Below are 144,179 nucleotides of genomic sequence, written 5' to 3'. Positions count from 1 at the left end.
AAGGTTTTTCTTTTTGTAAAAAGTTGGCTGTTTGTACTATTAACAGCTGGATCGTATAAGCATCTTCTTTTAGATTATATAAGAGTTTATAGAAGTAGCAGAAGATGTCCGCTATTAGATTCGGGTGTGACAATTTAGCATCTTTCTCCTTTGGAGACCATACATATGGGACCCCAAGTTAGGTAACTTTTTTCTTAACTAGATTGGCTATCCACCAAGAAGGCTTGTGTAGAGAGGAATATTGTGATGCACGTTGTGTCCTAACTGCTATATCAAAGTCTCCTATTGTGATCTCACGTAATTTGTTTCTCAGTTTGAAGATAGTGTTATGAGCTTTCTCAGAGGGGGAACTTTGTAATTCCCTTTCTATGGATTGGATATGAGATAGTAGAGTATCTACCTTAGCGGATTCCTCTTTTTTGTATATGGTGCCTAGTTTTATGAAGATAACTTGCACGAATGCTTTGTATGCTCTCCAAGATATTAATGGGTCAATTTCTGGGGTGTTGTTTAGTTTAAAATATTTGTTTAGTGGTGAATTTAACTCATTTTTAAAATTTAGGTATGCTCATCAAATATGTGTTATTTCTCCATTGTCTATGCGGCTTTAGAGTATTCCCCAAGGACATTAATTACAGAGGCAAAAATCTATTCAAGTAGTAAGGCCCTTCACAGTATAGATTAAATAATTAAAACTACATTTTATTGTAATTCATTAAAATACAACCCATAGGGCAAACAAAACAAAAATTCCCCAAGGACAGAACTATCTTCAGCGGAGCATAATCCGACCATGTCGCAGTGCCAACTGATGACTCCGACACATACGGCAGTGTCTCCCTATCAATTAGACAAAGGTCTATTCAGGAAAATGTCCTGTGCCTCGGAGAGTAGAAAGAGAAGTGCCTCGCTGATGCATTAAGACACCAAAATGTGTCATACAACCCTTCCCCTTGTAACCAAGTTCCCAATGTAGCACCACCCCTCACTCTTGCTCCTGAGGTATCTAAAGACCTGTTAGGGACTACATTGAAGTCACCGCAGATAACCACCACTGCGTCTTACTTTGGGGCATAAATGTTAACTAGTGTCATTTTTGTGTTCTTAAGGGAACCTATCAAGGTTATGAATCTCCCCTTAGGGTCCAAAATTTGGGAATCTATAACAAATGCAGCGTTTCTTTAAAGGCAATCATCACCCCTGCTTGTTTTTTTGGTGCGCAGGCACAGGCTATCTGTGGGAATTTTTAATGTGACATTCCGTTGTGGTCTGACTCAATTAAATATGTCCCCTGCATACATACAATGTCGACGTTATCAGTGTTAGCGCAATTTTCGCTATTCGATATACTGTGGGTGCCATATTAGATAGAAATAATGTACAGGCCTGGAGAGCCTTTCAAAGACTACACGTCTACATCATTTGTCCCAAAAGAGTCCGTCTTTATTTAGACAGGTAAAAGTTTAAATAAAGTTTCAACACAGGAAGTTAGGTAATTTAGGATACAGTTACATTATTTCGTGCGCTGATAGGTCATTCTCAGAGGGAGGTATTTGTGAGGTAGCTGTGAGATCATTCACCAGGGAGGAGCTGTCCTTGAGCATGCTCTATTCATTCTTGAAGCGTTGTCCGAAGGGAATACTTCCTGTGTTTCTCTCCAGCCATTTCCTGTCCCTTTACACAAAGACATTCCTGGATAAGTTCTCTACTGGTTATAATCAGTTTTACCAGTTTATGGACACAAAGCACTGCTCCTTCAATTCTTGTGGAGGTGGGGGGGCAATGTTCCCTTCCCCCAGATGATTAGATTAGAGACACAATATAGCATCTTCACAGTTGATAAAAATACAGAAAATACAGACAAAATGGCGAACCTCTCAGCCATCTCCCACATCAGCAAAGGTGTCCCTCCAGACCGCATTCCTTTTGTATGGGGAATTCAGAATGTTGACATTCAGTGACATAATTTTCAGAGCCATGGCTTCATTAGTCAGATATCACTCGGACGGTGGATGTGGTAAAGATCCTCGGGGATGCCTTAAAAAACACAATAACCAAACCAAACGCAACAATCGCCTGAAGGCGTACAGTAAAGGTCTAGGATTTTTCTAGATGAATTAGAGAAAATAGAAAAATAAGATCCAGTATGTTTAGTACCAACATTGAAATACTGAGTAAAGGATCCATGTAGAAAAAAAGTTGAAATTAAAAAGAACACAAAGAGATGCAAAACAGTTTACATGACGGTGTAAGCAAGCACTTTTCGTTTGCAAAATTCCTGGGGGGAGGGGGGCAAAGTTCGGCTGGTCAGGCAGTCACTCCTAATGTGAAGCTATAGGGTTCCACTGACGGTGAATTGTAGGTTAATGTACTATGTTTCTATTTTAGCCTGGAGACTTGGAGTTGTGGGATCTGGAAGGCCCAGGGCGCTTTGGGCTTCTGTCTGTAGGTGTTTGTCTCGGGGCCAGGGCAGGGACAGAGATGCCCCAAGTTTTCATCATCTCCTCTGCTTTGTGTGGTTCATAAAAGATATGGGTTGTATTGTTGTTCGTTGCAATTACTTTTGTTGGAAAACTGCACTTTCCTGGCTTTCTCATAGCAGCTGTAATATTGGCAAAACTCCTTCTTGCTTCTAAGGTGGCTTGGGACAAATCAATATAGAGATGCACATCAGAGTAGGGTCCAGGGAGCGCTTGAAGCTTCTTTGCAGCATACATTTAGCCTTCCTTTGTCTGCTAATAATGTATTCATGCTATAATGTCTCTTGGACTTGTTTCTTGTAAGAATTTGGGCCTAGGTAATCTGTGGGCCCTGTCTATTTTCAGATCACGGTCAGGTATTTCTGGTAGCATGCGTTATATATGCTGAGATGTCTGATGATGAGACTTTTCTGGCACTCCACGGAACTTGACGTTATTTCATCTGTTTCTGTCCTCTAAGTCAGTGAGTTTGTTTTTTAGCTTGTCAACAGTTTCCTCTAGCTCATAATGAGCATCTATCAGATCATTATGGGATTTAACAATTTCCTCCATCTTGCTTTCTGCATGTTCGTTTCTATTATTATTTATTTCAAATGTTTTTTTATTGGTTTAAGGCCTCGGTAACACAGGCATTTTTTGCCGCGATTTGCGGATCGCATGACGGATGTGCATCCACAAATCGCGTGACCGGGGCCGAAAAATCGCCCGAAAAATCTGCTCCTAGTCGCGTTTCATTAGAAACGGGCAGGAGCAGTACAGCGCTGTCCAGCACATTGAATTCAATGGAGCCAGCAATACAGCCAGCTCCATTGAAAGTAATGGGCTGCGGGTGATCTCAGGATGAATTTTCGGGCAGGGCTGAAAAATATAAGCCCTTCCCTGAAAATCATCCAAAACTGTGTAAAAAGTAAAAAAATATATATACTCACCTTGTCCCGGCAGACGGAGTTCTCCTGAACTGCTGTGAGTAGTATTCAGCAGCCGGGGATTTAAAATCCCCGCCTGCTGAATGAGCTGCCTCTGATTGGTCACAGCCCTCACCAATCGAGGCAGCTCTCACTCACCCATTCATGAATTCATGAATGGGTGAGTGCTGCCTCTGATTGGCTCAGCGCAAGGACCAATCAGGGGCAGCTCTCAGCTATTGAGGTCTATAGGATTTTTGGCAATATCAGCATTTTATACCAGACTATTCTTCCAAACCATGATGGCTCCTGCTTTTCAAGGCAATTTAAATCTAATTGTAGCGAATGACGTAAAAGATTGAAATTTATGGGAATGATATCATTTAGTGCATGACATAATTTAATACCTAAGAAGGGAATTGTAGAGGACCATTGTAATGCCAATTCTTTCTGTATGGCTGTTTGTAAGGATGTATTAATATTTATGCCTAGGATTTGGGATTTGCTTATGTTTAAGTTGTAGTAGGAGGCTATTCCAAATGATCTCACAATATTTTCCACTGCTCTCAAGGAGCTCAGGGGACTCGTCTGGGTCAGAAGCACATCATCAGCAAATAATCCAATTTTGTCTTGTCTGTTTCCCATTGAGTAGCCCTGAATTTCTGGGGAGGTTCTTATCAATTCCGCCAGGGGTTCCATGATTATTATGAATATTAATGTAGAAAGAGGGCAACCTTGGCGGGTTCCATTGGTTATTTGGAATGGTGATGACAGAGCTCCATCGATCAAAACTCTAGCAGGTGGATTTGTGTAGAGAGACTGGATTACTTTAAAGAAGTTCTCCCTTATACCAAACTTCTGGAGAGTGGCGAAGGCAAACTCCCAATGGAGTCTATCAAACGCCTTCTCTGCATCCAGGGCAAGGAGGAGAGAATGTGCACGACTCGTCCCCATCTTTGCAATCAAATTTAGTGCTCTTCTGGTGCCGTCTGCAGCCTGTCTACCTTTGACAAATCCCACCTGGTCACTGAGTATGATATTAGGTAATATCTCTAAGAGCCTTGTGGCTAAAATTTTTGAATACATTTTTGTGTCGTATTTAGTAGTGAGATTGGCCTGAAGTTAGCTGGGGAATCTGTTGTTTTACCTGGTTTGGGAATGGCTACTATAATAGCTTGTAGCATTTCTTGTGGTAAGTTGCCCGTGGACATAGCTTCATTGAATGTTTTAGTAAGGTGTGGAGACAATATCTTTGTGAAAGTTTTATAATATTCATTTGAAAAAACGTCTGGTCCCGGTGATTTAAAATTTTTCAGGTTTTTGATAGTGTGGGTCACTTCGATCTCAGAGATAGGTTTATTTAGTTCTTGTGTCTTGTCTGAGATTGTGGGAAAGTTCATTTTTTGTAGGAATTTACTATTTATAGTCGAGTTTGGTTGGGTCGTCAAAGGGTCATTTTTTAGATTTTATAGTTTAGCGTAAAATCTGTCAAATTCCTCTGCTATGTCTTGTGGGTGAGATAGTTTTATCTTATGATTGTCTGACGTTAAGATGTGCGGAATTTTGGTTTGGTTTTGTCTTTTCCTTGCAATATTTGCCATCAGTTTTGAAGGTTTGTCATAGGAAGAATAGTAGTTTGCTCGCATACATTTTGTGTTTTTATTGTATTCTTCTAATAAAATTGATTTTAGCTCCCTTCTCAAAGACATTAATGTTGCTTGGTCTTTTTCTGTAGGGTGGTTCTGAAAGATTATTTCTTGAGATTTTATTTGGGTTAGAATATTGTTTATTTGGGTATTTTTTGTTTTCTTGTGTTGGGCACTGATTTTGAGCAGGACTCCTCTGATATACGCTTTGTGGGCGTTCCAGACTGAAACAATATTAGTTTCTGGAATTAAATTTATTTCAAAGTATTCTGTCAAAGATTTATTAATTAAGGAGTTGTACACTGGGGACTTAAGTAAATTTGCATTATTACGCCATAATCGTGTGCTACCACGTCTCTCCCCCAAGTCCAACTTCAGGCATATCAGAGAATGATCTGACCAGGTAGTTGGACCTATGTTTAAAATAATAACTTTGGGAAGTGTCCGTCTGTCCACCAAAAACATATCTATACGTGAAAAGGAATTGTGATAGGGAGAGTAAAACGTAAACTCCCTGGAAGATGAGTTTAGGCATCTGAAGGAGTCAAAAACAGATTCCTTGTGGAGCCATGGAAGAAGGATAGGGGAAGTTCTGTGTTTTGTTTTGGAATCGATGGCACCGTCTGATATTACATTAACGTCTCCACAAATGGCAAGGCTGCCTATTTGTTTATTTTTTATTTTCTTTATGATTTTGTTTAGAAATGAGATCTGTCCTTTGTTACGGGCATAGATATTTGCTATGGTGATTGGGTTGCCATCTAGGTTGCCTACCAACACCAAATACCTGCCTTTAGTATCTATAATTTGCTCAGTCAATGTGAAGTTGATGGATGCTCTAAATGCTATGCAAACTCCAGCATGTTTTTTCTTTTGGGCGTTTGCCATATACATCTGGGAATATTGTTTGTTGGAAAATTTAGGACATGCATTGTGGAGGAAATGCGTTTCTTGAATGCATAAGATATCTGCTTTGTATTGGTTAGCATCTCTCCATATCTGCAACCTCTTAAAAGGAGAGTTCAGACCTCTAGCATTTTGTGATAAAATATTAAGCAACATCGCACCTGAAAGTGTAATGCATTAGTGTGGATACCCTATATCTTGCTGCAATTGTAGACAATTAACTTTATAACAGAAACATCGATAAGAACATGAGGGTAATCGCATCTCAGGGCTAAATATTGGCTCTTTTGGCTAGCTATAGCGAAATCCTGAAGAACACAACAAATATACACAACAGAAGTTAGAGCAGGAATTGTTGCCTGCATATCTTGGGGACAGCAATAATAGTTCACCTGACAGTGTCAGCCTTCCTCATAGTGAGCTATTTACCAGATCCAGCGGTACATGCTATACCGTGATAAAGAACATAATGGGGCAGGTTAGTGTATTCTTCTATGTAGAAGGAACTAGAGTCCATTCGCTTGGAATCTTTTCAGATCTCGTCTGGCGAGTGGGCTGCTTGGTATTATCGATTAGGATTTCCCATGAAGACATCAATTTAGCTCCGTCTTCAGGGGACATTATTACATGCGTTGTCCGGTCACGGTGAATGAGCAGCTTTGTGGGGAATCCCCATTTATAGGGCATTTTAGCGGCTCTTAATGCTGCAGTGATTGGTGAAAAGGCCCTTCTGGATTGCATTGTAGCTGGAGTTAGATCCACGTAAACGTGGATTAAAGAATAAGGGTCAGGGAGGGACTCTATTTTGCTGGAGGCATGCACCAGTGCTTCCTTTATGTGGAAAAAATGGATTCTTGCACTAACGTCCCGTGGGGTCTTTTCTGGAAGAAAGCTGGGCTTAGGTAATCTGTGTATTCTGTGTATCACCAGCTCTTGTTGTAGGGGCATTTGGAAGAAGTATAGACATAAATTTTATTAAAAATTCCTTTAGGTCAGCTTGGTTTACACTTTCTGGGACTCCTATCAACTTTATGTTATTATGCCTGCTTCTATCTTCTAAGTCCGTCATTTTGCGTTTGATAGCCATTACTTCTTCTTCTTCTAAAGCGTAATGTACATCAATTACACTATCGTGAGAGGTGGTCAGCTCCTCCCTTTTGTTTTCGATGTGGTCAGTACGTTCGCATAGCTCTTGTAAGGAGAAATGGAATGTGGAGGACATGTTGTTGATATCAGATTGTAGTGATCACCTTAATGCTAGGATCATATTTTTTATGAACTCTTCTGAAGCTGGTTGATCTGATGTTGGGACGTTTAATATTAGGTCTTCTTCTGAATCAGGGCTATTATTTGAAGAGTGAGAGCAATTCTGCAATACAAACTGGGGAGATAGCCTGTGTCTCTGTTTTTCCAGACTTGCAGAGGGAGAGGTGGAGGGGAATGCAGGGAGCTGTGTGGCAGCACCATATTACTAGATGTGGAAGAGATGTGCTGCGGTGTAACAGTGGGAGAGCTCACCCTTTTCTGCAGAGGTTCTTTTGAGCGGTGTTCCTGCGATGATTCTCCACTCGCACCTGGCTTTTCTCTTCTATGCGCTGGCTCAATGATGGAGATCGTTGTTGTCCCGCTTGCCTCTGCTGCTGTGGAAGACGGGAGCTTGCGGCTCCTTACAACATGGCCGCGGCCGGGTCCCCAGGCTGTGAAAAAGTCCTCTACACGCTGTGGTTGAGGCTTAGAAGGTCTCCTTTTAGACATCCTTCTCCTCTTGAGGTTTTCCGCTGGGTAGATCTCCTTGTTTTAGCCGCTGATTCGTTTAGATTAGTCGTTGTAAGGCTGATACTGAGTGGAGTTCAGAAGGAAGCCTCCGTCCCGGACTGCAGTCAGGCCACGACCCTCTCAATTCTATTATTAAACTCTTGAATAGATGTGTTAACATTGCAAGATAGCCTTTTAAAGTCTGCTTGTATTGATTCCCTGAAAGCAATAATGGCCTCTTTTAGCAGGTCTGTCAGAGGATGCAAGGTTTGTAATGCCATCTGCCACACTTTTGTCCAGATTTGCAGGTTTGTGTGGTATTTCACTGATTTCGATATGCGGCTGCTGTTTTTCTGGGCTCACAGAAGGGGAATCAGTGACACGTCCCCTGATGTCCCCTCTGTGTGTTGCTGGCTAGGGCTCCCACTCCCCTATCTGAGCTGCTCACCTCTGCTGTAGTCCGGTCTGGGAGCAGTCTCTATATCCAGCACGAGCTCCTCAGTAGACGGAAGAGAGGGACCCCTGTGCAGTCATGGCCAGCGGGGATTCCCACGCTATGAAAAATTCCTCCAGCCGCCGGGGAGCTGAACGGCTCATCCTCCTCCTTGTCGTCTCTGCACTCCCAGGCAGTTGTAGTGAGTGTTGAGAAGATTTCCCCCGTGGGAGATGTGGAATGTTGCTGTAAGTGACGGTGCCCAGCGGAGCTTAAGCTAGAGCTGCCATCTTGGATATCCTGCAAGCCATGCCCCCAGGTCAAGACCTATCTTTTAATGCAGCAAAAAAAAATTGACGACCATAAGCGGTCGTCGATTTGACGATTCTGTGGCGCGATATTTTTCACGTGCTTATAATTTACCCATGTGAATGAATGCATTGGAATCCAATGATCCACACGGTAGAGATTTTTGGCTGACGTTTTATCGTGGCTAAATAGTGTGAAAGTAGACTCTGAATATCAATGTTTTCATTTACTTACAGCAAGCAGAGCTCTTGAAAGCAAGGAGGAAACACAAAACGTATTAGAAAGTTGTACAAACTTTATTTCCGTGAGGGCTTATTCACATGAGTGTATATCGGCTGCCATTTTCACAGCCGGCTGATACACGCTTCCATCTGATGCACAGGCTCAGTGTATATGCTCTGCTAAGCTGTCGCCACCTTCCCTCCCCTTTGCCGACTCACCTCCTCTCTCCTCCACTCCGGCTGTTTGCAATGGGGGGTGGCCGGGATGGGCGGAGCTAAGCTGACCCGCCCTTTCTCCGCAGCCAGCAATGGGAGGGAGCGGATCTCAGCTTTACCCCAGCCCCACTCCCTCCCATTGCAAACAGTGACAAGGGGCAGAGAGGAGAAGGGGGAGGGAGTTTAGCAGTCAAGCTGCTAAACTCCCTCCCACCGCCCTTCTCCTACCGCTGTCATTGGTACCCATAGGAGTTAATGGCAGCGGGCGTTGTCTGACCAGGAAGATATTTTTTAAACCGCGGGAATACGTCTGTGTGATCTGATGCATTGGAACACAATGCATCAGATGGTAACATATATCTCTTGGCCGTGATAACGCTGGCTGATATACACTCGTGTGAATAAGCCCTAAGACTGACAACCTCTTGTAGATCCGTGTAGATACTGGCAGATACTTTCTCAGCTCTTAGATTCAATTATTTGCTGTGTTTGGCTTCTTACAGATTCTTCTGTTTGGGTCATTTAAGAGCAATTTGATCATGCCTTGGACAACATTTTTCTTTGTTCCTTGAGGAGCATTTTGATTTTGTAGGTCTCGTTTCTAGATGTATCCTTTTCACATACAAGTCCACTCTCACACGGGCAGTAATTATAGAGCCCACCAACAGGCTAAAAGGAGAGATGATAGGGTTAAAGACACTCACGACTCCTAGCCATCTGTCACTAACATGTAAGATCAGCAGTGGGAGACGCAGCCCGGGGTCGCATTACTGAGAACCTCATGTCTAGAGATGAGCGAACGTACTTGTCCGAGCATGATGCTCGCTCGAGTATTAGGGTGCCCGAGATGCTCGTTACTCGAGACGAGCACCACGCGTTACTTGAGTCCATTCCATTTCCTTCCCTGCATGTTTAGTGCCATTTTCTGGCCAATAGATATGCAGGGAAGGCATTACAACTAAAGTTCAAGCAATATCTGTATAATCTTGCAAAGTAAGTTACAATACAAATTTATTGAAAGAAAAAAAAAATTATATTGTGCCATGATCCTAATTCAATTTGCCATGTAATTGAATAAAGAAAGGGCATGTTTGAAATGATGAGTCTTTTTAAAAAGTGTGTTTTAACACATTGCTACTAGAGATGAGCGAGCATACTTGTCCGAGCTTGAAGCTCGTTCGAGTATTAGGGTACTTGAGATGCTCGTTACTCGAGACGAGCACCACACGGTACTTGAGTCAATTCCATTTCCTTCCCTGCATGTTTAGCGCCATTTTCTGGCCAATAGAAATGCAGGAAAGGCATTACAACTTCCTCCTGTCACGTTCCAGCCCTATCTCACCTCCCTGCAGTGAGTGGCTGGTGAGATCAAGTGACCGCCAAGTACTTAAAGCGGTCCCGCCCGCGGCTCGCCTAAGGCAAACGCTGGCAGAGATTAGGGAAGGTGCTGTTGCTCATTCAGGCATAGTGTTAGCATCTTCAAGAACCCCAACGGTCCTTCTTAGGGCCGCATCTGACCGTGTGCATTACTGTTGTGGCTGCTGGGAGCAGTTTTGCACAATTATTTTTTTCATCTCGGGCTGTGCAGGCTATAGCGTTCTCAGTCTGCAGTCAATTATACAGAGTATAGGGGCAGTAATGGTGAGGCAGGGACAGTGACAGTGTAGAATCCTGTCTACAAGAACCCCAACGGTCCTTCTTAGGGCTACCTGTGACCGTGTGCATTTTACTGCCTGGTTGCTGGGAGTTGTAGTGCCTCACTATTACCCAGCTGGGCCTTTCTGCAGCCTTGCGTATAATTTTTTTCTGACTGCAGTTTGTGTTACATAACCGCTGTCAGCCTCCAACAGGACGCCAATAATTCCATAATTACACCGCTCTGTGTCTGCCGTCAACTTCAAGCACAGCGTACGGCCGCAGCCCCTGATAGAGGGAAAGTCATATACACGCTATATAGGCTGTATTGTTTTTCAAAAAAAATTAAATAAAAGCTCCTATGTTGGGCTACCTGTGACTATGTACATTTTACTGCCTGGCTGCTGGGAGTTGTAGTGAATCACTATTGCACGGCTAGGCCTGTTTGCAGCCTTCCTTATTCTTTTCTCTGTTAGCGTTACATAACCGCTGTCAGCGTGAAAGTGTACGCCAATACTTCCAGAATTATTCACACCGCTCTGTGTCTGCTCTATTCATAATACACAATGCTGAGGGGTAGGGGTAGGGGTAGGGCTAGAGGACGTGGACGCGGGCGAGGACACGGAGGTCCAAGTGAGGGTGTGAGCACAGGCCGAGTTCCTGGTCCAGGTGAATCGCAGCCGACTGCTGCGGGATTAGGAAAGAGGCAATTTTTTTGGGGTCCCCAGCTTCATTTCACAATTTTTGGTGGTAGACCTTTATTAAAAAATGAGAAGTGTGAGCAGGTCCTGTCGTAGATTGGCAGAAAATGCATCCAGCAACGCATCGACCACCCAGTCTTCTACGCCGTCCACTGCTGCAACTCTGAAACCTCTCGCTGCTGCTCCTCCTTCCTCCCAGCCTCCTCACTCCATGAAAATGACGCATTCTGATGAGCAGACAGACTCCCAGGAACTGTTTTCGGGTCCCTGCCTTGGTTGGGAAAAAATGGTTCCTCTCTCACCTGAGGAGTTTGTCGTGACCGATGCCCAACCTTTTGAAAGTTCCCGGGGTCTGGGTGATGAGGCTGGGGACTTCCGGCAACTGTCTCAAGAGCTTTCAGTGGGTGAGGAGGTCGATGATGATGAGACACAGTTGTCTATCAGTGAGGTAGTAGTAAGGGCAGTCAGTCCGAAGGAGGAGCGCACAGAAGATTCGGAGGAAGAGCCGCTGGACGATGAGGTGACTGACCCCACCTGGTTCGCTAAGCCAACTGAAGAGAGGCCTTCAGAGGGGGAGGCAAGTGCAGCAGCAGGACAAGTCGGAAGAGGCAGTGGGGTGGCCAGGGGTAGAGGCAGGGCCAGAGCGAAGAATGCCCCAACTGTTTCCCAAAGCACCTCCTCGCGCCAAGCCACCCTGCAGAGGCCTAGGTCTTCAAAGGCGTGGATGTTTTTCAGTGACAGCGCGGACGACCGACGAACAGTGGTGTGCAACCTGTATCGCGCCAAGATCAGCTGGGGAGCCACCACCACCAGCATGCGAAGGCATATGATGGCCAAGCACCCCACAAGGTGAGACGAAGGCCGTTCACCGCCTCCGGGTTGCAATACTGCCTCTCCCCTGTGCCCCAACCTGCCACTCAGATCCAACCCCCCTCTTAGGACACAGGCACGAGCGCTTCCTGGCCTGCACCCACACCCTCACCTCCGTTGTCCTCAGCCCCATCCAGCAATGTCTCACAGTGCAGCTTCCAGCTGTCGCTAGCGCAAGCGTTGGAGCGCAAGCGCAAATATGCCGCCACGCACCCGCATGCTCAAGCTTTAAACGTGCACATTGCCAAATTGATCAGCCTGGAGATACTGCCGTACAGGCTTGTGGAAACTGAGGCTTTCAAAAACATGATGGCGGCGGTCCCACGCTATTCGGTCCCCAGTCGCCACTATTTTCCGGGTGTGCCGTCCCAGCCCTACATCATCACGTCTCCTGCAACATCAATCGTGCCCTCACCAACGCGGTTACAGGGAAGGTCCACTTAACCACAGACACGTGGAGAAGTTCTGGCGGGCAGGGCCACTATATCTCCCTGACAGCACATTGGGTGAATTTCGTGGAGGCTGGGACCAAGTCAGAGCCTGGAACCGAACATGTCCTACCCACACCCTGAATTGTGGGTCCTTCCTCGGTTCTGGTATCTGCGGCGGTCTATGCCACCTCCTCTAAACCCTCTCCCTTCTCCTCCTCCTACGCAACCTCTACCTCTCAATTAAGAAATTTGAGCAACACGACGCCAGCAGTCGGTGTGGTGCGGCAGCACAGCGGTGGGCAAGTGTCAGCAGGCTGTGCTGAAACTACTCAGCCTAGGTGACAAGAGGCACATGGCCCCCGAGCAGTTGCAGGGTCTGACTTAGCAGACCGACCTCTGGCTTTCGCCGCTGTGCCTCCAACTGGGCATGGTCGTGTGTGACAACGGCCGTAACCTGGTGACGGCTCTGCAGCTCAGCAGCCTCACACACGTGCCATGCCTGGCCCACATCTTCAATCTTGTGGTTCAGCGGTTTCTGAAAAACTACCCCTACTTGTCAGACCTGCTCGGCAAGGTGCGCCACATCTGCGCACATTTCCGCAAGTCCACCACGGATGCTGCCACCCTGAGGAGCCTGCAACATCGGTTTAATCTGCTAGAGCACCATCTGCTGTGCGACGTTCCCACACGGTGGAATTCTACGCTACACATGTTGGCCAGGCTCTATGAGCAGCATAGAGCAATAGTGGAATACCAACTCCAACATGGGCGGCGTAGTGGTAGTCTGCCTCCCCAATTCTTTACCGAGGAGTGGGCCTGGATGGCAGACATCTGCCAGGTCCTCGGAAACTTTGAGGAGTCTACGAGATGGTGAGCGGCGATGCTGCAATCATTAGCGTCACCATTCCTCTACTATGCCTGCTGAGAAGTTCGCTGCAAAGCATAAAGGTTGACGCTTTGCGGTCGGAACAGGAGACGGGGAAGACAGTATGTCGCTTAATAGTCAGAGCACCCTCATGTCCATATCTCAACGTGTTTCTGCTACAGAATTGTTACAGGGGTCTGCCTATACTGCTGCTACAAAAATGTTAAAGCGGTCTGCCTATACTTCTGCTACAGAAATGTTACAGGGATCTGCCTATACTGCTGCTACAGAAATGTTAATGGGGTCTGCCTACACTGTTCCTACAGAAATGTTACAGGGATCTGCCTATACTGTTGCTACAGAAATGTTACAGGAGTCTGCCTATACCTTTTGCTACAGAAATGTTACAGGGGTCTGTCTATACTTCTGCTACAGAAATGGTACTGGGCTCTGCCTATACTGTTGCTACAGAAATGTTACTGGGGTCTGCCTATACTTCTACTACAAAAATGGTACTGGGGTCTGCCTATACTGCTGCTACAGAAATGTTACAGGGATCTGCCTATACTGCTGCTACAGAAATTTTACAGGGGTCTGCCTATACTTCTGTTACAGAAATGTTACAGGTGTCTGCCTTTACTTCTACTACAGAAATGGTACTCGGGTCTGCCTATACTGCTGCTACAGAAATGTTACAGGTGTCTGCTTATACATTTGCTACTGGAATGTTACTATAAGTGCACACAGACTTCTCATCATGGTGTTTTACCTATCTGGCCCAAAAACACTGACTGACTAGGGCATGAATTGTGGACCGAGGCCAATATGTATTTTCTCTTGTGTTACCACAGTAATCCGGGGCACTGCTTTGGGCCAAAAAAGAGAAGCGATACTGCAGAAATGAGCTGTTCACTGCTGCACTAGCATCGGAGTCCACTCTATGCTCGCGACTGCTGAGGCTTTGTGCAGAGGCCTATATCCTCGGCACAGTGAAAGTCTGCAATGTTTGGGCACTGTGATTTTTTTCATATTTAATACTGTCTTTGGGTTCCTTGGACTCACCTATGCTGTGGGTGCACACAGACTTCCCATCGCGGTGTTTTAGCTGTCTGGCACAAAGTCAATGACTGGCTTTGGTAGGGTGCAGAGTGCAGATGGCTTTCCCCTTGCGTAGTCGATGAGGTATCCGGCACCCAAACAGAATGAGTAGTGTGTGGATACATGGATTCCCCATTGCTATGTCACTCGCGGCACCTTGGGCAACACAAGGTGTTTGCTGGGACCGAGCGTGACCCAGGGCCCACTCACATACTTCCCACACATCCCACACAAACTATAGTGGCATTGTGGAGATGTGTAGAAGTGCTGGGCTGGCACCTGAGTCCCCTTTATGCCCATGTTTGCCGCTCGTGACAATTTTGTGAGTGAGGTGGCACGGGATTGGAATGATGATCATACGTCAATTTATCATCGATTCTCAACAGCATTGTGGGCTATCCCCCCCCCTCCCCCTTTCAAAGAGGGTTGCTGCCTGGCCCTGCCAACCCTCTGCAGTGTGTGCCTCCGGTTCTTCCTAATCGCAGACGGACTTAGAAATAGACATGAGGGTGGTGTAGCTATGAAGCAAGCGTGTGGCATGAGCGCAGCTGAAGCCTGCGCAGGGAAACTTTTGTGTGCGCTGTGGAAGCAGGGTCGTGTGGGGGACGCGCCAGTGGTCTTCTGTGCATGCGCGCCAGACGATGACGTCACGCGCATGCACAGAAGCCCGGGATAGCGGCGATCGCGAAAAAGGAAAAAAAAGTTTTTAAAAAGTGTCAGTTTCACCTCCCCTCATGGATCGGATCCATGAGGGGAGGTGAAAATACTCACCTCGGTCCTCCCCGAGGTCCCCGTCTGCACATGCGCGCCCGATGATTGACACAGAGGGGCTTGACCCCGGGAAATTTAGAATCCCTCTGCTCCTGGCTGCCATGTGTATCCAGGAGCAGAGGGATGTCTCTGGGGACATGATCACTGTCATCCAATCCAAGTAAAAAAAAAGTGTAAAAAAGTTTTTAAAAAAAGTTAAAAAATCTTACGTCTCATCACCCCCCCACGGTTCATATCCATGAGGGAGGATGAAATTACGTACCTAAGGCCCGTGGATTTATCCGCGGACCTTACCCCAGCTTCTGCACACACGCCCGTCTCCAAAGTGGCGGACGCATGTGCAAAAGCTGTGGATTGCCAGCGTAATTTAAAATCTCCCTGCTCCTGGCTACATAACTTAGCCGAGAGCCTGGAGATTTCACGGAGATCCGCCATGATCGGTTCCTGGTCACGTGTTCGCGATCACGTAAAAGTAAAAAAAAGGTGGAGGTTCATCTCCCCTCACCGATGCGATCGGTGAGAGGAGATGAAACCTTTTAACGGAGGCCTCCGTATTTGCACCCCGACGCGATCTTCTTCCGCGAACTTTCCCGGATTCTGCGCATGCGACCGCCGGCAAAACACCGGACACATGCGCAGGAGTCGGGGAGCACAGGAAATGTAAAATCTCCTTGCTCCCAGCGATCAACGGTCGCCGAGAGCCTGGAGCAGTGACGGGTGGCCTCGTTGAGCGGTCCGCAGTCACGTAATAAAAAGGTAGCGATCTACCTTTGGCCGGTCTCACATGACCGGATAGGAATTACGGATTCCGCATTCGTCTGATCCGCGGTATTACGCAGATCAATCGCATTGGATTACACAATTCCGCTCACATTAGTGGGTCGGAATTTCGTAATCCCCTTGCAGAAAAGAGAACGCAACAGGTTCTATTTTTCCACAGATATCCGCAACATAGAGCCCACGTGGTTGCGGATATACCCGCAGCCCATATGCAACTACATTGCATACGGGCTGTGGGTACCCGCGTCATCGCTAAGCGACGGTGCGGGAAATGCAAGCAAAAAAAAAAAGTACTGCGAATGACCGCCTGTGTGAGTAGGCAGTTATGCGCAGTACATTACGCGGCCGTACACAGGGTCACAGCCGAGCTTACAGCTGGGATCCACTGCAGGCCTCCGCAAGCAGATTCCACCTATGGCTGCGTGAGCCCGGCGTTATTCAGACCGCTACCTGTAATACGCAATTTACAAGAAGCCCCGGGAACGCTCGCATTTCTGCAGTTCCAGGAGCAGCTTGTTGAGCGTCTTCTGTGCGAGACCGCTGAACCTCCGCAAGCTTACGGAGACTCACAGAGCGCCACTTTTTACACTCCATCCCTGCCGCTGAGGTCAAGAAATGACCCCTAAAAAGCATGAGATGGGGGAGATACATGGTTTTATTGCCCCATGTGCCCATCCCAACCAGCCTCCGTAATTACCCCTGTCTTCGGAAATACTGCACAGTTCACATCATTACTTTTATCTAAGATTTGGGGAACGCCGAAAAGGGCGCAGAGTGGGTGTGTGGGAAGGGGGGGGGGGGGGGGGGGAGGATTTTTTTAAGGCGTCAATTTTTATTCCGTACAAGTGGGCAATGGGTCCTGGAATTTATTCAGTTGTGCCCAGAAATCCAACGGGTGTTCCCTCCATTATAGGCGTAACCATGTGTCCTATAAGTAGATTAGGGCCACAATGGGTATGTTTTTGAACACGGGACAAACAGGGGTATCCATTTTGGGGTGAAAGTCTTCATTCCTATGTACACTGTACAAATAAACCAGTTTTTAAATTGAAAAAATTGCCAAAAAAATGAAAATTGTAATTTTTTCTGTCTGCTTTGCTTAGATTCATTCAAATACCGTGGAGTCAAAATACACAGTAAACCCCTAGATGAATTCGTTAAGGGGTCTAGTTTTTAAAATGGGGTCATTTGAGGGGGTTCTTAATCGTTTTAGATGCTCAATGGCTCTATTAGTGGGCAATGGGGCCTGGAATTTATTCTGTTGTACCCTGAAATCCAACGGGTGCTCCTTCCATTATAGGCCTAGCTATGTGTCCTTTAAGTAGATTAGGGCCACAAGGGGTGTGGTTTTGAACACGGGAAAAACAGGGGTATCCATTTTGGGGTGAAGTCTTCATTCCTATGTGTGCTGTACAAAAAAACAGTTTTTAAATTGATACAACTACCAAAAAAATGAAAATTGTAATTTTTTCCTACTGCTTTGCTTAGATTTATTCAAAAATTGTAGGGTAAAAATACACAGTACACCTCTAGATAAATTCGTTAAGGGGTCTAGTTTTTAAAATGGGGTCATTTGTGGGGGTTCTCTGTCGTTTTGGCCGCTCAAGGGCTCTACAAGTGGGCAATGGGGCCTAAATCACCTTCATGCTAAATTTCAGTTCTGAAAGCCACCGACTACTCCTTACATTTTGGGCTCCGTTGTGCATCCAGACAAAAGATTAGGGCCACAATGGGTATGTCTCTGAACACGGGAGATACAGAGGTATCCATTTTGGGGTGCAAGTCTTCATTCATGTGTGTGCTGTACAAAAAAGCAGTTTTTAAAATGATTGAATTGCCAAAAAAAACGAAAATCACATTTTTTTCCCTTTGCTTTGCTTGAATTCATTCAAAAACTGTGGGGTCAAAATGGTCAGTACACCCCTAGATAAATTTGTTAAGGGGTCTAGTTTTCAAAATGGGGTCACTTGTGGGGTTTCTCTTTGGGTTTTGCCGCTCAAGAGCTCTACAAAAGTGCTATGGAGCCTAAAACGCCTTCAAGGAAAATGTATGTTCTGAAAACCACCAACTACTCCTTTCATTTTGGGCCCCCTTGTGCATCCAGACATAAGATTAGGGCCACAATGGGTATGTCTCTGAACACGAGAGAAACAGGGGTATCCATTTTGGAGTGCAAGTTCTCATTCATGTGTGTGCTGTACAAAAAAAGCTGTTTTTAAAATGACAGAAGTGACAAAAAAACAAAAATCACAATTTTTTCCTTTTGCTTTGCTAGAATTCATTCAAAAACTGTGGGGTCAAAATATGCATTACACCCCTAGATAAATTCGTTAAGGGGTCTAGTTTTCAAAATGGGGTCATTTGTGGGGGTTCTCTATGGTTTTGGCCACTCAAGAGCTCTACAAAAGTGCTATGGAGCCTAAAACGCCTTCAAGCAAAATTTATGTTCTGAAAGACACCGACTACTCCTTTCATTTTAGGCCCCGTTGTGCATCCAGTCATAAGATTAGGGCCACAATAGGTATGTTTCTAAACATGGGAGAAACGGGGGTATCCATTTTGGGGTGTAAATCCACATTTTCATGGGCACTATAGGAAAAAAATATGTCTTTAAAATGACATATTTGCAAAAATATGAAATTTTATTTTTTCTCCTCTAAATTTAATTAATTCCTGAAAAAAAACGGTGGGGTCAAAATACTCATGACACCCCTCAGTGGATACATTAAGGGGTGTAGTTTTAAAGATGGGGTCATTTGAGGGGCATCTATTATTCTGACACTCATGAGCCTTTGCAAACTTGGCTTGATGCAGGAAAACAAAGTGTTCCTCAAAATGCTGAAAAGTAATGTTAAATTTGTACATCATCTAAATGGTTAAAAAAAAAAAAAAGTTTTTCAAATGTGCATTCAGAATAAAGTAAACAGATGGAAATATATATCTTATCAAAAATTTGTACAGTATGTTTGGACATATTTGAGATATTACAGTTGAAAATGTGAAAAAAATGACAATTTTTTCAAAATGTTCCCAATTTTGGCGCTTTTAATGAATATACATAAATTATATCGGTCTCTTTTTACAACCAAAATGAAGTACAACATGTGGCAAAAAAACAATGTCAGAATCACTTGGATATGTAAAGCCTTTACGGAGTTATGCTATGTTGAACGACGCATGTCAGACTTCCAAAATTTGGCTCCGTCACTAAGGCGCAAACAGGCTTCGTCACTAAGGGGTTAAAAACAATAATCTGGTTAATTATGAAAATATGTGGAATCCTTGGAGCAAAATGTTTCCGTCTTGATGTCTAAAAGTTACGTTTGACAAGTAAGGTTGACCTGTCTGAAATGTGATACTAACCTTATGCCTTGCCTGATTTTAATTTTCTTTCTTCCTCCTCCCCTTTTCTTTTGTATCTCCCTTTTGCTCTCACTGAATTTAACTGTAACTCTTTCTCCTCTTTCTTATTTACAAAATGTATCGTACTGAGAATTGACTATCTACAGAGAACAAGGATGTAACCACCTGCTGAATCTATTTAGCCACTAAAGTTCAAGCAATATCTGTATAATCTTGCAAAGTAAGTTACAATAAAAATTTATTGAAAGAAAAAAAAAAAAAAAATTATATTGTGCCATGATCCTAATTCAATTTGCCATGTAATTGAATAAAGAAAGGGCATGTTTGAAATGATGAGTCTTTTTAAAAAGTGTGTTTTAACACATTGCTACTAGAGATGAGCGAGCATACTTGTCCGAGCTTGAAGCTCGTTCGAGTATTAGGGTACTTGAGATGCTCGTTACTCGAGACGAGCACCACACGGTACTTGAGTCAATTCCATTTCCTTCCCTGCATGTTTAGCACCATTTTCTGGCCAATAGAAATGCAGGGAAGGCATTACAACTTCCTCCTGTCACGTTCCAGCCCTATCTCACCCCCCTGCAGTGAGTGGCTGGTGAGATCAAGTGACCGCTGAGTACTTAAAGTGGTCCCGCCTGTGGCTCTCCTCAGACACACACTGGGGGAGATCAGGGAGAGTGCCTCTGCTGCAATAGGAAAAGTGTTAGTGTAGGTTCCTGTCTTCAAGAACCCCAACGGTCCTTCTTAGGGCCACATCTGACCGTGTGCATTACTTTTGTGGCTGCTGGGAGCAGTTTTGCACCAAATTTTGTTTTTTCATCTCAGGCTGTGCAGGCTATTACAGCTATAGCGTTCTCAGTCTTCAGTCAATTATACAGAGTAAAGGGGCAGTGCTGCTGAGAGAGGGACAGTGGTAGTGTAGAATCCTCTCTACAAGAACCCCAACGGTCCTTCTTAGGGCTACCTCTGACTGTGTACATTTTACAGGTTGTCTGGTGGGAGTTGTAGTGCATCACTATTGCAGAGCCAGACCTTTTTGCAGCCTTCCAAATAATATTCTTTCTGGCTGCAGTTTGCATTACATTACCGCTGTCAGCCTTTTTTACACCGGTCTGAGTCTGCCGTGAACTTCACGCACAGCGTACGGCCACAGCCACTGATAGAGGGAAAGTCATATACACACTATATAGCCTATATTCTTTTTCAAGAAAATAAAATACAAGCTCCTTCTTATGGCTACCTCTGACTGTCTGAAATTTACTGGGTGTCTTGTGAGAGTTGCAGTGCATCAGTATTGCACAGCTAGGCCTGTCTGCAGCCTTCCATATTCTTTGTTTCTGCCTAGAGTTAGCGTTACAATACCGCTGTCAGCCTCCAACTGTATGCCAATAATTCCATAATTTCTTACACCGGTCTGTGTCTGCCGTGAAGTTCACGCACAGCGTACAGCCACAGTCACTGATAGAGGGAAAGTCATATACACGCTATATAGCCTGTATTCTTTTTCCAAAAAATTTAAAACAAAGCTCCTTCTTACAGCTACCTCTGACTGTCTGAAATTTACTGGGTGTCTGGTGGGAGTTGCAGTGCATTAGTATTGCACAGCTAGGCCTCTCTGCAGCCTTCCATATTCTTTGTTTCTGCCTAGAGTTAGTGTTACAATACTGTTGTCAGCCTCCAACTGTATGCCAATAATTCCATAATTTCTTACACCGGTCTATGTCTGCCGTGAAGTTCACGCACAGCGTACGGCCACAGTCACTGATAGAGGGATAGTCATATGCACGCTATATAGCCTGTATTCTTTTTCAAGAAAATTTAAAACAAAGCTCCTTTTTACGGCTACCTCTGACCATGTGAAATTTACTGGGTGTCTGGTGGGAGTTGCAGTGCATCAGTATTGCACAGCTAGGCCTGTTTGCAGCCTTCCGTATTCTTTGTTTCTGCTGGAGTTAGCGTTACAATACCGCTGTCAGCCTCCAACTGTACGGAAATAATTCAATAATTATTCACACCGCTCTGTGTCTGCTCTATTCGTAATCCACCATGCTGAGGGGTAGGGCTAGAGGACGTGGACGTGGACGAGGACGCGGAGGTCCAAGTGAGGGTGTGGGCACAGGCCGAGTTCCTGGTCCAGGGGTATCGCAGCGTGCTTCTGCGGGATTAGGAGAGAGGCAAGTTTCTGGGGTCCCCAGCTTCATATCACAATTTATGGGTCCACGTGGTACACCTTTATTACAAACAGAGCAGTTTGAGCAGGTCCTGTAGTGGATGGCAGAAAATGCGTCCAGCAATGTATCGACCACCCAGTCTTCTATGCCGTCCACTGCTGCAACTCTGAAACCTCTCTCTGCTGCTCCTCCTTCCTCCCAGCCTCCTCACTCCATGAAAATGACACATTATGATGAGCAGGCAGACTCCCAGGAACTGTTCTCGGGTCCTTGCCTTGATTGGGAAAAAATGGTTCCTCTCTCACCTGAGGAGTTTGTCGTGACCGATGGCCAACCTTTGGAAAGTTCCCGGGGTCCGGGGGATGAGGCTGGGGACTTCCGGCAACTGTCTCAAGAGCTTTCAGTGGGTGAGGAGGACGATGATAATGAGACACAGTTGTCTATCAGTGAGGTAGTAGTAAGGGCAGTAAGTCCGAGGGAGGAGGACACAAAGGATTCGGAGGAAGAGCCGCTGGACGATGAGGTGACTGACCCCACCTGGTTCGCTAAGCCAACTGAAGAGAGGTCTTCAGAGGGGGAGGCAAGTGTAGCAGCAGGACAGGTTGGAAGAGGCAGTGGGGTGGCCAGAGGTAGAGGCAGGGCCAGAGAGAAGAATGCCCCAACTTTTTCCGAAAGCACCCCCTCGCGCCAAGCCAACGTGCAGGGGCCTAGGTGTTCAAAGGTGTGAATGTTTTTCAGTGAGAGCGCGGACGCCCAACGAACAGTGGTGTGCAACCTGTGTCGTGCCAAGATCAGCCAGGGAGCCACCACTACCAGCCTCACCACCACCAGCATGTGCAGGCATATGATGGCCAAGCACCCCACAAGGTGGGACGAAGTCTGTTCACCGCCTCTGGGTCGCACCACTGCCTCTCCCCTTGTGCCCCAACCTGCCACCCGGCCTGCACCCACACCCTCACCTCCGCTGTCTTCGACCCCATCCAGCAATGTCTCTCAGCGCAGCGTCCAGCTATCGCAATCATTGCAGCGAAAACGCAAATACGTCGCCACCCACCAGCACACTCAAGCTTTAAACGTGCACATTGCCAAGTTGATCAGCCTGGAGATGCTGCCGTACAGGCTTGTGGAAACGGAGGCTTTCAAAAACATGATGGCGGCGGCAGTCCCACGCTACTCGTTCCCCAGTCGCCACTATTTTTCCCGGTGTGCCGTCCCTGCTCTACACCAGCACATCTCCCGCAACATCAATCGTGCCCTCACCAACGCGGTTACTGGGAAGGTCCACTTAACTACGGACACGTGGACAAGTACTGGCGGGCAGCGCCACTATATCTCCCTGACAGCACATTGGGTGAATTTGGTGGAGGCTGGGACCGAGTCAGAGCCTGGGACCGAACATGTCCTACCCACACCCAGAATTGTGGGTCCTTCCTCAGTTCTGGTATCTGCGGCGGTCTATGCCACCTGCTCTAAACCCTCCCCCTCCTCCTCCTATGCAACCTCTACCTCTCAATTAAGAAATGTGAGCAGCACGTCGCCAGCAGTCGGTGTGGTGCGGCAGCACAGCGGTGGGCAAGTGTCAGCAGGCTGTGCTGAAACTCCTCAGCCTAGGCGACGAGGTACATGGCCCCCGAACTGTTGCAGGGTATGACAGAGCAGACCGACCTCTGGCTTTCACCGCTGAGCCTCCAATCGGGCATGGTTGTGTGTGACAACGGCCGTAACCTGGTGGCGGCTTTGCAGCTTGGCAGCCTCACACACGTGCCATGCCTGGCCCACGTCTTTAATCTGGTGGTTCAGCGGTTTCTCAAAAACTACCCGCACTTATTTGACCTGCTCGGCAAGGTGCGCCGCGCTGCCACCCTGAGGACCCTGCAACATCAGTTTAATCTGCCAGAGCACCGTCTGGTGTGCGGCGTGCCCACACTGTGGAATTCTACGCTCCACATGTTGGCCAGGCTCTATGAGCAGCATAGAGCAATAGTGGAATACCAACTCCAACATGGGCGGCGTAGTGGTAGTCAGCCTCCTCAATTCTTTACCGGGGAGTGGGCCTGGATGGCAGACATCTGCCAGGTCCTTGGAAACTTTGAGGAGTCTACCCAGATGGTGAGCGGCGATGCTGCAATCATTAGCGTCACCATTCCCCTGCTATGCCTGCTGAGAAGTTAGCTGTAAAGCATAAAGGCCGACGCTTTGCGCTTGGAACAGGAGACGGGGAAGAGAGTGTGTCGCTTGATAGTCAGAGCACCCTCATGTCTATATCTCAGAGCATTTTAGAGGAGGAGGAGGGGGAGGAGCAGGAGGAGGAGAGAGAAGAGACAGGTGGGCCCACTGCAGAGGGTACCCATGCTGCTTGCTTCTCATCTGTTCAGCATGTATGGCCTGTGGAGGAAGAGAAGGAGGATCCTGAAAGTGATCTTCCTAGTGAGGACAGCGATGTGTTGCGTACTGTTACCCTGGTACACATGGCTAACTTCATGTTAGGCTGCCTTTCTCGTGACCCTCGCGTTAGACGCATTCTTGCCACTACCGTTTGCTGGGTGTACACCCTTCTCGACCCACGGTATAAGGAGAACCTTTCCACTCTCATTCCCGAACAGGAAAGGGGTTTGAGAGTGATGCAATACCACAGGGCCCTGGTGGACAAACTGATGGTAAACTTCCCATCTGACAGCGCTAGTGGCAGAAGGCACAGTTCCGAAGGCCAAGTAGCAGGGGAGGCGTGGAGATCAGGCAGCATGTCCAGCGCAGGCAGGGGAACACTCTCCAAGGCCTTTGCCAGCGTTATGGCTCCCCAGCAAGACTGCGTCACCACTCCCCAGTCAAGGCTGAGTCGGAGGGAGCACTGTAAAAAGAATGTGATGGAGTACGTAGCCAATCATACCACCGTCCTCCGTGATGCCTCAGCTCCATACAACTATTGGGTGTCAAACCTGGACATGTGGCACGAACTTGCGCTGTATGCCCTGGAAGTGCCCTGGCTTGCCCTGCCGCTAGCGTCTTGTCAGAGAGGGTGTTTAGTGCAGCTGGGGAAATCATCACGGACAAGCGAACCCGCCTGTCAACCGCCAGTGCCGACATGCTTACACTCATAAAGATGAACAAAGCCTGGATTTCCCCAGACTTCTCTTCTCCACTGAAGGAGAGCAGCGGAACCTAAAGATTCTTTTTGCTGCAACCGCAGATAAAAGCACTCTTCTCTATCACCGGAAAAACGGGGCATTTAGCTTTGTCAATCTGTCTCTGACATTAGTCCTCCTCTTGCTACTCCTCCTTCTGAAACAATATGTCATTGCGCTGAACGGACAATTTTTCTGTGGCCCAAAAGGCTCATCTAACAATCTTTTTTTTACAATTTTTCAAAGTTTCAAAAGTATGGATACTTTAACATGAACCAATTTTTTCAATAGGGCTGCCTACAGGCTCAGTTACAAATTAAGCAACAGTGAGCTGTATCTTTAAAAAAATATTTATGGGTTTCACCTGCCCTCTCGGTTGATAAATTTTTCAGAGGTACACTTGTACTCTTGGTACACTTATTTTTGGGGCCCACGCCTACACTCTTATCCAACTAATTTTTTCGGCCTTCGCCTACACTCATGGTACCCCAATGTTTCAGACGTTGGCCTATACTATTACAGCAGAAATTTTACTGGGGTCTGTCTGCCTGTACTTCTGCTACAAGAATGTTACAGGGGTCTGCCTATACTGCTGCAGCTTAAATGTTACAGGGGTCTGCCTTTACTTCTGCCACGTAAATGTTACTGGGGTCTGTCTATACTGCTGCCACAAGGATGTTACTGGGGTCTGCCAATACTGCTGCCACTTAAATGTCACAGGGGTCTGCCTATTCTGCTGCTACAAAAATGTTACAGGGGGCTGCCTATACTTCTGCTACAAGAATGATACAGGGGTCTGCCTATACTGCTGCTACAAGAATGTTACTGGGGTCTGCCTCTACTGCTGCCATGTAAATGTTACAGGGGTCTGTCTATACTTCTGCCACGTAAATGTTACTGGAGTCTGCCTATATTGCTGCCACAAGGATGTTACTGGGGTCTGCCTATACTGCTGCAACGTAAATGTCACTTGGGTCTGTCTATACTGCTGCTACAAAAAGTGTTACTGGGGTCTGCCTATACTGCTGCCACTTAAATGTTACAGGGGTCTGCCTATACTGCTGCTACAAGAATTTTACGGGGGTCTGCCTATACAGTTGCCACGTAAATGTTCCAGGGGTCTGCCTATACTTCTACTAAAGAAATGGTACAGGGGTCTGTTTATACTACTGTAACCAAAATGTTACTGGGGTCTGCTTATACCTATTCTACTGAAAAGTTACAATGGTCTGTTTATATTATGGGTGCACACAGACTTCCCATCACGGTGTTTTACCTATCAGGTCCAAAAACACTCACTGACTAGGGCATGAATTGTGGGCCGAGGCCAATATGTATTTTCTCTCGTGTTACCACAGTTATCTGTGAAACTCGTTTGGGCCACTGAAGAGGAGCATTACTGGCTTAATGAGACGTTCACTGCTGTACTAGCATCGGAGTCCGCTCTATGGTCGCGTTTGCTGAGGGTGTGTGCAGTGGCCTATGTCCTCGGCAGAGCGAAAGTCTGCCATGTTTGCGCACTGTAATTTTTTCATGTTTATTACTTTCTTTTGGTTCCTTCTGCTTGCCTATGCTGTGGGTGCACAAAGATTTCCCATTGTGGAGTTTACCTGTCAGGCACAAAGTCACTGACTGACTTGGGTAGGGTGCAGAGTGCAAATGGTTTTCTCCTTGCGGTGTCGATTGAGCTATCCGACACCAACACCGAATGAATAGTGTGAGGGGACCCGGATTGCCCATTGCTATGTAACTCGCTGCACCTTGGGTCACACAGTGTGTTTGCTGGGACCGAGCCCGACCAAGGGCCCGCTCACATACTTCCCACACAGGCTACAGCGGGTCCTGGTCATGGTTTCTTGGCCTTGTAAGGCCACCTCCTCCTCCTCCTGCTTGGGGTCAGGGGATCAGCACTGGGCATCATGTATTTGCTGTCGTGTTACGACAGTTGTCTAAAAAAACACTGGTTTGGGCAAAAGAAGAGGAGCGTTACTGCAGTAATGAGACTTTTAATGCTGTGCTAGCATCAAAGTCCGCTTTAGGCCTTTGATTGCTGAAGCTGTTGACCGAGGCCTAGGTCCCAGGGGGAACTGCAACTGTGCCAGGTTAGGCCTGTGGAACTTTTTCCTGGCTAATCCAGTCATTGGAGCGGTGAAAGAAAACGTAACTGATTTAATGAGCCCATCGCAGATGAACTAGCATCGAAGTCCGCTTCATGCCTACGATTGCTGAAGCTGTTGGCCGAGGCCTGGGTCCCGGGGGAACTGCAACTGCTCTAGGTTGGGCCTGTGGAACTTTTTCCTGCTAATCCAGTCATTGGAGCGGTGAAAGCAAACGTAACTGATTTAATGAGCCCGTCGCAGATGAACTAGCATTGAAGTCCGCTTCATGCCTACGATTGCTGAAGCTGTTGGCCGAGGTCTAGGTCCCGGGGGAACTGCAACTGCGCCAGGTTGGGCCTGTGGAACTTTTTCCTGCTAATCCAGTCATTGGAGTGGTGAAAGAAAACGTAAGTGATTTACTGAGACCTTCGCAGCTGAACTAGCATTGAAGTCCGCTTCATGCCCTTGATTGCTGAGGGTTTGCTCAGAGGCCTATGTCCTCAGCGCAGTGAAAGTCTGCCATGTTTGGGCACTCTGATTTCTTCATGGTTCATGTCTTGGGTCGCCTAGGACCCACCTATGCTGTGGGTGCACACAGACTTCCCATTGCAGTGATTTACCTGTCTGGCACAAAGACACTGACTGACTTGGGTAGGGGGCAGAGTGCAGATGGCTTTCTCCTTGCAGTGTTGATTGAGCTATCCGCCACCTAGACAGAATGAATACTGTGTGGGCACATGGATTCCCCATAGCTATGTAACTCATGCCCACGTTTGCAGCTCCTGACGGAGATTAGCACTTTGTTGGAATGAAGATCGAACGTCAATTTCTCATTGATTTTCAACTGCATTGTGGGCTGTCGCCCCCCCCCCCCCTCTCCTTTTACAGAAGGTCGCGACCTGGCCCTGCCAACCATCTGCAGTGTATGCCTCCAGTTCCTCCTCATGGCAGACGCACTTGGAAATAGACATGAGGGTGGTGTGGCTATGAAGCAAGCGTGTGTCATGAGGGCAGCTGAAGGCTGCGCAGGGACACTTTTGTGTGCGCTGTGGACGCTGGGTCATGCGGGGGGTTGGGCAGCATGTAACTCAGGAGAAGAGGCAGCAGTGTGACCCCTAGGCAGTGATTGTGCTTGGTTGGAGGTAGTGTGGTGCTTAGCTAAGGTGTGCCTTGCTAATGAGGGTTTGTCCGAAGTAAAAATTGTTGAGAGGGGGGACACTCTTGCCGCTATTGTGGCTTAATAGTGAGACCTGGGAGCCCGAGATGAAGCCCTGCATGCTGCCCCTCCCCTTCCCTATCCGTTTCTGTGGCGTTTCCATCTCTTTCGTAGGTTTTCCAGATTTCCACAAGTGAAAACCTAAGCGGAGCATTGGTCATATACAAAAATGCTCAAGTCGCCCATTGACTTCAATGGGGTTCATTACTCGAAACGAACTCTCGAGTATCACGGAAAGTTCGACTCGAGCAACGAGCACCCGAGCATTTTGGTGCTCGCTCATCTCTAATTGCAACTCAACGTGTTAAAACATGCTTGGACACTCTTGCAAAAATGGGAACAAATAGCTGCTTTGACCTCCCTTGAGCAGCTCGATGGTGCTGGTTGAGTGCTTACACGGCAACTAGAGTAGCCTGTGTTAAGCACCAAGGACAGCACAACACCGCAGAGCTGTCAGGTGAGTGTCTAATGGTTGGCCTTTTAGTTGTGCAAGTGCAGGCTTATCATTTATCAGAAAGATGGCTCTGTGTGCGATTGCCAAGCAAACTGGTGCTCTGCACTGCAAGCAGGTTTAGACACACAGCTGTAGTAGCGATGCAGTAACAACTGGTTGAGGCAAGCCTTTAGTTACACATAAAATTATTGTATAAAGGTACAAATAGAACAGTTGTTGGTCAGAATGTGTTTTGTGTGGTGTTCAATGCAGACAATGAAAGGCCAAAAAATGACATAGTCCCATCCTAATCTGCTTTACACAAGTAGCAGGATGGCCAATGTTGCATTGTGAAGAAATTAAAAAAAAAAAAAAAAAAGCCAAGAATGGCAGAAAATGTGTGGATGGGGATGCATTATTGACTTCAACAAAAGGGGTTAATGCTATAATGGTGCTAAAGACACACATATCTCACAACCGAACACACACTAAATGACACATTGTGTTGGGTTAAAATGTCTCAAAGAGGAAGTCCCGCAGCACTCCAAAGTAAGCCATATCGTGCCGAGGTATTTACTTCATGCCAACTAGTAGGACAATGGTCCTTCCATCATCCTTATACAGGCAAAAAGTACAAAATTTGCAAACTATATACCTGTACCTCTTCGTACATTGTCTACCTGGTAACTACCCCTGTAGGCTAGGTTATGTAGCTAAGACAACACTGGAGGCAAGAACCCCCATGATCAAACACAAGAGCACCATCTGTACTAAGTGTCTTAATCTTCCTATTCCTACACATTTTCATGACATGAAGCGTAGCATCAGCCAATTCAGGTTTAGGATTATAGATCTTCCGCCATTGATACGAGGAGGTGATAGGGAGTCCCTGCTAAAAAAGAAGGACATTTAGTGGATACACACTTTAAATACCATGCATCCGTTTGGTTTAAACATGGATTATAATTTTGCACCTTTTATCTAATATGCTCTCTCTTCATTCTGTTGTAAAGTGATTGCCTTTCCATATTTGGTGACTTGATAGTACTTTTTGATCGATCACCTCTAGAGATGAGCGAGCACCAAAATGCTCGAGTGCTCGTTACTCGAGTCGAACTTTCAGTGATGCTCGAGAGTTCGTTTCGAGTAACGAACCCCATTGAAGTCAATGGGCGACTTGAGCATTTTTGTATATGACTGGTGCTCCGCTAAGGTTTTCATTTGTGAAAATCTTAGCAAATCACCAAAGTCATGTAAAAAACACAGAAATGGATAGGGCAGGCGAGGAGCAACATGCAGGGCTGCATTTCGGGCTCCGAGGTCTCACTATTAAGCCACAATAGTGGCAAGAGTGAGACCCCCCCCCCCCCCCCCCGCACTGTCAGCATAAACATCGTTCTCCTCTGCCACAGCTGTAACAGCTGTGGCAGAGAAGAACGATGTTAGCCCATTGAATTCAATGGAGCCGGCAATACAGCCGGCTCCATTGAAGGCAATGGGCTGCCGGCGAGCGCGGGATGAATTTTCGGGAAGGGCTTAAAAATATAAGCCCTTATCTGAAAATCATCCTAAAATGTGTAAAAATAAAAAAAAATGTATACTCACCTTTCCGCTGCAGCCGGAGTTCAGCAGCGTCTGGCTGGCAGTTCTCCTGAACTGCTTTCTGTAGTATTCAGCCGGTGGGGATTTAAAATCCCCGCCTGCTGAATGAGCTGCCTCTGATTGGTCACAGCCTCACCAATCAGAGGCAGCTCTCACTCACCCATTCATGAATTCATGAATGGGTGAGTGAGTGCTGCCTCTGATTGGCTCAGCGCAGGGACCAATCAGGGGCAGCTCTCAGCTCTTGCCCCCATGGCGGTCACCCCCCTAACAATTTACTTGGGACAGACCCTCATTAGCAAGCACCACACTAGCTGCAACCAAGGACAATCACTGCCTGCGGGTGACACCGCTGCCTCTTCTCCTGGGTTACATGCTGGCATTGCTGTCCCCCCCCCCCCTTCCCTGCCTGCACACGACCCTGCATCAACAGCGCACACAAAATTTTCCCTGCGCAGCTTTCAGCTTGCCTCATGACACACACTCGCTTCATAGCCACACCACCCTCATGTCTATTTATAAGTGCGTACTGGATGAGGAGGGACCGGAGACACACATTGCAGTGGGTTGGCAGGGCCAGGCAGCGACCCTCTTTGAAAATGTGGGAGATAGCCCACGATGCTGTTGAGAATTGATAATAAATTGACATACGATTATCATTCCAATCCCATGCCACCTCCGTCACAAAATTGTCAGGAGCCGCAAATGTGTGCATAAAGGGGACTCAGGTGCCAGCACTTCTACACACCTCCACAATGCAGCAGCACATACTAACACCTAAGATTGGTTTGAAGCAGGAGGTGTCGCAAAAGTAACCACCACAGGTATACAGTGACCCTGTGAAAGTCTCATGAAATCACTAACGCTTCCTGTGAATGCTCCAATCTTGTATCTCGGATAACTGTGGTAATTTTTAGCACAAGAGATAATACATGCCAACTAACGCAGATCCCCAGACCCCAAGCAGGAGGAGGAGGTATCATAATAAGCCCGAGAAACTACGGCCGAGGTAGGACCCGCAATACTCTGAGTGGGAAGCACGTGAGCCTTGGGTCAGGCTCGGTAACAGCCTTCACCCTGTGTGACCCAAGGTGCCGTGAGTTACATAGCAATGGGAAATCCATGTGTCCCCACGCAACTCATTCTGTGTAGGTGTCAGATAGCTGAACACCATGCTAGGAAAGCCGTCTGTGCCCTACCCAAGTCATTCTGTGTATTTGTGCCAGATAGCTAAAACACCGCAATGGGAAACCTTTGTGCACCCACAGCATAGGCGAGCCCATGAAACCCAAGGAAAGTATTAAACATGAAGCAATTACAGTGCCGAAACAGGGCAGACTTTCACTCCACCTAGGACCTCTGCCTCTGTACACACCATCAGCAATCGTTGGCATAAAGCAGACTCAGATGTTAGTACAGCTGTGAACGTCTCATTAAATCAGTTACGGTTGCTTTCATCGCTCCAAAGACTAGATGAACCACAAAGAAGTTTCACAGGCCAAACCTGGCACAATTTCACCCCCCCAGGACTTCGGCCCCTGCCCACACCCTCAGTAATCGTGGGCATAAAGCGGACTCGGATAATACTACAGCTGGTAATGTCTCATTGAATCAGTTACAGTTGCTTTCATCACTCCAAAGACTGGATGAACCACAAAGAGGTTCCACAAGCCAAATCTGGCGCAGTTGCATCCCCCCCGGACTTCAGCCTCTGCCCATACCCTCAGCAATCATGGGCATAAAGCGGACTTGGATGCTAGTACAGCTATGAACATCTCATTAATTCAGTTATGCTTCTTTTGATTGGTCGAATCCAGTGTCTCAGATAACTGTGGTAACACGAGAGCAAATATATGTCGACCAACACTGATCCCCAGACCCTAAGAAGGAGGAGGTGGCATAATAAGCCTCACTGAGGCCCAGAATGGAGGAGGCCAAGAGGTCTAATGGCTGCTTGGGGACTACTACCCTCAGGAGTTTGGAGCCTGGAGACAGAGAGAGAAAGAACTGATAGGAGTTGTCAGCCAACACAAAGTGCAACGCGACTTGTGAGTGTGTAGCGTTAGAGAGCTGAAGAAAAGGAAGAGTGCTGCCAGGACCAGGACCCACAGATTACAGGACTGTGGTTTCTCCTGCCTACCTGTGAATCCTCCCTGTTACACCACATACCAATTTGCTTATTGAATTGTTGCTGGATGTAAAGTGTCTTGGACTGTTTGTTCAGTAAACGAGCGCTCTGTCCGTTCCTGGCTCTGCTTCGTAAAAGTTATCCCTGTGTGTGAACTGTTTTATTTGCAACATTGTCTGTATTCCCTGAAGTGGATGGAATGGTGGCATCACATATGACATTGGACTTGGGGTAAACCTCAGTGGGGGTACCACCCATTCAATAGCCGGCCCTCGGTTCCTTGGTCGGGTTCCCTTGCTACCCTCAGGGTGGGAGATGGTAGAGCCCCGTGACAAGGCCCAAACTCTACTAAGCCGTTTCCTAGGCTGATGGCCTGCTCCTCGGACGCTGCATTTACAATTTTAAAGTATGGGATTGCGTGCTGTCAGTGCAGTCATGCCCCCCTTCCCTTCACTTCGCTGGTGTATTTGTCAAAAAATTAAAACATAAACCAGGGGCCATTATTACTTGGAGAGGGAATCAGGCCAGGGACACTATTGTTAGGGTACATTCACACATATCATGTTTTGATATAGACCTACACCAAAATCGGCATAAAAAAACCTCTGTTTGCCCGTGTGTCTTTACATGGGGAGCAAAATGCTGCTGAATATCTGCAACAAATTCTGCATCCAAAGCAGATTCAAAATCGGGTTCAATGAGGATTTTGACCTAAAATCAGCTGCGCACGTAGCTTTTAATAGAAATACATTTCTGGTATACTGTCATTACATGTGATATGAGTTCAGGTGGTCATGAAGCATCACATATTTCTGTTTTCCCATCATAGAGATAATAAAGTTTAAATATTCTTGGCTAACTGGAAGAGCAGGTTGGATGCAGCGTGGGACAGAAAGCTCCGGGTGGTTTACCTTCTTCCTGATCATAAGACTTTCTGACATGTGGCTGAGGGAAGTATATACCTGCCATCTGCACCCAGCATTCTTCAATCTCCCTGTCTCCACGCAGGCTTGCTGTAAACGTTCTAGTCGCGGGTCATAGCTTTCATCGCCGCAGAAATGGCAAAACATCAGATTATGACCATCCTGCTGTTTGTGTGCCTATCGCTCTGCTTTGAGGTCGCACAGTCTAAATTGAAGGTAAAGTAAATTCTTTATATCAGATTTTGTATTTTACACATTGTATATTTGCAGTTATATAGATAGTTCAGGCTTTTATATTTAGATTCTCTCTGTTTTAACAATAGGGAACATTTATTACAAAAAGCTGAGAAAAAATAATATATATATACCCCGACAGAGGCTGGAGAATGCAAGGCTGTTTCAAATTGGATCTTCTCCAATTGTTCTCACTGGGCCCGGCGGCATAGCATGTTCTGGTACAGACCTACACTAAAATCTGCACTGAAAACCACCATTTGCCCGGGTGTCCTTACATGGGGCGCAAAATGCTGCTGAATATCTGCAACAAATTCTGCATCCAAAGTCAAAATCGGCTTCAATAAGGATTTTGACTTGAAATCAGCTGCACACGTAGCTTTCAATAGAAATACATTTCTGGTATACTGTCATTACATATGATATGAGTTCACGTGGTCATGAAGCATCACATATTTCTGTTTTCCCATCACAGAGATAGCCAAGAATATTTAAACTTTATCAACTGGAAGAGCAGGTTGGATGCAGCGTGTGACAGTAAGCTCCGGCCGGTTTACCTTCTTCCTTGTCTATTACAACACATGCATTCCCTATGCCGGGGCTTAGCTGCATCCTTCCAGCGTTGTCCCTGATGCTGTAATGCAGTTCCTTCAGCAGGCAGAGATTTAAAATCCCCGTCTGCTGAAAGAGCTGCTTGCAAATAGCTGAGGTGCTCAGCCAATCACAGGCAGCTCTCGCCTGTCATTCATTCAGTGAGAGCTGCATGTGATTGGCTGAGGTGCTCAACCACTCAGAAGCAGCTGTCTGTGATTGGCTGAGCACCTCAGCCAATCACAAGCAGCTCTTTCAGCAGGTGAGGATTTTAAATTCCCACCTGCTGAAAGAAATGCATTACAGAGGTGGAGACAGCACTGGAAGGATGCAGCTAAGCCTCGGTAGTTGATGGAAAATGAGTATGTGGTGTTTATTATTTTTTACACCATTTTTCCTTGTTTTTCAGGGAAGGGCTTATACCTAAAGCTCTGCCCTGAAAAACAATTACTGAGTGCCGGCAGCTGGATCCGCTACCGCAGCTGTCAGCTGTGACAGCTGCGGTAGGGAATTCTTCATTCCCCACGGAGATTTAGAATTCTTTTGCTGCATCTGTCACAGCAGGGAATTATTTTTCCTCGCGGGGATGAAGAACACATCTGCCACATGCAGCAGATGTGTTCTTCATCCCCGCGGGTGACACAGCAGCGGCGGACTAGTAAGTATTAAAAAAATTTTTTTTTACACTAAAATGCTTTTTTCTCAGGGAAGGGCTTATATGTAAAGCCCTTATCCAAAAAAAAAAACAATTCAGGGGTGCCTGAAAAACAATTCAGGGGTACCGGAAGACCCTTGCCTTCAATGGATCCGCTGGCAGCAGTTGTGGCTCCCTTGAAGGTAATGCACGGACGTTCAAACATGCTCGTGTGAAGCCAGCCTAAATTGAAGGTAAAGTAAATTCTTTATATCAGATTTTGTATTTTACGCATTGTATATTTGCAATTATATAGATAGTTCAGGCTTTTATATTTAGATTCTCTCTGTGTTAACAATAGGGAACATTTATTACAGAAAGCTGAGAAAAAATATTATATATACACCCCGACAGAGACTGGAGGAGCATTTCTATAGCCTCCTGCACACTGGCGTGAGCAATATCTGGCTGTGATTCACATACCGATATCACTCTCACAAACCTTCCAAAACTCATGGATGAATGGAAACAGCATTGCATCCCTGCGGGGCTGAAGGAATCCCCCAAAGCAAGAATAGAGAGGGAGGCAGACCTGCAGAGGATCTTCTACAGATCTCATATTTGGAGATATAGGGTAGTAGGGCTAGAGGGCTTCCCCGATGGTGGGGATGAGAGGAATCACTATAAAAAACACATCTAGCCCAGCCCTCTCTCAACCCTGCTCTCAGGAATGCCCTGGGGGAGCGGTCTAGCCCCACCCCTGTCTCTCCAAATGTGGGATGATCTCTAGGAAATCCCTTGTAGCTCCACCCCCTCTCTGTTCTCTCTATGGGAAATGTACTTTAAAATGCGCCTCACTAGCAGTTTAAAAATGCTTTTATAGCTAAATGAGAGATGGACTTACCCGGTGCCAGAAGGGTTAATCCGGTGGTAAAGGAATTAACCCCTCTGCACCTGTTGTCCACGTTAGCCTTCAGCAGGTTTCTTGCTTCCCCATGTATCTTTTTGGCGCGGCGTCCAGGGATATCCTTTCACTGTGTTTGTAAGCACGGTCTGGCTGGATAACTGAGTATAAAAGTAAAAAAGTAGTTTTTATTTTTACTTTTATACTCTGTTCTCTCTATGGGGGATTCATTCAGCCCCGCTGGAATACAAGGCTCTTCCACGATCTTCTCCCATTGATTTCAAAGGGGCCGGCGCTACAGCTGCCAGAGCCATTGAAAACAATGGGCAATATCGCTAAGGGAAAGAACATGCTGCGATTTGTTTTCTGCATAGCACCGCAACGCAGGTAAACATTACAGACGTGAATGAACACATTCAAAAGAATGGGTTTTGTATTTGTGCAAGATTTTTATGTCTCACAACGCACAAATCTCGCACGATTTCATCACCAGTGTGAGGCTCCCTAAATGGGGCAGATTCCTATACTTGTAGCTCTGTTGCATTTAATTTACTAATATGGTGCCACTAGGAAACCTGTTTTGATGGATGAGTGGTAGATGGCAGCACAGAGGGCAAATAATGCTCAGTATATTACATTTATATATCTTTGTACAGTCTCTTGGACTCCGTGGCCATGTGGCTAATGATGCTGGTGGTATCCTGTCTAATGAGCTCTTCCCGGACACGCACAGGAAGCAATCACTAATGAAAAAAGATGCACTTGGGTTGATTTGCCACAGATTTGCAATGTAAACGCACCACACAGAAAATAAGCAACATTTACAGAAGCAGCAAAGTATGTGAGATTTTCACAATCTCATCCGCATGCGGTGGAGGGGGGGGGGGGGGGACGACGACAAAAAAAAAAAAACGCACAAAACCCGTGTTGAGATTGTCATGCAGGGCAGAATTTTAAATCCATGGAATGACAATTAAAGCACTGGATACGCTGCGGAATTCACCTCTAATAATCAATTCCACACCAAAATCCACATTCAAATCTGCATCAAATTTCTTACCAAATGGTGCAGTTTTTGGTATGGATTTTCTGCTGTGGAATGTCCGCTGCGGATGTTCCCCAGCAAATCAATCCCATGTGGACATAGCCTTACTGTAGAGGGGAATGGCATATTGAGGGGAGTGTAAACACAGCAGCAGTCCTGAGGAGAGGGAGAAACTATAAGCAAGTCTGCCGGAGCTTCAGAGCTGGGCAGGGCCTCTTGGGTGATCTATTGTTTTGTTTTTGTTTTTTTTTTACTGCAGCTGGGGCTGCTGGCTAGGGAGTGCAGGCACAGAGCCTTCTGAAAAAAGTCATTTGTTGCCTTTAATTATTCACTTATATATGTCCAAGCATGGCATGAAAAAGGCACACTTCTACTGCACCTCTGTGATGAGCACCAGCTACTCCACTGTCGGGCTCTGCCTCACTCATAGTGCTGAACAATGTATTTTTCATTGGGGCCACCTGCAGGGGGCACTGCTGATCTCCTAGGGAGGGCAGGCATGTGGCAACAAGATCAGCAGGAAGTCCAGGGTGCTGCATACATCCAGGGAAATCTTTTATAAAAGCTCCCTTCAAAGAGACTCCAGTGACATGCAGTAGATTCTTCATGGAATCCGGGAGGTCGCTCCTCCTTCTGGGAGTCTTAAGGACATTCCGGGTGACAAGTATGAATCGCCTTTACTTCCTCCTGTGACATAAATGTGAAACCTTATAAGCAAATTCACTAAACATTTATTTCTTGTGTTTTACATCTAGAAGGATGGAGATCCGTGTATATATAGTGATGATTGTGAGAGCCGGTGTTGTCACAGGGATTCCCCTAACGGCTCTGGGAAATGTGTCCTAAAATCATCGCCAGGTGTGAGATGCTACGGCCCGGTGAGTACCTGTAAGCCGCTGTTGTACTGGTTTTTCCCCCATGCACTCAGTAGAAGGGCTCATTTTCACGGACGTATGCATAAAATGTGTGAGCCGGGGTATCGCTGTGTATATGGTATTCATTACGTGCCAGTAAGATAGGGCAGGCCCATCTTTTCCCAAGTACAAACTACAGGCGGGAAAAAGATGTATTGAAAATGAAACCACTGAAATCCCATAGAGATCCGTGGTTTGGTTTTGTCCGATTATATGGCTGTGATTATCATGGCAGTCAAAGGGGACAAAACCGCAATCATCTGAATCCGCCCTAAAATAGATCATGCTTGGTCTTATACACAATGAAAAACACCAGTGTGAGTGGGACATGCGAAAATCAACATATTTGAATTGCTACGATGCACCGTGTATAATGATGCGTAATACGCAATTCCAATACGGCCGTGTGAATGAGCCCTAATTTCTGGTTCAGAGAGGCTTTGAACTGACAGATCCGTGTCATCCTTCCCATGTGAAACTGCATGAGTGAGAATTCCCACTGGATGACCTGCAGCTCTGATTGGCAGAGCATTCAATACAATCCTAAAGTAATGCTGATTTAGCTGCAGATTTGGGTGTGGAATCTGTGCCCAATTGTGCAAGTATATTTTACCATGTGAACGAGGCCGTTTCTTATGCAATGTAAAACCCGGGACATCTTATATGAGAACTATACATGGAGAGGTTGGTATTTTATTCCTCTAAGGGCTCACACCCACTGGCGATCCAACTTTCCAGCGATGCGAGTGTGAGTGAAAACACATAATGAAACCAATGATTTTCAATGGTTTCATTCTCATTAGCGATGTTTTCACACTAGCCTCGCATCACAAAGAAGAATGTGCGATAACGCCCATTGTTTTCAATGGGGCCGGCAGCAGCAGTGCTGGCCCCATTGAAATCAACAGAAGATCACAAAGCTGGCTAGGAATTCCCACCCAGAGAGAGAAGAGAGAGGGGGGGGGGGGTGGAGCTACAGGGGGATCTGTGACATATCTCCCCATAGTTGGAGAGATAGGGTGCGGGGCTAGATGGGATATAGTAATCTCTTGCTATCCAAGTGAGGGGGTGGGGCTAGCAGGTTCCAGAAGGATCCTACAAAAGCGCTATTACTAAATTTTTGTAGATTTCAAATTCACGCAATGCATGCAAGCCTTAAGTACGGGTTAATCTCCCCTGAAACAGAGCTAAATGTTATCTGCCTGGCAAGCAGCTATTTCTCATTGGCTGCTGGCAGTCTGAGCTCTAATTGGCCAGTCTGTCTGGAGAGTTGAACAATTTGATTGCCTATCTGATGGTGGGGTGACAGTTGAGAAGCAGGGCTTGATTGGAAGTAGCACCAGAGCCCGCGCAGGGAGACGTGAAAGGAAGGCCTGATGCCCACGGCTGGGTCAGATTCTGACAGCGAGATTCACTCAGGGGAATGCGAGCCATGCCCCGGCATTGACCTCCCGCTTACCTGTCAGGGTCTTCGCTCCACTCTGTGATGTGCCGGCTAGCACACAGCCACGCTTGCACAGAGCAGAGCTGGCAATTCAGCAGTGACGTTTCTGTGCTTTGAGCCCAGTTATTTAACTCCTTACATCCTCCGATCTACAACAACCATAGTATCTAGGTGATTAGATAGAAAGACAGAAACTTAGGAAAGGCCTGCAAGCAGCCTACCATTGTGTGATTACTAGACTGATCCTTCAGCATTGCCTAATAGATGGCTTTGCAGTTTTAGATGCATGTGGAATAATTATTTGCCGTATTGAACACCAAAGATCACATTGTGTGTCTAAATAAATAACAGATATGAGGGATTAGCTTTTTAGATAGGTAGCAGCGTGGGCATCCGCGGCCAAAGACAGTGACACCGGGCAACAAAGTTCTTTAGTCCAGGCGTGGCCTGGGTTTATTGCAGCATAAAACAAACAAAAGAGGCCTTGACTTCAGGCCAACATAAAGTAAAGCCTGCTCGTCTGAGTACTTACTAGACATGGATCGTCCCTGTCTACACACTTGAAAAAACAAACTGTTCCTGCGCACAGCCAGCCAGGCTCTCAGACCTGCAAAGGTCTCAGCTCACCTCTCCTAGGTGTGGATGAGGTTAGGAGCGTCTCCCTGTAAACCTCGGGCCTCTCAGCCCCACACTGGGCTAGCCGGGCTCCAGGCTCCACTGAGCCCTCTCTCTGGCCCTCAGCCAGACACTTTCTGGCTCTCTCAGCCCATGTGTGTCTCTCAGACCTGCAGGCCCAGGCTTTACAAGGTCTGGTACCAGCCTCACCTGGTACATGGGAGTGGCCATCCCACCCTTCGCTTTGACCACTCCAGGAAAAGACGGCCCGGACTATGTGGCTTGGAGCCACTGCATTACACTACAATGTGTCAGTAACCTAATGTTACTGACACCCAAATGCTGGCTTCCTCCACCGAGCCCAGGCCACTCAGTGGCACGTATCCGCCCAAGCCACTTTGCAGGTCACTGTCTCACATACCCTCCCCCTCTGTTCGAGCCCGTGGGATCGGACACTTAGCTGTCTTGCAATGCGTTCTTGACGAGGCCTGGGTGTTGGGCTTCGGTCCCACGCTCAAAGTCTCTCTGTCTACAGTGGGCTCCACGGTAAACTTTTGCAAAGTCAGAAAGAGGAAGAGCTCCATGCGAGCCAGGCCTTCTCCCATACACACGTTTGCCTTTTCTTCTTGGCCCTCCAGGGTTAAAGCGCCAGGCTCGGGTGTCTCTTTCTAGTTTAGGTACAGTCTTTTTACCATCCTCCTTGGAGCTAAACACAGTCCTCCATTTCAGTGCAGGACAGCTTGGAGACTTTCTAACTGAGCCTCCAATTTGAAGGTCTCTTCTAGTGCAAGAACCTTGTCTCTGTATTCTTCCAGTTCCTCTTGTAGCTCATGCTCCAGCATGGCCTTGCTATGGCTTACAGTCTCTACTTTATTTTTCAGTTTACTCAGGTTTATAATCATCATCTTTTCCTCACTTTGTAACAATTCTGTTTCTTTTCTTAGTACAATGTTATCAATCGGTTTGAACCATTAGCATTCTTCAAAGTTCCTTTACCTCCGACTCTGACTTTTGCTTGGTAGTATTCAGTTCACTGATGAGCTGGTCCTTGGAGCCAGCATCCCTGTGATAGGCTTCTACCACTTGGACAAACTGTTTCTTCACTTTCGGGGTTTGCTTTTTTTCGTCATTCTTTTGCTGCAGTTTTTCCTAGTCTTCTGCGGCCACTTGTGAGACCTTCTGAGCTTCAGGAGTCGCCTTTAGTAAACATAATTTGGCATTCTTTACTACTTGTAACTCTTTCAGATTCTTTAACAAGATCACCTTTTTCCGTTTCTGTCTGAACGGAGTTTTAGACATCTCAGGTCTCAACCCTTCTTTCAGCCGCTTGGCTATCTGATTTACAGCATTTTATCTTCGTGCACAACTTCTCTGAGAACTGCTGAAGCTCTGCTCTGTCTGACACTACTTTCAGGGGGCGCTTCAGTCTTTTTTTTTTTTTTTTTAATATTATCCAGCAGGATCTCCATTTCTGCTACAGGTCGTTGGAACACACCTTTGGGCTTTTCCCGTATCCGGGTTCTCTTCTCAGCATCTGTCTTAGCGCTAATCCAGCCTTGCATTTTAGTGTGCACCCGCTTGTTACGCCTTTCTTTTGCATCTTGAGGGAACCCCAACTTCCCCTCAGTAAGGCACGGTTCACCCATCTGTTGTTTCTTCTCCCAATTGGACGTCATCTGACATTGGTGATCAAGCTCCACACTAATGTCTTCTACTTCCTGCTGAAGACTCACTGTAAACTTCTCAAGTTCATCACAGACATCAGTTTGAAGACAAAACAGCTGATTTAGCGCTTCCACTTCTAGGATTTCACTGTCTTGCTCTTCAACCGTGACCCAGCATGCAGGGTTCTCATACAGTTTCTTTTCCCTCTCTGACATCATTTTCAGGCTGTGTGTTAAAGTTAGAGACCGAAGTGTTTTCATACAGACCCTTTCTTCAGCACGCTCACATTCAGTGACATATCTTGCCGACCTGATTTTCTCCTCTGTAAGCTGTTCACATATTTGCTGCGTCTTTCTTAGCTTGGACACAAGCTCCTTTTGGAGACCAAGCTTCACAGAAGCACCTTCTATCTCTTGCTGAAGATGTACTTTAACCTTCTCAAGGTTATCACAGGCAGTTGTTTTCTCTTCACACTGCTGCCTTGTAGTTTCTAATTCTCCTTGTATTTCTCTTTTCTGCTCTTCCACAGAATCCAAACACAAAACACTCTTCTCCAGTCTATCTTCCAGATCCACTACCTCAGCGTGAAGTGTTGCAATCTGCTCTGATAGGTTTCTCTTAGTTTCTGCATTCTCCTCTTGTTGCAGTAACTTCTGGAATCCTTCACTCTGAGCTTCCAGCTTCTCCTGCAGCCTGCTCACCTGTTCAGACAACGCTGTCTGCACACTGTCGCCTTTATTTGTAGCTCTTGAAGCTGCATCTCTACGGTATTTTTCTTGCATTCAGATGCACACTTGTCTTCCAACAACCCCTTCACCTTTTGGGTCAGCTCAAGACACTCACTTTTCCCTGTTACTTTCACTTTTTCAAGTTGCTTCAAGTGCTTGGACAGTTTCCCCACAACTACAGCATGACTCCGTTCCAGCTCCTGGATTTGGGTTCCATGTACTTCAGCTTCCTCATCCAAGCTCATCTGTAGCTGGGACACCAGTCTCTCAAGCAGCACTTCCTGGTTTTCCTTGTGACCTAGTAAGTCTTTCAAGAACTCTGCTTGCTTTTCTGCCTGACTGCACGCAGCTTTCTGAATTTCCAGCTCTTCCTTGAGATGACTTACTTGGCACTCCAAGTCACCACTTTTCTTTGCTAGCTGCATTTTCAGGTCTGCAACTTGATTCTGCAAACCTGTAGCTTGATTACGTGCATCTGTAGACGCTCTTTCTAACTTGCAACACGTCATCTCCAACTCCTGGGTTTTCATTTGTAGTTTCTTACAGTCCTGTTAATACTGCACAGCTTGTGCCTCCGCCAGGACTTGTTCTTGCAGCTGCTGGTTAACCCGCTGTTGCTCCTGCAAGGTTAACCGATTGGCTTCGGCCAGGAGAGCATTAGTCTCGGCCTGAGCTCTCATGGCCTCCTCATGGACCTTTTGCTGGGTCGCCATCACTTGTTGTTGCTGAGCAGACGCTTGTTGTTGCTGCACGTTCACTTGCACCAGCTGCTTTATCAGTTCTTCCATCTTGGCCGTGTCTGGTTGCTGTGCCGTTGCAGCTTTCACCCAGGACATTGGAGTTACAGCACTCTCCCGTCAATCCCTCTTGGGTGGTTGTTCTCCAGCTGCTGCAGCAAAATGTTCATTAATTTGTGTATGTCTCTTTAAGACCGCTGCCCGCATTCAAACACCATATGTGAGGGATTAGCATTTCGGATAGGTAGCAGCATGGGCACCACGGCCAGAGACAGTGACACTGGGCAACAAAGTTCTTTAGGCCAGGCTTTGCCTGGGTTTATTGCAGCATAAAACAAACAAAATAGGCCTTGACTTTAGGCCAACATAAAATAAATCCTGCTCATCTGAGCACTTACTAGACATGGATCGTCCCTGGCTACACACTTGAAAAACCAAACGGTTCCTGCGCACAGCCAGCCAGGCTCTCTGGCTCTCTCAGACCTGCTGGCCCAGGCTTTATAAGGCCTGGTACCAGCCTCACCTGGTATGTGGGAGTGGCCATCCCACCCTTCGCTTTGACCACTCCAGGGAAAAGCCGGCCCAGACTATGTGGCTTGGAGCCACTGCATTACACTACAATGTGTCAGTAACCTAGTGTTACTGACACCCAAATGCTGGCTTCCTCCACCAAGCCAAGGCCGCTCGGTGCCACGTATCTGCCCAAGCCACTTTGCCAGTCACTGTCTCACACAGAATAAATCTTAAAATATAATAACAGTATTTTAGGATGAAAAATGACATGCGTTCATCCAGTTCAGCCTATTAACTCCCAGTGTTGATCCAGATAAAAGCAAAAAAACTATTTTCTCAATTTTCCCAAACTCCAAGACAGGCAATCAGAACAACTCCCAAATTACCGATCCTTCTGAAGTTATTAGTAATTATATCATGTAATAGTACATCCAAGAAAGATGGCGCGGCGCCTCTTGAACTCTTCTTTTTTCTATCACCATGTCCTCAGGAAGAGCGTTCCATAGTCTCACCGCTCTTACGGTAAAGAACCCCCTTCTATATCTGTGTAGAAACTTCCTTTCCTCTAAGACACAGTGGATGTCCTCTTGTTACAGTCACAGTCCTGGGTGTAAGCGGATGATGGGAGAGATTGCTGCATTGTCCCCTGGTATATTTATACATAGTTATTAGGTTGCCCCTTAGCCGTCTTTTTTTAAACTAAATAACTCCAATTTTGATAACATCTCTGGGTATTGTAGTCCGCCCATTTCATTTATTAAATTCGGCTGCCCACCTCTGAAGCCCTCAAGCTCTGAAATGTCCTTTGATTATCGGTGTCTAGAACTGTACACTATTCCATGTGCGGTCTGACCAATGACCTCTCTGGTGTTAATTACTTTACAGACTTTTGTATCATCTGCGAATTTTAATATTTTACTGTTCATTTTTTCTATCAAGTCATTAATAAATATATTAAAAAGAATGGGACCCAAAACCAACCAATGGGTAACCCACTATTAATGGTGACCCAATCAGAATATGTACCATTTATAATTCCCCTCTGCCTTCTATCACTGAGCCAGTTACTTACCGACTTACTCACATTCTGACCAAAACCAAGCATTCTCATTTTCTATACCAACCTTAGAGTGGCTTCAGAAGAGCGAGTATTTTGTGTGTGCATACGCGCACACAAAAAACACGCGTCTATTCGCTCCAATGCATTCCCTATGGTGTGTGCACTGGTCCATGCTTTACAGGTATGTGCCTGCAAAGATAGGACATGCGTACACCATAGTGCATGTACGCATTGTTTTCAATGGCGTTGCGGCTGCAGCCGTCACCCCTGCACTGTTTTTCAGGGAAGGGCTTTACATATAAGCCCTTCCCTGAAAAAGAAAAATTTTAGTGTAAAAAATAAATAAACATACCTCTTCGCCGCTGACATGTCCCCCGCAGGGATGAAGAATAGAGATGAGCGAGCATACTCGCTAAGGACAATTGCTCGATCGAGCATTGACCTTAGCGAGTATCTCCCCGCTCGGGAAAAAAGGTTCGGCTGCCGGCGCGGGTGACACGTGAGTTGCGGCAGTCAGCAGGGGTGAGCGTGGGGGAGAGAGAGATCTTCCCTCCGTTCCTCCCCACTCTCCCCTGCAGCTCCCCGCCCGCTGTTGGCAGCCGAATCTTTGCTCCCAAGCGGGCAGGTACTCGCTAAGGGCAATTGCTCGATCGAGCATTGCCCTTAGCGAGTATACTCGCTCATCTCTAATGAAGAACTCCTCTGCCGCAAGTGGCAGATGTTTCCTTCATCCCCGCTAGTAAAGAGAATTCCCTACTGCTACATCTGCCACCTCTGTGACAGATACAGCAGAGGAATTCTTCAATCCTCTACCGCATCTCTCACACATGACATCTGCGGTAGAGGATTCTGCTGCTGGCCCCCTGTCAGTTGATTTCAGGTAAGGGCTTTACATATAAGCCCTTCCCTGAAAATTCGGTACAAGTGGTGTAAAATACAAAAAAAAAAATACATACCCACCTCCCTTTAGCTGCCGGGGCTCCTGCTGTCCCCTGCTCTGTAGTGCTGATCTATCAGCATAACGGGGATTTCAAATCCCCGCTTGCTTAAAGAGCTGATTGTGATTGGCTGAGGTGCTCAGTCAATCACAATCAGCTCTTTCAGCAGGCGGGGATTTTAAATACCCTCCTGCTGATAGATGAGCACTTCAGAGCAGGGGACAGCAGGAGAAGACGCGGCTGAGCCCCGGCAGCTGAAGGGAGGTGAGCATGTATTTGTTTTTTTACACCACTTTTACTGGATTTTCAGGGAAGGGCTTACATTTAAAGCCCTTCCCTGAAATCAATTGACAGGGTGCCGGCAGCAGAATCCGCTACCACAGCTATCATGTGTGACAGCTGCGGTAGAGGATTGAAGAATTCCTCTGCTGTATCTGTCACAGATGTGGCAGATGTAGCAGCAGGGAATTCTTTTTACTAGCAGGGATGAAGGAAACATCTGCAGAATGCGGCAGATATGTTCTTCATCCCCGCGGGGGACAGGGCAGGGGTGGAGAGGTAAGTTTATTTATTTATTTTTTTTACACTAAAATTTTTGTTTTTCAGAGAAGTGTTTATATGTAAAGCCATTCCATGAAAAGCAATGCAGGGGTGCTGGCAGATCATTGTTTTCAATGGAGCCACCGGCAGCAGCCGCGGCTCCATTGAAAACAATGCACGGACCTGAATTCCTGTGTTTTTGCACGTACATGGGTGCGCACTTATGTACGCAGAAAAACACGCTCGTGTGAAGCCACCCTTATTGTGGCACAGTATACAAGATCCAATGACTCTCCCTAATCTAATCTAGAACTTACCTCCTCATAGTTTGGTGTGACAGGGATGATCCCTCATAAACCCGTGCTGATATAGAGTTATACAGTAATTTTCCTAGAGGTACTCCAGGATAGCATCTCTTAGAAAACCCTTCAAACATTTTACCCACAATAGAAGTTAGACTTACCAGCCTGTAGTTTCCAAGTTTGCTTTCTGACTTCACTTTAATATTGGTACCACTTTTGCGATGGGCCAATCCAGTGGCACAGACCCTGTCACTATAGAGTCCTTAAATATAACAATGGTTTGTATATCTCACTAATTAATTCCCATAGAACATGGGGGTGTATGCTATTGGGACCTAGCAATTTGTTTATTTTTTTTTAATAATCGTAACTTTGGAGCTGTTAATGGGTTGAGTAATTGTGCTTTGACCTCTTCCGTAAACTCAGGAAGAGTTATTGAATCTGGAAAAGGGATGTTGGCAGATGAGATTGCAGACGAGGAGTTAGGGAGGGAAATATTGGTTAATTATACAAAAAGCTTCAAAGTAAGTTCAGAATTCTTTGGCGATCTCTGTGGTAGCTGTAACTGTATTGCTTGTGGGGGATTGTATTTTGTAGATGATCATGGCTTTAGAGCCTTTGGCTCCATGTGCATATATTTAGAATTTAGAGAGTTGAAATGTTTTAGCTGCTTTAACATTTAGTTAATCTCTTGATTTGTTTGTAAGACTATTAAGGTCAGGTAGCAAATCAGAGTTTATGGACTTTTGTATAGATTTTCTGCCCTAGAAATTTGGGATAGAATGGAGTTAATTTCAAGTTCTCTTTGTTTTTAAATTTTGGATCCCATAGCAATCAACTCGCCTTTTTGCATTTCCCAGACTACTGGAGTGGAGCTTTCCGGCCTGTCATTTAGCTTAAATAACCTCTCCAATTTCTCTGAGAGTAGGCTATTGTGTTTCTCATCTGCAGTGAGTGTAGGATTGAGCTGCCAGGTCTATTCTTTGGCTGGTAGGTCTTGCACTAAAATTTTTAAAGAAATTGGAGCGTGATCTAAAATTCTAATTGATCCCACCTCCAGTCCAGTGATCGTTTGTATAAATGTTTCACAGATGAACAGATAGTCAATAGAGATGAGCGAGCGTACTCGTCCGAGCTTAATGCTTGTTCGAGCAGTAGGGTACTTGAGATGCTCGTTACTCGAGACGAACACCACGCAGTACTCGAGTCAATTGCATTTTGTTTCCCGCATGTTTAGCGCCATTTTCTAGCCAATAGACGTGGGGAAGGCATTACGACTTCCTGCTGTGACGTGGCAGCCCTATCCCACCCCACAGTAGTGAGTGGCTGGCGAGATCAGGTAACCGCCGAGTACTTAAACTGGTCCCGCCCGCGGCTCGCCTCAGACGCATGCTAGCAGAGGTTAGGGAAAGTGCTTCTGATATAGGGAAAGTATTAGAGTAGGATCCTGTCTTCAAGAACCCCAATGGTCCTTCTTAGGCTACTCCTCAGTGTGCATTACTGTTGTGGATGGCTGGGAGCAGTAGTGCACCATTTTCTTTTTTTTAAGCATCTCGGGCTGTGCAGGCCATTTTATCTATAGCGTTCTCAGTCTGCAGTGTATTATGCAGAGTTTAAGGGAAGAGCTGCTTATATAGGGAAAGTGTTAGAGTAGGATCCTGTCTTCAAAAACCCCAACGGTCCTTCTTAGAGCTACATCTGACCGTGTGCATTATAGTTATGGCTGGCTGGGAGTAGTAGTGCATCAATTTTTGTATTACGCATCTAGACCTGTTCCCAGCCTTTCAGTAATTGAGTTCTCAGCCTGCAGTGCTGTACAACCATCTCTTTGTCACCGTGAAATTGCTCTCTAATATTTCCTAGTCTACTGCAAACGACTTCAGTTATACCGTTCTGTGTCTGCAATGCATTAAACAGAGTGTAGTGGCACAGCCACTTCCATAGGGAAAGTTATATACACCATGCTGTCCTGATCCTCCGTGTAAAAACCTTAACGCTCCTCCTTAGGGCTATATCTGACCATGTGCATTATAGTTGTGGCTGGCTGGGAGTAGTAGTGCATCAATTTTTGAATTACACATCTAGGCCTGTTCCCAGCCTTTCAGTAATTGCGTACTCAGCCTGCGTTGCTGAACAAACAGCTCTCACCGTGAAATTGCTCTCTTATATTTCCTAGCCTACTGCAAACGACTTCAGTTATACCTTTCTGTGTCTGCAGTGCATTAGACAGAGGTCTTACCGCTAAACAGTACTGTAATATTTCCTGGGCCACTGCAAAGTGTTTCAGCTCTGCCGCTGTGCAGAGCATCTCAACAATACTCTTTCCTTGGTGGGGTTGAGATAGCCACAGTTACCAGCACTATCCACTGGCTTTAGAGTCTTCTCCCACTCCACACAGCCTCTATTATCTACAAGTCTCTGCAAGCGGTAAATTACCCCTAGATATCAGCGAATTTTTTCAAGACACAGCATAGAGTCTCCGCTATCTACAAGTCTCTGTGTGCGGAGAATTAAGCCACAGTTGTCAGTGCTGTAGAGTGGGGTAATTTGGGCCCTGCTCTATTATTAATCCGCTATGATGTGGAGTAGGGGTAAGGGTCGAGAACGAGGACGTCCAAGTGAAGGTGTGGGCACAGGCCGAGTTCCTGGGCGTGGTGAATCACAGCTGGCCGCTGCAGGATTAGGAGAAAGGCAAGTTTCTGGGCTCCCCAGCTTCATATCACAATTTACGGGTCAACGTGGTAGACCTTTATTACAATCAGAGCAGTGTGAGCAGGTCCTGCTATGGATGGCAGAAAATGCATCCAGCAACGTATCGATCACTCAGTCTTCTACGCAGTCCACTACTCCCCAGACAAATCCTTTGGCTGCTGCTCCTCCTTCCAGCCCCCTTACTCTATGAAAATGACATATTCTGAGCAGGCAGACTCCCAGGAACTGTTCTCGGGTCCCTGCCATGAGTGGGAAAAAATGGTTCCTCTCTCACCTGAGGAGTTTGTCGTGACCGATGCCCAACCTTTGGAAAGTTCCCGGGGTCCGGATGATGAGGCTAGGGACTTCCGGCAACTGTCTCAAGAGCTTCTTGTGGACGAGGAGGACGATGATGATGAGACACAGTTGTCTGTCAGTGAGGTAGTAGTAAGGTCAGTAAGTCCGAGGGACGAGCACACAGAGGATTCGAAGGAAGAGCAGCTGGATGTTAAGGTGACTGACCCCACCTGGTTTGCTAGAGCAAAGAATCCCCGACTGTTCCCCAAAGCACCCCCTCACGGCAAGTCTCTGTGCAGAGGGCTAGGTGTTCAAAGGTGTGAATGTTTTTTAGTGAGAGCGCAGACGACCTACGAACAGTGGTGTGCAACCTGTGTCGCACCAAGATCAGCCGGGGAGCCACCACTACCAGCCTCACCACCACCAGCATGCGCAGGCATATGATGGCCAAGCACCCCACAAGTTGGGACGAAGGACATTCACTGCCTCCCGGTCACACCACTGCCCCTTCCCTTGTGCCCCAGCCTGCAACACAGATCCAATCCCCCTCCCAGGACCCAGGCACGAGCACCTCCCAGCCTGCACTCACACCCTCACCTCCACGGTCCTGCACTCCATCCAGCAATGTCTCTCAGCGCAGCGTTCAGCTGTCGCTAACACAAGAGTCTGAGCAAAAGCGCAAATACGCCGCCACCAACCCCCGCACGCACAAGCTTTAAACGTGCACATTGCCAAATTAATCAGCCTGGAGATGCTGCCGTACAGGCTTGTGGAAACGGAGGCTTTCAAAAGCATGATGGCGGCGCGCTACTCGGTCCCCAGTCGCCACTATTTTTCCCGGCATACCGTCCCAGCCCTACACCAGCACGTCTCCCGCAACATAAATCGTGCCCTCACCAACGTGGTTACTGGGAAGGTCCACTTAACGACGGACACGTGGACAAGTACTTGCAGGCAGGGCCACTATATCTCCGATGGCACATTGGGTGAACTTGGTGGAGGCTGGGACCAAGTCAGAGCCTGGGACCGCTCACGTCCTACCCACACGCAGAATAGCGGGTCCTACCTCGGTGCTGGTATCTGCGGTGTTTTATGCCACCTCCTCCAAACCCTCCCCCTCCTCTGCCACCTATATATCTTAATTAAGAAGTGTGAGCACGTCGCCAGCAGTTGGTAGCACGCGTCGCGGAAGCACAGGAGTGGGCAAGAGTCAGCAAGCCGTGCTGAAACTAATCAGCGTAGGTGACAAGAGGCACACGGCCCCCGAGCTGCTGCAGGGTCTGACAGAGCATACCGACCTCTGGCTTTCGTCGCTGAGTCTCCAACCGGGCATGGTCGTGTGTGACAACGGCCATAACCAGGTGGCGGCTCTGCAGCTTGGCAGCCCCACACACGTGCCATGCCTGGCCCACGTCTTTTCATCTGGTGGTTCAGCGGTTTCTGAAAAACTACCCCCACTTGTCTGACCTGCTCAGCAAGGTGCGCCGTGTCTGCGCACATTTCCGCAAGTCCGCCATGGACGCTGCCACCCTGCTGACCCTGCAAAGTTGGTTTCAGCTGCCAGAGCACCGACTGCTGTGCGACGTGGCCACATGCTGGAATTCTATGCTGCACATGTTGGCCAGGCTGTACGAGCAGCGTAGAGCAATAGCAGAATACCAGCTGCAACATGGGCGGCGGAGTGGTAGTCAGCTTCCATAATTCTTTACTGAGGAGTGAGCATGGATGGCAGATATCTGCCAGGTCCTCGGAAACTTTGAGGAGTCTACCCAGATGTTGAGCGGCGATGCGGCAATCATTAGCGTTACCATCCCGCTGCTTTGCCTGCTGAGAAGTTCACTGCAAAGCATAAAGGCCGACGCTTTGTGGTTGGAATAGGAGATTGGGGATGACAGTATGTCGCTAGATAGCCAGAGGAGGGGGAAGAGACAGCTGGGCACACTGCAGAGGGTACCCACGCTGCTTGCCTCTCATCTGTTCAGCATGTATGGGCTGTAGAGGAGGATCTGGAAAGGCATCTTCCTAGTGAGGACAGCGATGTGTTACGTACTTTGACCCTGGCACACATGGCTGACTTCATGTTAGGCTGCCTTTCCCGTGACCCTCGCGTTAGACGCATTCTAGCCAACACGGATTACTGGGTGTACACCCTTCTTGATCCACGGTAAAAGCAGAACCTTTGCACTCTCATTCATTATACTGCTGCCACGTAAATGTTACAGGGGTCTGCCTATACTTCTGCCACGTAAATGTTACAGAAGTCTGCCTATACTACTGCCACGTAAATGTTACAGGGGTCTGACTGTACTGCTGCTACAAGAATGTTACATGGGTCTGCCTATACTACTGCTACAAGAATGTTAAAGGGGTCCTGCTATACTGCTGCCACATAAATGTTAAAGGGGCTGCCTATACTGCTGCTACAAGAATGTTACTGGGGTCTGCCTATACTGCTCTCACTTAAATGTTACAGGGGTCTGCCTATACTTCTGCCACATAATTGCTACAGGGGTCTACCAATACTGCTGCCACGTAAATGTTACAGGGGTCTGCCTATACTGCTGCCACGTAAATGTTACAGGGGTCTGCCTATACTGCTGCTACAAGAATGTCACTAGGGTCTGCCTATACTTCTGCCATGTAATTGCTACACAAGTCTGCCAATACTGCTGCTACAAGAATGTTACAGGGGTCTGCCTATACTGCTGCTACAAAAACGTTACAGGGGTCTGCCTATACTTCTGCCACGTAATTGCTACACGGGTCTGCCAATACTGCTGCTACAAGAATGTTACAGGGGTCTGCCTATACTGCTGCTACAAGAATGTTACAGGGGTCTGCCTATACTGCTGCTACAAGAATGTTACAGGGGTCTGCCTATACTGCTGCTACAAGAATGTTACAGGGGTCTGCCTATACTGCTGCTACAAGAATGTTACAGGGGTCTGCCTATACTGCTGCTACAAGAATGTTACAGGGGTCTGCCTATACTGCTGCTACAAGAATGTTACAGGGGTCTGCCTATACTGCTGCTACAAGAATGTTACAGGGGTCTGCCTATACTGCTGCTACAAGAATGTTACAGGGGTCTGCCTATACTGCTGCCACAGAAATGTTCCAGGGGTCTGCCTATACTGCTGCTACAAGAATGTTACAGGGGTCTGCCTATACTGCTGCTACAAGAATGTTACAGGGGTCTGCCTATACTGCTGCCACCTAAATGTAACAGGGGTCTGCCTATACTGCTGCTACAAAAATGTTACAGGGGTCTGCCTATACTTCTGCCATGTAATTGCTACTGGGGCCTGCCAATACTGCTGCTACAAGAATGTTACAAGGGTCTGCCTACACTTCTGCCACAGAAATGTTAGAGGGGTCTGCCTCTACTGCTGCTACAAAAATGTTACAGGGGTCTGCCTATACTGCTGCCACCTAAATGTTACAGGGGTCTGCCTATACTGCTGCCACCTAAATGTTACAGGGGTCTGCCTATACTGCTGCCACCTAAATGTTACAGGGGTCTGCCTATACTGCTGCCACCTAAATGTTACAGGGGTCTGCCTATACTGCTGCCACCTAAATGTTACAGGGGTCTGCCTATACTGCTGCCACCTAAATGTTACAGGGGTCTGCCTATACTGCTGCTACAAAAATGTTACTGGGGTCTGCCTATACTTCTGCCACGTAAATGTTACTGGGGTCTGCCTATACTTCTGCCACGTAAATGTTACAGGGGTCTGCCTATACTTCTGCCACGTAAATGTTACAGGGGTCTGCCTATACTTCTACTAAAGAAATGGTACCGGGGTCTGCTTATACTACTGCTACCAAAATGTTACTGGGGTCTACTTATACCTTTTCTACTGGAATGTTACAGGGGTCTGTTTATACTATGGGTGCACACAGACTTCCCATCGCAGTGTTTTACCTATCAGGCCCAAAAACACTCACTGACTAGGGCATGAATTGTGGGGCGAGGTCAATATGTATTTTCTCTCGTGTTACCAGAGTTATCTGTGAAACTCGTTTAAGCCAGTAACGCTCCTCTTCAGTGGCCCAATGAGATATTCACAGCTCTACTAGCATCGGAGTCCGCTCTATGCTCGCGTTTGCTGAGGGTGTGTGCAGTGGCCTATGTCCTCAGTGGAGTGAAAGTCTGCCATGTTTGGGCACTGTAATTTTTTCATGTTTATTACTTTTTTGGGGTTCCTTCTGCTCGCCTATGCTGTGAGTGCACAAAAACTTCCCATTGCACTGTTTTACCTGTCGGGCACAAAGTCACTGACTGACTTGGGTAGGGTGCTGTGTGCAGATGGCTTTCCCCTTGCAGTGTCGATTGAGCTATCCGACACCAACACAGAATGAATAGTGTGAGGGGACCCGGATTGCCCATTGCTATGTAACTCGCGGCACCTTGGGTCACACAGTTTGTTTGCTGGGACCGAGCCTGAGCAAGAGCCCGCTCACATACTTCCCACACAGGCTACAGCAGGTCCTGATCATGGTTTCTTTGCCTTGTAAGGCCACCTCCTCCGCCTGCTTGGGGTCAGGGGATCAGCACTGGGCATCATGTATTTGCTGTCGTGTTACGACAGTTGTCTGATACACTGGTTTGGGCAAAAGAAGAGGAGCGTAAATGCATTAATGAGACATTCAATGCTGTACTAGCATCGAGGTCCGCTTCATGCCTACGATTTCTGAAGCTGTTGGCCGAGGCCTATATCCCAGGGGAATTGCAAGTATGCCAGGTTGGACCTGTGGAACTTTTTCCTGGCTAATCTAGTCATTGGAGTGGTGAAAGCAAACACAACTGATTTAATGAGCCCATCGCAGGTGAACTAGCATCGAAGTCCGCTTCATGCCTAAGATTGCTGAAGCTGTTGGCCAAGGCATAGGTCCCGGGGGAACTGCACGTACGCCAGGTTCGGCCTCTGGAACTTTTTCCTGGCTAATCCAGTCATTGGAGCTGTGAAAGCAAGCATAACTGATTTAATGAGCACGTCGCAGATGAACTAGCAATGAAGTCCGCTTCATGCCTACGATTGCTGAAGCTGTTGGCCGATTCCCAGGTCCCGGGGGAACTGCAACTCCACAAGGTTGGGCCTGTGGAACTTTTTCCTGCTAATCCAGTCATTGGAGCGGTGAAAGAAAACGTAAGTGATTTACGTTCGCAGCTGAACTAGCATCGAAGTCCGCTTCATGCCCTTGATTGCTGAGGCTCTGTGCAGAGGTCTATGTCCTCGGCACAGTGAAAGTCTGCCATGTTTGGGCACTCTGATTTCTTCATGGTTCATGTCTTGGGTCGCCTGGGGCCCACCTATGATGTGGGTGCACACAGACTTCCCATTGCAGTGATTTACCTGTCTGGTACAAAGACACTGACTGACTTGGGTAGGGGGCAGAGTGCAGATGACTTTCCCCTTGTGGTGTTTATTGAGCTATCCGACACCTAGACAGAATGAATACTGTGTGGACACATGGATTCCCCATAGCTTTTTAACTCATGCCCACGTTTGCAGCTCCTGACGGAGGTTGGCACTTTATTGGAATGAAGATCGAACGTCAATTTCTCATTGATTGTCAACAGCATTATGGGCTATCGCCTGCCAACCCTCTGCAGTGTATGTCTCTGGTTCCTCCTCATGGCAGACGCGCTTGGAAATAGACATGAGGGTGGTGTGGCTATGATGCGAGGGTGGTGTGACTATGAAGCAAGCATGTGGCATGAGGGCAACTGAAGGCTGCGCAGGGACACTTTTGTGTGCACTGTGAATGCTGGGTCGTGCGGGGGGGGGGGGGGGGGGCGGGGTTGGGCAGCATGTAACCCAGGAGGAGAGGCAAGGGTGTGTCCTGCAGGTAGTGCTTGTGCTTGGTTGGAGGTAGTGTGGTGCTTAGCTAAGGTGTGCCTTGCTAATGAGGGTTCGTCCGAAGTAAAAATTGTTAGGGAGGAGGGGGGGGGGGGCACACTCTTGCCGCTATTGTGGCTTAATAGGGAGACCTGGGAGCCTGAGATGCAGCCCTGCATGCTGGCCCTCCCCTTCCATATCTGTTTCCATCACTTTCGTAGGTTTTCCAGATTTTCACAAGTGAAAACCCAAGCGGAGCATGGGTCATATACAAAAATGCTCGAGTCACCCATTGACTTCAATGGGGTTCGTTACTCGAAACGAACTCTCGAGCATCGCGGAAAGTTTGACTCGAGCAACGAGCACCCGAGCATTTTGGTGCTCGCTTATCTCTAATTATTATTTTTAAAATTCAGATTGGGAACCCTGAGGAGAGATAAGCAGGAAGTCTGCATGTCCCTGACTGCCTGCCATACATCTGCCGCCAGGGCCATAGGATATTTTTTTCTTGACATCTTTCAAGAGGCTTTGGTGACATATGGCAGATTTGACAACCCTGTCATAAATCTGGCCGTTCTCCCCTTTGTCTGGGACGCTCATGGACATTATGGAAGAGTTGACAAGCATGTAATAATCTTCACTAACTTCTATTTTGTCTGTTTTACATTTAGAACTATGGAGATCCATGTTTTCGCAGTCACCAATGTAACAGCGGGTGTTGCCATCCTGGGAACTCTGTGTACAAAGCATTTTGTGTACCAAAACATGACAAAACTCGGAAATGTCTCGGCCCGGTGAGTACCTGTAACCAGCTGTTGTCCTGGCTTCTCATCCACACACAGTTTAAGGGCTCAGTCACACGGGCATTTGTACGCGCGTCTGTCAGTTGTGTTTGCCGGCTGCATTTAAATAGAGCCAATGCTTTTCAATAGGAGTGTGCACATGTGCGAATTTTACATGTGCATAAATGCACGCGGCAAAAATTAGAGGACACCGGTTCGCAGAATGCATGTAACTGCGGCAAACCAGTGTTCTGTGTAAGTGAAACTCGTGGATGTGAAACACCTTGCGCTTAATGGGGCCGGCGGCAGCAGCACTGACCACCATTGAGAACATATAGTGAAGATCGCGATCCTCTGCCACAGCTGCAGAGGAGAGCAATGTTCTCCCATTAAATTCAATATTGCCAGATCCATTGAATTCAATGCGAGAACATTGCTCTCCTCTGCTAGAGCTATGACAGCTGTGGCAGATTTTTTTATCTCCACGGTGAGTCCCATTTTAACTGGACACTGTGACAATGCTGTCAGTGTCCAGTGACAATGGGACTCCCCGCGGAGATGAAGAAATCCTCTGCCACAGCTGTAGCAGAGGATCGCAATGTTCTCTGTATGTCAATGGGGCTGTCGCAGCTGCCGCCAGCCCCATTGACCACAGGTGAAATGTGGCAGCAGGGGATAGCGGGCAGCGCACTTTTTGAGCTGATAAACGCTGCTAGCAGAATTTTTCCGCCATGTCGCCTGCTTCGGGCATGCAAATTTTTGAACGCATAACTGATGCATTCAAAAATTTGTGCGGCAGAACGCCCGTGTGACTGAGCCCTAAGGTATCGTTTACACGGGTTTCAAACGGACATATCCATGCTAGATTTTTTTTCCATGGGTCTGTCCATTTAATCCATGGTAGAATATTGAAGTTATAGTTTGGAATTCTGCTGTAGCTCTTGTCAATGGGGTAAATACGCATTCGCCCGCCGGATCTGGTTTCCGTGTGATTGTCATGTCAATTCTCATTGCTGTAATGTTCAAAAAACACAACAGTTCAGATAGCGCCAAAGGATTAATGATGGGTTATCCATTTTAGCATTTTCATATCCTTCATAGTCGAGGAGAGCTGCAACGACAGTATGGGGGTTTCTCTCAAGGAGAATGGCCTCCAGAAAAGAAGCAAACAACAAGTTTTAAATAAAAAAGGTTTGCGCTCGTAGAATATGCAAGAAGATAACCCAAATAGGTCTTCAATCCGAGACAAGCAAGAAATAAGAATGGCACTTACTCCGGAGGAGGGGGGGGGGGGGGATGTATAGAACAAGAAGCCCCCTCCTTGAAGTGCTGACTCTTCTAAATCCCTCAGGCCGCAAATATTACTACACGGCAAGCGGGTCAAGTCTTCACTTTATTTCTAGGAGGCATAGCCAACGCGTTTCGGTGTAATAACACCTTTATGAAGCCAATATTATTGCTGTAATGTGGATTTGAAAATCTGCATGTAGAAAAATGTATCCTATATGATCTACTAGCTGATATACCCGGCTTCGCCCGAGTTAATTTGATACTGGTGTTTATCTGGTGTTCACACGGAAAATCTTATGAAGTCGTGGTTACTGCAGAGATACTGGAAAAACATACGTTCACCATTTTGCATAGTTCTCTGCGTTACCCAGGAAACACCATGTGGAGGTAAACATGCGACATTTCCTTTATATAAAATGACATCAGGAAGTGAGAGAATTAGATTACGTACGTAAAATTTGGACGCTAATTCTTTTGCACTTAGAATTGAATAATCGAGTTGGGACCCATTAACTTTTCCTACTTATGACATAATCAATGCTTGTGCCAAATTTCAAGTTTCTATGACATCGGGAAGTGAGAGAATTAGATTTCGTACATAAAATGTGGACGCTAATTCTTTTGCGCTTAGAATTGAACAATCGAGGTGGGACCCATTAACTTTTCCTATTTATGACAATCAATGTCCGTTGCAAATTTCATGTTTCTATGACACCAAGAAGTGAGAGAATTAGATTCCGTACGTAAAATTTGGATGCTAGTTTTTTTGCACTAGAATTAAATAATGGAGTTGGGACCCATTAGCTTTTCCTATTTATGACATATCCAATGCTTATGGCAAATTTCAAGTTTCTATGACTTTGGGAAGTGAGAGATTTAGATTATGTATGTAAAATTTCGACGCTAATTCTTTTGCGCATAGAATTGAATAATCGAGTTGGGACCCATAAGCTTTTCCTGTTTATGACATAATCAATGCTCATGCCAAATTTCACGTTTCTATGACACCGGAAAGTGAGAAAATTACATTCCGTACATAAAATTTGGACGCTAATTCTTTTGCGCATAGAATTGAATAATCGAGTTGGGACCCATTAGCTTTTCCTATTTATGACATAATCAATGCTTATGGCAAATTTCAATTTTTTATGACTTTGGGAAGTGAGAGATTTAGATTATGTACGTAAAATTTCGACGCTACTTCTTTTGCACATAGAATTGAATAATCGAGTTGGGACCCATAAGCTTTTCCTGTTTATGACATAATTAATGCTCGTGCCAAATTTCACGTTTCTATGACACCGGAAAGCCCTTTCACAGTTTAGACAAATTTAAAAGTAATAACTTTTATTAATTATATTTAAAACCTGACAAACACAGGGCACAACACAAGAACCACTGGGTTAGCAGAGGTATAGAAGTCTCTTTGGAGACTTTAACGCCACATACTATGCTACTTCCCTCTTTGTAACGATTATAGCAGAAGGGAACAGCGTATTATAGATAGTTAGCGAATACAGTGGCTTTGATTAACAAAAAATTAAAGAACTCGGACCAGATTCTTTACTAATATCCCTTTCCCGTGCTCTTGGTTCTAGGAAAGAGGTTCACTGTCAAGAAGATGAACAGCTTAGCCTATATCACTGAGTAATCCTAGCAGTGAGACTGGAATTGATGATAAACATAATCCAGTCTTAGGCAGAGGGAGGATAGGTTTCTAGAGGGTTATAATGTAGGGAAAGGTAAATTATGTATATCCTGTGGTGATACAAGTCTTTACATCATTGTCCATGGACATATAGATCCCTCTAGGATCCCTCTATTGTTTAGATTTCTACAAACAGAAAGGGAAAAGGAAAGTTGTGGGTCCAGTATAGATGTCAATGGACACACTTCTCCTTCAAGGGACTGTTTAAACAGTCCTTGAACATTTAATTCATTAAGGTTTTTGATATAGGCACAGTTGCTCTTTTTTATAAATATTGTATAGTCTCTTGTAGTTACTCTCTCAGTACTGTATAATCTCTTGTAATTTTATTCTCAACGCGTTTCTTCGCTAATAGTGGCGGGTCATCAGGAGATTATTGAGTTTAGTACTAAAGAATCAGTTTTGTTTGTTTATTAGTACAAAAGAAGTCAGTGTGCTTGTTTATTGTTTATTTCCGAGTTCACTCAGAACCAGAAAAATACGATAATAGGCCAATCACTCCAGATATTTGTGCTATATCTACTAATTCACAGCGATAGATTGATATGCATAGGATGAGGAGAAGCCGGCCAAATATAGGCGGTATCCTATTCGGTGTCAACTAGAGCATAGTTGATATTGGTATCGGGCATACACTACCATGTAGCGGCAGTGTCCCGTATTCAGATAGAGGACGACTCTCGAAAGTTGTTGCGAGAGTAGCATCAAGTCTGTATATGTTGCGAGAGTAGCATCATGTGTAGACTGTAGATGGGTCTTGATTGACCCTTGTCAGGGAGTACCTACTGGTCAGACCAGGGTTGTTATCCAAGATAATATATGTAACAACCAAGTCTGACTCAGTATCTCAGTGTGCACAGTAGAGACTCCTTACTTAGACTTGATATCGGGCAATATAGGGCACACACTGCGATATAGAGGCAGTTTCTCGTGCTTAAATAGAGAAGGACTCTCTGGAGAATATTGCAGGAGTCAACATCAAGCCCTTTGTGCCGATAATCAATCAGTCAAAGTGACCCCTGTCAAATAGTGCCAAGCCCAGGGTTGCTAGTATAAGCAATGTAAGCAACGCCTGAGTCTGACCCAGTAACTTGATCTACACAGTGGGGTCACTATCACCGAGTCTTCCTGTTTCTAAAGCTGCCTCTATCCGAGGTATAGTGATATCAGATCTGAAGTGAATAGAGCAGCGCCTCTGGCCTTGATGGTAGGTATGGGCTATCTTTATGACACCGGAAAGTGAGAAAATAACATTCCGTACGTAAAATTTGGACGCTAATTTTTTTGCGCATAGAATTGAATAATCGAGTTGGGACCCATTAGCTTTTCCTATTTATGACATAATCAATGTTCGTGCCAAATTTCACGTTTCTATGACACCGGAAAGTGAGAAAATTACATTCCGTACGTAAAATTTGGACGCTAATAATTTTGCGCATAGAATTGAACAATCGAGTTGGGACTAGAGATGAGCGAACGTACTCATCCGAGCTTGATACTCGTTCGAGTATTAGCGTGTTCGAGATGCTCGTTACTCGAGGCGAGCACCACGCGATGTTCGGGTTACTTTCACTTTCATCTCTGAGACGTTAGCGCGCTTTTCTGGCCAATTGAAAGACAGGGAAGGCATTACAACTTCCCTCTGCGACGTATACCACCCCCCTGCAGTGAGTGGCTGGCGAGATCAGGTGTCACCCGAGTATAAAAATCGGCCCCTCCCGCGGCTCGCCACAGATGCGCTCTGACATAGTTCAGGGAAAGTGCTGCTGCTGGTGCTGCTGCTATAGAGAGAGTGTTAGGAGTATTTTAGGCTTCAAGAACCCCAACAGTCCTTCTTAGGGCCACATCTAACCGTGTGCAGTGCTGTGGAGGCTGCTTTGTGCAGTGTTGCACTTTTTTTTTTTTTTGGTATATCGGCCGTGCAGAGCATTGCGCCCTGCAGTAATACTCCAGGGACAGAAGTGCGGAGGAAGGGGCAGAAGACATATTCATTGAATATAGGCAGTGGGCCTTTTCTAAAAAATATTGGGCAAAAAATCTATTTGGCCTGCCTGTCACTGTGCTCAGTGTTCTGGGTCTGTCTGTGCTGGGTGTAGTAGTTCTACAAAATCATACGCAGCCAGCTAAGTGTTACAGCAGGCTTGCGCCAAATTATTTCCTGGCATTCCGTAAGCAAAGTCAGCCTCCAACCACAGGCCAATAAGCGGCACATTTAATTACAGCGTTCTGTTTCTGCATTACTGGTAATACAGCATGCTGAGGGGTAGGGGTAGGCCTAGAGGACGTGGACGCGGCGGCCCAAGTCAGGGTGTGGGCACAGGCCGAGCCAGTGCGGTGGCCAGGGGTAGAGGCAGGGCCAGACCGAATAATCCACCAACTGTTTCCCAAAGCACCCCCTCGCGCCATGCCACCCTGCAGAGGTCAAGGTGCTCTACGGTGTGGCAGTTTTTCACAGAGACGCCTGACGACCGACGAACAGTGGTGTGCAACCTTTGTCGCGCCAAGATGAGCTGGGGAGGCACCACCACCAGCATGCACAGGCATATGATGGCCAAGCACCCCACAAGGTGGGACGAAGGCCGTTGACAGCCTCCGGTTTGCACCACTGCTTCTCCCCCTGTGCCCCAACCTGCCACTCAGAGCCAACCGCCCTCTCAGGGCACAGGCACTACCGTCTCCTGGCCTGCACCCACACCCTCACCTCCGCTGTCCTCGGCCCCATCCAGCAATGTCTCAGCGCAGCGTCCAGACGTCGCTAGCGCCACTGTTTGAGCGCGAGCGCAAGTACGCCGCCACGCACCCGCACACTCAAGCGTTAAACGTGCACATTGACAAATTGATCAGCCTGGAGATGCTGCCTTATAGGCTTGTGGAAATGGAGGCTTTCAAAAGCATGATGGCAGCGGCGGCCCCGCGCTACTCGGTTCCCAGTCGCCACTACTTTTCCCGATGTGCCGTCCCAGGCCTGCACGACCACGTCTCCAGCAACATTGTACGCGCCCTCACCAACGCGGTTACTGCCAAGGTCCACTTAACAACAGACACGTGGACAAGCACAGGCAGGCAGGCCCACTATATCTCCCTGACGGCACATTGGGTGAATTTAGTGGAGGCTGGGACAGAGTCAGAGCGTGGGACCGCTCACGTCCTACCCACCCCCCGAATTGCGTGCCCCAGCTCGGTGGTGGTATCTGCGGCGGTGTATGCTTCCTCCACTAAACCACCCTCCTCCTCCTCCACCTCTGTCTCACAATCAAGATGTGTCAGCAGCAACACGTCGCCAGCAGTCGGTGGCGCGGCATGGCAGCTCAGCGGTGGGCAAGAGTTAGCAGGCCGTGCTAAAGCTACTCAGCTTAGAAGATAAGAGGCACACGAACTGCTGCAGGGTCTGACACAGCAGACCGACCGCTGGCTTGCGCCGCTGAGCCTCCAACCAGCCATGGTCGTGTGTGACAATGGCTGTAACCTGGTGGCGGCTCTGCAGCTCGGCAGCCTCACGCAAGTGCCATGCCTGGCCCATGTGTTTAATTTGGTGGTTCAGCGCTTTCTGAAAATCTACCCACACTTGTCATACCTGCTCGGAAAGGTGCGCCAGCTCTGCGCACATTTCCGCAAGTCCCACACGCACGCTGCCACCCTGCGGACCCTGCAACATCGGTTTAATCTGCCAGTGCACCGACTGCTGTGCGACGTGCCCACACAGTGGAACTCTACGCTCCACATGTTGGCCAGACTTTATGAGCAGCGTAGAGCTATTGCGGAATACCAACTCCAACATGGGCGACGTAGTGGGAGTCAGCCTCTTCAATTATTTACAGAAGAGTGGGCCTGGTTGGCAGCCATCTGCCAGCTCCTTGGAAACTTTGAGGAGTCTACCCAGATGCTGAGCGGGGATGCTGCAATCATTAGCGTCACCATTCCTCTGCTATGCCTCTTGAGAAGTTCCCTGCAAAGCATAAAGGCAGACACTTTGCAATCGGAAACGGAGGCGGGGGAAGACAGTATGTCGCTGGATAGTCAGAGCACCCTCATGTCTATATCTCAGCGCGTTGAGGAGGAGGGGGAGGAGCATGAGGAGAAGGGGGAAGAGACAGCTTGGCCCACTGCTGAGGGGACAGATGCTGCTTGCCTGTCATCCTTTCAGCGTGTATGGCCGGAGGAGGAGGAGGAGGAGGAGGAGGATCCTGAAAGTGATCTTCCAAATGAGGACAGCCATGTGTTGCGTACAGGTACCCTGGCACACATGGCTGACTTCATGTTAGGATGCCTTTCTCGTGACCCTCGCGTTACACGCATTCTGGCTACTACGGATTACTGGGTGTACACACTGCTCGACCCACAGTATAAGGAGAGCCTTTCCAATCTCATTCCCGAAGAGGAAAGGGGTTCGAGAATGATGCTATACCACCGGGCGCTGGTGGACAAACTGATGGTAAACTTCCCATCTGACAGCGCTAGTGGCCGAAGGCGCATTTCCGTGGCCCAGGTAGCAGGGGAGGCGCAGAGATCAGGCAGCATGTACAGCGCAGGCAGCGGAACATTATCCAAGGCCTTTGCCAGCTTTATGGCTCCCCAGCAAGACTGTGTCACCAGTCCCCAGTCAAGGCTGAGTTGGCGGGAGCACTGTAAAAGGATGATGAGGGAGTATGTAGCCGATCGCACGACCGTCCTCCGTGACGCCTCTGCCCCCTACAACTACTGGGTGTCGAAGCTGGACACGTGGCCTGAACTCGCGCTGTATGCCCTGGAGGTGCTGGCTTGTCCTGCGGCTAGCGTCTTGTCAGAGAGTGTGTTTAGTGTGGCTGGGGGAATCATCACTGATAAGCGTACCCACCTGTCAACCGACAGTGCCGACAGGCTTGCACTCATCAAGATGAACAAAGCCTGGATTTCCCCAGACTTATCTTCTCCACCAGCGGACAGCAGCGATACCTAAACAATACGTAGGCTGCACCCGCGGATGGAAGCATCGTTCTCTAGTCCCATCCAAAACGTGGACCTCCTCCTCCTAAAACCTCACGTAATCACGCCGAACGGGCAATTTTTCTTAGGCCCACAAGACTCGGTCATAATTTTTCTAAACAATTTTTAGATGTTTCAATGCTCATTAAAGCATTGAAACTTTCACCTCAACCCATTTTAATTTTTACTGGGCTGCCTCCAGGCCTAGTTACCAATTAAGCCACATTAACCAAAGCGATTAATGGGTTTCAGCTGCCCTCTTGGTTGGGCATGGGCAATTTTTCTCAGGTACATTAGTACTGTTGGTACACCAATTTTTGGGGGCCCTCGCCTACAGTGTAATCCAATTAATTTTTTGCCCACCTGCATTAAAGCTGATGTTACCTCAGCTGTGCTGGGCAATGCTATGGGATATATTTATGTACCGCCGGTGGGTTCCAGGGAGCTACCCATGCTGTGGGTCCACAGGGAGTTGTAACTGCATGTGTCCACTTCTAAAGAACCCCAGTCTGACTGGGGCATGCAGTGTGGGCCGAAGCCCACCTGCATTTAATCTGACGTTAGCTCTGCTGTCCAGGGCACTCCAATGGGATACATTTATCTACAGCCGGTGGGTTCCAGGGAGCCACCCATGCTGTGGGTGCACACGGAATTCCTATTGTGGAGTTGTACCTGCCTGTGACTATTTATAAAAAACGCGGTCTGACTGGGGCATGCAGACACCTTGACAGAATGAATAGTGTGTGGCACATAGGTTCCCCATTGCTATGCCCACGTGTGCAGCTCCTGATGGAGGTGGCACAGGATTGGATTTCTCATTGCTTCTGTACAGCATTGTGGGCTATCGCCCCGCCCCTTTTAAAGAGGGTCGCTGCCTAGCCGTGCCAACCCTCTGCAGTGTGTGCCTGCGGTTCCTCTGGCAGACGCACTTATAAAGAGACATGAGGGTGGCGTGGCATGAGGGCAGCTGAAGGCTGGGCAGTGACAGTTTGGTGTGCGCTGTGGACACTGGGTCGTGTGTGTGTGTGTGTGTGGGGGGGGGGGGTTGGTCAGCATGTTACCCAGGAGAAGTGGCAGCGGAGTGTCATGCAGGCAGTGATTGTGCTTTGTTGGAGGTAGTGTGGTGCTTAGCTAAGGTATCCATTGCTAATGAGGGCTTTTCAGAAGTAAAAGTTGTTGGGAGGGAGAGGGGGGGGCACTCTTGCCGCTATTGTGGCTTAATAGTGGGACCTGGGAACTTGAGATGCAGCCCAACATGTAGCCCCTCGCCTGCCCTATCCGTCGCTGTGTCGTTCCCATCACTTTGTAGAATTGCCCAGATTTTCACAAATGAAAACCTTAGCGAGCATCGGCGATATACAAAAATGCTCGAGTCGCCCATTGACTTCAATGGGGTTCGTTACTCGAAACGAACCCTCGAGCATCGCGAGAAATTCGTCTCGAGTAACGAGCACCCGAGCATTTTGGTGCTCGCTCACCTCTAATTAAAACCCCATGCATTTCATACGGTGTTTCCATATTTTTGTCTACCCCCTGTATGTACTGTATTTGCATCTAGCAAAAAGATCAATATAAATGACATTGAGGAAAAGCTCTGTAATACTTTGGCCAGACACCCTGTCCGTCATACATATAACATAAGAACAAGTGACAAAGCACCAGACTGGAGGAGACAGGAGGAGGATTCATGATACACACACCATCGCATGGCACGCTGTGTGAGAAATGAGCTCGTTAAGGTACAGTCACAGCCGGCAGCACAAATGAGGCACTATCACTGTGTGTGAGGGGGGGGGGGCAAAAAGGGGGCAGTATAATTGTGTGTAGGGGGACTACTAGTGTGTGGGGGGCCCAAAGTGGGCACTATTACCATGTGGAAAACCAGTGAATATATAGCTCCAGCACGTCTCATAAAAAATAAAAAACTTTGTTAGAATATTTTCACAGAAAGAGAAAAACGGCTCACATGTGCGCACTTCAGCAAAAAACTAAGCCTCAGTCACAGCATATAGCCCATACAAGAAGAAAGCAACCTAAACCGCTTTATTCTAATAAAGATCAATTTTTGATAAGTGCTGCAGCTATATAATATACATTGTTTTTTGCACATTGCATTCCTGAGACACCGGGTCGGCGTTGTCCTCCGTGCCCTCCCCTTAGCGGAGGTTGGCTCTTTGGCATAATGCTGTGGATCAAGAGATTTTTGGTGAGCTGTATTTACCCTTTTACTATTTATATTACTATGTGTGGTGACATAGAGAGGGTACTATTACTGTGTGTGGGCACAATGGGGCTCTACTAGTGTGTATGGGGGCACTATTGCTGTATGTGACAGTCCTGACTATAAATCTGTTTACTTCACATATATGTCCATGTTCCCACTGGCAGTAGGGATTGTGAAAGCCTCTAAAAGCCTAAATGAAGCCTAATGAAGACACTTATGACTTCCAACTCCACTTGCCAGTAAAATTCAAAAAATCACGGAAGGCGGCCATATTTACTGATAGAGATACAAGCACAGGAACACCCTAGCTCCCTGCAGCAGGCAGAATGCTATATGGGGGGGGGGGGGCGGGGAAGCGTCGGTGCAGAATACTGATGTAGGACCGCTCTCACACCTACCGTACACTGGTAGGGCTCGGTCAGACGATCGGAGATTCGCGTGCTTTTCTGCACGAAAAAAAACACAATGCCTGTGCAGGAAAAAAATCTGCATGACCACGTCCATTTCCATCCACTGCTCTCTCCTGGTTCTCCACCTATCTCTCTCTGACCGCTCTTTCAGTGTCTCCCTTGCTGGCTCTATCTCCTCTCCACTTCCTCTCACTGTTGGGGTACCCCAGGGCTCAGTCTTTGCTCCCCTTCTCTTCTCTATCTATACTGCCCCAATTGGACAAACCATCCACAAATTCGGCCTCCAATACCATCTCTATGCTGACGACACCCAACTATGCACCTCCTCTTGTGAGATCTCTGAACCATTCCTCCAAAATATCACCGACTGTCTGTCCACTATCTCTAATACTATGTCCTCCTTTTTTCTCAAACTAAACCTCTCTAAAACTGACCTCATTTTTCCACCTTCCAACCGACCTCCCCTCAACATCTCCATTCCAGTGTCTGGCACCATCATAAACCCCAGACAGCATGCCCGCTGCCTAGGGGGTCACGCTGGACTCTGACCTCTCTTTCTCCCCCATATCCAATCTCTGGCCCAAACAGGCCACATGCACCTCAGAAATATTGCTAAAATACGGACGTTCCTCACCACGGACACGCTAAAGACACTCGTGGTCGCCCTCATCCACTCCTGACTCGACTACTGCAGCTTGCTACTCATCGGCCTCCCCTGCACCAGACTCGCTCCACTGCAAATCATACTAAATGCGGCAGCTAGGCTCTTTATTTTATCCAGTCATTACTCAGATGCCTCTGCACTGTACCAGTCGCTGCATTGATTGCCAATCCACTGCAGAACTAAATTTAAACTCCTCAACCTCACCCACAAAGCACTGCATGGCGCTGTACCACCATTCATCGCCTCCCTCCTGTCCGTACACTGCCCAGCAGAGCAGCACCCATCCTCTGGAACGCTCTAGCCCAAGGCATCCGGACAACTGCCGATGCACGAAATTTCAGACGTGCCTTAAAAATGCCCCTCCTCTCTTGCACCTCCTGTGACACCCCCACCCCATTTGCTTCAAACTGAATGTACCTCACATTGTAATTGTTGTATCGTTTTGCATTTATCCCATGCCTGAAAGCGCTGCGGAATAAGTTAACACTATACGAGCCCTTAAAATATACAGGACAGCCCTCTTGATGTAATAGTAGGGGCGTCACTAATTGCTGTAAGCCTGCATGAGGCACTACATGTATCTGTGTGACTGGCACCCTATACAGGCCTCATCCATGTGCAGGTATAATACTAGCAGCCCCCCAATGTATGATTGGCGTGAGAGGGGTCAGACATCAGTATTCTGCACCCGTGCCCCTCCATATAGCAGTGTCTTTCTGCCTGCTGCAGGGAGCTGCTGTGTTTCTGCTCTTGCATCTTTGTATCAGTAGGCTGTTTTGTTTTGTTTTTTAGTCGGATTTGATCATTTTCAGTGAATCGTTTGAAAAATTTAAACTCAGTGTTTGGAAATGCAGCGTGGGGCATCAGCAATTGTATTGTTTTTTCCTGGAATGACAACAGTATTTTATGTCGTCTTTAGCTGCGCGGCTCGTATGGATGAAACGAGGTTTTAATATCTTGTATTTGTAAAACCCATGCATCCAAACACTGCATTGAAAATGTGATATGCAGTAAAAGTGCGCGGCGCACTAATGCTACATGTACAAGCACTCCGAGAGTGGATTCAGCTATACATTTCCAGGAGGGATAAAAGAGGATCAGCTCCATCTAGGGTTAGAAAATAAATTGCTCAGGATTTTTTTTTTATGGGCAATGCAAATAGTTATTTAGACAGACATAGGTCTCTCATGGGGTATTTTGCCTCAGAATTAGATACAGATTCTGCACCCAATTTTGTGCCCAATTCACACTATTTTAGCATTCCATGGATTGGCAGGCAGATCCCGGATAGATAGATATATATATATAGATATATATATATATATATATATATATATATATATATATATGACGAAAGCCCTCACTGACTCGCCAAAAGTTCTCCAACTTCCCGATGTCGTAGAAAGATGAATTTTGGCAGAAGCATAGATTATCTCCAAAATAGGAAAAGTAATTGGGTCCCAACTCGATTATTTAATTCTAGCGCAAAAGAATTAGCGTCAAAATTTAACGTACATAATCTAAATCTCTCACTTGATTATGTCATAAAAAGGAAAAGCTAATGGATCCCAACTTGATTATTCAATTCTATGCGCAAAAGAATTAGTGTCCAAATTATATGTGCGGAATGTATTTCTCTCACTTTCCGGTGTCATAGAAACGTGAAATTTGGCACAAGCATTGATTATGTCATAAATAGGAAAAGCTAATGGGTCCCAACAAGAGATGAGCGAGCACCAAAATGCTCGGGTGCTCGTTACTCAAGACGAACTTTTCACGATGCTCGAGGGTTCGTTTCGAGTAACGAACCCCATTGAAGTCAATGGGCGACGCGAGCATTTTTGTATATCGCCGATGCTCGCTAAGGTTTTCATTTGTGAAAATCTGGGCAATTCAAGAAGCAATGAGAAATCCAACCCTGTGCCACCTCCATCTGGAGCTGCACACGTGGGCATAGCAATGGGGAACCTATGTGTCACACACTATTCATTCTGTCAAGGTGTCTGCACGCCCCAGTCAGACCGCGGTTTTTTTATAAATAGTCACAGGCAGGTACAACTCCACAATGGGAATTCCGTGTGCACCGACAGCATGGGTGGCTCCCTGGAACCCACCGGCGGTACATAAAAATATCACATTGCATTACCCATCACAGCTGAGGTAGTAATGTCATGTTTAATGCAGGTGGGCTTCGGCCCACACTGCATGCCCCAGTCAGACTGGGGTTCTTTACAAGTGGACACAGATGCATTTACAACTCCCTGTGGACCCACAGCATGGGTGGGTGCCAGGAAGCCACCGGCGGTACATAAAAATATCCCATTGCATTGCCCAACACAGCGGATGTAACGTCAGCTGTAATGCAGGTGGGCTAAAAATTCATTTGATTACACTGTAGGCGAGGGCCCACAAAAATTGCTGTATCAACAGTATTAATGTACATCAGAAAAATTGGCTATGGCCAACCAAGAGGGCAGTTGAAACCCATTAATCGCTTTGGTTAATGTGGCTTAATTGGTAGCTAGGCCAGGAGGCAGCCCAGTTAAAATAAAAATTGGTGGAGGTGAAAGTTTCATTGCTTTAATGAGCATTGAAACGTATAAAAATTGTTTAGAAAAATTATATGACAGCCTTGTGGGCCTAAGAAAAATTGCCCGTTCGGCGTGATTATGTGAGGTTTCAGGAGGAGGAGCAGGAGGAGGAGGAGGAATATTATACACAGATTGATGAAGCGAAAAGGTCCCCGTTTTTTATGGTGATAGAGAACGATGCTTCCATCCGCGGGTGCAGCCTATGTATTGCTTAGGTATCGCTGCTGTCCGCTGGTGGAGAAGAGAAGTCTGGCGAAATCCAGGCTTTGTTCATCTTGATGAGTGTTAGCCTGTCGGCACTGTCGGTTGACAGGCGGGTACGCTTATCTGTGATGATTCCCCCAGCCGCACTAAACACCCTCTCTGACAAGACGCTAGCCGCAGGACAAGCAAGCACCTCCAGGGCATACAGCGCGAGTTCAGGCCACGTGTCCAGCTTCGACACCCAGTAGTTGTAGGGGGCAGAGGCGTCAAGGAGGACGGTCGTGCGATCGGCTACATACTCCCTCACCATCCTTTTACAGTGCTCCCGCCGACTCAGCCGTGACTGGGGAGCAGTGACACAGTCTTGCTGGGGAGCCATAAAGCTGTCAAGGGCCTTAAAGAGTGTTGGCCTGCGTGTGCTGTACATCCTGCCTGATCTCCGCGCCTCCCCTGCTACCTGGCCCTCGGAACTGCGCCTTCGGCCACTAGCGCTGTCGTATGGGAATTTTACCATCAGTTTGTCCGCCAGGATCCTGTGGTATAGCAACATTCTCGAACCCCTTTCCTCTTCGGGAATGAGAGTGGAAAGGTTCTCCTTATACCGTGGGTCGAACAGCGTGTACACCCAGTAATCCGTAGTGGCCAGAATGCGTGTAACGCGAGGGTCACGAGAAAGGCATCCTAACATGAAGTCAGCCATGTGTGCCAGGGTACCTGTACGCAACACATGGCTGTCCTCACTAGGAAGATCACTTTCAGGATCCTCCTCCTCCTCCTCAGGCCATACACGCTGAAAGGATGACAGGCCACCAGCATGTCTACCCTCACCAGTGGGCCAAGCTGTCTCTTCCCCCTCCTCCTCATCTTCCTCCTCCTCCTCCCCGCGCTGAGATATAGACAGGAGGGTGCTCTGACTATCCAACGACATACTGTCTTCCCCCGACTCTGTTTCCGAGTGCAAAGCGTCTGCCTTTATGCTTTGCAGGGAACTTCTCAAGAGGCATAGCAGAGGAATGGTGACGCTAATGATTGCAGCATCACCACTCACCACCTGGGTAGACTCCTCAAAGTTTCCAAGGACCTGGCAGATCTGTCTGCCAACCAGGCCCTCTTCTGAAAATAATTGAGGAGGCCGACTCCCACTGCGCCGCCCATGTTGGAGTTGGTATTCCACTATAGCTCTACGCTGCTCATAGAGCCTGGCCAACATGTGAAGCATAGAGTTCCACCGTGTGGGCACGTCGCACAGCAGTCGGTGCACTGGCAGATTAAACCGATGTTGCAGGGTGCGCAGGGTGGCCGCGTCCGTGTGGGACTTGCGGAAATGTGCGCAGAGCCGGCGCACCTTTCCGAGCAGGTCTGACAAGCGTGGGTAGCTTTTCAGAAAGCGCTGAACCACCAAATTAAAGACGTGGGCCAGGCATGGCACGTGCGTGAGGCTGCCGAGCTGCAGAGCCGCCACCAGGTTACGGCCGTTGTCACACACGACCATGCCCGGTTGGAGGCTCAGCGGCGCAAGCCAGCGGTCGGTCTGCTCTGTCAGACCCTGCAGCAGTTCGTGGGCCGTGTGCCTCTTCTCTCCTAAGCTGAGTAGTTTCAGCACGGCCTGCTGACGCTTGCCTACCGCTGTGCTGCCACGCCGCGCGACACCGACTGCTGGCGACGTGCTGCTGACACATCTTGATTGCGAGACAGAGGTTGCGGAGGAGGAGGGTGGTTTAGTGGAGGAAGCATACACCGCCGCAGATACCAGCACCGAGCTGGGGCCCGCAATTCTGGGGGTGGGTAGGACGTGAGCGGTCCCAGGCTCTGACTCGGTCCCAGCCTCCACTAAATTCACCCAATGTGCCATCAGGGAGATATAGTGGCCCTGCCCGCCTGCGCTTGTCCACGTGTCCGTTGTTAAGTGGACCTTGGCAGTAACCGCGTTGGTGAGGGCGCGCACAATGTTGCTGGAGACGTGGTCGTGCAGGGATGGAACGGCACATCGGGAAAAGTAGTGGCGAGTGGGAACTGAGTAGCGCCGGGCCGCCGCCGCCGCCATCATACTTTTGAAGGACTCCGTTTCCACAACCCTATACGGCAGCATCTCCAGGCTGATAAATTTTGCTATGTGCACGTTTAACGCTTGAGCGTGCGGGTGCGTGGCGGCGTACTTGCGCTTGCGCTCAAACACTTGCGCTAGCGACGGCTGGACGGTGCGCTGAGAGACATTGCTGGATGGGGCCGAGGACAGCGGAGGTGAGGGTGTGGGTGCAGGCCGGTAGGCACTCGTGCCTGTGTCCTCAGAGGGGGGTTGGATCTCAGTGGCAGGTTGGGGCACAGGGGGAGAGGCAGCGGTTCAAACCGGAGGCGGTGAACGGCCTTCGTCCCACCTTGTGGGGTGCTTGGCCATCATATGTATGCGCATGCTGGTGGTGGTGAGGCTGGTGGTGGTGGCTCCCCGGCTAATCTTGGCATGACACAGGTTGCACACCACTGTTCGTCGGTCGTCTGCACTCTCAGTGAAAAACTGCCAGACCTTTGAGCACCTCGGCCTCTGCAGGGTGGCATGGCGCGAGGGGGCGCTTTGGGAAACAGTTGGTGGATTATTCGGTCTGGTCCTGCCTCTACCCCTGGCCACCGCACTGCCTCTTGCAACCTGCCCTGCTGCTGCCCTTGTCTCCCCCTCTGAAGACCTGTCCTCAGTAGGCGTAGCAAACCAGGTGGGGGTCAGTCACCTCATTGTCCTGCTGCTCTTCCTCAGAATCCTCGGTGCGCTCCTCCCTCGGACTTAATGCCCTTACTACTACCTCACTGATAGACAACTGTGTCTCATCGTCATCGGCCTCCTCACCCACTGAAAGGTCTTGAGACAGTTGCCGGAAGTCCCCATCCTCATCCCCCGCACCCTGGGAACTTTCCAAAGGTTGGGCATCAGTCACGATAAACTCCTCTGGTGCGAGAGGAACCACTGCTGCCCAATCTGAGCAGGGGCCTGAGAACAGTTCCTGGGAGTCTGCCGGCTCCTCAGAATGTCTCATTTTTATGGAGTGAGGAGGCTGGGAGGATGGAGGAGCAGCAGCCAGAGTATTCTGAGTTGCAGCAGTGGATGGCGCAGAACTCTGGGAGGACGATAGGTTGCTAGAAGCACTTTCTGCCATCCACGACAGGACCTGCTCACACTGCTCATTTTCTAATAAGCGTCTACCGCGTGGACCCATTAAATGTGCTATGAATGTGGGGACGCCAGAAACGTGCCTCTCTCCTAATCCCGCAACAGTCGGCTGCGCTACACCAGGATCAGGAGCTCGGCCTGTCCCCACACCCGGACTAGGGCCTCCGCGTCCTTGGCCGCACCCACGTCCTCTAGGCCTACCCCTACCCCTCAGCATGCTGTATTACCAGGAATGCAGAAACACAACACTGTAATTAAATGTGCCGCTTATTGGCCTGTGGTTTGAGGCTGAGTTTGCTTAGGGAACGGCAGGAAATAATTTTGCGCAAGCCTGCTGTAACACTTAGCTGGCTGCGTATTTATTTGGAGAAATTTTACCCCCAGCACACACGGACCCACAACACTGAGCAGAGTGACAGGCAGGCCAAATAGATTTTTTTCTAATCTTTTTTTGCACAAGGACCACTGCGTTTATTCAATCTATAAGATGTCTTCTGGCCCTGCCTACACAATTCTGTCCCTGTAGTATTACTGCAGGGCGCAATGCTCTGCACGGCCGATATAGCAAAAAAAAAAAGTGCAACACTGCTAAAAGCAGCCTCCACACTACTGCACACTGTTAATACCTATTTTACTGCACCTGGATGCTCCTGCTGCTTTCTTTTGGATATATACTGCACACTGTTAGATGTGGCCCTAAGAAGGACCGTTGGGGTTCTTGAAGCCTACACTAACTCCTAACACTCTCCCTATAGCAGCTCCAACACGATAGCACTGTCCCTCAGCTATCTCACAACGCATCTGAGACGAGCCGCGGGAGGGGCCGATTTTTATACTCGGGTGACACCTAATCTCGCCAGCCACTCACTGCAGGGGGGTGGTATAGGGCTTGAACGACGCAGGGGGAAGTTGTAATGCCTTCCCTGTCTTTCAATTGGCCAGAAAAGCGCGCTAACGTCTCAGAGATGAAACTGAAAGTAGCTTGAACATCGCGTGGTACTCGTTACGAGTAACGAGCATCTCAAACACGCTAATACTCGAACGAGTATCAAGCTCGGACAAGTACGTTCGCTCATCTCTAGTTTTAATTATTTGTACTGAGCTGCTCTTTTGACCCTTGCTTGGCTGAGAGATTCCCCAATAAATTTGTGTTTACTTCAGCTTTCGTTGTGCTCTGAAGGGTTTTGGGAACCAACTGGTAACAGAAGCTGTTTGACTCAAAGGCCTGACTAATGGAACCTTGTTGCTCAGGTAGATGTTCATTTCTGCCCAGCAGCATCTGTGTCATATTATCTCCACTTAAAATTGGTCTTTACATGTCTTATTAAAATATGATTTATAATCCCATGTAATTTATGGAATGCATTTTGTATGGTGCTTCCGTATTTTTGTCCACCCCTATAGTTATGTCACAATATGGCGGTTGCTGACTGGCCTGTGTAGTATGGCGTACAAGGTTCCAGAAGAAGATGCCCATATAACAAGTTATGTAGAAGTAATGTTAAGAAGCCCACCAGTAGTACAGTGAGACTGCTGTATGTACGTCACTATTTATGGCTGAGGCAAAAGCCATATTATAGGACTACTCGGCTGTTTCCGTAACTGCTGACCACACCTGGCCACTACATACAGTCAGACCGGGGCAGTGGGGTCCACAACTAGAGATAGGTGCAGTTCCCAGGGGTCTGCTAATAATGGGCTGATTTGATTGCAGATCTTAATACAGAAATTTAAGGTAGATTTTCAGTATAAATTTTGCATTGTTTATGAAAATGGAGTTATATAAAAAGACAATTTCATATTCCAGACAAAGTGGTCGGGAATTCAATCTGTAATGCTGAAAGGTACCTTTAGGGTGCATTCAGACGAGCGTGTTTATGTGCGTACATATGTGCACACATAACCAGTCGTCTATTAGAATCATTGCTTCTCTATGCCGTGTTCACATGTCCGTGTTTTACAGGCATGAAAACGCGTGTACCTGTAAAAGATAGGACATGCGTGCACCATAGGTCAGTGGTGCGTGTCAATATTCCCCGCGGGGAGTCCCCTCATGACTGAACACTGACAGCACTGTCACAGTGTTCAGTGACAAGGGGACTCCCCACGGGGAGCAAAGAATCCTGTGACAGAGGATAGCAAATCTCTCCGATTGATTTCAATTGACAGCAATAGGATGCCAGCACCCATGCAGTGATTTTCGAGAAAGGGCTTTAACCCTTTGCAATCCAATTTTGGATTCAGGATTTCCTTGGGGGCTCTCTCTTTCTGCCATTATACAATGGTGCCATCTGCTGGCTTGAGCCAGTACTGCGGTATGTGACATGCTGGAGAGGCCTCCAACAACACAGTGGCCAGTAATCAACTGTAAGAATACCCTGCCGGATGTCTTCCGACATCAGAGCTGTACAGCCTTCAATCAAAATGTCTTCAGACATCAGACAGTGGATTGGAAAGGGTTAAATATGAGCCCTTCGCTGAAAATCAATCCTAGTTGTAGTAAAAAAAAAACAAAAAAAAAAAAAAAAAACACAATATATAATCACCTCTCCGCCGCTGCTGGGTCTCAGGCGTGTCTAGTCCCTTGGGTCCCGTCACTGTAATGAACTTCTTTCAGCAGGCAGAGATTTAAAATTCCTGCCTGTTGAAAGGGCTGCGTCTGATTGGCTGAGCGCTTAGCCATTCATTGAATGGCAGCTGGGCGCTGCCTGTGATTGGTCACAGCACTTAGCCAATCACAGGCAGCGCTTAGCTGTCATTCAATCAATGGCTAAGCGCTCAGCCAATCAGACAGAGCCCTTTCAGCAGGCAAGGATTTTAAATCCCCGCCTGCTGGAAGAACTTCAGTACAGTAATGGGACCCAAGTGACTAGTTGCGCCTGAGCCCCTGCCAGCGGCGGAGGGGTGACTGTTTTTTTTTTGTGTTTTGTTTTTACACCAGATAGGAATGATTTTCAGGGAAGGGCTTATATTTAAAGCCCTTCCCTGAAAATCACTGCAGCGGTTGCCGGCAGACCATTGCTTTCAATAGGGCCACCGGCAGCAGCCGTGGCCCCATTGAAAGCAATGCTGCAGGGACATATATTCATGCATGTTTGTGCACGTATGTGGGTGCACCGTTTTTGTGCACACATATGTATGCACACACTCGTGTGAATGCACCCTTGCATGAAGGAACTGTCTGTCAGTCTACAGCTCAGAAAGTGTCACTGAAGTGTACGAGTGGGAGTTATTTGTATTTACGCAGATAACTTATTGTTCAATCGTTCTTTGCTGACTTATCATCATAGGAGACATCCATTTAAATAAATGCACAAACGACTGTTACTTTACACAAGAGGACTTTTGATAAACCAGCGACTATTATTTCAGTGAGCTGCAATGAGTCGACCAGCAAGTAGTGAGCAAATTATCACTCATTGCTCTGTCAGTGGCCATATTGATAATGAACCGTTATCACAGAAATTGCTGCTTCCAGAGATTATTCAGACAATAGCTGTCTTATGTAAAGGTAAGGCCTTATGCACACGGCCGTGACGGGCTCCGCAAGCGGAATTCTGCAGCGGAGTCCATCACCGCGCCCCCCCAGAGACCCCATACTTACCTCCGGATCCGCCACCCGATGTCCTGCATGACGCTCCCGAGTGCATGCGCAGTAGAGAGCATGACGCGTGACAGTGTCATGTGACACGCCAGCCACGTCATGTGACACGCCCATAGCGTCACATGACGCGGCTTGCGGTAGGCAGGGAAGCGTTTTCATGCTATCTTCCACTGTTCTACAGCGAAGATAGCGTGACGGACAGCTTCCATTGACTGCAGTGGAAGCTGTCCGCCCTGCGGCAAAATAGAACATGCCGCGGGTGAGTACGTGTGATTTCACGGTGCGGAATTCCGCACCGTGAGCATTGCAGTATTAGCTTCAATGGAACCTAATAGCTGCGAGGCTACGCGGCGGAAATCCGCCCGAGGGAATTAGCCCTAACTTAACACGGGGCTGAATTTGCCACACGGACTCATGTTCTATCTAAAGCTCTTTACCATGGGACGATGATCAGCAGCACAAGGGTTAATATGAATGCTCGTTGCTGATTGTTCTCTTATGAAATTTTGCCCGCAATCAGTTGACAGACAAGCAAACGCTCCCTTGTCAGCAGACCTGATTTACTATGTGGACATAAAGATCCTTGTTTGCCGGCATCACATTGTCTTGTGTAAACTGGGGAGATGCTTACAAAAACCATGAAAACAACAGATGTACAAGCAAACTGTACCGTCTATAGTGTACTGTAAATCCCCAGACCCCTGTATATAACCAGCCATAATGTACTGTAAATCCCCAGACCCCTGTATATAACCAGCCATAGTGTACTGTAAATCCCCAGACCCCTGTGTATAACCAGCCATAGTGCACTGTAAATCCCCAGACCCCTGTATATAACCAGCCATAGTGTACTGTAAATCCCCAGACCCCTGTATATAGGCAGCCATAGTGTTCTGTAAATCCCCAGACCCCTGTATATAGGCAGCCATAGTGTTCTGTAAATCCCCAGACCCCTGTATATAGGCAGCCATAGTGTTCTGTAAATCCCCAGACCCCTGTATATAACCAGCCATAGTGTTCTGTAAATCCCCAGACCCCTGTATATAACCAGCCATAGTGTACTGTAAATCCCCAGACCCCTGTATATAACCAGCCATAGTGCACTGTAAATCCCCAGACCCCTGTATATAGGCAGCCATAGTGTTCTGTAAATCCCCAGACCCCTGTATATAGGCAGCCATAGTGTTCTGTAAATCCCCAGACCCCTGTATATAGGCAGCCATAGTGTTCTGTAAATCCCCAGACCCCTGTATATAGGCAGCCATAGTGTTCTGTAAATCCCCAGACCCCTGTATATAGGCAGCCATAGTGTTCTGTAAATCCCCAGACCCCTGTATATAGGCAGCCATAGTGTTCTGTAAATCCCCAGACCCCTGTATATAGGCAGCCATAGTGTTCTGTAAATCCAAAGACCCCTGTATATAGGCAGCCATAGTGTACTGTAAATCCCCAGACCACGGTATATAGGCAGCCATAGTGTTCTGTAAATCCCCAGACCCCTGTATATAACCAGCCATAGTGCACTGTAAATCCCCAGACCCCTGTATATAGGCAGCCATAGTGTTCTGTAAATCCCCAGACCCCTGTATATAGGCAGCCATAGTGTTCTGTAAATCCCCAGACCCATGTATATAGGCAGCCATAGTGTTCTGTAAATCCCCAGACCCCTGTATATAGCCAGCCATAGTGTACTGTAAATCCCCAGACCACGGTATATAGCCAGCCATAGTGTACTGTAAATCCCCAGACCCCTGTATATAGCCAGCCATAGTGTACTGTAAATCCCCAGACCTCTGTATATAACCAGCCATAGTGTACTGTAAATCCTCAGACCACGGTATATAGCCAGCCATAGTGTACTGTAAATCCCCAGACCCCTGTATATAACCAGTCATAGTGTACTGTAAATCCCCAGACCTCTGTATATAACCAGCCATAGTGTACTGTAAATCCCCAGACCCCTGTATATAACCAGCCATAGTGTACTGTAAATCCCCAGACCCCTGTATATAACCAGCCATAGTGTACTGTAAATCCCCAGACCCCTGTATATAGCCAGCCATAGTGTACTGTAAATCCCCAGACCTCTGTATATAACCAGCCATAGTGTACTGTAAATCCTCAGACCCCGGTATATAGCCAGCCATAGTGTACTGTAAATCCCCAGACCCCTGTATATAACCAGTCATAGTGTACTGTAAATCCCCAGACCTCTGTATATAACCAGCCATAGTGTACTGTAAATCCCCAGACCCCTGTATATAACCAGCCATAGTGTACTGTAAATCCCCAGACCCCTGTATATAACCAGCCATAGTGTACTGTAAATCCCCAGACCCCTGTATATAGCCAGCCATAGTGTACTGTAAATCCCCAGACCCCTGTATATAGCCAGCCATAGTGTACTGTAAATCCCCAGACCCCTGTATATAGCCAGCCATAGTGTACTGTAAATCCCCAGACCCCTGTATATAACCAGCCATAGTGTACTGTAAATCCCCAGACCCCTGTATATAGCCAGCCATGGTTTACTGTAAATCCCCAGACCCCTGTATATAACCAACCATAGTGTACTGTAAATCCAGACCCCTGTATATAACCAGCCATAGTGTACTGTAAATCCCCAGACCCCTGTATATAACCAGCCGTAGTGTACTATAAATCCCCAGACCCCTGTAAATCCCCAGCCATAGTGTACTGTAAATCCCCAGACCCCTGTATATAGCCAGCCATAGTGTACTGTAAATCCCCAGACCCCTGTATATAACCAGCCATAGTGTACTGTAAATCCCCAGACCCCTGTATATAGCCAGCCATGGTTTACTGTAAATCCCCAGACCCCTGTATATAACCAACCATAGTGTACTGTAAATCCAGACCCCTGTATATAACCAGCCATAGTGTACTATAAATCCCCAGACCCCTGTATATAACCAACCATAGTGTACTGTAAATCCCCAGACCCCTGTATATAACCAGCCATAGTGTACTGTAAATCCCCAGACCCCTGTATATAACCAGCCATAGTATACTGTAAATCCCCAGACCCCTGTATATAACCAGCCGTAGTGTACTATAAATCCCCAGACCCCTGTATATAACCAGCCATAATGTACTGTAAATCCAGCCCCTGTATATAACCAGCCATAGTGTACTGTAAATCCTCAGTCCCCTGTATATAACCAGCCATAGTGTACTGTAAATCCAGACCCTTGTATATAACCAGCCATAGTGTAGGACTTACAGATGAAGTTACAGGAGGCAGAACAGGACAGGACAGCTCCGTGTGGGCGATGCAGCGCCCGCAGGACAGCCGGAACTGGCAGGAGCGAGGAACAATGCGTGAAAGAGGAGCACCGAGTAGAGCGAGTACCACGTGGTTATCTAAGATGGCAGCACGGTGCAGCGAGCCACAGAGCGCAGGAGCGCTGTTTGCAGCTGGGGGAGGTAGGGAGTGAAGCCAGCATGAGGGGGTGGGAGAGTGTGCAGCTCAGTGGGCAGGGAGCGGAGCCAGCCACACACACTGTGCAGCAAGAAGGAGGGCAGGTTTGAGCATGAGGTCATGCTGGGCCCAGTGTTGGATCTTAGCAGAGGGAGGTATTGCAGGTCCAGGGGATAAGGCTCCAGCAGTCAGTAAAAAAGGCAGAGGTTCAGCTGCAGCGCATGCAGCAGGTGGTGCTGGGACATGCATACTCAGCCCAGAGGCGTAAGTTGAAGCTCCCGGGCCCCGATGCAAAACCTATAACAGGGCCCCAACTATAATGCTTTACTCATAAAACCGGGTTCCCTATATGGAAAAGAGAGACCTCCTCGGCTGCCTGAGGCTCCAGGGCCCGGGTGCAGCCGCATCCCCTGCATCCTCCATAGTTACGCCCCTGCCTCAGCCTTCTGATAGCATACGGCATGCTGCCCCACTCTCCCCTGCACGGGCTGCCCGCATGCAGGGCAGATAGCCCAGTTAGGTTTTTTAAGCATATGATTTAAAGTTATTGCATGTAAATGTGGGTTAAGGCAATGGACTGCTAATCTATTGATGTGGTGGTGAGAGATTTCGGAGTCTTTGAAGATCCAAGACAGACATGTATGGTGTGCGAGTTGGTTGTGCTAGGTGTTAACCTTAAAGGTTTTGCCACTCATTATTTTCAGACGGGCCAACTATGTCAGCTGAGGAGTAGGTTGGAGTTAGGAGATTGGGCAAATATGCTGTAGGGGCCGTATGCATGGCCAGTTTTGAGGATATGTCAGGGTTTTTATTTAGAGCATTAGTCTGGGCATAGCTCATGAAGAACAAACCGGCCGACAATGCCATCCTTACCATGGAAATTTGGGTTCTTGCCTTTGTTGATCTGTTACATGCGGGTTATCTGTGTTCCAGGTGGTTACAAAAGCAGCTGGTGCATTCAGCGGTAGGTCTTGTTACTAATACATGTGGTAGGGTAGGGATAGGAAAAGCAAGTTCGGGCTGTTGCCAGATATGATAAAGCAGGACAGGCGGTTGTTCTGGAGGAGTTTCAAGGAAATTAATCTGGTCTGCTCGGACAGGGTAGGAGACTGCTTCAAAAAACATTCAGAAAGGTAGAAAGGTTAGAGAGGTAGGCAGGTGTAAGTGCCAAGTTGGTGAAGACGTCTGGGGTGCATAGTGGCGAGCCATTGGTACTTAGATTAGGAAATGGTATTGTGCTTAGACAGGGTTAATTTAAATGATATCTTTCTGGCATCTTCTATGGGGTATCCAGATTGGTTGTTAACCAGCATGGGTGTTTGGCGGTGGGGTGGGGCAGAGTGAAGCATAGGAGTGTGCTGCATGCTTGATGGCAGATGTTTCGCTTTCCATGCAGCGTTGGAATTGAAAAGGCAGTTTACAAGTCCAAGATCGGCAGGGCTTTACAGCTCCTTTTGGAATCAAGAAATTGGAGGTGTTTTTCGGTCAATCGTGGGAAACTTTTAGATTCAGGCTTTAAAAAAAATTTGGATAAAGTTTATAAGTTTAAATAAAGATGTGGCCTACCCCCATATAAAACGCAAGTAAGGGTGAAGTGTTTTTCTTTGTGCGTATAGTATAAGTAGGGAGCATTTGGAAAGAAGAGAGGGCAGTTCCCCCAGAACCTGTGTAAAATCAGCCATAGTGAGCTATAAATCCCCAGACCCCTGTATATAACCAGCCAGAGTGTCCTGGAAATCCCCAGACCCCTGTAAATAACCAGCCAGAGTGTCCTGGAAATCCCCAGACCCCTGTAAATAACCAGCCACGGTGTCCTGGAAATCCCCAGACCCCTGTAAATAACCAGCCACGGTGTCCTGGAAATCCCCAGACCCCTGTAAATAACCAGCCACGGTGTCCTGGAAATCCCCAGACCCCTGTAAATAACCAGCCACGGTGTCCTGGAAATCCCCAGACCCCTGTAAATAACCAGCCACGGTGTCCTGGAAATCCCCAGACCCCTGTAAATAACCAGCCACGGTGTCCTGGAAATCCCCAGACCCCTGTAAATAACCAGCCACGGTGTCCTGGAAATCCCCAGACCCCTGTAAATAACCAGCCACGGTGTCCTGGAAATCCCCAGACCCCTCTAAATAACCAGCCACGGTGCCCTGGAAATCCCCAGACCCCTCTAAATAACCAACCACGGTGTCCTGGAAATCCCCAGACCCCTCTAAATAACCAACCATGGTGTACTGGAAATCCATGCTTGCTTGAAGAGTAAAATTTGTAATCTTCCTTTATTAAGTCATATTAAAATTGCCAGGTATACACGTCTAACCAGAGGCGTATCGGCTGCACATAGACTTCGTCAGTGATATAATCTGAATAGAGTGTGGACCAGCTTAAATAGGTGTAACATAACAAATAATTACAATGACTGTCAGCTGTACAGGCTATAGGGCAAAGGGAAGATACACAGAAACATCAAACTATAACTGGTAAGATAATGCTTGTGACACTGCAAATATCAACATAACACGAAATGGATACCATCGGGCGCTCTACCAAAAGTCCATAAATTCTCTTTATCGCAAGTCTAAGAACACGGGGGTTAATAAGTACTCCAATGGTCACTTTTACTTGTCTGTTAATTCATTCAACATAAGTTTTAGCAGAACAGAAACGACTGGATCTACAGAAAACGATAAAGTTTGCAAAGTCCTTTAATTTCATCCTCCAACAGCCCACAAGAGGCGCAATTAAGTCCACAACTCAGCTAAACAGCAATAAGTCCATTTACTTTTACAGACCTATAGTAGTCCAGAAGCGCAGCTTGTCTTTGTGTTGTAGTATCTCCAGACCCCAAGCCTAGGGCCAGAGTACCCCAAGTGTCCTGCCGGGGCAACGACTCTCTCTGCTTACAACAGGAGTCAGGTTAAACAGAAATCTGGTCACAACACTAGTCTGGTTCTCCCAGACACACACACCTCCTCCTTACTTCCACCTGTCTCTTTACATGGCTTGCTGGTCCAGGTAGAAGATCTGGCCTGGAGTAATATTGGACCGATCTACATCACAGAAGCCTCTGTGACATATATCTTCCATTCCATACCATACCTGTGGGTGTTTTTCCTTTTTCTCCGGCACCAGAATACCTGTCTGTTGCTCCCTACAGGCCATTCTCTATAGTGCACCTCTACACAAGATTAACCCCTAGTTGCACTTTATTTATATCTATTGTGGTTGAGCCTCACATTTGTATTGGTAAGAATAAATATACAAGAAACCATTTAAAATTACCATTATTAACCAATAACATTACAGTTGGCTGACCTTTACAGAGCAGTTAGCCTGCATATTCGATTATATGTATATCTTATTAGCAAAAAAAAAAGTGGCCCTTTTTTTCTCCCTTGGATAACAGTGATAATTTAGTGTTGAATAAGTTTGAAAAAGTAAAAAAAAAGTTTAAAAAGCTTACGTTTCATCTTCCAACATGGATCGTATCCATGAGGGAGGATGAAATTACATACCTAAGGCCCCCGGATTTATCCACGGACCTTACCCCAGCTCCTGCGCACGCGCCTGTCGCCAGAATGGCAAACGCATGCGCAAAAGCCATTGATTGCCAGGGTCATTTAAAATCTCCCTGCTCTTGGCTACAAAACTTAGCCGAGAGCCTGGAGATTTCACGGGGGGCCGAGGTGAGCGATTCCTGATCACGTGTTTGCCATTATCCAATGGATAATGGCAATCACGTAAAAGTAAAAAAAGGTTGAAGTTTCATCTCCATCACCATTGCGATCGGTGAAAGGAGATGAAACTTTTTACTAGAGTCCTCCGTATTTGAACCCTGACATGATCCTCCTCCATGAACCTTCTCGGATTCTGCACATGCAACCACTGGCAAAATACCGGACATTTGCACAGGAGCCAGAGAGCCCAGGAAATTTAAAATCTCCTTGCTTCCAGTGACCAACGGTCACCGAGAGCCTGAATTAGTGACCTCGTTGAGCAATCCCCGGTCACGTGACAAAAAGGTAGATATCTACCTGAGGCCAGTCTCACATGACGGAATTACGGATTATGCATGCGTCTGATCCGCGGTAATTCGCAGATCAATCACATTGGATTACACAACTCCGCTCACATTATCAGGTTGGAATTGCGTGATCCACTCGCAGAAAAGAGAACACAGCAGGTTTTTTCTATGTTACCGCGGATATCCGCAACATAGAGCCCATTGTGCTCCAAGATTGTTTACGGGCCACGGATACCCGTGTCAACGCTAAGCGATGGTGCGGTAAATACAAATAAAAAAAGTTGTGCTACACATTACCGCCTGTGTGAGTACGCAGTGATGCGCAGTACATTACGCGGCCGTATGCAGGGTCACGGCCAGGCTCACAGCTGGGATCCGCTGCGGGCCTCTGCAAGTGGATTCCACATACGGCCGTGTGAACACAGCATTATTCAGACCGCTACCTGTAACATGGAATTTGCAAGAAGCCCCAGGAACGCTCGCTTTCCTGCAGTTCCAGGAGCAGCTTGTTGAGCGCCTTCTGTGTGAGAACGCCGCACCTCAGCATGATTACAAAGCCTCACAGAGCGCTACTTTTTACACCCCATCCCTGCCGCTAAGGTTAAGAAATAACCCCCAAAAAGCATGAAAGGAGGGGGGATACCCGTTTTTATTGCCCCATTTACCCATCCCAACCAAGCCCCCGTAATTACCCCTGTCTTCAGACATAACACACAGTTTACATAATTACTTTTATCTAAGATTTAGGGAACACCAAAAAGGGTGCTGATGGGGGGGGGATTATTTTTAGGGAGTCAATTTTTTTTCTGCACAAATGGGCAATAGGGCCTGGAATTTATTCAGTTGTGCCCTGGAATCCAACGGGTGTTCCCTCCATTATAGGCCTAGCTGTTAGAGATGGGGTTAACACTAGGGGCGCCGGGGTCTGGTTGGTATGGGCTGCTCGTCCTGGCGTGCCTGGGGCCCGGCTGGTGGCTCTGTCCGGGGTTTCCCCACTCTGGTGGTTGGTCACGGCTGCCGGAGACACGTCCCATGTCCTGGTCAGCCGCGCGGTGCTCAGGTGGGTGTGTGCCGCTGGGGGGAGGTGGCTTTATGACTCCCTCCAGAGGGGCGGGGAGGTCTGCATATAAACCATGTTGGACCAGACTCCAGTGCCAGTGTTTGTTTTGACTTGTTTCTGACTACACCTGCAATCTTTGACCTGACCATAGTGTGTATGACCTCTGATTGCATTTGGCTCTGCTTCTGCCTTACCCTCCTGTACCTCGAACGTTTTTTTGGTTTGACCTCGGCTTGCAACTGACTCTGTTTTTATCCTCCTGTACTCCGCTCATGACTTGGTTTGACCCAGCTTGTTGTCTCGACTATTCTCTGGTTAGCTCATTATTGTCCTAGTCAGCTCATGGTTCCCACCTGTCAGTCTCCCAGTCCTTCTTCTTGGGGTCCCTGACACTAGTGCAGTGCAGGGACTGTCGCCCACTTGTCACCCAGGGGCCTATCCCAGTGAGGCAGGTAGGTAGGGACACTGGAGAGGGTTGACGTAGGAATTCCATGTCCATCTGCCCTGGCCAGCCCTAAAAGAAACACTGGCCATATTGTTGCTGGGAACCTGTTTCGACCTTCCCGTTTGAACTCTGATATGGAGGCTGTTGCAGTCCTTGCTAATCAGGTGCAAGTCTTAACAGGGTTGCTGCAAGATCTGTCCACTCGGCTCAAGCATTAGGAGCAGACCGGTGCTGGTACTCCTGTCACTATTGCTGCAGACCCGGGCTCGGGGGTCGAACCCAAGATTGTGCTACCTGACGTTTTTTCGGGTGACCTTAGAATATTCTTCCATTTTCCGGGAAGCGTGCAGGTTATATTTTGAATCACACCACCACTCGTCGGGTCCGGAATACCAGAGGGTAGGCATTGTAATTTCATGCTTGAGAGGCAACCCCCAAAACTGGACATTCTTGCTGCCCTCCGACTCACAGCCCCGCCAATTGGTTGATTCCTTTTTTATGGCCCTTGGGCAGATTTATGACGAGCCAGATAGGGCGAGATACGCCATGAGTAAGTTATTGAGTGGTCAGGGAAGATGTCCTGCAGAAGAGTTCTGCTCCCAGTTTCGGCAGTTTTGTGTGGAGTCTAGATGGAATGACCACGCTCTGAAAGATTTGTTTCTGACTGGGTTGTCTGAGTCTGTTAAAGATCTGTTGTTGTCACACCCAGAACCCGAGACGTTAGAACAGGCTATGACTATCGCGGTAAAGGCCGACCGTCGTCTTAGGGCCCGAGGCAAGACTCAGAGCAAACCACCTGTGACCCGGTCCGAGAATCCACCCTTGACCTCAGCTACCAACGGAGTAAAGTCAATGGAAGTGGGCTCCTTGTCCTTAAAGGAGCACAAGGAATTTCGTCTCAGGAACCAATTCTGCCTTTATTGCGGAGGTCCAGGTCATTGGGTCACCAGCTGCCCCATGAAACAGCCGTGGGAAAACTTCCGCTCCTAGGCGATGTCCGGAGGGATCGCCTAGGAGCTCAGGTACTTCCGGAATGTTCTAAATTGTTAGTGTCATTCTCTATTGCGTATAATGCTAATCTCCTTTATGGTTAGGCCTTGTTTGATTCGGGGCTGGTGCAGACTTTGTTAATTTTGAGTTCGTCAAGTCTATGTCGGCATGTCTTTTACCAGTGAATCCTTCCATCCGGGTCTCGGGTATCGATTCCACTCCATTGTCAACGGGGTTAATCAGTAAGAGGACCCATGAACTAGTTTTTTTCCGTAGGGGGCACTACATTCTGAGGTGTGTTCATTCTTTGTGATGGAGAGCCTTTCCTTGGATTTAGTCCTTGGGTTACCCAGGCTCCGGCAGCACAACTCCCAGTTTGATTGGTCCACCTCTGAACTAGTACAGTGGGGGCAAGGTTGTGGTGAGCATTTAGTCTCCATCCAGGTGCATTCCACAGAGTATAAGGTAAAGGGCTTACCTCCGTATATTGAGGATTTTTCTGACGTGTTTTCCAAACAACTTTCGGAGACATTACCTCCGCATCGGGAATGGGATTGCAAGATCGATCTTATTCCCGGGAGCAATATCTCTAAGGGAGGAATATATAATGTAACTTTTCCTGAACGCACGGCAATGAAGGAGTATATTACTGAGAGTCTCGCCAAGGGACATGTACGTCCTTCCAAATCACCCGCAGGGACAGGGTTAGTTTTCGTGGAGAAGAAGGATGGTGGCCTCCAGCCCTGTGTTGATTATAGAGCCTTGAATAGGATAACCATCAAGAACCAGTACTCTTTACCCCTGATTCCTGACCTCCTCAACCAGGTTGTTGGGGCCCGTTGGTTTTCTAAGCTAGACCTTCGGGGGAGTTTATAATCTCATCCGTATCAGAGAGGGGGACGAATGAAAAACAGCGTTTAATACTCCATTGGGGCATTTTGAATGTCTAGTCATGCCATTCGGGTTATGTAACGCGCCAGCTGTTTTTCAAGGTTTTATGAACACCATTTTTTATGACATCCTGGGCACGTTCATGGTTGTATATTTGGATGACATTCTGATATTCTCTCCTGATTGGGAGAGGCATGTCAGGCATTTACAGACAGTGCTTTCCCACCTTCGAGCCCATCAATTGTATGCTAAGTTGGAGAAATGCCATTTTGGTGTACAGGAAATTGCTTTTCTGGGATGTCATTTCTCCATCGGCCATCCAGATGGACTCGGACAACATAGTAACATAATAACATAGTAACATAGTATGTAAGGTCGAATGAAGACAATGTCCATCTAGTTCAGCCTGTTTATCCTGCTATGTTGTTGATCCAGAGGAAGGCAAAGGTCAAGGCCATCACCGATTGGGTGCAACCCACCAACTTAAAGGCGTTACAATGCTTTTTGGGGTTTGTAAACTTCTATCAGAGATTCATTAAGAACTTTTCGGTAGTGGCCAAACCCTTGACTGACTTGACCAGGAAGGGGCCTAGGGTTGATTCCTGGTCTCAAGAGGCAGTGAAAGCCTTAGCACTTCTCACAGGGGCTCTCTCCACAGCGCCGGTGTTGGCTCAGCCAGAGCTAGATTGCCCGTTCGTCATGGAAGTGGATGCCTCTGAGCATGGGGTGGGGGCAGTCCTCTCTCAAGAATCTCCAGGCATTCTTTTCCAGGAAGTTTAATCAGGCAGAACGCAACTATTTATTAGCCATAAAATGGGCATTTGATGAGTGGAGACATTTCTTAGAGGGCGCTCATCATACTATTACGGTCCTCACGCACCAAAAGAATCTGGTTTATCTGGAGTCTGAAAAGTGCTTGAACGCTCGTCAGGCAAGGTGGGAATTGCTTTTTTTTTTGTGTTTCAATTTTGTAGTCACATATGTGCCTGGGTCCAAGAATGTCAAAGCTCATGTGCTGTCTCGCAGCTTCGTGGTTCCTGAGATAGAGGAGCCTCAGCGAGCAAGTATCCTGGGCCCGGGCATGGTTGTAGTCACTCTTATGTCTGACACCTCTGTTATACTCCGGTCGGCTCAGCAGTCTGTTTCCCAAGGCCTCCCAGAGGCACCTTGGAGCTGTTTGGCCATTTGTATTGGTGGCCACAAATGTCTCGGGATGTCAGGGAATTTGTCAAGTCCTGCCCCATTTGTGCTCGAGGGAAGAGTGTATGGAGACGAACTGAGGGTCTGCTTTGTCCTCTCCCCATTCTGGAGAGGCCATAGACCCATCTGTCGATGGATTTTATTACCGACCCGCCCAAGTGCCAGGGGTGCTCGGTCATCTGGGTGCTCGTCGACAGATTTTCCAAGATGGCACATTTTACTGCTCTAAAGAAGCTTCCTGAGTTAGCCACCATCTTTATCAGGGAGATTGTGCCCGTGCATGGGGTCCCTAAGGATATTGTTTCCGACTGGGGAGTCCAATTTGTTACCCGGTTTTGGAGGGCTTTTTGTAAGAATATCGGGTTGTCGTTTTCCTCTGCCTTCCACCCGGAGTCTAATGGGCAGATGGAACGTATGAACCAGGAACTGGTTCAGTACCTCAGAATGTATGTGAGTAATTGTCAGAGTCTCTGGGTTAAATATCTAGCATTGGCTGAATTTGCTATCAATAATTATACATATTCGGCGTCCGGCGTGTCTCCGTTCTTCTGTAATTTTGGATTTAATCCCAGGTTTGCAGTGTCCTTCCCCTCCTCCTCTAACAAACCGTCTGCAGGCGCTCAGGTTCAGGACCTGCGGGATGTGTGGGTGAAGGTGCATGGCAACTTGGAGCAGTTCAGGGATGCCGTGCTTAGGAGGAGTAGAGGTACGCACACTATCTCTGGACTTTTGTTTGTGGGCCAGTTGGTGTACTTGTCTTCAAAAAACCTGAAGTTAAAAGTGCCTTCTTTGAAGCTGGCTCCCCAATTTGTGGGCCCTTTTCCTGTCACTAAAGTGATTAGTCCTATGGTGTACAAGCTGGCACTATCAGACATGTGGCGAATCCACAGAGTTTTCCACAAATCTCTCCTCAAGAGGTACGTCCCCCCAGGGCCACAGTGGGTATGTTTATGGACACAGGACAAACAGGGGGATCCATTGTTGTGTGCGCAAGTTTTAGTTCCTATGTACGCTGCTCAAAAACAATGTTTTTAAAATGATATAATTGCCAAAAGAAATGAAAATCACATTTCTTTCCTTTATGCTTTGCTTAGGTTCATTCAAACACTTTGGTGTCAAAATGTGCAGTACACCCCTACATGAATTTGTTAAGGGGTCTAATTTTCAAAATGGTGTTATTTGTGGGAGTTATCCATCATTTTGGTCGCTCAAGGGCTCAACAAGTGAGCAATGGGGCCTAAATCACCTTCAAGCAAAAGGTCTGTTCTGAAAGCCACCGGCTGCTCCTTTCGGTTTGGGCCCCATTGTGCATATTGACATAGTATTAGTGCCACAATGGGTATGTTTCTGAACACTGGACAAACAGGGGTATCCATTTTGGGGTGTAAATTCTCATTTTCATGTTCACTATAGAAAAAAAATCCTTTATAATCACATATTTGCATAAATATGAAATGGTATTTTTCTCCTCTAAATTGCATTAACTCCTGAAAAAGACCCGTGGGGTCAAAATACTTATGACCCCCCCCCCCCCCCCCCCTCAGTGAATACATTAAGGGGTGTAGTTTTTAAAATGGGGTCATGCATGGGAGTACTTATCATTCTGACACATATGAGCCTTTGCAATCTTGGTTTGGTGCAGGAAAACAAAGTGTTCCTCAAAATGTTGATAATCGATGTTAAATTTGTACATCTCCTAAATGGTTAAAAAAATATGAAGTATTTTCAAATATGCATCCAAAATGAAGTAAACAGATAGAAATATATATCTTATCAAAAATTTGTACAGCATGTTTGCACATATTTGATATATTACAATTGAAAATGTGAAAAACTGACAATTTTTAAAAAAATGTTCCCAATATTGGTGCTTTTAATAAATAAACATAAATTCTATTGGTCTATTTTTACCACCTAAATAAAGTACAATATGTTGTGAAATAACATTGTCAGAATCACTTGGATATGCAAAACGTTTACGGAGATATTCTGTGTTAAAGTGATGCATGTCGGATTTCCAAAATTTGGTCTCGTCATTAAGGCGCAAACAGGCTTGGTCACTAAGGGGTTAAAACTTGAAGGTGTGAAACTTGCTGCGGGTGTGCATCAAAATCAACGTTAAAACAGCACCAAAGGTGCAAATTTTGACATAGAAATTGTAAATGTTTAGCTCCGACAATCTATTCGAAACCAGTCGTGTGTAAATGCACACTAAGGCCGGTTTCTTATGGCCGAGATTGTTGCATAAGAATTGTGCAAGACGCACAAATCTCACGCGAATATGAACCCCATTCTTTTGAATGGGATCGTACACATAAGTGATTTTTTTTTTTTCTGCCGCATCACGGCATGTCCTATCTTTGGGAGTGCTCCTGCATGGCCCATTGTTTTCAATGTGAGGTTTGATCTTGATGCCACCAGAAGCTAGGGGTGTGGCAGCTGTCAGCACGAGTGAACACCCCTGTCGCACCCCTAGCTTCTGATTGGGAGACAAGATACAGCAGGAAGGGGCAATAGCAGTGGCAGGTGAGACATGTCCCTGGCGTATTCCCTCACCTTTTCCTGGTGCTCATCCTTGTCAGTGTCCCCGGCAGTCCAGCACGCTCAATGCAGCGGCAGCCCGGTGTCTTCGCTGCTGGTGTAACCAGCGATAAGGCATTGTAGGACATAGGTCCTGCAATGCCTTACCATAGCGATCATTGGTGTTATGGTACATATCTCCTAATTCATGAATGAGTGTGAGTTAGAGCTGCCTCTGATTGGTGAGGCTGTGACCAATCAGAGGCAGCTCATTCAGCAGGCGGGGTTTTTTAAATCCCCGGCTGCTGAATACTACAGAGAGCAGTTCAGGAGAACTGCCGGCCAGACGCGGCTGAACTCCGGCTTCAGTGGAAAGGTGAGTATACATTTTTTTTTTTTTTTTTTTTTTACACATTTTAGGATGATTTTCAGGTAAGGGCTTATATTTTTAAGCCCTTCCCGAAAATTCATCCCGCGCTCGCCGGTAGCCCATTGCTTTCAATGGAGCCGGCTGTATTGCCGGCTCCATTGAATTCAATGGGCTAACATCGTTCTTCTCTGCCACAACTGTTACAGCTGTGGCAGAGGAGAACAATCTTTATGCTGACAGTGCGGGGGGGGGGCACTCTTGCCGCTATTGTGGCTTAATAGTGGGACCTGGGAACTTGAGATGCAGCCCAACATGTAGCTCCTCGCCTGCCCTATTCGTTTCTGTGTCGTTCCCATCAGTTTTGTGAATTTCCCAGATTTTCACAAATGAAAACCTTAGACTTTAATGGGGTTCGTTACTCGAAACGAACTCTCGAGCATCGCAGGAGGTTCGACTCGAGTAATGAGCACTCGAGCATTTTGGTGCTCGCTCATCTCTAATAATGAAAGCTAAAGGTTTATAACATCAGTTAATTAGTGATGGATTAGCAGCATAATAATTCTGAAGATATTTACAATTTGTATCATCTAGAAAATGTACAAATTTCATGTGGACGAAGTCACAGGTAAAAGCTATAATAATTATGTATGTACAGCTCCTTATATGTAGTAATATGGAGCATACCGGTGTAACTCTGTTTTTGAATACTGCATGAAGTTTTTTTTGTGTTTTTTAACTATGATTCTAAAATGTAACGAAGAACATGAACAAAGTTTAAGATGCTGCAAACAAATTTTCAAGTAGTCCAAGAAATGAGTCATGTTTGCAAAGTTTATGGCAAGGGGCTACATCATGTATGCAAATTTGTTTTGCAGTTGTATGCAGCATGCTTTAGGTCCGGGTACAAGTACAGGTGGGAGGGGCTTGAGCTGAACTTTTGCACCCAGGACCCTGAGCCCTTAGATATGCCCCTGCTGAGACTCCCAAAGATTGCTAGAACAAGTCAGCTAAAGAGTTCATGAGATTGCTGTCCTTGCTATTTAACTGAAGACAGGTTCAATACAAAGTCTATGGGCTCACCTTCAGTGGACAAGCAGTGACAGCGCTTGTATCAGTGCTTCGGCTGCTTTATTTTCTGCAAATCAGTGGGGTCTCATCATCTGCAGCCCAAGTGATAAAATTTTTTCACACTTCCCTATGACATGTCAAAAAATGTTTGTAAAACACACTTCTTAATGTGACATAAATGTGAAACCTTATAAATGAATTGATAAAACTTTTCTTTCCTTTGATTTACATTTAGAACATTGAAGATTTCTGTTATTCTAGTGACCAGTGTCATAGCGGGTGTTGCTTCAATATGTTAACTATCAGGAACGTTCCTGTATGTTTAACAAAATCAGAAGGTGAACAATGTTTCGGTGCGGTGAGTACCTGCTGCCAGCTGCCGTACTGGTTTCTCCTCCATACATACATTAAAAGGCCTCATTCACACGGGCTTTAAAGTGTCAGATTCCACATTGTTTGTTTTTTTTCCCACATGTGTTTGACAGCTTAATGCAAACAACAAAATGATTCTCCCCTTTGAAAAACGGACAAAGATGACAAAGAAGAGAAATCAAAACACAGACTTAACTAGGCAGAGTCCCTCGTGCTTCTTCTGTCCCCCTTGTAGATATTCTCTTTACCTCCCCAGCTTCTTTCTTAAAATTTTATATGTAAAGAAAGGCAGAGGGTGGCACTATGCCCCAAAACAATGCCAACAGAATGCTTGCTGGCCAATTGTTATGTTCGTGTGGGCAACTAAGCATCGGGTCCAAACGAACGTGACCTGACAGCACGGTCTTAGGAACAACTGGCCCTATACTGCTGGCAAGGATGACATGGCCCTACCTAAAAAAGCAGTACGATCACCTCAATAAAGGCAGCCCCACGCTGGAACCTTGGTCCTGCTCTCCCTGCAGGGGGGACACTCACAACCAAGTGGAACTGACAGAATGCACAAACTCACCACACAAACCTCGCACTCTACAGCAGATGGAAAAGCTGAATATAAAAAGCGAGGAATTTGTTTGTTCATTGGCCAATGAACTTAAGCTGCAAGCCACGTCAAGGCTACTCGTGTCTTGCAGTCCCTACTCTAACAAGACACTACAACACACATTGACATGACACTGTAGACACACACACTGTACACAGAACAGGACTGCTCACACAACATGTCTGACCACTTGTGCAGACATACAACACTAGTCACTGTTCACACCAGACTACAACAGGTAGTGCATACAGCACGGACTCCACCCAGAGCTCACATGCACAAAGATGAAACTACACAGCAAGTCTAAAGGGTCCTCATACCAGGGGGATAGACAGTCAGCCACCATGCTGACACAGAGAATTGAGTCAGACCTCACCCATCTGACACACAACAAGACATAAGACGTTTGGAGGCCACACCTGTCAGGGGAAGGGAAGAGGGGGTCTGCATATGATACAGACAAGGACTATAGGTGTCCAAAATGTCTTTGGAAAGCAGAGAGACACAACAGACCTACATGGAAACACAGCTCTGAGTGGATTCAAGACAGATGACAGCTGCAGATTAAAAAGGATTGGCTGCTGGAGAATACCACACCCTGCCAGCTCAATTAACCCCTACCTGTGAAGGTGTGCTCCTGGAACCCAGTAGTACAACAGATCCTAGAAGCACAACCTGACACCTATATTCTGGCTGTGGCTAAAGCTCTGGCTTAGCATCTAAGTTTGAAGCCATGTCTTAGCCACATTTTGCAAAAGGAAGACATTTTTTGCACTGCTCCGCACCAGAATTTTCTCAAATGTTCACAATTTACTTTTTTTCACCATATGTAGAACTAACTGAGATGAATCAAACAGTTCATATGACGTGATAGTATGCTGGAGTCCAGAGCTACACTAATTTTTAGCCGTGCGGCACAGTGATTTCAGTACCTCCAGATGGCAGCACTATTGCATATTGTCATACCGAGGTCAGCCTTTTGTTGCTAGGTGCATTGGTAACTCCTCTTTACAATAAGATATTTAACACTGTCATTGTCCATGTTATCTACAAATTATTTTGATTTTAAAGCTTTAATGGTTTTTGTAATGCTCAGCGATCCATGAACGGTTCCGAAACTATAGTTGTATTCTATGTCAAAAATGAGGCAGATGGTAAGAAGATCCTTAGAAGCATTGGTACACTTGATGGACATAGCAACAAAATTATGGGAATCCTGAAAAAATACTGGCCAATTTTGCTAGCAGATCTTTAATTGGAAAGTATCATAACGAGAGATGAGCGAACGTACTCGTCCGAGCTTGATGCTCGGGCGAATATTAGGGTGTTCGGGATGTTCATTATTCGTAACGAACACCACACGATGTTCAAATGTTCGGGTTACTTTAACTTTCTTCCCTGAGAAATCATTTCTATATGCGCTCAATGGGGCCGGCGGCAGCAGCGCCAACCCCATTGAGAACATATAGAAGACAAATCCTTCTTCTCTTCCACAGCTGTAACAGCTGTGACAGAGAAGAACGATGTTTGCCCATTGAATTCAATGGAACCGGCAATACAGCCGACTCCACTGAATGCAATGGGCTGCCGGCGATCGCGGGATGAATTGTCGGAAAGGGGTTAAATATATAAGCCCTTTCCTGCAATTCATCCAGAAATGTGTAAAAATAAAAAATATATATATACTCACCTGGTGCCGACAGACGGAGTTCAGCGCGGCAGGCTGCAGTTCTCCTGAACTGCTCTGAACAGCTGTGAGTAGTATTCAGCAGCCGGGGATTTAAAATCCCCGCCTGCTGAATAAGATGCCTCTGAATGGTCACAGCCTGACCAATCAGAGGCCAGCCCTCACTCACACCCATTCATGAATTCATGAATGGGTGTGAGTGAGGGCTGGCCTCTGATTGGTCAGGCTGTGACCATTCAGACCATTCTCCTGCCCCTGAGCCAATCAGAGGCAGCCCTCACTCACCCATTCATGAATTCATGAATGGGTGTGAGTGAGGGCTGGCCTCTGATTGGTCAGGCTGTGACCATTCAGAGGCATCTTATTCAGCAGGCGGGGATTTTAAATCCCCGGCTGCTGAATACTACTCACAGCTGTTCAGAGCAGTTCAGGAGAACTGCAGCCTGCCGCGCTGAACTCCGTCTGTCGGCACCAGGTGAGTATATATATATTTTTTATTTTTACACATTTCTGGATGAATTGCAGGAAAGGGCTTATATATTTAACCCCTTTCCGACAATTCATCCCGCGATCGCCGGCAGCCCATTGCATTCAGTGGAGTCGGCTGTATTGACGGCTCCATTGAATTCAATGGGCTAACATCGTTCTTCTCTGCCACCGCTGTTACAGCTGTGGCAGAGGAGAACTTGCTGTGTCGTTCCCATCATTTTCTTGAATTGCCAAGATTTTCACACATGAAAACCTTAGCGAGCATCGGCGAAATACAAAAATGTTCCGGTCGCCCATTGACTTCAATGGGGTTCGTTATTCGAAACGAACACCCGAACATCGCGGGAAGTTCGTTTCGAATAACGCGAACCCGAACATTTTGGTGTTCGCTCATCTTTAATCATAACTAAACAACCCAGTATTACCTACAGGAGGGGTCTGACGCTTAGGAAGATTCTTGTCCACAGCCACATTGATATAACATCCCACCCTTATAGAGGACTCTCCTGGTAGCCAACTCTGTGGTAACTGTTCCTATTGCCTGCCCAATAAACTGGGGACCAGGGGTTGTGGTTGTCATGGGTGATGCCACCGTTCCGGTCCGCCATCTTCCCCCCGGGCATGAACATCGGCGGGGAAATAAACGAGCCACATACAGGAGATATAGTACCTCAGGTACCCAGGAACGGTCAGGGCCTGGAATAACTTTTACTTGCAGAATAAACTTTAATAAGGCATAAATGACCGGTTTGACAAGTGCAGGAATTAAAGAAGCTAGAGTACTTCCACATGGCAGATCCAGACTTCAGGCCGCCTGTGCGTGACTAACTAAAGACGTGTACCTCCACTCAGTGGGACCAAGACTTCCGAATGCTTGAGTGGGAACAATGACTGTAGAGTACCTCCACTGGGCAGTCCAAGGCTTCAGGACACGCAGACATGAAACAAATAATTGAGTACCTCTGCACTCGCTTGCTGCTCACTCTCTCTCTCTTTGGAGGCTCATTCCATCGTCATTCCTTAACCACGTACTCTGGGAAAGCCTCTCCTCTTCTTCCATACTTCAACACATGGGGGCTGAAGGTGCCTCCATGTGCCTCTGTGCTTTTCTCTCTCTCAGCTCCAGAAGATGGACCAACTATCTTTTCCCACTCTCAAGGACTCACATAAGTTCTCTCTTATACCATGTGACAAGACATAATGGATACATTTACAGACAGTCAGCTCATATTTGCAGACATTAATTCATTTGCTTCAGCTGTGCAATACACATACTAGAATGGCAAGACATTTTTGCACAGTGCATCTACATAAGACATTACATGTATGACCTTTATGGAGGGGACCAGGATAATGTACTGGGCCACTACATGTGTGCCTGCATGTAGCGTTGCTGAGTGTTTGTGTGCCTGTGTGTAGCAGTGCTCAGTGCATGTGTGTACCTGCATGTAGCAGTGCTGAGTATGTGTGTGTGTATGTGTGTATCTGCATGTAGTAGTGCTGAGTGTGTGCCTGCGTTTAGCAATGCTTAGTGTGTGTGCCTACCTTTAGCAGTGCTGAGTGTGTGTGTGTGTGTGTAAAACTGCATGTAGTAGTGCTGGGTGCATTTGTGTACCTGCGTATAGCAGTGCTGAATGTGTGTGTGCGTGCCTGCATGTAGTAGTGCTGGGTGTGTGCCTGCATGTAGCAGTGCTGAGTGTGTGTGTGCGTACCTACATGTAGCAGTGCTGAGTGTGTGTGTGCGTACCTGCATGTAGTAGTGCTGAGTGTGTGCCTGTGTTTAGCAGTGCTGAGTGTGCGTACTTGTGTTTAGTAGTGCTGAGTGGCTGTGTGTGCCTGCGTGTAGCAGTGCTGAGTGTGGTTACCTGCATGTAGTAGTGCTAAGTGTGTGTACCTGTGTGTAGTAGTGCTGAGTGTGTTTGCCTGCGTTTAGCAGTGCTGAGTGTGGTTACCTGCATGTAGTAGTGCTAAGTGTGTGTGCCTGCATTTAGCAGTGCTGAGTGGCTGTGTACCTGCATGTAGTAGTGCTGAGTGTGTGTACCTGTGTGTAGTAGTGCTGAGTGTGTTTGCCTGCGTTTAGCAGTGCTGAGTGTGTGTACCTGGGCATGATAGTGCTGAGTGTGTGTGTGTACCTGACCCTTCACTTCCTGTATTTTTCCTCTGACTGGATGCCATCTTGGAAGCCCTGCCAGCTTTCTCCATACAAATCCCCTTGCTCATACCTGATGAGGGTCTGACAGGCTGTCTGCTCTGTGTGCCTTTGACAGAGGAGGAGGGAGGAGCACCAAAACCCTGTGCAGGGAAAGACTCTGTTAGCGCTTGGGGAGAGCTTTCCCCAGATCTCTTCTGATTACGCTGACCTCTCCAGTGAATCAGCTGTGCTCCGGGAGGTGAGTGATCCGCGGGTCCTCATGAATTAGTTGGTGAGGAGAGCAGAGCAATCGGCAGTTCTCCTCACATAACGTCTTACTCCCTAACCACACGTCGCCACACTTAGCCGCATGCCCATAGACTTAGCATTGGGAACTTTGACCTGGTGACTTGTTGTATAAAAGTCTAATTTTAGGATTTTACGGTGGTGGTGAGGATGGTACAAAACCACTGACACCAAAATCAGCCACCAGAGGTCTTATAAAAGGGTCAAAGAGTGGTGCAAGAAAAAGCCTGTAGTACTATTTACTCTCCCTCCTGTGGGTGTTGCTTGAATTTCCTTCCTATGGCCTTGCTTGAATCTCTCCACCCCCCCCCCCCCCCAATGTGCGTCGCTTGAATCTCTCTGCTGTGGCCGTCTCCCTCCTAGAGCTTCATTTGCCTGAACTGCCACTGTATATTGTGAGACTGAGCGTTGCTTAGCAACGCTTGAATCCTGAAGGGCTGCTGTACTTTAACATGGGGAACTTTAACAGGGCCCGATGAGTCACTCAGTGTATCCTGCTCAAGTTTTAGAATTTTACAGAGGTGGTGAGAATCCAACAAATCGAAAACAGCAAAATCACCCTCCTAAGGTGAGGCAAAGTGTGGTGCAAAAAAAGCCTGTGGGTATATATGTATACAGTATACAAAGGTGAAAGTTTTCACTGACTGACTCGCCACTAATTCTCTAACTTCCCGATGTCGTACAAGCATGAAATTTGGCAGGAGTATTCTATAGGTCCTACATAGGAAAAGTAAAGGGGTCACAACTCGAAAATGCTATGCTAAGTGCAAAAGTATTTGCACCCCTGTGTAATGTATCAAATCTAATTCTATAATTTAGATATCAGCATATATATATATTGTACATGGATGGTATGAGATGGTTTAGGTCTGTTGCTCTAGGCTTTTCATGTGGGTCCTCATTTTAATTCAGATTTTTCTATTGTTGGGTAGTTTTATTTAAACATAATAAAGGTTTTATTTTAGGGATTACAATCTAAGGGCTGATGCCTATGGCTGTGATGGGCTCTGCAAGCGGAATACCCCAGTGGAGTCCGTCATGGCGCCCATGGCGCCCCCCCCCCCCCTCCTCCCAAAGACCGCATACTCACCTCCGGATCAACTGTGGGAGTCCTGCATGACACGCCAGTGCGCATGCAAAGTACAGCACATGACGCGCCAGCAGTGTCATATGATGCGGCCGGCGGTGGGCGGGGAAGCGCATTCACGCTATACTTCTGCTGAGCTACAGCGGAAGTATAGCGTGACGGCCAGCTTCCATTGACTACAATGGAAGCCGGCTGCACGTATTCCCTCGGCAAATAGGACATTATTTTACGCTGCGGAATTCCATGGTGGAATTCCGCAGCGTGAATATTCAGTTATTAGGTTCATAGCTGCGGGGCAAATCCGGCCTTGAGCATTAGCCCTAGTAGTAATAAAACCCTAGGGAATGTCGTTGTTTGCTTCTGTAAGTTTATCCATCTTCCTCAATGCTTCTGTATGCCACCCATGTGCTGCTCGCTAGGGAATTCTTGACATGGTCACCTATAATGGGGTAACAACCTGCCAAAAGTGCTTACAACAATATTCACCAACCTGATTAGCATTTGGTACTAGCTAAAAGAATTCCTCTAGCTTTCCTCTGGATAGTGCATCAGCTACAATGTTGTTCACCCCAAGATTATGCTTTGTCTTAAAATGGATATTGAACTATATGCACCTAATTACCAGATACTTCAAAATATTGATAACTGGGACTGAGGTTGAGGATGTTATTTACCACATCAACTGCATTCATGTTATCGGTCCATAAAACTATGTGCTGGTTCTTTAGGTGGCTTGTCTATAACTCTCCTGCTACTATAATAGCAAATGGCTTTAATAGTGTCATGTTTTGCCATAGGTCATTGAATTCCCAGGGCTTTGGCCACTGTCTCATGCATCAACAACCCTACACATACATGGCAAAACACAATTGCCCCAGAGGCATCCATGAAAAAGTCTTATTGTGGTTTGATTCTAGGGCTTCTGATCCTACTATTATCACATTAAAATGTCTGAGGGAGACCTCCTGCACTGACAGGTCCGCTTTCAACGCTTTGGTTCTTTTGGCTTCAGAGAATGGTTTTCTGACTCCTGTGGTGCTTTGCTCCAGTCACCTGCAGAAGCCTCTACCCATTGGAAGTACTCTGCAAGCAAAGTTCAACAAGTCTAGCAATGACTGCATTTCCTTTAATAGTAGAAGCAGAAACTCCCTCCATGGATGCCCCCTTGTTGTGTGGAGGAGTCTACATGCTCTGATAAGGCTATAAGCTATGCTAGTGGTAGTGTATTCTACTGGTAGCGCCACCCATGCCAGACAGGTTTCAACAAAGGACCCAGGTTAAGCATATCCACCCAGATGATAGGAAGACTGCACTCTCATCTTAGCTGGCACCAAGCCTAAGAGAAAGACAACTCTGATGTAAAAACCTATAACTTGTGGACCTCACTGTCACTGTCCTAGCTTGTTAGGCCATCTCAGATGAATCCCAAGTGTAAAGGATGGGGTAAGTACTGCATACTGTGTACTCCACCTAAAAAGTCTACTGCACATGCTTGTAAGGCATGCTCACCTCTGCAGTGCAGATGGTTTAACACTCCTAACTGATGAGGCTTTTTTTGTAAATTAGCAGTCTGGACAATAAGACCTTCTTTAGCCCCAACCACATGGTCCAAGATTCAGCAATACATCACATTGCAAAGCAGCCAGAAAAAAAAGGATTTTGATGAGATCCTAACCCATCAAGGTAATTCAACAGCTGAAAAGTAGCAAGGTAACGGAACTAAAAAAAAAGGGTGAGAGAGTTTATTAGCGTCCAGAGCTGGGAAAAGTTTACAACTGGGTCTAGTAAAGCATTAGAAGTTATTCCGAGGATTTATGCCGACCACGGGATTTCCACGCTGCAGTGTATATTTTCACTAATACGTAGCAGCTGCCTGTGTGAATGGACGAGAAAATGCTAATTTAGATTGGGACTTGATGGCGGCTCTTTTCTTTTCACGTGATATTTGGCCCTGATGCAGCCAGCGTGAAAATGCATTAAGTTGTGTGAAAGAGGCCTAAGTGACATTATTGTGATATACCACTTAGTTATGCATATGGGTCTTCCTGTTTTATATTTCCTGCAGTCTACTAGCGAGTGAGCAGCGACACAGCAGGGTAGCAATCGACCAGTAGCACCCCCCTGGGAATTGTGATAAGCAGTTGACAAGCCAGTGTGCTAAATTGAGACCTTGTGATTCAGATGGGTGCGAGTTGTGAACTTATAGTGCAGATTCCCTGTTTATTGGATTACTGTATATGGAAGAGGCTTTGCAAATTGTACACCTGCCCATGTAAATGGTAATTTTGGCTAGTTCCGCACCTTCATTGCCACCACAGGATACTGGTGCTGATGGAGTTCTGTGGTGACCAACTAATAATCTATTTGATACATCCTCCTCCATTGCGTAATTTCTGTATAGCCACCAAAACAGGAGTATGGTTCCCCCTCCCTCTTGGGGGTAACACTATGTAATGAGCTATTGCCCCTTTTTGTGATGCGTTTTTAGTTAGTTTAGTCTTAGTTTGTGCCGGAAACTCCCCTGGCTGCACTCATCATTTCCCTGTCTGATGTGTCTGAGTTGGGTCATGGTTTTGCTGGAGTAAGAAGAAGGGTTTTGGCCTGCTAGTTGCATCCAGCACCATACAGGATCTCGCTATGCTATCCAGCAACCTGGCACCACCCATTGGTGTCATTTCTGATGTGGCCCATCATGGTGCCGAAGGGTTCATGAAAGCACAGTCAATGACTTTAATTCAACTTCCAGCATTGCAATGGCACTTGTGGGGTACACATCTGCTGGAAACAGTCTGGTCCTTCTCTCCGTAGTCGCGGACAGTGATGATAGTCCCAACACGCCTATTGCCGCTGTAAATCTGGTTAATTACTAGTCATGCCACGGTTCTGATGCTGTGATAGTGCTTGGGTAATCCTCATCTTCCAGATCTGGGCTGGTCCTCCTCCCCCTGGTTGCTCCTTGCAATGGTGCATGTGGGAACCCCATACCTGGCTGCTGGCACTGCCTTTCTTGCACAAACTCTATGTCTGTGCCCTTACTTTGGACCAATTACAGGGTTGACAATAGGTGAGAGGGCAGAAAGCTCTGCTAATGCGAGTGGGAATAAACTGTATTCCCTGTGCCCATGTCCTCCTTCCTGCACCTCTAAATGGCAGCCTTGGCAACCCTGTACATTGGAGTCTCTTTACTTGGCTCTCCGTGTTTTCTGTTACGATTTGGGACTATGCATGCTTTTCATGGTCTCTCTGCCAGCACTTCACCACCGCTTACTGACTTCCAACTCATTTTCACATAATGTTTCCATTAAATGCTCACTAGGTAAGAGTTTCCTAGCGGTGGTCCAAGCTTCACTGAACTCCTCCTAGCTGTACTTATTCTTTCATCTGCTGGGGAAAGAAACTGCCTACCCGTCGTTCTAAAAGCAAACTTAACCACAATAACCAATCCCACACGCTTCTCCCTGTCTCCTCGTTCCATGTGCTCGCTGGATGCCCATATGGCTCCTCATCCTTAGCTTTGCCCAACTCATGCTGCTCTTGTGTGACCCCTCATTGTGTCATATAGCATCTGGGTGATGCTGAACTATAGTACAACTCATATCCCATATAGTTTCCAAAAATAATATCTGTGAATAAATAAGAAAGTTCCCACCTTTACGCTGAGTTGTGCTCGCTCCTATATTTTTTTCTTGTTTTCTTTTGCCCTGCAGGAATGAATTCACGTCCACCACTCAATCCCAGTGGTGGTTCTATTTACATATAGAAAAGAGTTGCAGGAGCTCGGACTTTTGTGAAAAAACATTCCTTTGCTTTATTGAAGAATAGTGCTCAATACATCAGAGTTGCTACATGTTCGTGGAGAACGCGTTTCAATCTCCATAGAGATCTTGTTCACCTCATCTCCCCAACCCAATCTGCTTCCTTAAAACCAATTATCATTAAAATCCACCTGATGATTAACCCCTTCGTTACTTGAAGAAAATATGCACAACGTAGATCCATCGCTCCCAACGAATCATAGATAGATTGCACATTTATTCTTACTATATCTAAAGTTTAACAGACAAATTTGTTATCCTACGTCATTAAAAAATTGATACTTATAGTAAGTGAAACACGTACAGTATATTCATATACTTTATTAGTGGCTATTGTTGACCACAGAATGATTTATCCCTAATTTATCTTAAACCATATTAGTGCAAATTATGTCAAATAATAATATTACCATACGCTTTCATTAAAAAAGAAAAACAATTCCTCTTCCCTTCTCTTTCTCTTACCTTCTTCCCCTTCTCCTTCCTTTTCCTTCCCCTTCTTTTTATAAAAAAATATAAACTATAATAAGCATATAATTAATCCATAATAAACCTCACTAATCCTTTTATGTAATCTATAAAGCATAAATATTTCTCTCTCTATTATAATACTTTTCAATATATATAAAAAATATCACCTGTGGTAAGGCAGTATCACAAATAACCAGCAGGGCTGGAGAGCAGGGATAGGGTTAAGTCTACTGATTAATAAGGGAACACCTGTGTGGATGTGGCTCAGGTCGGAGGCAGAGTGGGATAATGCAGCGATATCTCGGAGAATAATGCAGCTGTTTTGATTATGCAAACAGCTGCATTGTTCTCAGTGCTTTCAGCTGGTGTCCCGCTGAGAACTGCCAGTAGAATACTGGCTGAAAGAATGCTATCAGTCCTACTGCTGAGATATCAGCATGTGGTGCTGATAAGGCTCATCCCTAATTTATAGCTGGCTAGAAATGAGCAATGAATGAACAGTGCCCGATGACCGCGCATTTAGAAGCAATGATTATCGCTCAAAAGACAGCTTTCAACTGATTTTCGAGCGATAATCATTGTATCTAAATGGACCTTAAGACCTGCTAGTAGCCTCCATTAAAAAGGGTATATGTGGACACTAATGAGTTAAAGTATTTTTAAACTTTAATAAAAAGCATCTGTCTGGTATTTTCATAAAGCTCTCACCGCTTACAGTCTTTCAACAGAACTTCTACAGAAAAAAAGGGGCAAAAGAACACTTGAAATACCGGCAAACATTCTGTGTGAATGAGGGCTAAGACTGCGTTCAGACAGACATTTGCAAGTTGTGCGTGACAATCTGGGACTCGCCTCCCAGCGGACAGCACACAGATGCAGGTCCATGTACTGTCTGAGCAGCGTGTAGCGGACATTACATATCATACCCTCATTCATGACACGGACCAGAACAGGACATAGTCCACGTGAAATAGCGCTCATGTGAATAGCCTTATTGGCAAGTATGTGTCCGAGTGCCGTGAATTGCATGGACAGCACAGATGGGAAAAATGACGGTCTGAACTGTCCCTAATAGTCTTTCCTTCCTCCGTGTATTTATTAACATTCACGCAGCAGTACCCCATATGAATGACATGAAATACACGAATAAAGATCAGGTCAAATATTCATTCATGTAAATAAACGCTGCATACGGCCAAACATAAACCTGTATACGGTGGTGTGAAGGAGGCCTTATAGACAGAATTATAATTCACATATCAATATTTATTTCCCCTCTTTTACATTTAGGACGATGGAGATTACTGTGCTCTAAATACTCTATGTAAGAGTGGGTGCTGCCAAGGCCCTTTGTATGATCGCTCTTATAAGAGTGGTATATGTAATCCAAAAGCAGCAGAAAATGAGGAATGTAACCTTGAGGTGAGTATCTGTAAGCAACTGCTGTACTGGTTTCTCACTTAGGGCTTATTCTGATGTGTGTATATTGGCTGGGTTTTCACGCCCGGCCGATATATGCTATCTCTCTCTGCAGAGGGAGGAGGTGGGCAGGCTGGGAGCAGTGCACTGAGCTCCCTCCCATTTTCCGCCCATTACCACTATTTGCAATGGGAGGGGGCAGAATGGGGCAGAACCTAGCTCTGCCCCCGCCCTGCCCCTCCAATATACACATGTTGGAATAAGCCCTCAAGGCGGCCTCTCACAGGTATATTTGTGTGCACACTATGTGGAAAACAGAACCCATAGATGTAAATGGATTTAACCCCTTAGTGATGAAGCCTGTTTGCACCTTAGTGATGGAGCCAGGGTTTTGAATATCCACGTGATTCTGACATTGTTTTTTCGCCACATATTGTACTTCATTTAGGTGGTAAAAATAGACCATTAGAACTTGTGTATATTGATTAAAAGTGCCAATATTGCCCACTTATTGCCCACTTATATTGCCCACTTATTGCCCACTAGCCCTTGAGCGGCCAAAACCATAGTGAACCCACACAAAAGATCCCATTTTGAAAACTAGACCCCTTCACGAATTCCTCTAGGGATGTACTGCATATTTTGAATGAATCTAACCAAAGTAGAAGGAAAAAATTACGATTTTCATTTTTTTGGCAATTGTGTCAATTTAAAAACAGGTTTTTTTGTACAGTGTACATAGAAATGAAGACTTTCACCCCAAAATGGATCCCCCGTTTGTTCCATGTTCAGAAACATACCCACTGTTGCCCTAATCTACTTACAGGACACATGGTTAGGCCTATAATGGAAGGAACACCCGTTGGATTGCAGGGCACAACTGAATAAATTCCAGGCCCCATTGCTCACTTGTGCGGAAAAAAAAATTGACTCCTTGAAAATACTCCGCGCCCTTTTTGGACTTCCCCAAATCTCAGATAAATGTAATAATGTAAACTGTGTGGGTTTTTTTGAAGACCGGGGTAATTACAGGGGTCTGGTTGGGATGGATACATGGCACAATAAAATCTGGTATCCCCCCTCATCTTATCCTTTTTGGAGGGTATTTTATGACCTCAGCGGCGGGGATGTGGTGTAAAGTGGCGTTCTGTGAATCTCCGTAAGCTTGCCGAGGTGCGGTGGTTTCACACAGAAGGCGTTCAACAAGCTGCTCCTGGAACTGCAGGAAGGCGAGCGTTCCCGGGGCTTCTTGTAAATTAAGTATTACAGGTAGCGGTCTGAATAACGCCGTGCTCACACAGCCGTATGTGGAATCTGCTTGTGGAGGGCCGCAGCGGATCCCAGCTGTGAGCCTGGCACTCCTGCGCAGTACACCTTTTTTGTTTGTATTTCCTGCGCGGTCGCTTAGCAATCACATGGGTACCAGCAGGCGGTACACAATGTAGTTGTGTATGGTCTGCGGGTATATACACGGTAAAATAGAACCTACTGTGTTCTGTTTTCTGTGAGTGGATTATGTAATTCCAACCCGCTAATGTGAGCGGAATTGTGTTATCCAATGCGATTGATCTGCGTATTACCATGGATTAGACGCATACGGGATCTGTAATTCCTATCCAGTCATGGGACACCGGCCTGAGGTAGATCGCTTTTTTTATCATGTGACCGGGGACTGCTCACTGCTCCAGGCTCTCGTCGACCGTTGGTCGACGGGAGCAAGTAGATTTTAATTTTCCTGTGCTCCCTGCCTCCTGTACATGTGTCCGTCATTTTGCCAGCGGTTGCATGCGCAGAATTTCGGAAGGTCCGCAGAGGAGGAATGCGTCGAGGTTCAAACACGGAGGCCTCTAGTAAAAAGTTTCATCTCCTCTCACTGATCACCTCGGTGAGGGGAGATGAAACTTCAACTTTTTTTTTAACTTTTACGTGATCGCCATTATCCTGGTCACGAACACGTGACCAGGAACCGCTCAACGCGGCTGCTTGTGAAAGCTCCAGGCTCTCAGCTAAATTTTGTAGCCAAGAGTAGGGAGATTTTAAATTACCCTGGCAATCCACGGCTTTTGCGCATGCGTCTGCCCTTTTGGCGACAGGCTCATGCGCAGAAGCTGTGGTAAGGTCCGTGGAGAAATCCAGGGGCCTTATGTATGTAATTTCATCCTCCCTCATGGACTTGATCCGTGAGGGGAGATGAAACGTTGGCTTTTTAACCTTTTGTTTTTACTTTTTCAAAAAAATTTTTTTTCTTTTTTACACTTTTTTTTACTTTAAATGATCACTGTTATCCGTTGGATAACAGTGTTCACATCCCCGGTGACATCTCTCTGCTACTGGCTACACATGGTAGCCAGGAGCAGAGGGATTTTGAATTTCCTGGGGCCTGAGCCCCTCTGTGTGCGCGCCCAATGATTGACGTCGGGCGCGCATGTGCAGCAGGGGACTTTAGTTTCCAGGGAACCAGAACATCACTGAAGACCCAGGGTGAGTATTTTCACTACCCCTCATGGATCGAATCCATGTGGGTAGGTGAAACTAACTTTGTTTAGACTTTTGTTTAGACTTTTTTGCAATCGCCGCTATCCATTGGATTGCGTGATCACGGACCTGGTGACCACTCACCGCTGTCCCCGGTGACATCTCCTCATTCCCGGCTATCTTCATGAGCTGAGAGCCAGGAGATTTTAAATTTACCGGGGCTCCCGGCCTTCTGTGCATGTGCATGGCGTCATTCGTCTGGCGCGCATGCACAGAACAGCGGCGCCAGGTCCTGGAGGACCGCTTCACCGTGGGACAAAACAGACAAGGTGTGTGAGTAATTTCAGCTGCCCTGATGGATCCGATCCATCAGGGCAGCTGAATCTTTAACTTTCTAAAACTTTTTTTTAACTTTATTGCGATCGGCACTATATCGCATTGCCGGGGGGTACTGCCCACAGCCCAGGATGACAGTTCCATGCTGTCGGCTACCTGCGGACACCGACAGCATGGAGCTGTTACGTCCATAGCCAAGAGAGCTTTAATCCAAAGAGGATGCATGTTTTTACGTCCTCTAGGATTAAAGCCCACTTATCTAGGACGTAAAAAGGCAATGTGGCCGTCACTAAGGGGTTAAACGCATTTCTCTGTGATAGACATGATAATTAATTAGTATAAAATGTCTATCGATTTGTATAAACCAAATGTATTTTGCTATTGTAATGACTTTTAGCTCTGAGGAGTTTAATGGACACACACACAATCTAATCATGGTATTTGCTCTGAGTACATAGAAATTGCACAAGAAGCCTCTAAGAGTTAAGGGCCATAGTGTTATGTGTATATCTGTGTTAAATACTGAGTGTTTACCTAGGCCCCCTTCCACTCCTCACACAATCTATTTAAACAATGATTTGTCAACTACACAGAATTCCTTAAGGTTGTCTGCATGCTAAAGGAGACAAAGTCCACACTATGGCGGACGTGAGGAAGGGTGGGCAGAGAGGCGGGAGATTCTATATGATCCGACAAATGAGAATCTTATATGTTACTGATGTAACCTGTTGCACGCCCATTCTATGTCTTTACAATAAAAGGCCCTGTCTGGCTGTTTCTGGGCAGAGAGCCATTTTGAGCATGAGACTGATACCTCGTGTTTGACCTGGTCAGTGTGCGCATACTGCTTCTACACAATTAGGAAGCTACAAAATACCCCGAAGCCTGCTGGAGAAACCATAATCCAGATCAGTGGCGTCCCTGGGTGGGCGAGTGGATCTGTGAGGTCACAGCCTGGAACGTATAGAGACCGGCAGATAGCACATGGAACTCAGGGGCCCAAAATCTACAGAACACGGTAAGATTGCTTTATCTACCTGTGTCAAACTGACTTCTAACTGCTAAATCTGCCTGTATCTGATCCAGACTGGACCTTCACTGAAAGACAGGTAATAACTCTAGTTCTGTCCACTCAAAAAACCACCATGTTACCTGTCTAGGGGTATTTTGTATGCTGTGGCTGTTGTCTGAGACGGTTAAGCACTGTGTATACAAGACCAAGAGGCAAATTCTGTGAGGGTTAATGTGTCGGAAGGGCGGACTTGGCTGTTTAAGTCTGAGGGAGCGCGCCAGAGACACTTGCTCCTAGGTAAACTAGTGTGAGGTTAGGAAGATTTATGATATGCATATTTACCTTTTATGATTGAGCGTGTTATGTTCTCATATGTGAAAAGGTATATACGTGTGAAGTATAGCCGTGGTGTGACGGCTGAAGCTTCCAGAAAACTCTTGGTCATTGAAAATAATCGTCAGTCTATGTATATAGCTAAATGTCCTGTCTAGAACGTGTACAAGAAGTGCTCTTCGGGATTACTAGTAGACGGTGGGTTGATATAAAGGTAGATGAGATATATACCTTGAGCCGTTGTGGGTATTCTCCAGTAATACCAAAGTCTGTTTGGTATTATAGAAAGAATGTGCAGTGTTGATTATTGGGGGAGGGGTGCTGATAAGAGAGTGAACTGAAAGCATTTGCCAATTAACCCTTTCTGTTCCCTTTGTCTTGTGTTTTGTAGAATTAATGTGCATTGTAATCTGAGTGGGAAAGAGAGGTTATATTGGAAGGATTTGAAGAAAGCAGATTTTACAAGAGGAACACTACTGTGTCCAAAAACTTCGAATAGGCTAGAATAAGCAGGTAGAATAGAATGAGGGATCAGTACAGCATGTTTTGGAATATTCAAAACATGTAGAAACGTTTTACAAAGGAAAAGTTGCAGAAAGAAATGTCAGGTTATGGACAGATAAGCAGAAATGAGTATGGTAAGATAGATTGTAGAAAGTTTTCAGAAGATGAGCAGGAAGCCCAGCAAAAAGAAAGGCGTTTTTAGATTGCTAGGAGGAGGTATAACGTAGTTAAGAGATTCAAGAGGGGAAAGCATGTAGGGGGGTATGTGTATTGCTTATGAACAATGTAATGCCTTTGTGTTGACTACAGCCCCTCCCTGTAATGGCGGCCGCGCTTGCAATGTTTACAACCCCACATAGTGTGACTCTGCAGCACTTCCCCCATGTGCTCACTTTCAGGGTGTGTGATGTTACTTCTGGTCCCTCCCCATCCGGGACAGGACCTGGCCCCGCCCCTTCCTCCTCCAGCGGCCATTTTGCCTCACCTGGAAGTGCTGCTGCCCCTAGCCCCGACCCTTCTTCCGGCAGCCATTTTGCCTCACCTGGGAGATCTGTAGCCCCGCCCCTTTCTGCCTCTGGCGGCCATTTTGCTGCACTTGGGAGGCCTATATTCCCCAATGCCACTGTATCCAGTGCTAACCTCATGATTGTCTGAAGTAAGGTTTTGTTTGACCGGCCTTTGTTACACTCCAAGATGTGGCCACTTTGGATGTGTGATAAGTTCAGGGAAACAAACCTTTGTGAAGATGCAGCTTGGGACATAGTAGATGACTAAGCTGGTTTATAGTGCATGGAAGATTGGAGTTGATGCATGGGGGACAGAGGCCGGGAATACATGACAGGGGACGCTCTCTCATGTTCCCAGGGGCTCTGTTTTCCACTGCCCGCTTCTCCAATGGATACTCAGACCGATGATGTTATGGAAGGCTCCTACAGATGGAATAATTTCCCTATAGTCACCCAGCAAACTTTTTCATGCAATTTGGTGAAGTAATTTTACTTTTTATGTGAAGAAAGAGGGACTGAATTGCCCAGAGTAGGATGTTAATTCATCCGTATTCTTTAGTTTTTCCTTAAGTCTTTTGTATATTCTAGTGTCAGTCTACACTGAAGCTATAATTATATTCTGACAGGAGAGTAAAAGCTAAATGTTGGCCATTCCCTGAAATACTATTACACTGGGTGACGTAAAATTTGAATTGTGTGGCGCCCCCTTGTGGTAAAAAATGCTAACTGCAACCTGAAAAAAAAATCTAAAGGATATTTTCGCTCAGACTTCGCTGCATATAATGTCACCTTGACCTACAAGGTGCTTGTTTTTGTGCCTCTTGGTTTACTAGTTTGAACGCAATTACTCTTTTTCCATTGAGTATTCCGGTTCAAAAGGGGGGAGGCATAGGTGATCTGGGTCATAGACGATCTAGGTGTTGTAGATCAGCTATTGGGCTTTTAAAAAAAAATAAAAAAAGTAAATAAATAAATGAAATAAGATAACAAGATTCCGAGCCATGTGAAATAGAACATCAACATGATTATTTAGTACTAATACAGTAAGAAACTGCAGGTATGCAAACAGTTACCAGAACCCCTGTTGATAATGCATATGTTGAGCTTTTTGCAGATGGTACCAGGGTGAGGACTGATGACTCCACATCGGATATGCAGTGGTCACACAACAAGATGTCCTAGAAGCAGAAGCTCTGCCTCCGCATGTCACAGTACAAGAAGCGGAATTGAAGGCCCTCACTGAGGCGAGTAGAGTGGCGAGAGGTAAGACGGCAATCCTTTACACTGACTCCTGGTATGCATTTGGCATAGCTCATGATTACGGCCCAATATAGAAGGCCAGACAGTTTTTACCTTAGCAGGACAACCAATTGAGAATGGTGCAGCGGTGCAGAGTCGCATGGAGGCCCTACTTCTACCTGACAAAGTTGAGAGTTTGCACCGATTCCTACACTGGAGAGGCGAGAGACGACACCCTCGCTGACAGCGCAGCAAAGGCAGCGGCCCTCAAGCCGTGGAAGAAAGAAGAAAAAGATACTGACGGCATGAGTCAGTGGTAAAAACTTTGGACATTGATAAAAATTTGGACTTTGATATGCTAAAGACTTTTACAGTTACAAGCCAGCAAGGAAGAAAAGAATAAATGGACTAATATGGGAGCAGCAGAAACAGGACAGCGTGTGGTGAACGGTCAACAGCACTTGCCCACCACAGTTCCTGTATCCCATGATGGCCCAGCTGATGGACGGAAAGACCCACCTAGTAAACCAGCAATGCCGACGACGCTTGAAAGACGATGGGCGACTTCTGGGTTCTCTGTAGCTGCTGCATCATTTGTCCAGTTTAGCATGATCTATGCCATAGGTGAGTCAGGGCAGAAGTAAATTTGCCACATCACACTTGCCGGGACCACTCTACCCATTTCAGGGATTGCAAATTGACTACGTTCAGCTCCCACTTGTTGGGAAGTATGACTACGTGCTTGTTGTTGTTGATGTCTTTGCAGGTTGGAGGCCGACCCTGTCACCAAGGCAAACAAGTAGGTAACCGCAAAGAAGCTCATGAATGAGGTAAACTGTGAATATGGGGTGCCAGAAGTGATTCAGAGTCAGACAGAGGTATAAACTTCGCAGGTGAATGTAACATGTCATGTCATGTCTGCTCTGGTGTATCCCAGGCCTTTTACATACTGTACCATCTTTAGAGTAATGGAAAGGTGGAGAGACGTAGTGGCACGCTAAAAAGTAAGATACTTAAAAATGACGCCACTTTGGGAAGACTGTCATCCAATAGCCTTATACAGTGTTAGATATGAACACAGGGGGGATTATACATTATCTCCCTACGAGATTGTTTGGGCTAGCCCCAAGGCTAGCTCGTTACTATCCTCAGTAGTTACAATTACAATCTGATGTGTTGACTGAGTATGTGATTTCCGTTGTTAAAGAACTAACCAAAGCCTATGCACAGGTGTTCTCTTCCAGACTCAGAGGCAGACACTGGGACACATATCTTGCAGCCTGGGGATTGGGTGTGCGTCAAGAAGTTCCTCAGGAAGCACCCTCTTGAGCCCCAATTTGATGGCCCCTACCAGGTGCTTCTGACTACTGCCACAGCTGTGAAACTAGCCGAAAGACTTACATGGATCCATGCTTCATACTGTAAGAAAGCTTCAGATCCGGGAGACCAGTCTTAAGTTGTGCCAAAGACATTACTCTGGTTAGGGCTAGTGAGAGAGGAGGGTGGCAACTAGAATCCTTAGTCGGAAGAATATGAGGGTATGGTTACCTTCTAGTATAACTCGTTCAATGCTTAAGTAGCCGCATATTCCTTCGACTATTGTATTGTGGTCCCGTGTCTAGGCGCAAGATCCCACCGCAGGCCAGATTTAGCTCAGTCCAGCTGGTTATATGACTTACATACCCGGGGAATACAATATGTTCGCGCCACTGATAACGTCTGGGGAGAAGACTGCCGTTATTGGGGATTAGTGGGATGTAACACAGGAATAGACTGGTCCTATAAACCACGAAGTGCCTTAAAATAAGAAAGATAAGAGCGGGAAATCCCTAATTAGTCGTATAGCCCTCCTTGAGAATAATAAGGACAGCAGGTGTTGGAAGGCTGAACTTAGTATGTTGCTTGGTTTTAATGCGGTTTTTACATTAACCATGGGAGATCCAAGCCCGGGGGACGGGGGGACTTATAGTCTGGGGACATACCGGTACGGGAGGACAGATCCCTTAGGGAAGCTTAAAATAAGGGATATGGTAGATGCACCCGAATGGAAGCCTTCACTTAGTCCCGTGCCCATAATTAACCCCCTCTGCTGTAAGATAAAGACCTTGACGAACATGATGATCATAGCCGACCCTACCTTTGAGGACACCTTGACAGTAGCGACTGGCTACTCTGACCAGAATCTCTGGTTGGAGTTGATGAGGTACAATGCTAACAGGAGCAACAAGTCTAACTGTTGCGTGTGCGGTAGTGCCCGACTACACTCGGGGATGGTCCCCCTAAATCTCCCTGTAGATGCTGGAGTGGTTTATCAGTCTCTTCACGAACATTTCCGCTAATTACACTGCTTGTGAGAAGTGGAAGAAGGAATACTCTATAACTACTTAAGTGTTTGCACCGGAGAGAGTATTACTGACTACCCTGGAAACTACACCTGCCGGGCAAATAGGCAGGGTGGAGGGAGATTTTTGGGGAACTCACCAACGGGTATTGCTCCTCCTACGGTACGATAGGAGAGGAATGGATGCAGAATCAGGTTCAGTCCTTAGGAGACGTTTACTGGCTTTGTAGTGACATGAGGTAGAGGACCCGCCTGGAGGGTAATTGGACAGGGGAGTGTGCCTTAGTAAAGCCCTTATGCTCCTCCACATCCTGTCAGACAGCATTGAGGATAATGAGGTTACCCCCAATAGTTAATTTATCTCGATCCAACTCAGTCTGTGTTTTGTGGTTATCCTGTCATGTTGGTCTATCCTTGTTTTCCGCATAGGTACGGCGGTTCCTTCCAGTCTTGTCACTAGGTAGTGTAGGGTCAGGGTGAGGCGACCTGGACGTGTTCACCATTAGGACTATCTCCAGGAGGGACATTGGTGTGGGTGAAGATTAGGGAGTCCCAGGCCGTGCGTACCTGTGCACGCTACTAGTATTGTAACATTATACTAGAGCAAGAAGAGAGACCCCTGGTGGTAGTTTTGATCTACACGTATACATTGACGTCATAGGATAGCCAAGGGGGGTACCTGACACGTTTTAAAAATTAGAGACCAAGTTAAAGCTAGATTTGAGTCCATTTTCCTGGTCATTATGGTAAATAAACGTTGACTGGATTAATTATGTTTATTATAATTAGCAGTGGTTTATAAATTATACTAGAGACGACTTATAGGGAATAGTCGACCAATAGGACCTGCCTCGACTATGACTTTTTAAAAATAGAATGACCTTAGATATGACTTTAGCTAAAAGGGGGAGTGTCTGTAAGATGATAGGGGAGACTTGTACCTACATCCTAGACGACACGTGACCCGCGGGTAAAGACGCAGTTGCCATTAAGAAGCTGACCGCACTAACTAAAAAGAGCTAACTTTTGGGACCAGTACTCGCCATGGATGAGCGGGTGGTAAAGGATCCTGGCACAGACGGGCGTCGCTGTTGTATGTGAACTGATGGTTACCTTCTCTGTTCTAGTCTGCTGTGTTATCCCCTGTGTCAGAGAGACCTGTGAAACTGATGCTGGAAAAGCCGCTCCCACCATGAGTTTGCTGGATGCATCCCCAGAAGGAGTGGACAAGTCCTACACCCCCTTGAAGACCCTAAAACGAACCTTCAACGCGCTCCAGTTATAGGCTCATGCGCAGAGAACTGTGAAAATCAGATAGAGAGTTAGAGGATAGACATTTTAAGGGGGGATTGTGATAGACATGATAATTAATTACTAGAAAATGTCTATCGATTTGTATAAACCAAATGTATTTTGCTTTTGTAATGACTTTTAGCTCTGAGGAGTTTAATGGACACACACACAATCTAATCATGGTATTTGCTCTGAGTACATAGAAATTGCACAAGAAGCCTCTAAGAGTTAAGGGCCATAGTGTTATGTGTATATCTGTGTTCAATACTGAGTGTTTACCTAGGCCCCCTTCCACTCCTCACACAATCTATTTAAACAATGATTTGTCAACTACACAGAATTCCTTAAGGTTGTCTGCATGCTAAAGGAGACAAAGTCCACACTATGGCGGACGTGAGGAAGGGTGGGCAGAGAGGCGGGAGATTCTATATGATCCGACAAATGAGAATCTTATATGTTACTGATGTAACCTGTTGCACGCCCATTCTATGTCTTTACAATAAAAGGCCCTGTCTGGCTGTTTCTGGGCAGAGAGCCATTTTGAACATGAGACTGATACCTCGTGTTTGACCTGGTCAGTGTGCGCATACTGCTTCTACACAATTAGGAAGCTACAAAATACCCCGAAGCCTGCTGGAGAAACCGTAATCCAGATCATCTCATACGCACAAAAAATATAGGACATGCTTATTTGCGCACCGAAAGTCCTCATAGAAGTCTATCAAAGATGTGCAACGTGCACACAGATGCATAATTCTCTGAAAAAAATAACACTTCTGGAACTCATTAGGATAAATAGCCATTTAAATTGGGGGGTGTTTGCCTGCCATGTGGAGATGAACATCCCTGCATGTGCAAAAAGTACAATAAAATGCGCCAATATGCAGAGAAGGAGTCCTTCATAGCGCAAATATATTTCACTGAGTTATGTGCAAAACCGCTTATGGCCATGTGAAGCCGCCGTTAGGCCATATTTAAATGGGTGAGAGTGAGTTACGCTTGAGATTCTTGGGAGCAACACCCCTCGCAGTGCACTGCAGGTTACGGGGCTCATTCTTGTGCCAGATTTGCACAAAAGTAGGATATGCAACGATTTTTCCAGCTTGGATCATCAGTCTGTGAGAAAACTCACTCATGTGAATGAGCCTATTTAAATAAATGTGTTAATTTTCTGTGCATGTTCAGTCATCTCAGAAACGGAAAGAACCTGCACAGAAGTATCAGCGGTGTGAATACGGCCTTATACATATGACCATCCTACAGAGGAGCCGTCACCTCTCCTCACATGTCTGATTGACTAAATACGTGCACTGCCCACAAAATAAGGGCTTTTACCCACTAGCGATATTTTTCCCTGCGCTGCGACAGCGATGATTCTGAAACCAATGATTTGAAACCATTGAAAGCATTTAGCGATATCTCAATGTGTTTTTTGTGCTGCAAGGCGAGAAGTATCTTATACTGGAACTCTACATGGAGCTGTTCCTCCTTTATTCCTCCAGGAAGTGTATGAATAGATACACGGTGGGGTGCTTGTACACTCAGCAGTGATGTGACATGAGCTTTTACTGCAAATTACCTCAATTTTAGATGCACCCTAAAACCTTGTGTTCCATCTCTACAAGCTGAGTGCCCAAAAACTGCAATGAAAAACTGGTATAAGGGCTTATTCACACAGAGGATTTTATCATTTAAGTTCTATCCCAGTTTAAAAACTGATAGAATTTGGACAAGACCTGGACCCATTAGAACAATTCAAAGGGGCATATTATCTATCCGTATTGCAGCTGTATTTTCAACTGACGGCATACAATCCCACTGATTTGCATTGGTGGATTCAGAAGTGTATATTTTATGTGTGTGAAAACCCCCCGAGGCATGTCCTATTTTTATCATCAATTATAGTCAATGGGAACGCACATTCACTGCTTTTTTATACATGTTGCCAGGAGCCAGTGTGGAGGGGTAGGGGCGCTAAAACAATTGCTCTTCGTTTAGTGTTTTACATGCGTGAAAATGCAGTTAATATGGATGCAAAAAATATACACATGTATCAAAAACGTTCGGAACCCGCACATACACACAGTGATGATGGGGCATTTTCCCCAGACCCTTGCACTCACTGGGTTCACTTACATGTGCAGTTTTTGTCCCAGACCAATGGTGCTTATGAAACAATAGTTGTGTCACGTCCGGCTCTGGTGGGATTCTCTTACAGTTCTCTTGCATGGCGCAGGAGCGAGTTCTGTGCTTGTTCTTTAACACTCATTTAATTCAATGCGAGTTTTAAATTCTACCAGTTGTTTCACCTCGGGTTATTTATCAGCCATGTGAAAACCGGATTGCAATCAGATGACACTTGTGCGCTAAATACACAAAAACTGATGTAAACGCCCCACAGTGACATCAGTATTCACAGAATAACATCACACTGGATGTGTAGCATCAGACATGAGGTTCTCAGTAATGGGACCCCCGGCCTCACGCTGCGTCTCCCACCGCTGATCTTACATGTTAGTGACAGATGGCTAGGAGTCATGAGTGTCTTCATTAACCCTATCATCTCTCCTTTCAGCTTGTTGGTGAGCTCTATGAATACTGCCCGTGTAAGAGTGGACTTGTATGTGAAAAGGACGCATCTAGAAACACGACCAACCAAATCATAAATGATCCAAACAGAAGAATCTGCAAGAAGCCAATCACAGCAAATAACTGAATCTAAGAGCTGAGAAAGTATCTGCCAGTATCTACACGGATCTGCAAGAGGTTGTCAGTCTTAGGGCTTATTTACATGAGCGTATATCGGCCAGTTGATATAGGCTACCATCTGATGCATTGGATCACACAGACGTATTCCCGTGGCATAAAAGCTATCTTCCTGGCTGGACTACGATCACTACCATTAACTCCTATGGGAGCCAATGACAGAGCTCGGAGAAGGGAGGTGGGAGGGAGTTTAGCAGCTTGACTGCTAAACTCCCTCCCCCTTCTCCTCTCTGCCCCTTGTCACTGTTTGCAATGGAAGGGGGCAGGAAAGGGGTGGAGCTAAGCTCCACCCAGCTCCGCGACCTCCCATTGCTGGCTGCGGACAAGAGGCGGGGAGTGGAAGCTTAGCTCCGCCCCTGTCTCACCCACTCCCATGGCAAACAGCCAAAGGGGAGGAGAGGAGCCGGCAAGGGGGAGGGAAGGGGTCGACAGCTTAGCAGAGCTAAGCTGTCTCCCCTACCGACGGCATACACACCGAGCCTGTGCATCAGATGGAAGTATATATTGGCCGGCCGTGAAAATGGCAGCCGATATACGCTCATGTGAATAAGCCCTTAAGGAAATAAAGTTTGTACAACTTCCTACTAAGTTTTGTGTTTCCTTTCTGCTTTCAAGAGCTCCACTTGCTGTAAGTAAATGAAAACATTGATATTCAGAGACTTCTTTCACACCAGCATTTTATCGCAACTATTTAGCCACGATAAAACGTCAGCCGAAAATCGCTACCATGTGAAGCATTGGATTCCAATGCAGTCATTCACATGGGTGAATTATAGGCACATGAAAAATATTGCACCATAAAATCGTCAAATCGACGACCGCCAATCGGTTGCCAATTTTTCTTGCTGCATTAAAAGATAGGTCTTGACTAGAGATGAGTGAGCATACTCGCTAAGGACAATTGCTCGAGCGAGCATTGTCCTTAGCGAGTACCTGCCCGCTCGGAAGAAAGGGTTCGGGTGCCGGCGCAGGTGAGCGGTGAGTTGCAGGAGTGAGCGGGGGGGGGGGGGGGGCGTGAGAGAGGGAGAGAGAGATCTCCTCTCCGTTCTCCCTGCTCTCCCCCGCCGCTCCCCGCCCCCTGCCGGCACCCGAACCTTTTCTTCCGAGTGGGCAGGTACTCACTAAGGACAATGCTCACTCGAGTAGTTGTCTTTAGCGAGTATGCTCGCTCATCTCTAGTCAAGACCTATCTTTTGACAAAAAACGCTGCAGGCTCCCATATATTCCTATGGGAGCTGAAGAAAAAGGGAGGGGGGGGAGTTTACCTGCATCTGCCGCTTGGAAACGAAAACAGCTGGCTCTAAGCTATTTCAGCTAGTAGAAGCCATTTTGCGAATCAACGGAATTCTGCACGGCAGCATATTTTTTACGCAATACACCCATGTGGATGGATGAGAAAACGCAAATTAATCTTGGGATTAGATTTCCAGCTGCGTGTGGCCAACATGAAGACACACATGCTCGTGTGAAAGAGGCTAAGAAGCCGTCACCTTGTCTGGCTCACGCAGCAGCAGTTTGTCAAAGTGTATCAGCTAGGAGTCTAGAACAGGAGTAAGGGCTCATGCCCACAGCTGTGCGCGCAAAATGCTGCAGGTCTCCCAAACCGTTTTACACATTACAGCACATATGCTATGCCCGCAGAGAAACACATGCGCAGTGGGATTTTTCTTTTTTTTTTAATTCCCTGCTCTGAACAGAACTGAAACACTGCCCGTATGCAATGTATTGGGTATAATACAGTATGCAGAGAAATGGAGCATGTGTGCTTATTAGAGATGAGCGAACGTACTCGGATAAGCACTACTCGTCCGAGTAATGTGCTTTATCCGAGTACCTCCCCGCTCGTCCTGAAAGATTCGGGACGCGCTGCGGAGCGGGGAGCTGCAGGGGAGAGCGGGGAGGAACGGAGGGGAGATCTTTCTCTCCTTCTCTCCCGCCCGCTCTGCCCCGCTCCCCGCTGCGACTCACCTGTCAGCAGCGGAGCGCCCCAAATCTTTCAGGACGAGCGGCGAGATACTCGGATAAAGCACATTACTCGGACGAGTAGTGCTTATCCGAGTACGTTCGCTCATCTCTAGTGCTTATTCCACACATTACATACACTGTACATTACACACACACAGCTCTGCTACATCCATCCTGACCCCACATGGCACACAGCTGTGCTACATGCATTATGATCCCCACATTATACACATACTACTCTACTACATCCATCTTGATTCCCACACATTAGACACACAGCACATTACACACAGCTCTATTACACTGTACATTCATTATGATTCCCACACATTACACACACAGCTCTGCTACATCCATCCTGACCCCACACATTACAACCACAGCACATTACACACACACTTCTACTACATCTATCCTGATTCCTACACATGACACACACAGCTCTACTACATCTATCCTGACCAAACACATTACACACACAGCACATTACACACATACACCTCTACTACATCCTTCCTGATTCCCACACATGACACACACAGCACATTACACACACAGCTGTACTACATCCATCCTGACCTCATATATTACAACCACAGCACATTACACACACACACTTCTACTACATCCATCCTGATTTCTACACATGACACACATATCTGATTACGCACACAGCTCTACTACATCAAACCCTGACCCCACATTACACACACAGTACATTACACCATTACACAAACAAATCTACTACATACATTCTGATTCCCACACATTACACACACAACACATAACACACACTGCTCTGCTAAATCCATCCTGACCCCACATGACACATGCAGCATATTATACACACAGCTCTACTACATGCATCCTGATTATCACACACACACACAGCTTTGATACATGCATGCTGATTTCCAGACATCACCAGCTCAGCAGCTCCTGAATACTATGATCAGCCCTTGGTCATGTGATCCCTGTCATCACAGGTTCTGGTGGCTGAAATCAGCTTATCCAGTATACAGTACTTTCTAACAAACTGCAGAATGGCTTCTCCAACAGCAATGATATCACCGTGGCTCATTCAGCCCACCAGATCTCTTTTTACCAAACTGCAAAATGGTTCCTCCCATAGCAGTGACATCACTGCAGGTCCTTCAGCTCACCAGATATCTGTGGTGGCTGTAGGTCCGTGTCTTCTGACAGGACCTTTAAGTTGTGTCTGAGATAACGGATTATTGGATTGTCATTTTGTTATTTTTGTCCTCCTCTTCCAAGAGCCCTAACTTTGTTGTTCTTCTGTCAGGCACTGTATTTTATGTATGTTGTAGGACCTGCAATGATGTCACCAGGGGGGCAGAGCATGATAAGCACACACATACATACCTACCTACCAACGGACAAGTGGTCATTTGATAACGATTACGCTCGCAAAACCCCACCAGAGCAGCCAAAATAGGCACTAGGTTATTTTAAGTCCGTGACATTTTGTGCTCCACGAACTGAAAGACACATACGCTGATGGGAATGAGAACTAATAGCTGTACTCCTGATGTGTTTAACTGATAGGTTTTTCACGTCTGGAAACAAAGCACAAACACTATTCCCCCCCCCCCCCCCCATATCTTTAAAAAAGAAAACACAGATGGCATGCTCTCTGTATTTTTTACTCTCCCCATTTATCTAAAAGAGGAATTATTTAAACCAACTCAGAATCGCACAGTCCGTGTCTGCATTAAAAAATGTGGTAGCGTGTTGCACCATAAAATAACATGAATCCATATGCTGTCCACAGTTTTAGCGGACCACACACAGATTAAAAAAAAATAATAATTGTTTTCCAGAGACACTAATTACAAAGATTTCTTCTACAATCTTACACTAGTATCTGCTCAGGACATTACCTGCGGCTGAAAATTCTCAGCTAAATCTGCATACATTAAATACAGGACTGCCAGAGCTGAAAGCCTGCAGGGCTGATAGGAGAGAGGCAGAATGACAGGGTTAATAGGGAGGAGGGGGTTAACAGAGGAACAATGCTGAGAGAAGAGAGGTGAAGCAAAACAGCCCAAAGAAGTAGGAGGAGGGGTCATTTCAGCAGTGTGGAACAAGAAGAAGCATGAGGACAGCGGAGCTAAGAAGAGTGAAGAACAAAGGGGAAGAAGTAGAAAAGCAGGAGAACAAAAGATTCCCAGCCAGACCTAGAGATAGCAGCCAGCTGCAGGAGAAGGCAGCGAGACCCGACGACAGCAAGACCCAAAGAGTCCAGGAAGACCGGAGGAAAAGGAACCCGTGCGGATAGAAGAAGGTAAAACCCAGGGGAAGAAGCAGAAGAGGAAGAGCCCGAAGTCAGAGTCTTACCAGTGTGAGTACGGAGGCGCTCCTTGCGAGGATCCGGGCAGCGGCAGTGGAAAGTGGTCTGGACTGACTGGAGCAGCTGTCCAGTAAGGCCCTGGGTGCAGCGGGATATGAGGCAGCGGCAGCAAGAGGATAGCCAGCAGCGGCGGCAGGATCAGCAGCGGCAGGGCCAGCCTCGGCAGCGGCAGGGCCAGTGGGGAGCGGAGACCACGGAGGACGCGTGCACCGGCAAGGTTGAGCCCCGAGCATGCGCCCACACACCAACCACGACTAAGAAGCTCTTGCAAGCCCCCCCCCCCCCCCCCCCCTCCCTCCCTGAGTAGGTTCCCTCCCTGAGTAGGTTCCCTCCAGCAACATCACCAGGCAGGGGGAGCAGGGCCGGGAGGACTCCTGCAAGGCGATGCAGCGTGGCGTCCAGCACAAGGCCTTGTGCTGAGAGGGTGGCGGGGCCAAGTTCTGTACAGGCATTGGAGAGGCTGGCAAGGGCTGCTCACCCAGCGATGTAGCGGTCGGGGAGCAGCCCTGCAGCAGCAAGAGATCCGGCGGCCCACAGAGGCCCGTGGTCTGGCGGAAGAGGATTCAAGAAAGAGTGCAGTTGCGACAGAGGTGGACCAGTGTGGATCGGCACCAAGAAGATCGGCAGCAGCTGCAGTCTCGGCGGAGCGGTCGCCGCCAGGAGGAGTGAGGTCTTCCTGGAGCAGAGACAGTGCAGATCGGCTGGATGATGGACCGGTGGCTGGTGGGTCCACAGCCCCTGTGCAGCCAGGTGAGTTTCTCTCTATGTCAGGTGTGTCAAATGTTGTTAGCCAGGTCATGATTGCGGGAGTAGTTTAGGACAGTTAGAGCGGGGTGGCACTGCATTAGCAAGCGTGCCAGGCGTAGGTGGTGAGATGGGGGCACTGCTGGGTGTTATGTGGGAATTGTTAAGGCAGGGGGTAGCACATGCCTCGCCGCCTGTCGCAGCGTGGAGTATGCCACGTAGTGCGTCATCCAGCAGAGACAGCGCTCCGAGCATAACGTTGGCTGGAGGGACTGGGGTAGGACAAGTGGTAGAGGTAACGGAGGCTTGGCCCTCTCCGGGGCTGGTTTCGACATGAGGTTCGCAGGCGAGAGCGCCATCCACAAGGGACAGTGCCAAGGGTGAAGGCGTCACTAGGGGTTTAGAGGTCAGCCGTTCGGTTGGGTTGACGGTGGCGGTGCAAACAGCAAAAGATGGGGAGGGGAATCGCCTGGATGATAGAGCCAAAGGTGAAGTTTATGTTTGCTGCAAGGGGCCCTTAGAGGGCCCACTTGAAGAAGGAAGTTAGGGAAAAAATTTGGAGAGATGAATATGTGGAAATATTCTCCCTCCTCCCCTTGGAAAAATTTAATTTGGACAAGGGGAAGAGAACGGAGTTCAAAAAGGAGGAGGAGGAGAAGCGGAGGTGGTGTCTCATACCCCAAACATTCACAAATTGGCTCCAAGCGTTTGCCATATTGGCGAGCCTAATTGGGGGGAAGCACCGGACAATTGTTCCGGGCTTTTCTGTTATCTAGACTCGATCGGTGAGGCCTATTGGGTATACGGAGGCAGACCTGGCTGCGCTATGATGAGCAGTTCAGGCAGCGAAAAGCAGTGCGCCCATCGATCAGATGGGATCACAGAGATAGTGGGCTGTGGTTGAGGGTAATGGCCACTGCGCGTTTTGGGCATCCCTTTCAGGGAGGTACCGGATGTTCTGGCTCAGCCTCCACTTCAGCAGGGGGCCAAGGGGGACAGGTGGGGGGAATGGGCCCAGCTTTTGTTGGCAGTTCAACAAGAGCCAATGCAAATTTGGGGCAACATGCAAGTTTAGGCATGCCTGTCCCCATTGCAGCGCAGGGTCTCACGGAGCAGCCAAGTGCTTTAAAAAGTGAAAGGGAAGAGGGGCAGGAGGTTTTCCAAAAAGGGATGACCCCAGTAAGACTGGAAGAGATGGTATTGTATCTAAATAGGCATCCGGATAGGGAGAAGGCGGAGTTGTTGTTTAAGGGTTTTAGGGATGGTTTTATCATCCCACCCCCTGTTCATGTGGTCCCCTTTTCGACTAATAATCTGCATTCGCTGCTCGTTTTTCCGGGTCTCGTGACTGAGAAGCTTGGGATGGATGGCAGTTTAGGCCACATGGCTGAGATGTTTAAAGAGCCTCCGGTGCAGGATTTTGTGGTATCATCACTTGGGGTGGTACCGAAGAAGGAACTGAACAAGTTTTGGTTAATTCACCATCTATCCTACCCAAAGGGGGCGTCGTTGAATGACAGGATAGAACCTGATCTCTGCTCAGTGGGGTATATATCGTTTGATGCCGCGGTTCGCTCGGTAAGGAAATATGGGAAGGGGGCATTCTTGGCAAAGGCCGATATTGAATTGGCCTTTCACCTGCTGCCAGTAGCACCCAAGAGAATTAGGTTGTTGTGTTTTTTTTGGTAAGGAAGTTATTTTGCAGATCGTTGTTTACCCATGGGATGTTCCATCTCATGTGCCTACTTTGAATCATTCAGTTCGTTTTTAGAGTGGGTAGTGAGCGATTTCTTGTGTGTGGGACCTTGGGGGTCGCCGGTTTGTGTGGCCTTACTGGGGATGTTAAAATGGGTGGCTGGGCATTTCAGTGTGCCATGGGCTCCCAAAAAGCCTGAGGGGCCCGCAACCTGCCTGACTTTTTTGGGCATCACCATTGAGACTGAGGCAATGGTGTGCCGTCTGCCAGAGGAAAAATTGCGGAATCTGCAGGAGTTAGTTTTTGCACGTGCTGCAAAAAAGATCACACTGAGGGGTTTGCAGTTATTATTGGGCAAGCTGAATTTTGCTTGCCGGATAATGCCGATATGTCAGGCGTTTTGACGGTGTTTAGCGTCAGCGACAGCTGGGGTGCGTGACCCCCACCATTTTATACAGCTGGGGGCAAGTCACAAGGATGACCTGGCAGTGTGGGCCACCTTCTTGGAATAGTACAATGACAGGTCAGTGATCATGGCGGAGGTCAGCGACAATGCTGACTGGGAGCTTTACATGACCGCAGCAGGGAGTACCGGGTTTGAAACGTACTTTCAGGGCAGATGGTGCGTGGGGGAGTGGCTGGAACAGTGGAGGCAGGATGGCCTAGTGCGAAATTTGGTGCTATTGGAGTTATTTCCGATAGTAGTGGCTATCGCACTATGGGGGGCTCACTTTCAAGATAGAAAGATGAGGTTTCATTGTGATAATATGGGGGTGGTGCAGGTCATTAACAACCTGTCAGCATCGTCTCCCTCGGTTGTTAACTTGCTGCGTCATTTGGTGCTGGAGGCATTGTCACTGAATATTTTTAAAACCTCCGTTTGCCCGGATGTCTTTACATGGGGTGAAAAATGCTGCTGAATATCGACCTATCTATCTACAAATTTTGCAGCATTTCTGCATCCAAAACAGTCAAAATCGGCTTCAATGAGGATTTTCACTTGAAATCAGCTGTGCACGTAGCTTTTAATAGAAATACATTTCTGGTATACTGTCATTACATGTGATATGAGTTCAGCTGGTCATGAAGCATCACATATTTCTGTTTTCCCATCATAGAGATAGCCAAGAATATTTAAACTTTATTAACTGGAATAGCAGGTTGGATGCAGCGTGGGACAGTAAGCTCCGGGCGGTTTACCTTCTTCCTTAATTATAAGTCTTTCTGAAATGTGACTGAGGGAAGTATTTACCTGCCATCTACACACAGCATTCTTCAGTCTCCCTGTCTCTTCCTGAAGGCTTGCTGTAAATGTTCGAGTCGTGGCCATAGCTTTCATCACTACAGATATGGCACAACATCGGATTATGACCATCTTGCTGTTTGTGTGCCTATCGCTCTGCTTTGAGGTCGCACAGTCTGAATTGAAGGTAAAGTAAATTCTTTATATCAGATTTTGTATTTTATACATTGTATATTAGCAATTATATAGATAGTTCAGGCTTCCATATTTAGATTCTCTCTGTGTTAACAATAGGGAACATTTATTACAAAACGCCGAGCAAAAATATTATATATACACCCTGACAGAGGCTGGAGAAGGATTTCTAAGGGCTCTTGCACACTGGTGAGAGCGATATTGGGCTGTGATTCACACCCCGATATCACTCTCACAAAACTTCCAAAACCTGTGTATGCAAGGTGTTTTCACATGGAAACAGCCTTGCATCCCTGTGGGCCTGAAGGAATCCCGCATACCAAGGAAAGAGAGTGAGGCGGAGTTGCAGGGGATCTCCTAGAGATTTCATATTTGGAGAGAAAGGGGGTTAGGGCTAGAGGGCTTCCCCGATAGTGGGGTGAGAGGGGTGGGGATAAATCCCTTTAGCCCCACACCTTCTCTTGGCTAGAGAGGAATCACTATAAAGAACCCCATCCAGCCCAGCCCCATCTGACCCCTGCTCTCGGGAAAGCCCTATGAGAGCCCTCTAGCCCCACCCCCTATCTCTCCAAATATGGGGAGATCTCTAGGGGATAACCTGTAGCTCCGCCCCCTCTCTGTTCTCTCTATGGGGGATTCATTCAGCCCCGCAGGAATACAAGGCTGTTTTACGATCTTCTCCCATTGATTTTAATGGGGCCGGCGCTTTAGCTGCTGACCCTATTGAAAGCAATGTGCGATATCGCTAGAGAAAAAACATGCTGCAATTTGCTTTTTGCATAGCACCGCAACGCAGGTAAACATTACAGATATGAATGAGCACATTCAAAAGAATGGGGTTCATGTTTGTGCAAGATTTGTATGTCTCGCAACGCACAAATCTTGCATGATTTCATCACCCTAAATGGAGCAGATTCCTATACTTGTAGCTCTGTTGCATTTCATTTAGTAATATGCTGCCACTAGGAAACCTGTTTTGATGGATGAGTGGTAGATGACAGCAGAGAGGAAAATAATGGTGGAGGCTCTGTATATTGCATTTAAATATCTTTGTACAGTCTCTTGGACTCCGTGGCCATGTGGCCAATCATGCTGGTGGTATCATGCCTAATGAGCTCTTCCCCGAAACTCACAGGAAGCAATCCACATGGGGTGGATTTGTCACAGATTTCCCATGTAAACGCTCCACACCGGAAATAAGCAACATCTACAGTAGCAGAAAAGTAGGTGAGATTTTCAAAATCTCGTCCGCATGTTGTGAAAAAAAATTGCACAAAACCCGTGTGGAGATTGCCATGCAGTGCAGAATTTAAATCCACGGAATGACAATTAAAGCACTGGATATGCTCCGGAATCCACCTCTAATAATGAATTCCACACCCAAATCTACATTAAAATCTGCATCAAATTTCTTACCAAATGGTGCAGTTTTTGGTATGGATTTTCTGCTGTGGAATGTCTGCTGCAGATGTTCCCCAGCAAATCCATCCCATGTGGACATAGCTTTAGGCCACCTGCAGATGGCCAGGTCAAATCGCAGCAGGACCCGACCCGAGCCCCTGCATGGACCAGTGCAGCGCTCACCTCTCCCACGGCTCCGGCTCTGTGATGTGCCGGCTGCCGGCCAGCCGTCGCATGCACAGAGCAGAGCCGGTGACCCAGGAGTGACATTTCTGTGTGGGCCTCTGCAAGAGCCGCACAGAAATAGAGCATGCAGCGATTTGTTTTCCTCGTGCATTTTCACGTGGACAAATCACGGCCATCTGCATAGAATTGCGTATTGTAATGCAATCTTATGCAGGCGGGCAAGGGCGGAAATTCTGCGGGAAATCCCGCAGCAGAATTTCCGCCCGTGTGCAGGCAGCCTTACTGTAGAGGGGAATGGTACATTGAAGGGAGTGTAAGCGCAGCAGCGGTCCTGAGGAGAGGTGAGGGACAGATATAAGTCAGGAACTACTGGAGACAATGGGACAATTAGGGAAAAATTAGATGTACGCACTGAAAAGTGCCCCCAATGGATGTGTATGTCATGCGCCACATTTTTTATGTTATCTAGAAACTTTTTACACTTCACAAGATAATTTTGAAAAGTGTGTAGAAAACTCTTGGTATTAAGTGAACCGATAAATGACTATAGGGCTGGTTTCGCATGGGCGACACAATTGCGTGCTTTTCTTACATGCGATTTGCAGCACTATCGTACCGCATGTGAAGCCCATGGGTTCTATGGGTTCCTTCACATTAGCGATGTTTTGTAGGCTGCTACATTGCAAGAAAAAAAATTATGGGTTGCTGAATATTCCCGCAATTTGCGATATTTTGTAGCCCATGTTTCCCTATGGAGCCTTCCTATGTGTTGCATCGTACGGAAACATGGTTATCATGCGGTGTGATGCAACTTTTACAGCAGGAAATCCTACTGTGTCCCCTAACATAAGCCCCAGCTGCAGTAAAAAAAACACAATACATCACCTAAGAGGCGCTACTCGGCTTTGCCACACGTCTCCTCAGAAGTTCCAGCAGACTTGCTTATGGTTTTCCCCCAGCATTTCCTGGTCAGGGGTTCAAAATCCCTGCTTTCAGGAAGTGCTGGCTCTGATTGGTTCTCGAGTGCCGTGGCTCAGTAAATCAGAGTTAGTGCTCGATGAACCAATCAAAGCCTTTCAATGCTGTAATTTTGAACCCCTGACTAGGAAGCACTGGGGAAAACTATAAGCAAGTCTGCCCGAGCTTCAGAGGAGTTGTGCTGCAGAGCCGGACAGCGCCTCTTAGGTGATGTATTTTTTAAAATTTTTTACTGCAGCTAGGACTGCTCGCTAGGGAGTGCGGGCACATAGCCTTCTGATAAGTCATTTACTGCCTTCAATTATTGACTTATATATGTCAAAGCATGGCATGAAAAAGGCACACTTCTACTGCACCTCTGGGATGAGCACCAGCTACTCTGCTGTCCAGCTCTGCCCCACTCATCGTGCTGAACAATGTTTTTTTCATGGAGTCTACCTGCAGGGGGCACTGCTGATCGCCTAGGGAGGGCAGACATGTAGCAACAAGATCAGTAGGAAGTCCATGGTGCTGCATACATCCAGGGAGATCCTGAAGAGACTTCAGTGACATGCAGTAGTTCTTCATGAAATCCGGGAGGTCGCCCCTCCTTCTGGGAACCTTAAGGACATTTCGGGTGACAAGTATGAATTGCCTTTACTTCCTGCTGTGACATAAATGTGAAACGATATAAACAAATTCACTAAACATTTATTTTATTTTTTTTACATCTAGCAGGAAAGAGATCCATGTATATATAGCGATGATTGTGAGAGCCGGTGTTGTCACAGGGATTCCCTGGGCTCTGGGAAATGTGTCCTAAAATCCTCGCCAGGTGTGAGATGTTACGGCCCGGTGAGTACCTGTAAGCCGCTATTGTACCGGTTTTTCCCCCATGCACTCAGTGTAAGAGATCATTTTCACGGGCGTATGCATAAAATGTGTGAGTCGGGGTATCGCTGTGTATGTGGTATTCACTACATACCAGTAAGATGGGGCAGGCCCATCTTTTCGCAAAAGTACAAATAACGGCCGGGAAAAGAGCTGGTGAAAATGAAACCACTGAAATCCCATAGAGATTCGTGGTTTTGTTTTGTCCCATTATATGGCTGTGATTATCATGGCAGTAAAAGGGCACAAAACCGCGATCATCTGAATCCACCCTAAAATAGATCATGCTGCGTCTTTTATACTCAATGAAAAACACCAGTGTGGGTGGGACATACGACGTATTTGAATTGCTACGATGCACCGCATATTATGCTGCGTAATACGCGATTCAAATACGGTCGTGTGAATGAGCCCTAATTTCTTATTAAGATGGGCTTTGAACTGACAGATCCGTGTCATCCTTCCAATGTGAAACTGCATGAGTGAGAATTCCCACTAGATGACCTGCAGCTCGGATTGGCAGAGCATTCAATACAATCCTAAAGTAATGCTGATTTAGCTGCAGATTTGGGTGCGGAATCTGTGCCCAATTGTGCAACTATAATTATCCTATGTAAACGAGGCCTAATAGCCCTCTGTCTCTTTAAGTAACTATTTTGTATTTCCTATAAAATATAAAACCTGGGACATCAATGGGATATCGCCCATTGTTTTTAAGGGGGCCGGCAGCAGCAGTGCTGGCCCCACTGAAATCAATAGAAGATCGCTAGTGGGTTTTCCCCGATGGGTGGGGCTTGAGAAGGGCGTGGGTACAGGGGTTAATATAGTAATCATTCTCTAGCCAAGTGAGGGGGCGGGGCTAGCAGGTTCCAGAAGGGTCCTACAAAAGAGCTATCACAAAATTTATGTAGATTTGAAATTCACGCAGTGCATGCAAGGCTTAAGTACGGGTTAATCTGCCCTGAAACAGAGCTAAATGTAATGTGCCTGGCAAGCAGCTATTTCTCATTGGCTGCTGGCAGTCTGAGCTCTAATTGGCCAGTCTGTCTGCAGAGTTGAACAATTTGATTGCCTATCTGATGGTGGAGACAGTTGGGAAGCAGGGTTTGATTGGAAGTAGCACCAGAGCCCGCGCAGGGAGACGTGAAAGGAAGGCCTCATGCCCATGGCTGGGTCAGATTCTGACAGCGAGATTCACTAAGGGGAATGCGAGCCGTGCCCCGGCATTGACCTCCCGCTTACCTGTCAGCGTCTTCTCTCTCCGCTCTGTGATGTGCCGGCAGGCGCGCAGCCACTCATGCGCAGAGCAGAGTCGGCGTGTCAGCAGTGACGTTTCTGTGTTTTGATCCCTATTATTTAACTCCTTACATGCCACGGTCTACAACGACCATGGTATCTAGGTGTTTAGATAAAGAGGCAGAGAGAGCTGCCTTGGTACCCCTCTCCCAAATGCAATTGCAGGATGCCAATGGGTAACCATAGCAGCCAGAGACTTGGGAAAGCCTACCATTGTGTGATTATTAGACTGATCCTTCAGCATCGCCTAATGGATGGCTTTGCAGTTTTAGATGCATGTGGAATAATTCTTTGCCGTATTGAACACCAAAGATCACATTGTGTGTCTAAATAAATAACAGAATAAATCTTAACATATAGTAACAGGATTTTAGGATGAAAAATGACTTGCGTTCATCCAGTTCAGCCTATTAACCCCCAGTGTTGATCCAGAGAAAAGTAAAAACTAATTTTCTCAATTTTTCTCAAACTCCAAGACAGGCAATCGGAACAACTCAAGTTATTAGTAATTATAACATGTAATAGTACATCCAAGAAAGGTGGCTAGGCGCCGCTTGAACTCTTCTATTGAGTTTTCTATCACCATGTCCTCAGGAAGAGCGTTCCATAGTCTCAGTCACGGTCACGGTCCTGGGTGTAAGCAGTTGGGAGAGATCTCTGTATTGCCCCCTGATATATTTATACATAGTTATTAAGTTGCCCCTCAGCCATCTTTTTTTAAACTAAATAACTCCAATTTTGATAACATCTCTGGGTATTGTAGTCCACCCATTTCATTTATTAAATTCAGCTGCCCACCTCTGAATCCCTCAAGCTCTGATATATCCTTTGATTATTGGTGTCTAGAATTCTACACTATTCCATGTGCGGTCTGACCAGTGTCCTCTCTGGTGTTAATTACTTTACAGACTTTTGTATCATCTGCAAATATTAATATTTTACTGTTCAATTTTTCTATCAAGTCATTAATAAATATATTAACCCCTTCCCGCTCCAGGGCGTAAGTTTAGGTCCTGGCAGCAGGGTACTTCCTGCAACAGGGCGTCAACTTACCTTCTGGGGAAAGCGCAAGATCACTTATGATCTCGTGCTATCTTGCAGCGGGAGCTGGCTGTCAGTCATAGCCGGCCTCCGGCTGCAACAGCGGGGGTGCATCGGGGATGCGCTCCCCCCCCCCCGCTGTTAACCCCTGCCCTGCCGCAATCTATGTAGATCGCAGTATGGGAGGGGTTCACAGAGGGACCATGCTCCCTCTGTGACATCACCGGGCTCTCGCGATATAATCGCAGAGAGCCCCGCTGGTTGCCATGGCGTCCTGTATTGCCATAGACTGTGATCGCTGTATAAGCGATAAGGCTTGGCAGAGCAATGCGCAATAGCAAAAGAATATATAAAATAAAAATGAATAAAAAAGAAATATGTAAAAAAAAAGTACAAAAAAAACGTTTTTATGCTTTTTCTCATATTTGCATAAAAAAGGTAAAAAAATCTAAAACCCCACATATTTGGTACTGCCACGTCTGCAACAATGCGAACAATAAGTTGCACCTGCTTTTAACTGTGCACAGAATAAATCGTTAAAAAAACGCTAAAAAACTGAGGCAAAATGCTAATTTTTGCATTTTGCCTCCCTAAAAACGCAATAAAAGTGATCAAAAAAGCCGAATGTACCCCAAAATAGTAGCAATAAAAACTACAGCTCGTCTTGCAAAAAATATGCCCTCATAGAGCTCCAGACATAGAAAAATAAAAAAGTTACAGGACTTTGAATGCAGCGATTTAGAAAAAAAAAAGATTTCTAAAAAAAGGGTTTTTTATTGCAGAAAACTGGAAAAACCCAAAAAATGTAAGAATTTTGGTATCATTGTAACCGTACCAACCCGCAGAAAAAAATGGATTGTGTCATTTATGCATGATTAACGCTGTAAAAAAAAATCTATGGCAGAATTGATGCGTTTTCTCCCCCTGCTTTCATAAAAAAAATAATGAAAGTTTTACAATATAGTTTATGCACCCAAGTATGGCACCAATAAAAACTACATTTCGCCACGCAAAAAACAAGCCCTTATATGGCCGCATTGACGGAAAAATAAAAAGTTATGACTTTTGAAAAATGGAGAAGAAAATTCGCCAAAAATCCTTAAGCCCAAAATAGGCCATGTCCTTAAGGGGTTAAAAAGAATAGGACCCCAAGCCGTCCCCTGTGGTAACCCACTATTAATGGTGACCCAAACCAAGGATTTTATGTGGCACAGTATACAAGATTTAATGACTTTTTCTAATCTCGTCTAGAACTTACCTCCTCATAGAAGCTGATCAGTTTGGTGTGACAGGAATGATCCCTCATAAACCCGTCCTGATATGGAGTTATACAGTTATTTTCCTAGAGGTATTCCAGGGTAGCATTTCTACCCACAATAGAAGTTAGACTTAGCAGCCTGTAGTTTCCAAGTTTGCTTTCTGACTTCCCTTTTTTAATATTGGCACCCCCTTTTGCGATGGACCAATCCAGTGGCACAGGCCCTGTCACTCTAGAGTCCTTAAATATAACAATGGTTTGTATATCTGATTTATTAATTCCCATAGAACCTAGGGGTGTATGCCATTGGGACCTAGCAATTTGTCTATCTTTTTTTTTTTAATACTCTTATTTATTGAGAGTCAGAAAATAAAAATGCAGGTTACATGTATTTATATTGTAAGAATTAAGAAAGTGAAATTAAAAGGGAACACACAGGCCCTAAACAAGGTTGATACTTTAACTACTTGTAGACATGGAATTATGCGTATTTTTCCATTATCACTATAAATACAGCCATATAGAGAAACACAGCAGCAGTCACTTATCCAACTCCTATATGGGTCCAATAGTATGATGTCACGCCTCCGTTCGGGTTGGATCAAATACCCGCTCCAAGAATAGCAAAACAAACATATAATCAGAGGCAGCATCCACGGCAGTCCATTTCAGATAAAAGGAACTTTATTCCATGTTGGTCCCACAAGCAGCAATATACAGGTGCAGCAGTACAGCAGAAATGACACAGCGATGTTTCAATCTAAACAAATCTTTGTCAAACCAGGGGATTAGGAGTTTTGCAGCAGAGAATAGGAAAGTTGGAAGGTTTTTGCTAGAGGAGTACAGACAGGTAGAGGGTTTCATCCCAGGGACATTTACTGGGGATAACTTGTATGAGATGAGCATATTCTATTGATGTGTTCTATTATTTGTGACCAACAGGGTGTAATCTTAGGGCATTCCCACCAGATGCAGAGCAAAGAGCCCCCATCCATGTCATAGTGCCAGCAGCTATCTGAGACATTGAGCTTTGACGTAGCTAGACTAGTAGGTGTCTTATACCATCTCATTAATAGCTTTAAAGAGTTTTCTTGGATATGAACACATCCACTGAATCCATGAGAATTAGTATTTTGATGATATCTTCTCTGGAGAAGGTGATCTTTAAAGGGGTTCTGTCATTAAAATCTGTATTTTTTTTTGCTCCCATAAATCTGCCCTGCCGGCCCAGGCTGTTGTAAATAACACATACAAAATGTTTTTTTTCAGAAGTAGTACTTACCTAGGCTCCATTTTTCACCTCCATGCTCTGTTTACATCTGCAGCCCCTCCTGCTAGAAGGTCATCTCCCAGCACCCCTTGCTGTGCTGACCACTTCAACCCTCACAAAGCTACTGCCGCCCAGTACAGTGAATAGAGCTGTGCAGTCCTGCCTGCAGTCTACCAAAATCTGATAGTGTTTCTCCCTGCCTCTGTCTCTGAACACCCAACATTTCCCAAGGGCCTCCAGATCTTCCTTGCAATCTCACAGTAGTCACTCACAATAATCACTCACAGCAGTCACTCCACATGTTAAAACAGGAAACACATACCATCGTCATTGTGTTGCAGGGAAGGTTATCTGCCTGTCTACTTATGCTCCACTAATAGGGAGGACAGAACAGTAAAACAACGGTCCCTCACAGACTAGATACCAGTAAAACGACGGCCCTTCACAGACTGGATACCAAGTAAAACGACGGCCCCTCACAGACTGGATACCAGTGAAACAGGGACTTCTCACAGGCTGGACACAGGGCACCAGCAGTCTAGACAGCAGGATACCAAACCACGCTTTGCGCAATACGCAGAGATACTGCTACAGGACGCCCAGTACAGCGGTAAGCGCGTAAGCTCGTCCGGAGCGTCACCATGTCAACCTTAGAGACTGGACTGTATGAGACAAGGTCTCACATCTCAGCTAGCTCCAGAACCTCAAAAGCATCAGTGAGTAGCTCTACAGTCGCCATTGCTCGTGCAAAAGCGGAAGCTGCCAAAATGCGAGTGCATTATGCTGAGCAAGAAAGGCAATTAAAAGTAGAGAAAGCACGCATGGAAGCAGTACTGGAAAAACTATCAGTAGAGAAAGAAGCTGCAGCGGCTGTGGCTGAAGCAGAGGCTTTGGAAGAAGCAGCGATCTACGCAAGTGAAAGATTCAACATGTCTAGGCGCAGTTCACCGAGACAATTTTCAGCGAACTTCAGACTATGTGCAGCTACATGCTAAGTCGGGTGACGACTCATGCTTAGATCCAGGAGAAGAGTCAAACCTCCAAAAAGAGCTCCGCTAGCAACCGGTAACACAGCAAGTGACCTCAGCAGACCAAATGCCCAACATCAAATTAGATAGCAGTTTGATATTGAGTCGGCCCTCAGTACAACCTGAGCTTGAACCAACAAATGTTTGGAGTACTGCGGTCGCCACCAATAAGAAGGAACCTGTAGACTGTGACTATTATCATAGCAGCATGTCAAAGAATCACGGTAACTCACTAGGACCTCCATAAAGCAACTTACCTTCAGATCTACCACGCAGAGATCAAGGTATGACAGACCTCGTCAAATTCTTTGCACGACATGAGCTAATAAGTAAAGGACTCACAAAGTTTAATGACAGACCTGAAGGCTATAGAGCATGGCGTTCGTCATTCAGAAATATGACGAAAGATCTCGACCTGTCTGTAAGTGAAGAAATTAACCTGCTAGTCAAATGGTTAGGCAACGAGTCAGCAGTACATGCAAAGCGAATTAGAGACATAAACATTAACTATCCAAGCAGAGGACTAAAAATGATATGGGAAAGACTGGATAAGTGTGATGGCTCATCAGAAGTGGTAGAAAACGCACTCTTCAAAAGGATTGAGGATTTTCCTAAGATTCCCAATAAAGGATTTCAGAAGCTGAGAGAATTAAGTGATCTGCTGATGGAACTCAAAGTTGCTAAAGGTGAGGGAGACTTGCAAGGTCTCACATTTTTAGACACAGCACGTGGTGTCAACCCCATTGTACAGAAATTACCTTACAGTCGACAAGAAAAGTGGATTATTCAAGGCTCCAAGTACAAACAACAGCACAACGTCTCATTCCCTCCATTCTCCTTTTTTGTGGATTTCATACGCCAACAATCAAAGACTAGGAACGACCCGAGTTTTGACTTCTCAACATTTGAAACAGCTTACACCAGAACTAACAAACCTGCTTCACTTCGTAACCCGAAAGCTACACCTGTTGCAGTACACAAAATCAGCATATCTGCTGTGCATCCCTCAACAAGAGACCCTTGCAAAGAGTGCCCTCTACATAAGAAGCCCCACCCATTGCAGAAATGTAGAGGATTCAGGGAAAAACCTCTTAAGGACCGGAAAGTCTTTCTCAAGGAAAACCAAATTTGCTACAAGTGTTGTGCCTCAACATCTCATCGGGCGAAAGACTGTACAGCAAACATCGAGTGTTCAGAATGTCATAGCAAGGAGCATACGACGTCCTTATATCCCAAGCCCGCCCTGTGGACTCTCATGCCTTCAAACCAGGCTACAGAGCATGGCAGTGAGGATAAAGTCACAGTACTTCCTGAAGTGTCACCCCAGGGTACCCAAGTCTGTGGGGAGGGCCTCAGAGGTAAATCCTGCTGTAAGATTTGTCTTGTTAAAGTTTATCCAATTGGACACAAAGAAATGGCTGTAAGGTTGTATACCATTCTTGACGATCAAAGCAACAGGTCCCTTGCCTGCTCGACTTGCTTCGACATCTTCAACATCGAAGGACCTAGCTCTCCATATTCACTTAAGACTTGCACAGGCGTGACTGAAGAAGACGGAAGAAGAGCTACTGGTTTTCAAATAGAATCCATGGATGGTGAAACATCCCTGCCTCTACCTAAACTGATAGAATGTAATCAAATTCCAAACAACAGAGAGGAGATTCCAACGCCTGAAGCAGCATTACCACATAAGCACTTGAAGACCATGGCCCATCTCATCCCTGCTTTAGATCCTAAGGCTCAAATAGTGCTTCTGTTTGTAAGGGACATCATAAGAGTCCACCAGGTCAGAAAACAGGTAAATGGCCCTCACAATTCTCCATTTGCACAGAAACTAGACCTAGGATGGATCATTGTAGGTGACGTCTGCCTAGGAAATGTCCACAAACCATCCACGGTAAATTCCTATTGCACTAATACACTGGAAAATGGACGCCCATCCTTTTTCCAGCCTTGTCCTAACTGGTTCCTGATAAGAGACAAACCTGATAAGAGACAAACCTAACAGTATTTCATACTCTGACTCTACAGAAATCAGGACCCATTTCTGTGACAAAGACAGAGACCACTTAGGATGCACAGTGTTCAACAAAGGAACTTCTTGAGATTCTTCTGGTTTAAAGACAACGATCAAACCAAAGACATAATGGAATACCGAATGAAAGTACATGTTTTTGGCAACAGCCCATCTCCTGCAGTCGCCATCTATGGACTCAAAAGGTCTGCCCAAGAAGGTGAAGAAGAATATGGACAAGATGTCAGGCAGTTTGTAGAAAGAGACTTTTATGTGGATGATGGCCTGAAATCACTTCCATCACCAGATCCAGCAATCAACCTACTCAAAAGAACCCAAAGTATGCTTGCTTGTTTGAATCTCAAACTTCATAAGATAGCTTCAAACAGCAAGGTTGTCATGAAAGCCTTTCCCACTCAAGATCACGCCAATGACATGAAGGATCTATACTTGGCAATGGCCACAATACCCTTGCAGCGCAGCCTAGGACTCAACTGGGACCTCAACAATGATACCTTTATCTTTCAGGTGGATCAAAAGCCAAAACTATTCACACAACGCGATGTCCTATCTACGATCAGCAGCATCTAACCGCTTGGGTTTGCAGCTCCCGTAACCATTCAAGGTAAGATGCTGCTCAGAGACTTAACTGCAGATACATGTGATTGGGACTCCCCACTTTCCCCAGAGAAGGAGACATTGTCAAAACGATTGACATTAAGGGCCAGACACATATTGGGTTTGTGATGGGAAAGGCAAAACTGGCACCATCTCCTGAGCCTACCATACCAAGGCTGGAGCTTTGTGCTGCCGTTCTGGCAGTAGAACTAGCTGAACTCATTGTGACAGAAATAGATATGACACTTGATGACACAGAATTTTATACAGACAGCAAAGTAGTGCTGGGCTGCATTTACAATGAGTCTAGGAGATTCTATGTGTATGTGCATAACAGAGTCCACAGGATTAGAAAGTCATCAAAACCTACTCAGTGGCACTATGTGCCGACTGATCACAACCCAGCAGATCATGCTACAAGAGCTGTACCAGCACCACTCCTTAGAGACACCAAATGGCTCACAGGGCCAACTTTCTTTTATAAACCAGTACTGAACACTCACAAGAAAGGCACCTATGAACTGCTAGACCCAGATTCCGATGCTGAGGTTCGCCCTCAAGTTTCCACGCTCATTACTACACTTTCTAGCAAACAGCTGGGATCTAAACGTTTTAACAGGTTCTCGACTTGGAAGTCACTAAACCGCGCTGTAAGTTGCTTAATTCATACAGCCAGATCCTTCAGAGCCATGCCAGCAAGATCAAGTCATTGCAGAGGTTGGCACCGCTGTCCAAAGGGCTATACAGTGGATGAACTTACACAGGCCAAGGATGTTATCATCCATTATGTGCAACAAGAGGTTTACGCAAGAGAACTAGAAATACTCCAAAATCAAAAGAATGTGCCTAAAGATAGTTCCCTCAGGAAACGACCCATATATAGATGCTAATGGACTGTTCAGAGTTGGAGGATGTGTCTCAAATGCACAGCTTGATAGTAATGAGTGCCATCCTATAATACTCCCTAATGATCATGTTGCATCTTTACTTGTGCAGCATTACCATGAACAGACTAAACACCAGTAATGTTTGTTCACTGAGGGAGCTCTATGTACAGCAGGATTTTGAATAGTTGGAGCCAAAAGGCTTGTGAGTAATGTCATTTTCAAATGTGTTACATGTCGGAAACTCCGTGGTACGTTTCAGTCGCAGAAAATGGCTAATCTCCCTTCTGAGCGACTCAGCACTGAACCACCTTTCACAAATGTTGGGCTCGACATGTTTGGCCCAGGGTCCGTCACCACGCGGCGCACTAGAGGAGGCGAAGCAAACAGCAAACGCTGGGATGTCCTATTTACTTGTATGAGTATCAGGGCAGTGCATATAGAAGTTATTGAGTCTTTGGACACATCCAGCTTCATAAATGCATTAAGACACTTCATTTCTATTAGAGGTCCAGTCAAGCAAATCCATTCTGATAGAGGTACCAATTTCATTGGAGCGTGTAAAGAGTTGAATATTCCCTCAAACATTGACAGCGACCATGTAGGAAGATATTTTGCGGACCAAGGTTGCACATGGTCATTTAACCCTCCACATTCTTCTCACATGGGCGGCTCATTGGAGCGTATGATCGGCATAGCACGTAGGATCCTTGATTAAATATTCCTCCACGAGGGCACTTCAAGACTCACCCATGAGACCCTCACAACTCTTATGGCTGAAGTAGTAGCTATCATAAATGCAAGACCATTAATGCCAATATCCAGAGATCCAGATGACTCTCCTTTGCTTACCCCTTCTTCTCTACTCACGCAAAAGTTTGATGCAATTACAGCTCCTGTTGGTGAGTTTGATTCTAAAGTCTTGTACAAGTGTCAATGGAGACGGGTACAAAGCTTGGCAAATGTGTTTTGGGAAAAGTGGAGGAAACAATACATCTCAACTTTACAGCCTAGGAATAAGTGGCATTCCAGTGAACCCAACATGGAAGTTGGCAATGTTGTTCTTGTCAAGGACTCTCAGTCAAAAAGAAACAAATGGCCTATGGGACTCATAACCAAGGTTTTTCCTAGTGAAGACAGGAAAGTCAGAAAGGTGGAAGTCAAATTGTGCAAACAAGATGAGCCTAAACTCTTCTTCAGAACTGTTACTGAACTAATTTTATTACTCACAACGAAGAGGTCTTACTGTGGTAACCTTGGGTTACCAGACGAGGAGTGTCATGCCTTTGGCAGTCTCTGTTCAGTAAGATTGTCTGTAGTGTATGAGGTATATGGTATTGCTTTATTTCTGGCATTACTAGATAGACTTTCTGTTAGGGCTCCATCTAGTGGGCATTTATATACTGAGCCTCAGTCTATTTTTTTTTTTTTTTTTTTGTCATTGAGTTTTTTTATTGAATTTCACAAACAGATTTACAGATATGCATTATTAAGAAAATCAATTTTTTCCAGGCTTTATATAGTAGACAATCAGAAACGAACAATTTTTCAATGTGAAACCATCTTTAGACATTTAAAGTACAAATTGTAGAGTTCGTTAGGTGAAGCAGGTTATGGGGAGGGCTGATAGGGAAGGGGGGGTAGAGGAAACAAAGGGATTATGGGGAAGCGGGGATAGGTAAACAAAGAATATAACAGTTTTAGACATCCAGCTGAAATTTGTCAAACCATTGTTTCCAAACTGCCGTGTATTTTAGGTACGAGTTATTTCTGATCGCAAGAGTTTTCTCGAAGGTTCCATGTTCCGTTATAAGTTGGGTTAACTCATTTATGTGGGGTATTTCCGTAGTACGCCATTTCCTAGTGAGTAAGATTTTTGCTCCCATTAGAATGTGGCTTATTATCTGTCTTTTTTCATGTTTGATTTCCCCGAGGTCGAGAAGCAGTAATGCTGTAGCAGGGAGTTTCGGGACATTAGTATTCGTGATTTTGTTAATTAATGAGTATACGTTAGACCAGTATGTGGTAATTAGAGGGCATGCCCAAAGGATATGGAGCAGGGATCCCTCTTGTCCGCAACCTCTCCAACAGTCAGCCTTGGAGGTTATCCGTCTTCTCTTTAGTTGGTCCGGTGTGAGGTACCACCTTGTGAGCGTTTTTAAGTGGGTTTCTATTAAGTTGGCACTTTTTGTCGCTTGTTTGGCTTTTTTAAACGACTCTAGCCAGCTTTCAAGAGAAAAGTTTGTTTTTAGGTCTTTTTCCCAGTTTAAAAGGTGGCATCTCTTTCCCGGGCGTAGGTTACCAGTCATCTGGTCATATAAGAGTCTGGTTGAACTTTTGTTCCCCTTTTGTAGTTTAGTTATGTTTGTGGCCATTATGTGTGGGATCCGTATACTTTGAGGGTGAATGGTTTTCAGTAAGGATCTCAATTGGAAATATCTATACATTTCTGTTGTTGGTAGGTTGAATTGATAAACTAGTAGTGAGAAAGGTTTCAACGAGTTTTGCTCATAGAGGTCTGCTATTTGTTTTATCCCCACCTCTAACCAAATGTTTAGTCACATTCCCGGAATGAAATGTTCTAAGGTGTCTAGCGGGATTGTATTTTGGTTGTGAGTTTTTGTATGTTCTGAGTTTTGAGTGAGTTTGGTCCATGCCTCCGCAGTCGCTGTGATTGTTGGTGAGATGTTTGGGATCACAATTTTCGACCTCAGTGGTGGAAGTTGAGTTGCCATAATCGTTGCATAGATCAGCGATTTTAGGGCTTTAGAGCAGATCAGTTCTCGTTCCAAGTTGGCCCATCCTGTCGTTGTCGAGTGGGTTAGCCACTCTCTTGACTGGTTAATTAGAATCGCTGTGTGATAGGTCTCTAGGTTGGGAAGATCCACTCCCCCTTGGGTTTTATGTAATGTCAAGATAGAACGTGCCACTCTTGGTGGTTTACCATTCCACACATAGTCTGACATCTGACTCTGAAATTTTTGTAGGATTTTTTTGGTGAACCGGGATAGGAAGTGTTCTAAAGAAGTAAAGGATTTTTGGAAGAATTATCATTTTATACAACGTGATCTTTCCCAGCCATGTAGAGTGATGTTTTTTAAAGTTGATCAATTCTGCCTGTATAGATTTAAGTAGTGGGAAATAGTTAGCCGATATGGTGGTGGATAAGGGGAAGCAGATTTGGATTCCAAGATAGGGAATATTTTGGGACTGCCACTGAAACGGGAATTCGAGTTTTATATCTCTTTTTAAGTCATTTGGTATGAGGACTCCCAGAATTTGTGATTTGGCCACATTTAATTTATAATATGAAATTTTTGAGAATAGGGATAACGTAGAGTATACATGCCTCAGGGACGATATAGGGTTAGTTATCATAATTAACGTGTCGTCTGCAAATAAGCTAATTTTGTGTTGTCTAGTTTTTGTAGGTATTCCCTGTATGTTAGAGTTCATTCTTATGGATTCTGCTAAGGGTTCCATAGCTAAAATAAATATTAGGGGGGAAAGTGGGCATCCCTGACGGGTCCCATTGGTGATAGCAAAAGTATCAGAAAGTGTACCGTCCACTAGGATTCTAGCTGAGGGGCTGCAGTAAAGTGCCTTTATAGCGTTGATGATATTACCTGTGAGGCCGAATTTTTCTAGGACAGCAAAAGTATATTCCCAATGGAGGCGATCAAAAGCCTTTTCTGCATCTAAGGCAAGGAGTATCGCTGGGGTATGGGAGGTTTCTAATATAGAGAGAAGATCGATGACTCTTCTCGTGGCATCGGGCGCTTGTCGTCCCTTAATAAAACCAACCTGGTCCGAGTGTACTATGGACAGTAGGACTGTCTGTAGTCTCTGAGCGATAATTTTAGAATATAGCTTGGTGTCGCAGTTAAGCAAAGAAATAGGACGAAAGTTTGTTAAGGACGAGGGATCTTTACCGGGCTTGGCTATTGTGACGATTGTAGCTTCGAGCATTTCTCTCGGAAATCTACTTTGTTGTATTGCCGAATTAAACATTTGGGCCATGTGTGGAGCTAGGATATCTTTAAAGGATTTATAATATTCGTTCGAGAAGCCGTCTGGGCCCGGGGATTTTTGGAGTTTTAGTGTTCTTATAGTATCAATAATTTCTTGGGTTGTTATGGGTTTGCTTAGGTTTTTTAGTTGCGTTTCTGAAATTTTCGGGAGATTTAAAGTTTGAAGAAAAGACAAAATATCTTTTTTGTTTGGTTGGGGGGTGGAGAGGTCTTCCTTCAGGTTATATAATTTTTCGTAGAATTTACGGAAGCATTCCGCGATCTGTTTGGGATGTGAGATTTTTAGCTTTTTGTTTTCTGGGTCTGTTATGTACGGGATTTTAGTTTTTGTTCTAATTTTTTTGACTAAGTTTGCCATTAGTTTGGAAGGTTTGTTCATTGAGGAGTAGTAAGCTATTTTTGAATTTTTGATCATTTTGTCAAAGTCCTCTATAAGAAGGGAGCGTAGCTTGTGTCTAAATTCAAATAGTTGCTTATGTAACTTCTCTGACTGGGCCTTTTGCAAGCTGGTTTCGGTAGATGTAATTTGGTTTAGAATTTCATTGAGTTGTTTTTCCTTGTCTCTTTTGTGTTTTGCGCTGATTTTTATGAGGATTCCCCTGATAAACGCTTTGTGGGCGTTCCAGACTGTTGTTGGAGATATCTCCGGGGTAGCATTGATTTGGAAATATTCCGTGAGGGCATCTTTTATTGTTTTTATATGTTTGGGGATCCCCATTAGGAAGGTGTTGTATTTCCATGTGCGTGTCTCATTCCCTCCTTCCCCCCATGTAAAAGTGGCTGTGATAGGCGCATGGTCTGACCATGTGGACTTTTCAATCGAGGCGCTTGAGATTAAAGGGAGGGACCATCTATCTACCAATATCAAATCTATTCTCGAGAATGATCTGTGTGGGGGGGAGTAAAAGGTATACTCTCTCGCTGATGCGTTTAAACAACGGAAGCTGTCATAGAGAGCTTCTTTCTGTATCCATGACTTTAAGTTTGGGTGAATTCTACGAGTTTGGGATGTTGTGTCTATGGAATCATCCGGGACGAGATTAAAATCCCCACAAATCATCACTTTTCCATTTCCATGCCTCCGCAATTTCTTGATAGTTTTATTCAAAAAACTTAACTGGGCTTTATTTGGTGCATAAATGTTCAGTAGGGAGAAAGGGAGAGAGTTTAAAGTTCCTGTTACCAAAAGGAATCTCCCTCTGGGGTCTTGTATTATTGATTTGGTTTGTACATTAATCGTGTCTCTAAAAGCAATCATCACTCCTGCCTTTTTGTTTGGGGCGCAGGCCAGGAGGATCTTGGGAAATTTAGTATGGTGAATTTTTGGACATGCGGAAGCATCGAAATGTGTCTCCTGCACACAAAGAATGTCAGCTTTTTGGGTCAACGCTTCTCTCCATAGTGATGAACGTTTAAATGGTGAGTTCAACCCGTTCGCGTTTATGGAGAGGAGTTTAACCGACATTTTTGTAATTAGAATATGACATGGAGCAGTATGAAAAATAGCGATGTCTAAAGATAACA

At 46.5% G+C, this 144,179-nt stretch overlaps 1 protein-coding gene across 1 annotated transcript; it reads left to right on the top strand.

Annotated features, from left to right (window-relative positions):
* The first annotated feature begins 33,200 nt into the window (after positions 1–33,200).
* Positions 33,201–117,516, top strand: LOC136606922 (leucine-rich colipase-like protein 1). Its single transcript, XM_066589018.1, has 5 exons — positions 33,201–33,295; positions 37,243–37,365; positions 55,449–55,571; positions 92,619–92,741; positions 117,376–117,516. The coding sequence occupies exons 1-5, from the start codon at positions 33,215–33,217 to the stop codon at positions 117,514–117,516; spliced, it is 591 nt and encodes a 196-aa protein (XP_066445115.1). The 5' UTR covers positions 33,201–33,214.
* The last annotated feature ends 26,663 nt before the right edge of the window (positions 117,517–144,179 follow it).

The sequence above is a fragment of the Eleutherodactylus coqui genome, chromosome 1, assembly GCF_035609145.1.
Source record: "Eleutherodactylus coqui strain aEleCoq1 chromosome 1, aEleCoq1.hap1, whole genome shotgun sequence".
Taxonomy (NCBI): domain Eukaryota; kingdom Metazoa; phylum Chordata; class Amphibia; order Anura; family Eleutherodactylidae; genus Eleutherodactylus; species Eleutherodactylus coqui.
This window is presented reverse-complemented; position numbering and strand designations above follow the sequence as displayed.

Coding starts and splice junctions, on each gene's coding strand:
- LOC136606922 (XM_066589018.1), top strand. CDS start 33,215: ATGGCAAAACATCAGATTATGACCATCCTGCTGTTTGTGTGCCTATCG. Junction 37,366..55,448: donor GTGTGAGATGCTACGGCCCG/GTGAGTACCTGT, acceptor TTTTACATTTAG/AACTATGGAGATCCATGTTT. Junction 92,742..117,375: donor GTGAACAATGTTTCGGTGCG/GTGAGTACCTGC, acceptor CTCTCCTTTCAG/CTTGTTGGTGAGCTCTATGA.